Source organism: Haemaphysalis longicornis, unplaced genomic scaffold, assembly GCF_048455015.1.
Source record: "Haemaphysalis longicornis isolate Haplotype H1 unplaced genomic scaffold, Haemaphysalis longicornis Haplotype H1 scaffold_1, whole genome shotgun sequence".
Lineage (NCBI taxonomy): Eukaryota > Metazoa > Arthropoda > Arachnida > Ixodida > Ixodidae > Haemaphysalis > Haemaphysalis longicornis.
The window spans coordinates 390710274-390854452 of record NW_027526203.1 but is presented as its reverse complement, the minus strand read 5'-3'; the positions used below and the strand labels follow the sequence as shown (position 1 = coordinate 390854452).

The window sequence follows — 144179 nt, the reverse complement described above, 5'->3', positions numbered from 1 at the left end:
ATGATATGTAAGAAACCATGGGTGCAGCCAGGTAGCTATAGTGGATGCTAATCACCAATGCTCGAACAATATTGCTCACGAATTGCTTTCAAGCAACAATGTTTGTTACTGTCCACAAGTTGAGCTCCCAGTAGGAAGCATTCTGGGTACTAACTCAACATTACTTGAGCACAATTTTTCGCCGCTACTTGATGTGTAAACGTTATCTCAAAGTTTGCATTGCTAATGTTTCTTTCTTTCATACTCGTAACAATTGTGTGCAGATTAACAGTGCTAAGAGTGATTAGAGGTAAACACAAACTACACCTAGAATGCAGCTAGAATGCAGCAATACAGCTACAAAGGAAAGCTTCACAGCTTTCTGAGAAAACTTTGTGGTGGAAGAAAAATCCATCCTATCCCATGGTTTCTCTGTTCCGCCCAAAATTGCATACCTAACCAACAGTTTTTGTCTTTCTACTGCTAGCCCTTGTAGCACTCAATGTACCTAAGGAATGACCTAACAATACACAGGTATTCATGGCTGCTTCGGTCTGCAGTCTTGTAACATTTCAGAGGATAGTGAAGTTCAATGACAGCTGGTTCAGAGGCCAATGAGCTGCTCACATGACAAGTATTAGGGAACAGGCATAATTTTATAAGTAGCCACAGGCAGAAGACCAATGAGCCCAACAATGGCACTGAGTTTTTCAGCAGCTAATGACCGCTTAAAGGCCAACTGCACTCAAATTTCACGTTGGCCAAATTTGCTTTGAACATACAGTACGTACTGCCAAACCAGCTGGGGCATGACTGGTAGTCCCGTAAAATGCGCTGTTTATTAGGTAGTTAGAAACGTTGAAAATAGCTCTGTCGCAGGCGATGCTGCACCTGCCGGCAGATCGCGCAAACAGTCATTAAGCAGAAGTGACATTCTACAGAAGTGACATTCCAGCTGGCCTTATGCTGCTTCCTACGGCCAGCCAGGAGAACTGGTCGAGTTGCCCTCGGCACGCGTCTCCTGGGGCTGCGGCCAGGGCGAAGCGTTGCACACAGGTTTGCTTCGGCTAACCGGCCGCGTGCAGCTGCTCTCTCGCTGGCTGTGCTGGCTGGAACGCCACTTCAGCCTGGCTGTAATTGCCGCACTCCTCGCAATTTCAGTGTCAAAATCTCCGATTTTTGATGGTCGTTTGTGTTATGGATATGCACATCTCAGTTGTCATATTTGAATATATTGAAGTCTTTTTAGGCAGACTACATGGAAATAACGTTTTCAAGAGGTTGAAATCCTGAGTGCAGTTGGTTAAGTCCATCAGCCACCGTGGCTAAGGTGTGCTTCTGAGGACATGGTTGTGGCTTCGGTTCCCAGCTGCACAGCTGTTTTTCTGATGGAGGCAAGAACAAAATGCCTGTGTGCCAAGATTTTGGCAGGCGTTTGATCGTAGTCTAAATTTATGCACAGTCCTCCACTACTCATAGTCCAGTTGTAGCTTCGTCGCGTAAAACCCCCTATCTGGCTTGACTGATTCCATCGGGACTACTGAAGCTCAATGAAAATTGGCTCAGCGATGACTGAACTGCTTATGTAACGGGTATTAATGGGCATCACTTAAAACACCTTAACTTGGAACGGTTTTGCTGATAGCGCCCTAGAACTGTTGAAATCGGAATTTTCAGATCTACCAGCCATACGTGGCCCGCCAAAAGGAATGCTGGCTACCACGACAGCGAGCCGTGCGCAGCACCCTTTTAACTGCACGTGAGATTAAAAGAACTCGTCCCCGGCTAAAACAACAATAATGTGCAACTTTTCTTATTCCTTCATGCGGTTTTTGAATCATGCATTGAAATCGACGAAGTTGTTTGGACACGTAATGTAGTGTTATGTTTAGACACTACGTGTCGCCACCTTTCAGACTGCAGAAATTTTAGTGCGAAATTAAAATTATTTCCACCTGTTTATTTGGAAATTCCTTGTGGCTACCCCATTATATAAAATGCTGGCTTTCATATGAACTAGATGACATGCACTGTACAAAAATTGGTTGTCTGTCCCTTCAAAGGATGGGCATAACGTTAGAAGTACCTCTGCCTGGAGGAATGGAAAATAGCAGTTCAAACAAATGCCCTTGCAGTGTTGTTAAATGGCAGCTGCAAGGCACTACTGAACAAGTACCTAGAGTAGAATGCTGTTAAACAGGAATGAAATAAAGCAGCACTGCCGCATAAATGAAACAGGCACCCTAGGTCCAGGTTGCTTTTTACTGTAAGTGGAACCTCTCGGCAAATACTGCTCTTAATTAACCAAACTCATGACAAAGGGGAACAAACTCATTCCTTCAGATCCCTTTCAGTGAGTAACAACATACTGCAGCCCACGCTATGGGATAAACTCTCCTAACTGGTTGACAAAAATTTGAGACTTGCTCTTTACTGCATTATACCAATGTGAAAGGGTTCCTCTTTTTTTCGCTGGCAATATGTATGAAAGTCAACACCAACTAGCCCAACTTTCAGCCTTAATTGTTCTTTACCAATAGGCTGACTTCTGCACTAAACAAACGAGAATTCATTATTTGATTTTACACCATGCGCAGATGCCCTGGGTCCTTCAAAAGCACATCCAGATTAATCGAATCTATCAGCCAGAATAATGAAGTCAAATGTTGGAAGTTGCAAAGAAGAGAAGGCCTGAGGTCTTGCTTTGCACAAAGGGAGTGTCGTGCAAGTAGAGTGCCCGTTTCTTTTGCACTTACAGTATTAAGTCTTTATAGTGGAACAGCTGTGGATAAGTGGAAAATATTTACGTGCTTCATTAAAATGCTTTCACCACACAGAATTCCAGTCGCGGGAGTTGACTTAAAATGGTGTAAATAGATTATTTTGAATTTGTATAAATAAGATTCATATGGAGCTTGTGCAGCAGCACAAGTCTGTCTTCAACAGCTTTCAGTATCTTTGGCTTTAGCTGTTATGCCTTAGCTGGAGATTACATTGAATGTGCTAAAGTTGCGGGACACACACACGTCCATCTGTAAAGACAAATTCTCCTGCTGGAGCCAAGCATTTAACGTATTTATGATAAAAACCCACTCACTTTTTTTCCTGCCCTTTTCTGCCTAAGCCTTTGTCTCACCTTATCAGAATAACACGTAGGCAATGTGTATGCCGACAGAAACTATTTCTCTCTCTTTCCCTGTAATAAGCTTTTTCGGAAGTACAGAGTTCCCTCCCCAGAGACATTTTTGCAGCTTTTGTCAGCTCTAGTTTGTAAATGCAACGATATCTGTAGCACCAAAACATGAAATCATGCCTGTTAGTAAAGAAAGAGGGGCTACAAAGACCTTAGTCATTGTAATGACAGAAGTGTTGAGGGTGCTCATTAGATCCTAAAAATGTGGTGCTGGGTTCGTAAACAAGATTGGTTACATCTCGCAAAGTGCTGCCATGGCAGGCAGCATAACTTATAGTGGATCAAAACTGTTCCTCAGTGTTATACCACAACTGTGCCTTCGGTTAATATTTTGGAATTGCATATGCGGCAAACAACTACCCAACTTGGTTGGGTTATGCAAGAGCTTGGAATAAGCAAGGTCACAGACAAGAAGTTGGTGTATAGAACAAAAGGAGACAAGCACCTATTCCAAGGCTTCGTAGGCTGAATTGCCCTCGCAGTGGGTGCCGATGTAAGCTTACTCCACCAGACTACTAAACTGATGTGATGGGGCAAACTTTAGAGAGGGACAAAGCTGATCATCATCATTATCATCACCACCAGCCTGTCTCCACCCACTGCAGGGCAAAGGCCTGGTCCCGTGCTAACTGTGACCAATTTATCCCCACAAACTTCTTGATCTCATCTGCCCACCTAACTTCCTGCTGCCCCCTGCCACGCTTACTTTCTCTAAGGATCCACTCTGTTCCCCGTAATGACCAACGATTATCTTGCCTTCTCATTACATGCCCTGCCCACGTCCATTTCTTCTTAATTTCTACTAATATGTCCTTAACTCATTTGTTTCCTGGCCCACTCGGCTATCTTCCTTGTCCCTTAACGTTGCATTTTTCATCTTCCATTTCATTGCTCGCTGAGTCGTCCTCAATTTAAGTCGAACCCTTTTAGGGAGCCTCCAAGTTTCTGCCCCGTAGGTGAGTACCAGTAAGATGCAGCTGTTATACACTTTCCTCTTCAGGGACAATGGTAGGCTGCCATTCATTATCTGAGAATGCCTGCCGAATGCACTCCACCCCATTCTTATCCTTCTAATTATCCGGGGTCACAACTTGGCCTAAGTAGATATTCGCTTACCACTTCCACTGCCTCGCCAGCTATCTCAAACCACTCTGCTCTCCCGAAGCTATTGAGCATTACTTTAGTTTTATGCATATTAATTTCCAGGCCCACGATTCTACTCTGCCACCTTAGATTTCAGTCAACCTAATGAACAAGCAGGGTTTCGTAAAGGCTATTCAGCAATAGACCATATTCACATGATCAATTAGGTGATAGAGAAATGCGCAGAGTATACTCAACCCCTATGTATAGCCTTCATAGATTACGAGAAAGCATTTGACTCGGTCGAAACCTCAGCGGTCATGCAGGCACTGCGAAATCAGGGTGTAGACGAGCATTACGCAAGAATACGAGAAGATATCTACAGTGGGTCCACAGCTACCATATTCCTCCATAAGGAGAGCAGTAAAATACCTGTAAGGAAGGGCGTCAGACAAGGAGACACAATCTCTCCATTGTTATTCACAGCATGTTTACAAGAGGTATTCAGAACATTGTATTGGGAACAGGTAGCTGTAAGGGTTAATAAAGAATACCTCAGTAACCTCATATTTGCTGATGATGTTGCTAAGTAACTCGGGGGACGAACTGCAAAGCATGATTACCGCACTGGGCTGATCATCACTGCCCTTTTGATTTGATTCTGTTGCATGCAGCCAAGCTTCTAGCAAGCGTTCAAGTCTCACCCTGAAGCCTTTGGCGTAGCCGTGCAGGTGTCTTTGTGAAGTAGTTGTAGACAAATTCAGCCATGGTAGGATTCGCTTTGCCAGCAGTCTTGCCTTTGTTAACCTGCATAGGCAGCAGCGATATTGTAAGATGCCATCACTCAATGAGTTGAAAAGTTTTGTAGTTGAAATTAAGTGCTCTGTCTGGCTCAGCACCTACACACCAAAAGAAATAAAAAAAGCATGTGCAGCACTTTACAGTAATTTAAAGCTGCACTTCCTGAATTTACAGCTATTGCTTACACTACAGAAACTTTACATGAGAAGCTGAATAAATCTGGAATACATACCCACACCTGGCATGCAGACATGCCAGTGGTGCTGTTCAATGCCTCTGCCACGTGAGCAATTTCAATGACTGTTGGGTTGATTATCACTAAGCTTCCAAATAATAAAATGTCCTAAAGGCAGTGGCAAACATACAATATTTATCTGTCTAATGGATACCCGTCAATTCCAGCTTACGGAAATGGTGCGCTAGGGCGAATGATCAGTGAAATGTTTAATGTCAATCGTCTCAAACCACGTTATGACATTGCCCATGTGAAAAAAGCCCGACAAAGGTTCATACATCAGTAAGGGTCAAACAAGAAGTACACAGATATGGGAGAGGAAGGTACCTGGGCAGATACAGCCGGCTTCTGGGGTCGGCTTCGTATAGCAGCAGACTTCACATGCCTCACCAATGGTACAAGCTGAATTTTTCTGCGATTGTTTTTCTGGTCATTTTTAGATGTTGCTAGGGGAAAAGAACGTTTTTTTGCGTCAATGGTCATTTGTGTAAAGCACACAGTGATTAACTGCAATTGACACGAAGTGAAAATCCCACAAGGGATAAGGAAAGCTCTGGGGCGGTATTCCTGAGTTTTGTCCCTTTTGTGTCCCTTTCAAAAGTGTCCCTTTTGAGCGAGCCCTGATTGGCTAAAAGCGAACACCCGGATGTGACGCCATGCAAGCACAGCGGAGCTATGAGCCGTGGCTACTCGGAGCAGGCGATTTGGAGCAGACGATTTTTCGTCGCCTTATTGTTGGTTCACTCGCGGAACAATAAACACATAAAAGATACTCTCATACGGTTTCAGTTCTTTAAAATGCGTTTGCAAGAACAGTTACGGCATTTGAATCAAAGGCCCACTGCTTAACCGGAAGTACGTCACGATAAAAGGGACGCAAAAGGGACGTTTTCAAAAGGGACAGTTACGAGAATACCGCCCCTGGTGTATGCTGTTTCTTTTGTCTGTGCTGCATGGCTCATTAACAAACGAAAAAGACAAAAAAAATTTGAAATACAATTTAGGGCAGTATTATTGAATATGGGCTGAAGAGCAACACCGCATTGGCATAAATGCAGGCCTTTATTACAGCAGAATCCCTTCACAGTAAGATAACAAGATTTTAATGATTCCAGAATGTTTTCACATCGTTGCTTACCACCTTTCTCATTCCGACTAGGTAGTAGCAGCACAGAATTTCTTTTATTAAGAGCGGGAACAAAAGCGTTCAGAAAACGTGTGCACGATCGACACTATACCATGAAATGCTTAAAACCTGCAGTGCCAACAACGGCACATAGTTGCACTTAATTGAAATGACAGTTTTTGGAAATAATTTTCAACACCTTCCGAGATGAATGGCGACCTGTATTGCCCAACCCGAAAAACGAAAGAAAAGAAGGGGCAAATATAATACAAACACATTTCTTTCTTCACTGAGCATGCATTTTGACTTTGTATAATCCAGTTTTGCAAACTCGTAGAGTTTCTTTACCCTGTTAGATGTATTAGTAGCAGATCTTTCAACAGTGCAGGCACAAGCTACATAACGAGTTCAAGGAAGTCCTTGTTAATTTTTGGCTTGGACTTCCAGGCAACCTTAGTGCCTTATCTCAAAATGCCATTATCCTATAGAATGTTACGGTTAATTCTGCTGGTCTATTTTTATCCGCTATCCAAATCCGCTAAAGTTCAACGAGATCAGACGCGGGACAAGAGAAACCATATTGACCAGTAAAAAAATAACCCGTTCTTAATTCGTTCATCACTGAGCGAGAGGGAGCGCTCCAGAGTACGTGGGACAAGTTAATCACTTCAGATGTCCAGTTAGGCATAGCCAGTCATTGAGAGGAAAAAATTGCTCCAGGCTGGCCAGTGGACTTTGCCGTAAGCCTCCTTGACCATGTCGTGTTAAAGGATAATCACATATAGCGACGGCGACAAGCGAGGAGAAAAACGTAACTGAATGGATACAGCAAACATGTGTGGTGGGCTACAAGCGAAAAAAAATTTACACAGCCCGGCGACCACAAGCCCACAAGCCTAGCAGCTCGCAAGCGAGCGGCAGCGACGAGCGGCGACGACGACGGAGGGCACTGGCAGCAGTGTGTAAATTTTTTTTCGGTCGCTGTCGCCAGCACTACCTGTTTACTGTACCCATTCAGTTAAGTTTTCTCCTGGCTTGTCGCCGTCGCTGCATGTGGTTAACCCTTTAAAACTCCGTTGTGCTTGCACCACTTTATAACAAGTTCGTGTTTCAACGGGACAACGATGTTGTCCAGACGGCTAGTTGATGCTGCATTTCATTTTGAAATGCAACACCAACTAGTTCAACAATGCGCTCTGGAATGCAACACCAGCTTGTTCAACAACGCGCTGTTCTGATCGCTCGTGTTCCCTGGCTCACTACGATAGTGCAAACAAAGAGAACTTTCCCTTCGAAATAAAAGAAAGCTTAGTAAAATGCGTCAGTAGAGACTGTCATACGCTGAACAGGCTGATTTTTGACGACTGTCTCTGGTTTTGTCCGATTCGGCTCGAGTGGCGAATCCCCATGACGATCTGCGGGTGGGGCAAAAACATGTCAGATTCGGGTTATTTCTCGAAATAAAAATACTAACTATGAACAATGGAAATGCTCACCGAAGTACGCTTCCGGAGAACTAACGCTTTCACAGTCTCCTAGCTGAAAATCAAAGAACTTTGGACAGTCAAATTCCCAGGCTTCCGAGGCCTCCGCCATGACATAACCACATAACTGACATACGTCAAACCGGTCAAACCTTGGCGCCTTGGCCAGCCTTGGCTGTCGGCTACACATTTGACTACACCAAAACTAGATGATGGTGATGGTGGGCGAGTTTCGAAAACAAAAAGAAAGGGTGTGTTGGAGTCAGTTTAGGCTGGTTTTTATAGTTTTCCGCGCGCTAATTACCAATATAAAGTTAGTGGTTCTCGGAGGCAATTTAAAATAATCGTTGCTCGCACTCTCTAAAGATACACGCCCTTGCTCTTCGCCTTTTTGACAAGTTTGACGTGCTCCATGGCTCCCCGGGTTGTGGGGTTGTGGGGTTGTGGCGTCCATGGGCAGCACTATAGTGGGACCAGTGGCGCGAGATGGCACGCGCAAGGAGTGTGGACTCAGACCTGTCTTTAGGAAGTGGAGTCCGGAGGGTCAGGGGTGCAGACAGGAAACTCTCAATGCCGGATATGAGCACCGAGTGTCGGTGATGGATGGTACGGGCGCGTAGCAGCTCTGGCTGCACAGTCCGCTTGCTCAGCCGGACAGAGGATGAGAGGCAGCTGGTGTCACCGAGGGAGCCATCAAGCACCCTGCAGAGTAGGCGGACTCGAGATACATCACGTCGTTGTTGCAGGGTGTGCCACTTAACGGTTTTCAGGCGATCCTCATTCCAGGCAGGGGTTTGCGGCGACCGAGGGTGCGAGCAAAGAGGGTACGCGTTGCGCGGCGCTGAATGCCCTCAAGTTTGTCGATGAGGTGGCTTTGGTGTGGGGACCACACAGAGGCGCAATACTCAAGCCGCGGCAGCACAAGGGCTGTGTACAGGGCCCTAAAAACCTCAGGGCCGCAAGGACGGGAGATGCGGGACACAAATCCCAGAATGCGGCGGGCCTTGGACACTGTGCTGCTATATGAATTCCAACTACACTTAGTAGTACCAGAGTCCTTCAATGCTGGACTCTGGTAGTACAGACTATACTCCAGTACAGCCAGTACAGTACAGACTATGACTATATATACTCCAACTGCTCGGTCGCGGTAGCGACGCTCGCTTTTTGCCGCTAGTTAGCATGTAATTTACTGTTTGAATGTCGATCTAATTTCAGTGCTTGACTATCGACTTACGTGTGTTAGTTCAGGTATCTTGCTACTCATATTTGTTTCAGACGAGAAAATAGTGCACAAAGCAGCGGCGTTCAGTAGCGTCAGCTTACAGGTTACGTTGGCAAATTTCTCAGCAGTGCAAACAGCATGTAGCGTTTATTTATAAAACGGAACTCCGAGCCGCTACCTCGACCACGCCCGCTTCACAACAAGCAGCGAGAGCAGTCTTTCTTGATATTTACCCAGCCGATCGAACGAACCGCTTCCGCTCATTGACTAGCCAGAATAACCGTTAATTAGTGATCGCCATTACGAACCACAGATCAAGGCTTAGTGCGCTCTCACCGCGTCAATTGTAAAGTGGGCCGAAGTTATCTGTTACAAAACACGGGCGCAATCACGCAAAAAAAAAAATAAATAAAGCATGTCCGGAGGGAATCGAACGTGGTACAATAGTGCAATTATCCGAGGCGCAACCTCTACACCAAATTTTTTTTTCTTTATTGGAACACCAAATCTGAAGACTGAACACGGCGTCTAATCAGCCAGTTTCGCTTCCGTCTCGGAACTGTATAAATTTTCACGCCGGTTCCGTCTGGACGGAACGCTAAGCTCTCACTTGTATTCCGTCTGGACGGAAGGATAACCCGCAGTGGTCCGTTCCGTCAGGACGGAACTTTAGCACTTGTATATCGTTCCGTCTGGACGGAACGCTAGTCCGCCATCGCGGTCTAGCGTCTAGCACGGTAGACGGCGAGATTCAGAAATGAATGAGTGTGCAGCGCGGCGAAAATCCCCGCGGCAAAAACCCGGGACTGTCGCCCCGAATGATAATATTAGAGGCACAGACAATGGGCGGGCCAATTGACTATAAATGTTTTCCAAGTATGGTTTTTCGTACAGAGGTGAACCGTCGGCAGAAGAAGAAAAAAAATCCCGCCATCTCCACGAAATAAATGATGATGAGAGGGGCGGAGCTGAAATGCTTATCGGTAAAACCGTGAAACATTCGCCCGCACATCATATAAAGACTCGACACGTCAAGCTTACCATCGCTCCGTTGACAAGCCCGTCGATGACGTCGATGTTTGTGATGATTATGTAGGGCTTGTTTGGGACGATGAGATTCTCCATGGGGAAGTTGGCCAATTCGGTGTGTGACATTTTAGCCACCTTGGCCGTCGCCTTCTGCAGACGTACCCCCGGTACGTGTCTTGAGCTCGCAGGAGACGAACGACAGCCTCTTCTTCTTCCTCTCCTCCTTGTTGGGTAGCAACGAACGCGTTGAACGTTTTGACCTCTTCGGCCAATCTTTGGTTTGCCAATCCCTAGGGGGATCCGGCCACAATCATCATTAATGTGCCGGATACAGCAGCAACGAGGGATGGGACAGGGCCCGAGCAAGAGGAGCTTCGCCCCTAAAAAGTTCTATTGTCTCTAACTCATTACAAAATGCACACAGGAGTGAGGGGGCCAAATCACAATGGGGAAAATAATAATTTTAATGCACGAGCGAATGCATTCATGCCACGAGTGCGTCCTTTTTAGCTTTGCCTCTATAAACGCAGCCATCCAAACCAACGTCTATAAACGTTGATCCAAACGGCAGCATGCGAACTATAATTACAGGCTCTGTAGAACCACGGCCGGGCTAGAGCGGCGGCGTGCGCGCGCGCGCCTCCGCCGCTCTAGCCCGGCCGTGGTAGAACGTGGTGTCCTCGATCAGCTGCTGGCGGCGCGCCGGCAGCCGATCGCGGAGGCCGCTTGTAGAACTCCACGCACCGGTCTTTCTGGGTTTCTTAGGTTTCGCCGGCGCGTGTCCCTCAATTTTGGATATGAATAGTCACCCAAACGCACACAAGCTGCCTTTTGTGTGTCTGGCTTTTCCGCAGAGCTGGTGCGTCGTGCAAAAAGCCAACATTAAACCATGGGCCACGCTCGCCAAAAATTAAACGTCATGCTACGAAGCCACCTTTTTGCGTTTCCAGCAAGGTTTAGCAAAAAAGAAAAATGAATGGGGGGAAGGGGGTTGAAAAGTTTCGGGGAGGGTTTGGCGGACCCTTGAAATGTCCTCGCGGACCCCTTGGGTTCCGCGGAACCCCATTTGAGAACCACTCATGTAGGCAATAAATAATTAAGGGCTCGACGTAGAGGAGATGTGTTTGGGGACGAAAGAGCAGGGCAAACTGAGAGAGTGAGTGAGTGAAGGTCTTTTATTAACACAAGGAGGGCCCAGGGGCCGGAAGGGGGAGAAGGGGGAAAGGGGAGGGAAGAGGTGGTCACGAGGTGATGTTCATTTGAAGATCCTGGAGAGGAATAGTCAGTTCCTGAATGCACACATAGGGGTGGTAGACCCCGGCTAAACTACTTTTGCGAGGCCACTCTCGAGAGCGAAGCGCCCAAGGGCAGCAAGGAAATCGGGGTCGCTGAGTATCGTGGGAGGTATCTCGCTTGGATTGGGTAGGGCATTCAACAGGATGGGGCGGAAGGATTGGTACGCAGAGCAGTGCCAAATAAGGTGGGTCAGGTTTTCTATTGTAGCTGTCTTGCAATATGGGCAGTAGGGCGGAGGATCGCCGTTCGGGTGGTGCCATTTGCGTGTTATGCGGGGAGTCAATGCAGCGTTCGCGCGAAATTTGTTAATAAAAACTTCGGCAGGACGAGTTAGGGATGGGGCGTTATGCAGGAAACCTACAGGAGTGGCAGCGGCAAGGCGGTTGTGCCTAGCCTGCCGAGCGTGAGCAGGGCTGTCAACCAGTGGAGGAGTTACTCGAAGACTCTCCTGCGCTGCCTCATGGGCAGCCTGGTTGCCGGAACCCTGAGCCATGTGTCCCGGTATCCACGCAACACGTACAGAGGTACCATTGCGAGCAAGCAGACTAATCATATGTTGAATCTGATGAACCAAAGGGTGATCGGAGAAGGGTTTCTGGAGCTCACGTAGCGCCATTTGGGAGTCAGTCAGGAACCGAATGCGGGGTGGTAATGGGGCAGACGTCTCGTATGTCAAGTGGTCGAGGGCTGTGAGGATGACATGTAGCTCAGCGTCCATTATAGAAGTAGTGGATGTTTGTCGAGTTCGAGCGCCCTCTAAACTAGGTATACCTATACATCACCAAGCCAGTCCCATGCGACTAGCAGACACGCTCGCGTCTGTGTAAATGTCTTGTTCATCAGGGAGTTTAGCCTCCAGAGTGCGAGAAACAGCATGATGGCGAACTCTGGATCGGGATCTTGGGACGCCTATGCGTTGCACGTTGTCAACCCCTAAGGACCGTTTCCATGGTGGAGGGGGAGGCTGCGGTAGGGTCTGGGGGAGCGCCATTTGCGAGTCCCAAGCTGTAAGAGCTGCACCCTGCCAGGTCAAGGAACGGCGATCTTCGTGCAGCTGTCGGGTTTCCTCGAGGAGCAGTTCGAGCGGGGGTACCGGGGCTGATTGATTCAGGGCTTCCGTGCGGGTATGGCGCGGAAGTCCAGTAATGGTGCGAAGAACGGCCCGATGAAGAACTTGAAGATGCTTCATATGCACTTTGTTGAGCTTATAGACAGGTGCGCCATACGTAAGTCGACTCATTGCCACTGCTCGAGTAAGCGTAAGGCAGGCTGACTGGCATGCTCCGCCGTACTTGTTAGACATGCGCGAAATGAGACGAAGCACGGGTTTCCAGTTGCGCTTAAGCTGCTGATGGCTGATCCAACACTTAGCGCTATTGTTGCTGGCCAACGGGACTCCTAAAATACGAATTTGCCCACTTTTAGGGGAGACTGGCGTGTCGCCGAGGTAGATGACCTTGCGTATATCCGGTGGGAGCTGATGGCGACCATGAACAAGGAGAAATTCCGTCTTTTCCGGGGCAATCTCAAGTCCTAGTGTCGGAAGGGTTTCATTGAGGCTGCTAGCGGCACCTTGAAGTTCGTCCAACATGTGATCCGGGTCGGAAAAGTCGGCGGCTTCTACCCAAACCGTGAGATCATCAGCGTATATTGCAAACCGAGCGGCAGAGTCCCGTTCGAGCGTACGAGCAACCCGGGCCATGGCTAGGTTGAAAAGCACAGGCCCCAGGATAGAGCCCTGGGGCACGCCCCTATCCAAGTAGTAGGTCCTGGGGCTCCATCCCGGATACGTGCTGCTAAGACGAATGGGCCGGTTCTCAAGAAAATTGCGTACCCAGTTTTGGACCCTCTGACTAGGGAATGCCTGAGCTAGCTCCTCGAGAATAGCAGCCTGACTAACGCGATCGAATGCTTTGCGCATGTCAACTGAAAAGACGTAGTCAGGGTTACCCGCCCGGGAGGTGCGATTTAAGACTCGGCGTAGCAGCCAAAGACAGTCATGGGTACTCAGATTTGGACGAAAACCCGTCTGCGCCGGATGGAACCATGGTGAGACATACTCGAGATGATGTTGAAGGCGATTAATAATGAGGCGTTCTATGAGTTTACAAAGCACCGGGGTTAAGGAGATCGGTCGGAGATTAGATATATTAGTAGAGTCTTTGTGCGGTTTTGGTATTGGATGAATATGCGTAAGTTTGAGTTGTTCTGGAACTTCGCCAGTGGCCCAGTAATCATTAACAAGGTCCAAGAGTGCGGCAATGGTGGAGCCATCTAGATTACGAAGGTGTTGCCATGTGATGCCATCATGTCCCGGGGCCGAGCGTTGTTTACCCTGGAAGAGCGCAGCCTGAAGTTCGGCAAGAGTAAACGGCGAGTCAAGGTCCGCGGAGGGGGCTGGGATGGTGATTACTGGTAATGGCGGATGCTGCTGGAGGGAGGCGTGAGGGAAGAAAGTCGTGATGAGCTGATGCTCGACCGTTGTTGGTGGATCTTTGAGGGTAAGAGAGGCAAACAGAGAAGATTTCGGTTTCCTTTTATTAGAAAGGGCCCGATAAAGGCCCCACAATTTATATAGCCCTCTTTCCTGCCCTAGCTTGTCGCAGAGGCTGTGCCGATGCTCATTTGATAGTACTCGCTGGTATTCCCGGATCAACTTGTACTGGCGCCGTAGCTTTACAAGGTCTGAATGGCGCTTCCCGTTGTGGGCATAACGGGCAGTGAGTGCATGCGCCCGTTTCCATAGGTTGGCCATATGAGCGTCGAGGGCTGGTGTTGAGGAGTCGCATTCAATATCTTCAAGTGCACTATCCCGAGCCGTTTGAATGGTATTGATGAGCGTCGAGAGGGTTATCGGACCTGCGAGAACAGCCTGTGCGCGGAAAGCCCCCCAGTCCGTGCGTGTGAGCCGTTGGCGCGTGCGAAAGCGTTTGCCGTGTAATGTAATGAGTATGGGGAAATGATCACTACCCCACGTTGTGGAGTAGGGGGCCCATTCGCGAACGATGCCGTGAGACGCAATGGTGAGATCAGGGGAGGTGTTCCGCTGGGAAGGATGGAGGCCAATGCGGGTAACAAGAGTAGGGTCGTTAAGAATTTGAAGCCCGCAATCGTCAACCATGGTTTCCAACCGAGTTCCCCGGCCATCCGTAGAAGGGTAGCCCCAAGTGGTGCTACGGGCGTTGAAGTCGCCACCTATGAGCAAAGGAGTTCGAGGAAACTGAGACACCAGGTGTTGCAGCCAATTATACCGAACATGCGTTTGAGAACCACTAACCGGGCGGTAGTAAACCGACGCCGCAATCAGATCTTTACCGTCCGGGAGCCGAATGTGCACGATGACGACCTCGTAATCCTTCGAACACTGCCCAGGAACACTGACACGGCGGCATCCAAGATCTGAACGAACCAGTACAGCTGCTTGTTCAACTACCAGTGGCTGAGAGGGTGGGCGCTTTTTGCTAACGTGAGTAATGGCTGGTTCTGTGAAGGTAGTGTATCCTCGAAGAGATGGAGGAGCGCGGGTTTCTTGAAGGAAAATAAGAAACGGTAAAATTTGGGAGACACGGCGGCGAGAATAGGTCCGGCTTGAAAGTAGCTGCGGCAGTTCCACTGTAGAACTCTTAGGGATTGCTTCATTCTGCGGTCGTATCGCGTACTGTTACCTTTCTTGGTGGTTGCTTGTCCTCCTCTGCAGTTATACCTGGAAGGTACTTAGTAATGTACCCGATCATGGCTGAAATTTGCGTGGCGTATTGATAAGTAAGCACACGCAGTTTCTCCATATCCGCGACACGTTCGCGGCGTTCCTGCTGGAGGTCGGCTCGGATGAATTTGGGAACTTGCATGAATTCTTGCGCTTCAGAAGGTGGTCGGGAGGTGGGGGTGCATTTGCGACTAATGCTACGGCTGCGCCGAGAAGAGGCTGTAGTAGCCGAACGATCCCGAAGGGCCGACTTTTTTGGAGGATCTGCTGTTGCAATGGGCACCGCTGGCGTCCCCTGCCGCGCGGCGGCGAGTTCCACTTTGAGTTGCCGGTTCTCCTCGCGCAACTGTTCCAGCTCTGTGCGCAGGTCGTCGAGCTCTCTTAAAATGTCTTGATTGACAAGTCCGTTTGTGTTGGACGGCGTCGAGCCTTCCATAGCTGGGCAAGAAAGCGGCGCTGCCTCATCTGTGCGGGGGCTGGTGCGTCCAACAACGCGGTCCGCCCACGTAATACCTTCCTGGATACGCGAAGTAGTCCGCGGAGGGGTAACTGTTCGACTGGGACATTTTGGGTCGACAGCCAGGTGGCCATCCCTCTTGCACGCGGCGCAAAAGAGCGTGCGCTCGCAAGGCAGCGTCTCGTCGTGTGTACGGCCACATTTTTTACAGACAGGTTTTCGTGGGCAGTATTTAGACATATGGCCAACCGTGTGGCAGCTAAAGCACACCATCCGCTTGGGTTGATAGGGAGCCACTTTGACGATTGCCATGTAGTACTTCACGACTCGTGGTGGTGTGGGGGAGTCAAAAGTCAAAACTGCCCGATTAGTTTTGCCAATTCGTTGAACTGCTAGTACATCTGCTTGCTCGCAGCGTATCCATTGCAGTATGTCTTCGTTGGTGTCGTTCGACTCGACCGTTATGACGCCACGTGATGTGTTAGTACGATTTGGTAGGGGTTTGAGCTCAATGGGTACAGTAACCTGACGGCCTGCGTGTTGGAACTGAACACAGTTAGCTGACAATAAGCGTGCAGCATGTTCCTTATCGTAAAGAGTGATCTGAATGGAGTTTCCAGCGAGGTCATATCTATGCGTGGAAAGTTCTGCGAATTCTAAGGTAGGGGCGGTGCCTCCGATGAGAGCAGCTAGAGCGTTCTTTGGAATATCGCGAATAGAGGTTTTAGAGAGTGGCCGAAGCAAGAGCAGTTCCCGGGGTCTACTCACCCTGTCCAAACGGGTGATGACACTTTGCTTGGCCGGCTTGCGACGGGTCCACGCTGGTATCCATGGGCCGCCTTGGTCCGTGCCGGCGGCGGCGTCGTGTTCCATTTCATGAGGGTCCTCGTTGTTGAAGGCTGGACTTGCAGGCGTCTGGGGTTCATTTGTTGAAGGTGGAGTCAGCACACGTTGAGCTGTAGCGGACGTCGAGGGTCTGGTTGTAGCCTTTGGCGCCAATCTGTGCACTGCAGCAAGCGCCGGCATGAGCGGCGTCATTTGCGCCGACGCCATCATGGGCACACCGGGCGGGAGAAGGGCAGCGTTCGCTCGGCGCCCAGAGAACGCCACGAGCGATTTCCCTCGCGTGCCCCGCAGTGGCTGGCTCGAACGCTGGCTCGAACGCTGGGCCCACGGCGGTGCCAGTAGGCTTAGCGGCAGCGATGCACAAAAACCATGATAAATGTCCAGTCTCTATTCCAGGGCGATCGGAAAAGGCACCAACACGTTGCCGGTAACTTGAGGAATCGTTGATCACCGGTAAAGAGAGAGAGAGAGAAAACATCTTTATTTGTCCTGCAAACGCGACGCGGCCTCACGTCGTGTCAGCCGGCCACTCGGCTTCCGTCACCTACTCATGCCTTACCCCCGGGTGGGGATGACACTCGGGCGTTGAAGCTCGAGGGCGTCCGACAGTTGCTGGACGGCCATGTGTTGTATCACGTAGTCTTTGCACGCCGCCGCACTGGCAAGGCACGGCGGGAACGTCTCTGCTGCACTGGCCTCGCTCGGGTGTCTTCTGCAGTCCCACAGGATGTGGGCCGCCGTGGACCTGTCCTTCTTGCACATCACACACACATCACTGGGGTACACCTCCGGGCATATGTGTTTAGCTATCACTGGAGTCATCAGCGCACATGTTTGCAACTGCCTAAACACCACTGCTTCGTGTCGCGTCAGCTTAGGGTGGGGTGGGGGTAGCGTCCGGCGGTTAGTCCGGTACCACTCCAGGGTGTCCTTGTAGGTGGTGAGTGGCACCACCTCGTCGTCTTCCTCCGCCGCAAGTTGGGGGCTCGGGCTCGCGCCGCTGCTGTCGAGCGCGCGCGCCGCCCGGTCCGCCTCCTCGTTGCGGTTCTCGCCCGTGCTCAACGGGCCGGCGTGCGCCGGGAACCAGAGTAGGGCCCGGCACACCCTCACAACACTGAGGGAGACACTATTCGTAGCGTAGTGCGAGATCGCCTGTTTCGCGTCACTGATCACTGTGGTGCACTCTGGTTTCGCAAGGGCTAATGCGAAGAGGTGCACAAAGACAGGCGCAGCTTTGTGTACCTCTCTCTGCGCCTGTGTACCTCTCTCTGTGTAGCGTCTTCCTTAGCGCAGTTTACCCCTTCTGATAAAATGCACCAACTCACCCAACAACAAGTCCTTCTAAATTACTATTACATGTTGTTTGGCAGAATCTAACTTTCGAAGGGCTAAGATAATTGCCAAATATTCTACATGAAAAGAACTAGTGAAATCAGGCAATCGGAGGGAAAAGCCCCAATTTAAACCGGGAGAAAAAAAAATGACACCACCTTCCCGCGAGGGAACCCTGAGTTGATGCGAATCATCTCGGAGGTTCCGAAACGTTCACGAGATTGGGTATCCAAATAACAGAAAATGACGGAACTCCGGACGGCGCAGCGTGACTCAACCGAAGCAGTAACTGAGGGAGTGGCGCGCGGACCGGGTTTATTCTATAGAGCAGATGGAGTGGGGGGGAGGAGATGAGAGAGGAGACGCGCATGCGCGCTTATCGCGCAGCTGCGGTGATGAGTAGCGCGGGCGCTATCACACAGCTGGCGTGGAGAGGGGGAGAAGCGCGCGCGCTATCGCACAGCTGGTGGGGAGAGGTGCGGACGGACGATGGACGGACGACGGACGACAGAGCCAAGAGCAAGAGATGCTTTGCATCTAAAATGCCTGCTTTCTCATTCCGGACGGAGGCATCAGTTGCAATAATGACATGGTAGGCGAAACCTGTGAGATGATCCTGCAAAAGGCCGGATAAGAGATTCGATGGGAGAAATTTAGCATTCCCAGGGAAAATTTCATCGAAAGCTACATTTAGGGATGAGACATAATGATTAGGTACGGTAACAGACAAGAGGGCCACACGTAACGGGTCTAGTAAGGATTGTACAAATATCACTTGTGGGCGTTTGAACCGGGACCATGGGCTGCTGGAAGACGACCATGTTACAAATGCAGTCTGCGGTCTGGATATGGGTGACGCCATTACTCTTAGGAATGCATCAACAGTGAGGGAGTGCAGGCGGGAGACAAGTGGGGGAATTCGTGTTCTCGAGCATCCCCGCTGGCCGCCAGCTTCGTCGTCTTCTCTGAATATCTTGACGGTATTTGCCAATACCAAGTTCTCATCAATTATTTTATGACCCTCGTGTTTATTGCCCCTTCCTATTGCTTCACGAGGAAAGTGATGTCGGTCTCAGGTTTTCTAGGTTGAGTACCGTGCTGGGTTTCGGGATAAACCCCACTAGGATTTCGGCCACGCATCTCCACCGATGACGTATTGCTGTGGGTTTATAAAGATCTCATGGAGAAGCCAACCAGAGCCCAAACTATATATAGGTGCATCCTAGCTCTCGACTAAATGGGAGCGTTCGACGATGTTCTGCACAGCGGTATACTCAAGGGCTAACGGATATTGGATGCGGGCAGAAGACTTACCGGTACATAAGAAGCTTTCCTACCACCCGAGAAACTACTATATCTCTGGGAAACATCAAATAGGAGCCGACAATTCTAGGTTCCATATGTGCTCTGCAAGGAGCGGCTATCTTACCCCTTCCCTTCAACTTCGCGATGAAAAAATGAAAAATCTCCCCGATGCACTGGACAACTTTCTCGAGATTCGTCACGCCATATATGCAGGCAACATCACGGTATGGTGCGGAAGAGGGAGCTACGCAGAACTGGAAGAGAGCTTGCAGAGGGCGCAGATATAGTTGATGCCTATGCTAGAAGTAGGGGACCTAGGGGTTAATTTGTAATGCGTCTCGGAGAAGTCTGCTATATTAGTTCTAAAGAACCCCAGAAGAGAAACAAGCGACAACATCGACGTTCACATCAACGGCGAGTTTGTCCCTCGACCCAAATGTATCAAGATCCTGGGACAACACATTCCACAAGGCATGAGAAATGATGCTACACTGAAGAAACTCGGGGCAGCAATAGAACAAGCTCTCAGGATGATCAGAAGAATCCGGAGCAAACGCCACGGACTTGGTGAAACTGAGGCTATATGGCTAGTATAAGCCTTCGTAGTATCGCGTATCATCTACGGGACGGCGTACCTCCGACTCACCAAGGGCGATGTAGAAAGACTAAACAATCAAATTAGGAAGGCGTACAAGACAGCCCTGGAGACTGCGAATTCGACATTCACCATCAGACGTCTGGAGATCGGAGTTTACAACACAGTGGAAGAGCTGTGGGAAGCTCAGAAGATAACCCGGATTAAGCGGTTAGACCAAACATTCATAGAAAGTTGCTATTGTACAGCTATAGGCCTCACCATCCCAGACGGGTAGACAGAGCCGCTAGACCTTACTCCAGACATGAGAGCGAAAATTCCATTCAGCCGGATACCTATAAATACGCAACCCTACATAATGCCAAGGAAAGAAGAGCCAGGGCCGAGTCCCTCGAGAGGCTGTGGGACAGCAACCGGAACGCCCTATATGTGGACGCCGACGGACTTCTAGAGGGAAAGATGGTAGCGGCAGTTACAACAACCGACGGAAGAGTCGTAAGCCCACCTACCCTAAAGACGAAAATCGCTACCCAGGGCGAAGAGGCAGCCATTTCCCCGGCCTTCGCTTCCAACCCCAGGGCAATAATTTTAACTGATTCGCAAGAGGCTTGCAAATACTTTATGCAAGGCAATGTCTTCAAACTCACTCACCAAATCCTTTGTAAACACCCACCGGGAATTGTGCTTATCAGCTGGACGCCAGGGCAAGGGTCAAAAGGGGAACGAGGCCGCCGATGCATGCCCTAGCCCGAGGTTACGTTAGCCATACCCTTGGCGACCGTAACCTTCACCGAATATTTGATCATATTGGGAGCGTTCGGCATTGAGAAATGTCAGTGGGGAGAGACGCCGTGCGTGGTGAGGAGTACACACGACTCGGGAAAGAGGCGGTGGCGGTGGAGAGGAGTAAAAAGGGAGGCTGTAACCAGACTCCCCTCCGTAGGTGGCCATGCTTCACTGTAGAACACTTTTGTGGGAAAGGCAGCTTTCAAAGACCAAGCTTACATGATGATGATGATGATTGTTATTGGTCTCCCCTTTGTAGCGGGGTGATGTCACGTCATCTTACCAAAAAGGACTAATATAACTATGTTTTATACTCTTGATTGAAAAACTAGCGCTTGATTGAAAAACTAGGTACGCAGACAGTAAAATGCCTCCGACGAGGGAGGGAAACAGACAGCTCCATGCTTGTCCACTAGAATAAATCTCGAGTCCTTGAAAGATTCGTTGTGCTAATTGCTCGATCGCAAATTACAAACAAACGTGTTTTGTTTCGTGCATTTCGTGTATACGGCGTCCAGCTACACCGGTCATCCTTCTTCACAGAGTGGAAGGGAACTAAGTTTTTTCTATGAATTTTTCCCATACGCCGAAAATTGTTGGTGTATACGCTCGGTCTGTCGCCAGAGACGATATGCTGGATCATAGCCGTAGACAGCTTCTCTGTAAAATGACAGCGCCACAAAAAAGGCTTAAATGAGAGTGAAAAAAGATGCCCCGCATAAAGCAAGGCTCTCGCATTTTTTGGATAATTATTACAAAAGATTTCTGCCATCCTTCATGTATATATTTGAGCGGATGTCGAAGGAGAAGCACTAATATGTCCTCACCGATCACGCGTTCGTGCGCTTCCATCACCGCATTATTCACCTGTTAGGTGAAGGGGGCATTGTTTCCTGGCGCAGTTTTCAGGAAACGTAATTTTGCTGTCATTCCAGAGCACGATTCTGACGTCACCGACCACGCAATCGTAACACGTGCATACTTGTATAAATCTAGGCTGCTTTCGCACGATATTTTATTATTGATCTACTTAAACCGTCTGTCATGTTTGTTCTTCCAAAACTTGGCGATGGTGGAAATTTATGACATTCCTATTTAACGCAGAGTGAATGACCTAGGAAGCTATTTGTAAATTCTGGTTGGACAGTTGATTTATTTATGATTACGATCTTAGTGAAAACTTCTCCGCTTGTTTTGCACTCTTCTCGGCAGCATGCACACACTAGTTCTGCAAGCACTTGTGCGTCACTTCGCTGCACAGGCGTCACGTATGTTTACGTCGCCGAAGCAGGTTGCACGTCATAGCAGGAAGTGACAACCATTTCGGTCACGATATCACTGACGCTGTCAGTTTCGATTGTGACATCACCCAATTATGACGATAATGGCGATGCTTGCTGCATGATATACGTCAGTCCCCTCGCCCATAACGAATACCTCTCGCATCAGTGACACTGCCGGGGCCTTGTGGTGGCCTTTGGGTGACTACTCCATGGGGTGCACCGTTGCACTCATGGTCGTAACGGAGCATTTGCGGACGTAGGGACATGGAGGAGGGGCACATAGGTCCCATCATAATTCGCATCGGCAAAAATTCTTGCCTAGTTTGGGCACGGAGTTGCTTTTGTCGCAAAAAGAGTCACAAAGTTAACTGCGCCGACGCAACCACGAAAGATGCCTAAAGCCCGTTCTAGATGGTGCGAATTTCACCTGCGAATTCGCAGCTTCGGCGCCACTCGTGCGACAAAACAACTTATTTTTCTTATTTTCACTGCTGCGACAAATTGCCAAACGCCAAGCGGCGTTCACAGAAGACGTTCGACTGCTCCAGGTATTTGGCACTTTGCCACATCATCGAGAATGGATCGTTTTGCCGCACGAGCGGCGCCGCAGCTGCGAATTCGCAGGCGAAATTCGCACCACGTAGAAACGGGTTTATAAACATCGCCTTGGCGTCTACTTTCCCACAGAGCACGTGGACAGATTGTCATCGGAGTGGAACTATACCAGGAGACGAAGAGACATAGCATTAAGATTTGTCGGGCTAGTTGGTTCATATTGAAAGAAGGGCGAACTTCGCGAGAAGTTACTAAGACGAAACGAATACATGCGACATTTAGAAGTGCAGTGTAAGTGTCCTATGTGTTTCTTCCATTTATTTTAATCTTTACGCAGTTTAACTTTGTTTCAATAGACATCTTCCTTCTAAAATCAGAAAGAGAGAGAGAGAGAGAGAGAGAGAGAGAGAGAGAGAGAGAGAGAGAGAGAGAGAGAGAGAGAGAGAGAGAGAGAATTTTATTCTTTAAACAGCCCTATAGTCCGGGCCACCGTGTCACAGTCTCTTCATTAGGAGACGGCTGGTCCGTAGAACCAAAGTTCCTCACTAACACGAATGCAGTGGGCCGCCAGGAGTTCTTGCGTCGACTTGATATCCTCGCGGACCCGGGTTCAACCAGTCCTCCCAGGAAGCGATGCGGGAACGCAGATGTGGTGGTAGTTCTGGTGGATGGTACTCCCAGTAAAGGTGTCGTACTGATGGGTAGGAAGGGCAGCTGGGTGTAGGGCAAGTGGGACGCAAGAGGATGCCTTGTGTGGATACGGGGTGGAGTGAGAAGAGAGGCGGCTTGGGCTTTCCGCACCACAGATGCGGCTTCACGGGAGAGGGTGAGGTGGGGTACCGGGAAACACTGCCTACTTGCGCGTAGCGCGCAGAGATGCTGTCGGCGTGTCTCATGTTCTAAAATCTTCTGAGTGCCAGGGTGGTACACATTTGGCAACAACATGGACGGACCCGGGGAGAGAGTGTTCGGGTAAGTGCGTGTGCTCGAGCATTGCCGTCAAACTTGGCGTGGCCGGTGACCCATACCAGAGTTATCTTGTGGGGAGGATGGACGCGAAGGGTGCAGTTTAGGGTGTCAGAAGTATGAGGGTGCGTGCTGTGTCGAAAAATACTTCGTAGTGCCTCCTGCGAGTCACTAAAAACGAAAATTAGGGTGGCAGGGTGTTCGACTTTAACAGCGTATTCGATGGCGGTGGCTATGGAGAATTCTTCGAGGGTCGTACAAGTTGGGGCGTTTTTTAAGTCGACGAAGACGTCTATGGACCGGGTAGGGATATGGAGGCCGATAGCACCATCTCTAGAAATGGAGTCCAAATTGGCGTCCGTGAAGTAGATTGCTACTCCATTCTGTTTAAGCCAATTGATGCGCTTGTTCAATGCTTTGGTGCGTTGTTGCCTGTGGACCAATTTGTGAGCAGGGTGCATGTGGCGAGGAATATGCTCAGTTACTAGGCTTGGGAAGAAGGACCATGGAGGAGGTTCGGGAGGAATTGGGGGAAGGCTGTCTGGTGTCTGACGATGCTTGTGTGGGAAAGTGAATATAAGGGCGGCAGTTGCTTGCCTGTACACATTAACAGGCTTGGTGGTACACATTAACGATTTGCATGGGCGCGATAAGTATAGTGGGTCATAAAATCTGGGGAGGGTGGGAGGGGGCGATAAGCGGAGTAAATGGAAGGTGAGAGGCTATAAGAGTCATAAGGCAGAGTTAGCTAGGATCCGCGGAGTTCCCTGTGTGATAGACCACATAGCCAGGGATTCGCGGCAGGCAGAAAACCTCTTGCAAGAGAATTACGTCGGGGGGGGGGGGGGGGGGGCGAGTTTGAATAAATGTTCTCAGCAGAGAGTTCTATTTGAGACCTCTACAGTTTCACTGCCACACTGAGGTACACACTAAACTTTTTTACACCCTCTTAGCCAAAAAGGGTGTAGCATAAGTGGAAAAAGGGTGTTGGGAGGCCTTTACACCCTTTTTCTTGAATCTCAACACCCTTTTCCTAGCTCTACACCCTTTTTGTGTAAAAAAAAGGTGTTGATCAACTTCAACACCCTTGGTTTTTTTAGGGTGTTGAAAGGGTGTGGAAAATGCGTCCACCTGTTCATTGAATAAGGCCATGCTTGGATGCATAATAGCACTGCAAAGAAGAAGACATCCCCTCATATATTCCTCTACTCACCAGAAATTTTCAAATGAAAAAGAAATAATTGCTCGTATGCAATGATCGCTTGTTTCCATAAGCGGTGCACCTCATGCCCCAAGTTTAGCTTTGGCACGTGACACACCAATTTGAACCTTCAAAAATAAAGACTATAGTCGTGTGGCGAAAAGGGTGTTACCGGCTGCAACACGCTTGGCTTTCTGTAGGTTGTTGAAACGGTGTGAAATAGGTGTTCAATTGCAAAAAAAGAACAGCGGAGCTGGGGGTCGACCTTGTTTCTTCCGGTGTTGCTAAGTTTTATTATATTTGCTAAGCTTTGCAATGTTCTCGCTAAGCTAGGATGACCGCTGAGGGGTGAGACCAAGTTTAACCAGTTTTAAAAGGCTGTTCCAGTGTCCCGCCCCCCCCCCCCTATTGCCAGGGGATCCAAGGAGGAAACAAGATAGGTCGGCCCCCAGCTATGCTGTTTCTCGAGCCTTGCACCACTATTGTAAGCTGCGCCGTTTTTTTTGCCTTTAAGACTAAAAAAAAAAGACTAGTGCCTTTGAAATTGTATAGTAAGAGGTGCGCATAGGCATACGCCGCTTGTGCTCACACTCCAACAAGCTCGAAAGCCGACTTCACTGTTATAATCTGCGGTGGTGCACCCTCTACAGGTGCCGCAGTTCTTTGTATTTTTTTGCTAACGTCGCCGAAACTAGCTCACGCTTAAAGAGCTTCACTGGTCATAAATTATGCCAATTCATATTGCTTTAAACTTCGTGAGCTACAAAACACCCCCCGCTTGCAGAAAATGTTCAGTCCACCCGTGTGAGCAGGTACAAAACGCCTCCAAAGTTGGAGGTCTCTTCACCTTTTTTCTTAGTTGGCGGTCTTTTCTTACACCATTTTTCTTTGCGCCCTTTTTCTCAGTTTCGAACGCCCTAATTTGTAGCTTTGCACCATTCTGGGAAGGAGGAGGAGGAGGAACAACTTTATTTAGTCAATAATCATTGACTTTGATTAATGATGGGCTTCTTCTTGACACCGTGAAGTGGCCAGAAGACCTTGCTTCGTGGCGACTTCTAAAGCCCAGTCCACGGCCTGAATTTGGGTCTCAGGCTTGGAGCTGGTCACCGCAGTCTCCCACTCTATTTGGTTAGAGAGATGCCATTCGGCTTTAGGTTGGAGCTCAGGGCATTCATATAAGATGTGGGCTAGGTCGGCTTTTTCGGCCTCACATATTCTGCACTTTGGGGTGTACAGACCTGGGTACATTAGGGACAATTTATAAGGGTTTAGAAAGGTATGAGATTGGAGTTGCCTCCATGTCGTTTGCTGGATTTTCGTTCGGGAATAATGAGGCGCAGGGTAAACCAGTCTTTCATTTATAAAGTGAGATGTAATTTCTTGAAAAGTAACCATACGCTCCTTAGACCCTCGCAGGCACGATTGGTCCACCGCCTGGTTGACGAGTTCGCAGGCAAAACTGTGGGCCGCTTCGTTCCCTGGATGGGACGAGTGCGCAGGAATCCAGATAATCTGGATCTGGCGAGGTTCGAAATGATTTCGTAATAGAATTTGAGATGCCGCTTCGTGAATTTTGTTTTTCGCAAAATTACGCACAGCCGTTTTGGAGTCGCTGAAGATAAATTTTGCTTTGGTACTAATAATTGCAACATAAATTGCAGCCTCTTCCGCTTCTTCCGGCCGCCTGCCATAAACAGTGGCTGCGGTGATGTGCTTGTGTTTGTTGTCGATGGCTGCAACTGCATAGGCATCCTGCACTTTGTATTCGGCTGCATCCACGTAGACTACCTCCTCGTGGTGTTTAAACAGTTTTTCGAGTGCTTTGGCTCTAGCGTTTCTTCTTTCCTTGTGATGAATAGGGTGCATATTTTTAGGAATAGAGTTAATAGTGAGGTGCTTAAATATATCTCGAGGGACCGGGTTCTCCCTTGTGTGTGTTCCTTCGTAAGATATACTTAGATCCTTTAAGATGTACTGTCCTGTCGGGGTCTTCGATAATCTTTCATATTGAGCGATTCTATGGGCCTCTATTAATTCTTCGAGGGTGTTGTGTAGGCCCATTTTCAAGAGTTTATCAGTCGGAGTACACCTCGGTAAGTGCAAAGCTGCTTTGTACGATTGCCTAATCAAACAGTTTACTTTCTCCTTCTCCGCCTTGTGTAAACTGAGGTATGGAAGGGAGTAGACAAAGCGACTCAGAACAAAGGCTTGAACTATAGCCTCGTGAGGTCTATTTCTTTCATCCCCGTATGTTTGTTCGCTATGCGGCGAATTAGACGGTTCGTCTGATGCACACAAGCTGTCAGTTTACTGAGCGTGGCGGTGTTCTTGCCATTGCTTTGTAAGTACATCCCTAGTATTCTGATCGTTTGGACTTCGGGTACTAGTGCGTTATTCATGCGGATTTCTATTGGGACTGGTGTATCCTTGGCTTTTCTTCCAGGCGCGTAACGCATTACCAGGAGCTCAGACTTTTTAGGTGAGCAAGACAAGCCTATAGCCCTAGCCTGTTCCGAGACTATGTCCGCTCCGGTTTGCAACGTGTACTCTATTTCTCCGTCGCTGCCCTTCGTTGTCCACAACGTAATATCATCAGCGTACAGGGAGTGGGACAAATTAGGTACTGCCGCTAGCAGCTTGGTCATGGGTATGAGTGTGATGTTGAATAGCAAGGGGGAGAGCACTGAGCCCTGCGGTGTCCCTTTGCTGCCTAGGGTGAAAGGGTCGGACTTGAGCTGCCCGAAATGAATCTCAGCTGTCCTGTTGGACAGGAAAGCCTTGATGTAGCTATGGGTTCGCTCACCGACCTGTAGGGCTGACAATGCTGCCGTAATCGCCTCATGCTCGATATTATCAAATGCTTTGGTTAAATCCAAAGGGAGGATTGCACGGGTGTGTTTATTATGTAATGGATTAACCACCTCTTCCGATATTCTGAGCATGATATCTTGTGTTGATAGGTGTGGTCTGAAACCTATCATAGTGTCTGGGAAGAGATGGTGTTTCTCCATGTGTGTTTGAATCCTGTTAAGAATAACATGCTCAAAAAGCTTCCCTAAACAAGACGTGAGGGAGATAGGTCTTAAATTTTGAATGTCCAGGCTTTTACCTGGCTTAGGAATGAAGGTGACTTTGGCATGTCTCCAAGCAGGCGGGAGTTCTTTTTTCCAGCAGTGATTGAAAAGCTTAGTGATTGCCGTAATTGAGCTATCGTCTAGGTTTTTTAGAGCTTTATTTGTAACTCTGTCTGCCCCAGGGGCAGAGGAGGTGCGGAGTTTGTGCATTGCCGCCCTAACTTCCGCTGTCGAGATCTCCTCATCCATCTCTGGATTTGAGGAACCCGCGTACCCTGGAAGTTCTATAGGACTAGATGTGTTTAAGTATATGTCTTTGAGCGCCTTTAGGAGTTCCTTATTTCCCAGCGGATGACCATGGATGATTCGCTCGATGTTCTTACTGTGTGCCGACTTACAGTTTTCCGGGTCTAGTAGGAACCTAAGCAGGTGCCATGTGTCTTTAAGATGTAGGTTGCCGCTCATCTGATCACAGGTTTGCCCCCATTGCTGCTGTACTAGTTTTTTCGCATATTCTTCCATGTCTTTTACCAGACGCGCGATTTTGATTTTGAGTTTCTTATTGTGTTTTTGTTTGAGCCATCTTTTTTGGAGACTCTCGTGGGCCTGCCACATATGTAATAGTCTGCTATCAACGGACTGCATCTCTGTTGTAACCGGGACTGAGTCGGTTGCTGCTTCAACATCGTCCTCTAGCTGGTTAATCCAGTCGTCGAGATTTTCAATTTCCTCGGCAGTTTGTGAGCGTAGTGTCCTAAATTTGTCCCAATCTGTTATCGGAATTTTTTTTCTTCCCTTTCTCTTAAGGGAAGAAACAGGAACAACAGTTTCAATTATATAGTGGTCACTACCAAGGCTTTGCGCTGTGTTTTTCCATTTTCCATGTCCAATATTTTTACATAAAGTGAGATCCGGGCTAGTGTCCGCCTGAACACTGTTTCCTATCCGGGTGGGTTGCAGCATGTCATTAAGCAGGGAGAGACCCTCATCTTGGATATAATTCCACAATGCGGTTCCCTTTTTGTTGTTCTTTCGGTATCCCCAACTCGTGTTGCACGCGTTGAAATCTCCCACTACTACTAGAGGTTTGGTTCCGCAGAGTCGGAGAGTCCTGCTTATGGCCTCGAGGATTGGGGGGTGGGGCTCTTTTGGGGAGCTATATACATTAAGCAGGAATAAACTACAGCACCCTCTCGTTTGTGGTATTATCTCGACGAGGAGGCAGTCTACGCCTACTATATCAATCTTGTGCTCAATAGCTGTGAGATTCCTGTGAACCAAGACGGCTACGCGTGGGTTTTGCGTTCCGGGTATTTCATGAGCTTTATAGTTTCTAAGTTTAACTCTGGCTAGATTTTCTTGTAGAGCAATAATGTCTGGGGCCTCGGAGTTGTCAAAATTTTGAATGTGGAGCTGCAGGTTCTCCCGCTTATGGCGGAAACCTCTGCAGTTCCACTGCCATATTTTTACTTCTTTATGGTCCCCCTCCATGATGAATTACTGTCTGCATTTGAGTATTTGTGGCGGCGGGGTTGACGGGAACTGCGAGGGTCTCGGCGAGTTTTGCATTCGGCTTGGACGCCATGCTAGCCTCCGTCTGGCTTTGTCTAGCTTCCATCTGGCTTTGCCTGGCCTCAATAGCCTCTATGCGTGTGGACAACGCACTCATCCACTTCTGGGTTTCGGCTCTGTTCCTGTCAATGTTAACCAGCAGTCTCTCCTCAAGCTTTTGCATAAAAGTAAATAAATCCTTCAACGTGGGGGTTTCATCTGCTTCCGTTACCTCAGTTGTTTTCCTTTTGATTGGGGTACCGCGCTGCGGTGACGGGGCTCGCGAGGATGTCGCGGAAGGGGGTAGCGAAATATTTTGCCTCGGTGTAGGCGAGGTTTGGATTGCAGGGGGAGGCGACCTGTCCTTTACGGATAGTAAATTTTGTAACATTTCTTTAATTTCTTTCATTTCCTTCTCCTGCCGTCTTATTTGTGCCCTGAGCTCCGCGTTTTCTCTCTCTAACTGGGAGTCCTGCGGCTTCCAGCTCACCTGGTTTGGACGTTCCTTGCTCTCGGACCTCCGGAGGGGTGGGAAGGAGTTGGAGCGGCTTCTGCTGTGCCTTCTTCCTGATCTGGAGTTAGACCTGAATTGACTTCTGGACTGACGATGCTCTCCGCTTGCCTGTCCTTGCTGCTGCTGTCCGCGTTGCCACGGGTTCTCGGTGCTGGTAGACGTCCTTCGCTGGAAATTTCCGGGTCTCTCGAAACGCTGCTTGCATTTCCTGGTGCCAGTGAAATGATCCCCATTGCACAGGATGCATTTGGGTGTACAGTCCGGTTGTTCTTTGACGGGGTGCTGCCCTCCACACCTGCGGCACAAGCCTGTCTTCTCCTTTGGGCACACGTCCGCCCTGTGTCCTGCTCGTCGGCAGTTGAAACAGGTCTCCACTTTCGCCTTGAAGGGGTAGCAGGTGTAGATCGAACCGAAGAAGATGATTTCTCTGGGTACCTCCTTCGTCCCGATGAAAGTTATCAGGAGCGACTTGGTTTTGCCTAGTTGCCTGGCATCGGCAATCGTGTAGTTCCTGCTCTTGTTCAGGTTTATGATGTCTTCGAAGATTTCGTCTTGGGTTTGGTCGTAGACCGCATTGTAGATGATGCCCTTGATTGCGTCGTCAGGGGCTGCCACGTATGCCCGGAGTGGGTGTTGCTGGTCCTTGATTTGCAGCTCTTGGAGTTTGACATAGCGCTTCATCCGTTCTTCGGACGGAGTGCTGATGGTGAAAGAGTTGTTAAAGGGGTTGATACGCAACTTGTCCTGTGTGCGAGCAACGGCGAAATCCACATCGGCACACTGGCAGACCGTCTGCAAGAGCATTCCGCCGTTCACAGGTCGCAAGTCCAGGCCTCCTCCCGGTCTGTAAATTATCTTATAATCGGACATCGGAAGGCGCGGTAATGGTTGTCTTCTCTTGATTGGGTAGTTGACTCTTTTTTGGGTTTCTTTCTTGGCATTTTTGCCCTGGCCGTTCTCGGTTCCGCCGGGTGGTGATGCGGTGGTGTCCACCGATTTCTTCTTCGCGAACAAGTGGTCGTGAGCCTTGACGGCGCGAGACCACAGCTTATGGTCATTATATTCCTCCGGAGAAATATCTTCCCCTTCCACGGTATACTCCATCTTGCCTGGCACCGAGCGCCGGCGTGGCGGCGGTAGGAAACCAGACCGGTGGCGCTAGGCCTGCCTGGCGGCAGCTGAGCAGCCCTATCGCGGTAGGCGACGTTAGGCTTAGCTCGCCAAAGTGCAGTTCACGATCAGAGATGAGGAAAACACGAGCGGGTCCTTCACAAAAACGTAGCGGTTGGGTGCCAGGCACCTTCACTGACCTCGGTGAGTCATTTCCAGGTCTCTTCGGTCCGAAATTCCGCTGACAGGATCCAAAATTCGGAGCCCATGTGGAACCGGTGTTGCTCGTTCGGCCCCCTGGTGGGCGAAAAAGGGTGTTGAAATAATGAACACCCTTTTTGAAGGGTGTTGAGGTGGCGGGGAAGATTTCTTTGGTATTAATCAAATTCTATAAGTTATGGAACACAAAAACTACCTCGTGATTAAAATGTTTTTGCAAATCCGCATGTTGATTTGTGTATTCTCATAGTAAAATCCATACTTCCAAAATTAGAGATAAAATATATGTTTTTTGCGACAATCCCACCGACTAGATCGGGGGCATTCCTCTGCTGGATATAAAAGCAAGAACAGCGCATGTATTACTAAGTAAGTATGCACTCCCTGTACCGCTTGCATCACGTTGGTTTTCTTGCTCAATTAATTTGTGTTCCAACGGTAACTGGTGCGTATTGTCTGTTTGTGTTGAATGCTGCGAGCTGCGCCGATTCACATTGCCACTACGCATGCCATCACATTGAAAAAAGATCGTGATGATGCTCAACACCCTTTTTTAAGGGTGTTGAGCGCAACACCCTTTTCAATGCAGAGCATTTCAGTAACTCACGATGTCACCCGCGTTGACGTCCGTAGTCGTAGTCCGCACCCCTCCCCCTACACTATATAAAAAAAATACTATCCGGCGCCTGGTTTCGATCCCTCGACCCTGCGGGCGGAACGCAATGTACATGGTGCTCTACCCACTGCGCCACAAAGCCGACACAGAATGGGAGGCTACGAACGCGCCTTATATCCTTGACTCATTCAAACTACGTCAAGAAGCTGCTGATACAACGCATTCACTACCACCAACTCCCCAAACACTAAACGTTAAAGGAGCCATGAAGAGAAAACAAAAGTTTGTTTTATTCGAAAGATTAGGTGTTTCATAGTACCCCAAGCGCTTTCCCGGAAGCAAATGATGCTTTATTCACTGAGAAATAAGGCAATTTAAGCCAAAATTTTAAATCTCCCGCTAAAATTGCACATTTCGTCACGTGAACAATGGCGTCATACGAGCCGGTCCATGAAATAGATACTTAGTATGTCGACTCCATATAGCACCCACACGCGGGAGTTGACCGAGACGGCGGCCATTTTAAAAATACTAGTAAAACTTAGTGCACCCGCAGCCCTAGTCATGAAATCGCCTGATCCGGAGAACAAAACTCTCGCCGAGGAGCTCGGGCTTGCATTTAACAACCTCACATCACTTGAACGCTCAATGCTTCTAAGTGCACGAGCGGCAAGAGTTGTGGGAAACGCGGTGGACGGGAAAGCGACCATTCCGCGATAGCCACAACAGACGAACGCCCAGCCGTCGGCACCGCTGCCTCGTCAGCCCCGTCGCGACGGACGAATACAGACTGGTACGTATGTGCCGTATTTTCAATTTCAGTAGCAGCATCGCTTATGCCAGTTGGCCGGTATCGTGTATGGAAAGCCGTTCGCTCGAGCTCTCTGCTCCGACCAGAAAGATTCGAGCGTCAATGCTCGGTGTGTACGGCAATTTTTTTCCCCAAGGTCAGAGCGCTTTTGACGAAGTCGGCGACGAGCGCCAGCATGTCCGGGTCCCTGCCGTAATCAGTTCCTCGGAAATGAAGCGAGCACACTCGTACTTCCTTTAGCTCTCTTTCTCCTCCGTTTGCAAAGTTCACAAAACGTAGCCACTTGCTTCGCCGAGGTTCGTCGTTGGGCAGCACATGAAAGGAGATCTCACCGGCGGGGATGTCGCACTCCCTCGACGATTTGCCCGTACTACATGGGCATTTCAAAACACAGCAACGAAATTTCATTGTAAAGTACTCGAACAAACTGAAGTTTTCAGTGGTTGTAAACTGTAAACGAGCTCGTAACGACAGCAGCAAGCCAACACGACCTCCATACCGAAACCTGTGCGACGAGTGGCACTATCTCGTTGCTGCTCTGTGTTCCTTACTCCCCTTGTTTCTATTTTTACCTTTGCTGGTTGGCGATATGACGGCCAACCTCCTGTGAAGGGATTACGATACCAAGCAAGGTCGCGGCTGTGCGTGCTGGGACGGTTCGTTGGCCCCGAAGAGCCTTGTACCCGAAAATTCGTCTGCGCGACGGTGGCGACGGCGAGATGTCGAGTTCGGCTGGCGGTAGTTTCGTACGCATTGGCATACACGCTTGCGTGTTCGTTCGGAACTTCAACCGTTTACTCCACCGTTCTTTGTCATAAAAAGAATGTGCAGTATGTTTCACGGGCATTTAGCTCGCTATGCAAACTGTAAGCCCTGCCTAACATGCGTTTGCTTTTGCCGGCCTCCGCCAATCGCAGAGCATTCTCGAGTGACATCATAGGTTCTGTTGCGGAAAATGAGCTGGTGGGTCGCATGGTCATTTCCTTTTTTAATAATTATGTAGCTTATTTGAGCGAAGTTTGCGTTATAAGTGGTGTCGTTATGGTTCTAACGAGGCAATCTTTCGAATGAACCAAACTTGTGTTTTCTCTTCATGGCTCCTTGAACGCAATACACCCACCCCCTATGCGACGCATTTACTCGAGTCTCCCTCACGGGGAGATGGGCCCAATTACGATGGCAGTGCAATGCCGGCACGTGCGGGGAGAAAAGAACAAAGAGAACAGAACTCCCGCTGGCGCTTTTCAGGCAGGGGGCGCGCGAGCACTGCGAAGGCGGGAAATTTGAATTGCATGGGGTGGTAGCAGTAAGCGGATAACGGCGGTACAGGCCACTATGGCGAATCACTGCTCTGCATTTCCGACAGCTTTCACATTGAGTGGAACGGCTTCTAATTTTTTTCATCTGTACACCCTTTTTCTTTGATCCGTATACCCTCAACACCCTTAAAACACCTTTTAAGGGTGTTAGCCATGGGACAAGGTTTTTACACCCTTTTCGGCCAAAAAGGGTCTAGAAAAGTTCAGTGTGTAAGAAAGGATGGCGAGGGAGAGATGGATGATTGCCCATTTGTCGAATTGTCGGAGCTGATGTCGACATCCTCAGTTTCGGCGGGGGTGCTGTGCAAATGAGCGGTACGTTTTCCAGCGCTGCCGGACTCGGCGTCCAAGTTAAGGGGCTGTAGGTCGAGGCTGGAGCTATAATGAGGCGCGGTTCGTTTTCCAGTGTTGCGACATTGGAATCTTCCACTCGTTGCATGCGCTCTCCACGGGCGTTAACGGCCTGAATGAGCTCCACTAGCAATGGAAGTAAATCAGCCGCCGTTTCGGGGGCTTTCGCAGGGACAGTGATGCGGCAAGTGGCAGTGGACTGGGGTGCTGCCAGGGCTGCAAGGTAGACGGGTGATTCAACGATCGGAGGTGACAAACGTTTGGTTGGTGCTCCTTGATGGGAAGCGGTAGGAGTTGACTTGTTCACATTGGTGTGTTGAAACGTCGCTTGTGTCCCTGGCTGACCTGGCGGCTGGAGCTTCGGCCATTGCACATGAACTTTGTGTTTGGGAGGGGATGGTGGCGGCGATTTTTCCTTCCTTTGGATGAGGAGCGTTCACGTACTCTGGAACGCGAACGGGATCGGTGGCCTGAAGGACCATATTTGTGTGGAGGTTGGTCGCTGTGCTTCGTTCGGCGGGCTTGGATGCGTTTCCTGGCTTGTTGAGCCATGAAAGCGTCGGTTTGCTGGCAGGTGGGACAGTCGGTGGAGGTGCTGGCGTGAGATCCCTTACAAAGGCGTCACTTCGGTACGCAGTCATGTGTCGTGGTTGGGGTCAAGGTGGTGATGTCTAAGGAGAACACAGGACAGAGCCGGGTGTGTGTGGCAAGGGGCAAACGTCCTTCCGATGACTAGCGTATGGCAGCGGGTACATAATTGTGCCTTTGGCCGGTGCGTGTTACAGCGGTAGCGGGGCACAGAAGTACCTTCAAAGGTGATGAGAGCCGACTTGGTAGCGCCAATCATGCGAACGGCCAGTATATGTGGCAGGAGTTGTTTGGACAAGGTCTCGCATCAGCGTTTCCGCGGCGGTATTTTGCATGCCGCACCGTGAATGACACTTCGGCATGAATTTTCTGGAGAAGCCTCGTAAGGCCGAAGGTGGACAACGGTGTCGTTGAGTGCCAGGGAGGTGAGCTTCAGTAGCTTTGGTGCTGCGGATTCCCGAAGGGTTCGTACGCTGATGAGGTTTTTTGGCGGGGAGCAGCTGCACCATGGTGCGTGGTATCTCACTTGCGGTCAGTTGTGCGGAAAAGATAATGAGTTCGGCGATGGCGTAAGTGTCACATTTGGATATATTTATCCCTGTGGGATACTCCATGGTTGTTCACCGCTGTCTTCAGTGGGTGCACTCATCATGGAACGTTATGAGGGAAAGCAGTTTGTACTGCAGCATCCAGGTGGTTCCAAAAACAGCAGCCAATGCGGTAGTCCCCGTGAGGCCTAGCTCCACAGCGGTGTAGCTAGAGCCATAAATCCGCTTCCAGGTTGCATAAAAGCTTGACGCGGGTGGAAAGTCGTACTGGCGTCTTACTGTACAGTGTGCAGTAAGTCGCCAGCCCTATACAGATAGGTCGCCAGTCCTATCATCCTATACACAGGATGGTAAGCTTGGGCGACCGTCCAGAGGACAGGAATGCTGTGTCCGGTGTTACGAATCGGCCAAACGCCGCCGTATTTTCCCGCATCAGCCACCACGTGGGAATCGACCACGTGCGCCCGCGTGTCGGTGAATCGTACTTTCGTGTCTCGCCATGCCGGGTCAGTCACCTCGCTTTGCAACGCGCCTCCGGCGGCTGCCAGCGGCACGCCCAAGCATGCTTCACGACGTTCGCCACACCCTTCAGGCACCTGCGCGTCGGTGAGTCCCGCCTTGATCTCCCCAACTCAGACGTTTCGCCATCGGCGCGATCAAACCTTCGATAGCGCGACCCCGGCACCTTTCAAGGACACTCTCCCCCCCTCTCGGACGGCACGTGAGGCGAACCCATGAATGACTCACGAACTATGGACAGAGTGTGTGTGTGTCTGTGATTTCGTGGCGTGTTACTCTTGGGGGCGTTTTTTGGGTATAAATAGAAGCAGCACAAACGCTGAAAATGATTCCTGTCTGAGCAGCGAATCCATGCGGTCGCTCTGCTCGTGTCCTGTACTGTAACCTCGCCCGTCGGGGCATTGTATGTTTTTTTAAGTGCGAATGCACTTTATAAGCGACCCCAAACCATCCACCGCCGGCGGCGGCGTCGGCGGCGGCGGCGGCGTCCGCAGTCCTCCTCTCTATATATAAAAAAAAACAGCATCCGGCGCCAGGTTTCGATCCGAGGACTTTGCGGCCGCAGCGCGACGCTTTACCGACTAAGCCACGGACGCGACGCTGATATCAGTGTTAGTAACGCGCTTTATATCTTTAACGCATTCAAACTACGTCGTCAGCGGCGTGCGTTGGCGACTCAGCGGCGTTATAGCGGCTTGATAACTGCGTGGTGTACACGTGATACTACAAACCCGATGGAAGAGAAGGCGGCGAGGCGGTGGGCTGCGGGGGCCGAGCGCAAGCGCCGCAAGCGGGCCGACAACCGTGCATTCGCACTTTCACATTCTCCCCCTCGGGGAAATGCGGGGGAATTTTTTGGCTTTGGCTCACCTCTCGCCATGAAGTAAACAGTTACGTTATCCTACTGCTCTGGACTTCTTCACGGCGGCAACAGCGGCTGGCCGCTCGCATCATACACGCTACCCATCGTATGTTGGAGGCCACGGAACTCGGATCGGGTGCCCCCGCCCGGTCGCAACACCACCTCTGTGAGGAATGGCGAAACTCAGACAGAAAGCGATGATTGGGTATTTCCAGAGGCTCAAGACGGAGGGCAGCGTAAGTACACTGTGTGTAAGGCCCCTACGATGAGCGGAGATGTTTCATCGCCATGTTCGAAATGCGCTAGTTCACGGGAATCCTTGAAAACGGCTGTCGACCCGAACGCGCGCAGTTCGCGGGCAACTGAGCCTTCTTTTGAGACAGGGCAGCCTAGGGGTAATGTGGTTCTGGCAGGAAGGAAGGAGAACGGAAACACGCTTCAGTCTTCGCGTGCCAAGGCTGTCGCTGAAAGCGCGAGGGACGACGAGGTAGTGACTGTAGGGAACTACAAGGTATCTAAAGAGCTCGTCGTACCCGTTTCACTCCCCGCTGATGCTCCCGACGATAGGCCAACATCGGCTGAGCTAGTTAAGGTTCCGGTGTCGCCTGTGGCTGAGCCGAAGTCGGGAACCGACCAGCCTACAGGAGAGAACGCAAACGCGTTCCGGCGTTTGCTTGCCGAACGCGTTCGTAAAAAGGCGAGCAACGAGGAGGTAGCAAAAACTTCAGCGCGTAATTGTGGCGCGTGTTTCAGTGCGAGCAAAGCCGTGAGCTCGCATCGCGCCGAGGGAACGCCGCCTAGAAGCAGTGCGCGCATAACGTATGAACGGGGGAAAATCCCGCTCGCTCCTCCGCGCGCTCGACCTTTGTCAAACAAGACGACCGGTGTCATTTCACGCGGTCACAGCAGCGTTGAGAGAACGGCTGCAACTAAAGTGCGGTACAGAAAGGGAAAAACTCAGGGCATTGACGAGAGCTCCAATCGCAGCTCTCGGCGCGAGAAGTGGTCTGTAGACGCCTGACTTTCTCAAGTTCATTGTTTTTCCTGAAGCAGGTTTCGCCCTTTACGATTACGTTTTTTTGTGTGTGTGGAACATTTCCAATCACGCGAAATGTCACCTTTCAAGTTTGTGCACTTGTCTAAAGTACTGCTGCGCTAAAATATAACTAGTGTAGTTAGTTATTAGCGTTTTTTTTTTTCGCCACTAAAAGCCTGGTAGATCTTCAGTGTGGATTTGTCTTCGCACTTGCCGGTGATGCGGTTGTGTCTTGCTGTGTTGTCCTGTTGCTTGCCTGACCAATCCAGAGACGTTCTTGGGGAGCCACTACTCGTCCAGTGATCGGACTTCTGGGCTCTGGACTTCTTCACGGCTGCAACAGCGGCTGGCCGCTCGCATCATGCACGCTACCCATCGTATGTTGGAGGCCACGGAGAAAGGATCGGGTGCCCCCGCCCGGTCGCAACACCGGTGAAAATTCTGAAGTTCGATGTGACCGCGTCTTGACTATTCGTATTCGTCGTTCAAATAAGGAAGCGCATTCTTGAAGAATAGCTTCCTCTATCTGCTTCACTAATACGCCAGCGCACGTTTTGGTTGTCTGCGGGTGAGCACTGCTGAAGAGACAGGTGGGCCTTTTTTCAGAAACGTTCCCACATCCGTACACTAAATACGCTACCAATCGTCTGGCTATTTTGTGATTTCATCCAGCATCAGAAATTTCAGCTCTCCTAAGCAGCGTTTCCATACAAACAGTGATATTATGTATATTGTATAAGCTGACTAAGCACAACAAATAATTTAAATGGTTTATTGTTCAAACGTGCTTTCATCATGCTGGTGGAGCTAAATCTTATAGGAAAGATGGCGTCTATAGAAAACCAGATCGATACGAACCTTTAACAAAATTTTATATCACTCTCTAATAAATAATCCTACATATTTTCATTTATGCACAGATCGTTTACTTGTAAACATGTAGTCATTTACATTTTTGCAAGCAATATCGACTTTTATAAAAACAGGAAACACGTTCATACTGCACACGCCTTTTCTGCAATTGAATTGAGTAATAAATTTACATTTTTGCAAAACTTTTCTACCTTAACACAGTGCAGATTTAAGAGAAAAAAATAAACAGCATGAAAGCTTCTACAAGCGTTTTCCTGCCTTTTGCTGGGACAGTTTGTTTATGAGATCTCCAACATTGACCCTTGTTGGGACTGGCCTTCCCAGCGCTGTCATCACTGTTGCGAATCAGCCATCCCGACTCTGTCGCCACTGTTGCGACTGGCCAACCGAGCGCAGTCACCGGTGTAGCGAGGTAGTTCTCGAGACGACGAAAAGTTGAAGCAACATTTATATACAGTATGGAAAAGGTTAACAAAGGCGTTACATGGCTCGCACAAAGGCGACAGCACCTGCAGTGAGAGAATTAACCATCGTGCGATCGATAGACTCTATACTGTAAAACTTTCGGCGTAATAATGTGATAGTCGACTAAAGCAAAACTATCTCTATAAATACAGTCGACTGTGAATGGTTGTAAAGCTATCGAAGTGGTACTACCCATAGTCGCATAAAATAAGTTGGGCTGTTGTAAAACTCTCTGACTGTGAACTGTTGAAAAATGATTGATGCAGTGGCATCTACATTTGGCTATAATAAGGCTACGCACAGTAACTGTGAGATAATACAGTCGACCGTGAATGGTTGTAAAGCTGTCGAAGTGGTACTACCCATAGTCGCATAAAATGAGTTGGGCTGTTGTAAAACTCGGTGACTGTGAACTGTTGCAAAATGATTGATGCAGTGGCATCTACATTTGGCTATAATAAGGCTATGCACAGTAACTGTGAGATGGCGAAAGTTGGTAGGAGCACAACCACAATTTTTCGCCACAAAAAAAAAAAAAAAAAAACGAGAACGATTACTCATAGTGTTCTAATTACCAGCGTAAGCTTGAACGACCCAATCAAAGCAAGACTGTCGCAGTGGGGTGGAGGAGGCGTCTATGCTGATCTATCGACTTCGGGGGAGACCACTGGGGCATACTTCATTGTGGGTCGGCGCTTGCACTCAAGTGCAGGTGCTGCTTCACTTTTGTGTAGCGTCCTCGGCAGAGCCACCTCTGTTTGATTAGAAGGCAAGAGGGCAAGCCAGAGCCTCCTCGTCTCCCCACCACATCCCGGACGCAGCAAGCGATCGCCGATTGCCAACGCTGTCAGAATGATTATTTCCAAGGTCAAATCTGGCGCGCGCTCTCAAGTACAGCGAAGGTCATTTTCTTTTTATTTTCTGGCAGGTCAAGAGTGGCGCTCCGACTTGGAGAGCCCCGATCTACTACACCAGCTAAGGGCCGTCCAGAGGGCCCACGACGCGGCGGTGAGGATGGGCCGTGGGAGCGGCCCGCAGCGCTGCCGCCCTGAACGGCGGCGGTGCTCCTGAGGACATTCAATAAAGTTCATTGTCTGTCTGTCTTGTCAAAAATGGAGTGGGTCCTTTTCTTTTTTATTTTCTTTTGCTTTTTTTTTTTGCTCAATACAACGTTTTGCCTCTGGCACGCGCTCGCGACGATGCGGGTGTCATTTTCTTGGCATTTTGATAAAGCGTGACTAGCCTGCTACGTTGCGAAACTGCCTGTAAACAGGTGGCACTGCAAAACGCCCTTGAAATTGGAAACATCCGCATAAGCGTGGAAGAACAACTTGAAAAATTGCTGAAAAGCTGGAGAAACGATAGAAGTCGTCTTCGGAGAATGAGTCGATACTATGTTTGATAAAGTCACCGAAAGTTCCCCTTCGTTCAGCTGCTTTCGGAGTACCCTCAAGAACTCAGTGAATTGTTTTTTACGGACGGGGCCGAATAGTTCAAATGAAACGTATTTCTCCTTTTACAAATAACGCTTACCCGAAAGCCCAACGTTGTCCTGAACAGGAAACGAACGCTAACGGTTGTAACCGAATGTGGAGTCTTGAGCCTCGCAGACGACCCTTTTAGGAAAATAGAAAAATAATTGGGGCTTCTGTCTTGGCAAAACCCCTACTCAAGAGTAAAACATAATTAGTTTCCTGCTCACAAGCCCCTGCATATGTATTAACACAGCTTCTGTGTTCATTTGTGGGCACATTTGCAATCATTTTTCGGAAAGTTTTCAATTCTAAATCAAGCGTAGAGACCAAAAATGCAGCCAATCCACGAGAGGGAAGTGGTTGGACCGCGTTAACGTCCTATATGCTCTGTTATAGTATTTTTTTTCGTGTTTTTCCACGCGGCATATGAGAGGAGGTTAAAAGATGGAAAGAAAGAAGAAAGTAAGAAAGCAAGAGAAAGAGAAGAAAGTAGAGAAAGAGGGGCTGCAAAAAGCACAGATAGTCACGAAACCGATAGGTTTTCGAATCTACAGGTATGCATGCAGTCAAGTTGCGTGCAGAAAGTCCATCATCGACTTGCAGTATTTATCTTCCTGCAACCAGCGGTTGTAGTCATCCGGTTTATCCCACCGGAGACCAACCTTTCTGAGCGCGTCGTCTCGAGCTGTCCTTGTTCCCGCGCACGCCCACAAAAGATGCTTGGCATCAGCTTCAGGCGCCGGGAACGGACATTTGGAACAAGTTCCTGGGTCCTCTTGTGAGTGCCCCCAAGTCCAAGTGACTGAAAATGAGAGGGCCACCCCAGCCCGAAGCCTCCTGAGAGCAACTTCCTCCACGCGGGAAAGATTAGGGGACAGGAAGCAGACACACGCGGAAATGAAGGCACGTCTGTCCCTTCTCAGAAGAGATTTCCGGGCTAAAAGACGGGAGCGCGGATCACAAGGTAGGGGGCTAGGGGAGGATTCAGGGGGGGGGAGAAGAGTGGGAAAGATGGTCCCCTAATTGGTTCAGTATATTCTGACCGTGACCCTGTACCCAATGTACACGGATCGTTAGCTGTGATGTTTTGTGGAGGGTGTGAATCTTCTGGCAGATCATAGGTGTCTATATATACTTCAGATGCTTCACAGCACTTAGCAAGTCTGCGTATATATGCACCTCCGTGATGTTATGGAGTGCACTTGCAGCATTGACAGAGTCATGTTGTCACAGAATTGAGAAGTAATTTAGTGGCCGATGTCTCGGACGGGAGGAGCGACAAACAACTCCCCCCTGGATACGAATAGAGGATGTGGTTCGGACATAACCTAGAGCACTGCACGGGCCTGATTTTAAGGCCCGAGCCCGGCCCGGGCCCGTGACACCGAGCCCGGGCCCGGCCCGGACCCGGGCATTCATAAGTGAACCTAGCCCTGGCCCGGCCCCGCCGTCTCAAGCCCAGGCCCGGCCCGGACCCGGTCATTTATTTTTGAGTCTAGGGAGGGCCTGCGTGTGTGTGACCAGACCCGGTCTTAGACGCCGAAGAAAATTTGTTTATTATATTTGGACCAGTGTTTTCGTAGTGGGAAATCAGACGGATCATCTAGTCTCTACAAGCACGTCCTGAAATGAAACGCAAAAAATAAGGGTTTAAAAGTGCACGTAGTTTAGCTACACCATCTGCAGTTCACGCCACATCGGCGTAATAATCGCTCGTATTCTTAAACGAGAGGCACCATTGGCACCATCACCTTTGATGACCAGACTCTTGGCAATTTCACGTGGTTGTCTCGGTCACAAGTTGGTATTGCTGAGATTTCTTGCTCCCCATTTGAATCCACGAGTACGTGCGTGCGTTGAAATATTTTCCCTGCAGTGGTTGTTAAGCGGTGGCGCTTCTCTGGCACGCGAGTTTGATTTCCAGCCATGGCAGCCGCAGTTAGATTGGTTCGACATCGTAAAACACACGTACATAGACATAGGTGTACAGCTCCAGGGTGTCTCTAAGGGGCCGTAAACAGGGTTCCAAAGGTTGAGATTTTACGTGCGCAATCATTGGAGTACTATCCAAAGAACATCCTGTCGCAAAAATGATTTAAACGCGTCCAGTATTAGCCGAGCTATCGTTCATTAAAAAGGCCCCGAAAACACAAGTTTGGTTCATTCAAAAGATTGTCTCGTTAGAATCATACTGACACCACTTTTAACGTAAACTTCGCTCAAATAAGCTACGTAATTAGGAAAAACGGGAATGGTCATGCGACCCACCAGCTCATTTCTCGCAACAGAACCTATGATGTCACATGAGCTAAGCTCTGCGATTGGCGGAGGCTGGCAGAAGCAGACGCAAATTAGGTAGAGCTTACAAACTAGACGAACGAGCGATTTGAGCTTAAATTTAGGGCACATTCTTTACAAAGCAATAAGAATGATGGGACAAACAGTGGAAGTTACGAAAGCACATGTAAACATAGAAGTACTGATGCGTTCTGCTGTTCGTACTGCGCACAGCATGCTTGGTTTAGCTACACAGCACTACGGGGCTTGGGGTTGTCTCAGACGACACTGGCCGATTGACGCAAGCAACGGTGTCTTACGTGACCCCATTTGTCGAGCGAGCACTGTTTCAGGGAACGAATATTTTCTCCCAGAACAAAAACAAGCCAGGTTTAAATGCGGGCAAAAACAAACCAAACACTTGCCACGGTATGGTGGCGCCATCTAGGTTACGGAACGTAAAGAAACGCGGGAACAAACCAACACCGCTGTACAGGGTGGAGACAACCTTTGAACGGTCCCGTGCCGCCGCAATTGGGACAACGGGCTCAACGCGTTATTCTTTTCGTTTCCCACGAGACCTAGCAATGCGAAACAGACAATATGATTCAAACTTCTTCAGTAAACCGCGTTGCGGCGATAATTTTAGCGCGGTTTTGACACAATGATTTGCTTCGGCGGCGAGCGAGCAACCGAAAATGGCGGCGCCAGCGTATACGTGTCTCTACCCTGTACGGCGGATGCGTGAATGAAGGTACTTTAGGCTGCAGAGCGGTCGGTTCCTGTGATGTCATTTGGGACCACGAAAACGCACGATTGAGCGGAAAAATCAAAATTTTAACCTAAATTGTTTAATTTCTCAGTGAATAAAGCACCTTTTGTATCCGGACAAGCGCTGGGGGCACTATAAAACACGAAATCTTTCGAATAAAACCAACTTGCATTTTCTCTTCATGGCTCCTTTAACCGCTCCTCCAAAGCACTGTGGAAGCGGAGACGCCACCGACCAGGTGCAAGACCTGATCGGTGACACCTAGAGAAACAGGGTTGCGTCGAGAAGCGCGCAGCCATTGGCTCCGCTCGGCGGGACGTCACGCTTGTAGCAGACGACGGCCAAGCTCCGCCTACTACCGCTCAGCGGGGTCGGTCGGTGGCCGGCCCGCATCGAACGACTCCTCGCGCCGGCCGTGCTCGCGTCGGCGGAAACGAGCGCAAACGAGCGTTTGAAGGCAAGATAGGGGGCTTCCTAACTCAACATGCTCGCTGACAATATTTGAAGATTGCCACCGACGACTATAGCGGCTCGCTAGCGTTAGCGTTTCGCGGTGAACTCGTCCCACCGAGGTCGGTGAAAAGGCTTAGCATCGCCGCAGTGATCCAGACAGTGCTTTGGGAGGCCGCGACGACGACGACCCCCCGCGCAATCTTTCACTGCACTATCACCTCCTTTCGCGTATTTGCAAACTGATTTTCAGTAATAGTCCCGCACTGGCGGGCGGTGACAAGTTTTAGCTGCTGCGGTGTATGCGTTATCGTGCGTACACCGCACAGTGGGCTGCTTGCCGATCGCGCAGGCAGATGCTTGCCGCGGTCGCGCGTGTAGCGGCCGTTTATGCCCGCAGAGATTTTCCGTGTTTTTCAGCGTTATTAATACCTTGTAAACGACTACAAACTCAGCTACGCTCGTGTAACGGATGGCGACGATAAACATTCGTCCGTGCCACCCGTGCAGGACGAATACACCGTGCCGCCGGTGCAGCCGCCGGTGCAGGAGCGCTGCGCGCAACCGCGTTTCTCCCAGAGCCGGGAACGCTGACCGGCTACAGCACTTAACGGGGTCCACCAATAGCGCAGCCGTACTGTTGAGAGCTTCGTGCGTCACACGGGTGCGTCACAACCACTCTGTCGCACGTCACAGCGCGAAAGTGTGGCGGCAAGGAAGCGGTAGGTGAGCAAGGAAGAAAGAAAGCATCTTTGTTGCGTGTTTGTGCGGCCCCTGCTTTACGCAGAGGTGTTATATTTGGTATACATTGTCGTGAAGGGGTACTCTAGCGATTGCGCGATTGAAATGGCGACCTTCAGAAACCTATTTAGGGCCCCTTTAATTCCTTCCCCGCTAGGGCATTCCTTGCAACCGTATCTTTGATACGTTATACACCCAAATATAAAACGTGTATGCAGTTCGTGAAATATGTTTAAAATTACAGTACAGTGACTATCAGACCTACAAAACATGTTTTTAAACTATGTGTACAACTAACATCAAGAAGCGCGTAAAAGTAAACTCAGAATGTTCAATTCTATGCACTTTTCTACACTTCACGTCGGAACTATTAATGGCTGGCCGGGCCCAGGGCGTAGAGCCCGAGCCCGGCCCGGGCCCGTGGCACTGAGCCCGGGCCCGGCCCAGGCCCACCAATAATTGACTTCGGACGGCCCGGCCCGGCCCGCGGGCCGGGTCGGGCCCGGGCTTTCGGGCCGGCCCGGGCCCGTGCAGTGCTCTATGCTAACCGGTGATAGGTCCACGCCTGATTGGCCGCTGGCGGGAGGCACGAGACGGGGCACGGGAAACAGTCTCAAAACAAGGCAGATTTACTTTATCCACATACACCGGAATTCCAGAACAGACAGATAGAACAGACACACTGCAGTTGACACCCCGTCGGGGTCAGAGCTGCCAAGAGACCGACATTGAGCACATTGATGAGAATGAATGAAACGGTACTCGCCGTTACGAGCCCAAGAAGGAGGCTACAGTTAATGAAGGTAATGACAGTAAATGATAGTAGAGTGTACAATAGGCGGGGTTGGAGGCTTCCCCCAACTGCTAACAAAGGCCCGCGAAGAACACATACAGCGTGGTGCACTGAAGGAGGCGGATAAGAAGCCCGTGCAGTCCACTTAGAGAAATACAACAGAGAAGACGAGTAGGAAGAGTCCGAAGAAGGGTGGAGAAGGGGAGAACATCTTAGCTGCGGTCAGGCTGATGGTCTCGCCGGGGTGACGGAGGCTGTCGGTCGTCTGTGGTGGGGCGCCGCTCATCAGCGACGCAATTTGGGCGAACTTTGGCCGCGCACTTTCACCTCCTCGAGGCGATCTTCGGGGGTCCGGAGTTCACCGCCGTCGTCGCTCGGCCTTCCCAGCACAGCCCTCAAGGCCGACGCCGCGTCCCGGCCGTCCGTCCGGCCACCGCCAGTTCTCAGCCCATTCTCCCCGCAAACCCCGCGCTGCACCACGCACACAGTCCACCGGGCCGCGCGTCTTCCGAGAATTCGCGGGGCGCAGCCTTCCGTAGGCCGCGGCACTCTCGCCCACCTCTCTCCCCGAAACACATGGCCAGCCTACCCAACACCGACTAGATTTCAAGGCCGTAGGGCTGCCGCGGTGACGTCAGAGGGTGGGGGCCCATTTACGCCGGTGAATGCGGCGGAAAGCCAGTGTTTCGTGCACGTTTTAGCAGAACCAACGCTCCCGCGTTCGCAGTTGCTGCGGCTAAATTAGACCGAATAAAGGATTTGTGAAAAAAATCTTACTGAGCATCCTAGCATTGCTCCACGGAGTAACAAAGTACTGCATCCGGCTTGTGAAAGTTTTGATGTTCTAGCTTTACCGCCACGGCGATCGAGAGAATCAGACGAATGATTTCAACATCTTGATCATCAAGTACGATTTATTCCGGGGAGAAAACCACACACATTCTACTTTTTGCTCAGTGTTTGAAGCTTCCTTTTCTTTGATTTTTCACTGGCGTCACGAATGTCATCATTCATTCTGGAGCAGAAGTTTTTCAGCAAAATGTTCGAACTGCACCACAAAATGTACTTAAGGACAATCTCCTTCGTGTGTCCAGCATCACATACATCGAAATCAGATGGGTCATCCTCACTGAGTAGATCCACAGTGAGATCTGCCGCCACTAGACTATGCTCAAATCCTGCTTGATCGTGAAGGAATATTTAATGCTCGGGGCATCCTCGTCAACGATATGCAGCAGGATGAGGCGTTCGTTCGCTTCTATTGCGTGCCAGAAAGCCGACGAATTGCATCTCACGTAGTCCGCCAGGTCTTTGAGCGACTGAATTCTGTCCTCTTCAACTTCATGTTGGAATGCCTCGGCCGAATGCTTAAGAGCTTTTTGCAGTGCGCTTGACTCCAGGCGCAATCGTTTTGCCTCGGGAGCTTCTCGCGCGCTGCGCTGTGAGGTCAGATACTTGGGGCAGTCGGGGAATATCGACGGAATTGCCCCTGGGAGTAGGCGTGCATGCGGCAAGGGGGCAGTGACTGTTCGCCCAGTCGAGTCGTCTGTATACGATGTTTCGGTTTTGATGTCTTCCGGGTGGAAGTGAAGCTCACAGACCTGAAGAAAAAATAGTCTTCGCGTAAGTAACTAAACACGTTTTGTGGCTAGTGCTTTACACCTCTGCTTTAAATTTTAATCGTTAGCAGTACTGCTGAGCTTGTGCCTAGCAAACAAATATTCAAAAATCGGTAATGCGTCTATAATAACTGAAGCGCATCTTTCATTGAATGGAATATGCAAAAAAAAAAAACTGAAGAACTACTCACCCTCGTGTTCTCTGTTGGTAGGAATTTTTCCCGCGGTATAGCGCGAATCCATTTTTGACGCAACTCTTCATCCTTCGGGAATCGGAATATCCGTACTTTGGAACCGTTCTGGTAGTTCCCGCGACAACGAGGTACACAACACTTGTTCGGCATGACGCACTCACGTGTTCACACACACACACACACACATAGTCAAGGAAGAAAGGCTCTATGCACAAATGCGCAAAAAAGTCACAGTGTCGCACAAGCGCTGATGCACATATCCACGCTCAGCATGCTGACTTCGTAAGTAAACAGTGGCCAAAGAAACGAGGGAACGAACTGTGTGGATCGGAACGTAAAACTATCGCAGCAGAAACCACAGCCCGGCGCCGGACGAACTGGCAACTCTTGCACGAACGGACCAGCACCGGGTGACGTCTCCGCGTATAGAAGTAGCCCGCTACATAGTTAAAAAAAATTCCTTGCACGAGTGACGTTGTGCACCACTTGTAAACTTTGTTGCAGTTTTTTTACATAAGTCAACACGTTAACTCAACCATAACACGTTTTTTTTTTATTTATTTAAAAAGTAGTTCGTGACACAAGTTACTGCGCGAGAGATGCTCTTTGAAGCTTCCCCCAACCGGTCGCCCCGCCGGCCGCGGTAATCCGCGGTAATCCGGCGTCAGGAATGCGCGGCGCGGCCGCTCAAAGTCACTCCAGCGAACACCGACTCCAGCCCCGCTGACCCCTTCGCTCTCAGTCTGGCCTCCTATGAAGAGGGCCTCCACCCCGTGACGTAGGTGCCATTGTGAACACGTGACATACGGCCTCGTATCTAGTCGGTGTTGGCCTACCCGGGTGCGACAATGGCGGCGAAACCATTCCCTCGCTACGCGGTACGCCTCCTCTCGGCCCAAAAATGGCGAGCGGCAAGAAAACCCGTCAAGGAGGGACATGAATTTCGCGACACATGTACAGCCTGGAGCTCCAGTAGCAGCAGGTCTGTAGTGTCGGTAATGCAACAGCGCAAGCCTTTAATTCCCGGGTGCGTGGCACTGACGAAAGCAGTCCGTCGTCCGTCCAGCAGGAGAGCTGCGTCTGTGTACATTACGCAGTGACCTTCGGGGACTGTGGTAACAGAGGCTGGCCCTGGCTGGTCACGGCGACGAAGCTTGGTTGTCTTATTGGTTGTCATTGTCGTGTACCGCCACTGTGAAAGATCGCCTAAGGTTGTAGTGACGGGAGGCTCATTATAAAAATGTGAATGAAGCGCTTCGGCCATTGGGATATACAAATGCTTAAGCTTTCTTTCTTCTTCGCGCTGGTTTATAACCTCCCTTGTAGTATTGAGCTGGGCGTGTTCCTGTTAGATGCGTATCGGGGTAAGACGAGGAAGTGCCGTGATGGTGCGCATGGCGTCTAGGTTTATAGTCTCAAGTTGCGCCCATTGTTGAATGGTAAGTCTGTGAAATTGTGCCTGGTAGAGTATGGCCGGCTGGAAAACAGCACGCACGAGTGGCCTAGCAACCTCCGTTGCAATCCGTCGGATCAAGTGCAAGGTTGTCGAAAGGTCACTGCGTGCCTTCCGGAGCCAATGGATACCAGAACCCGGCTGGTGGATCAGAAGTCCGAGCACCCGCATCTCTTTTTTGGCTGGTATGGCAGCTGAACCAATTTTAAGTTGAAAGTTAGCCATCGAGGCTAGCTTCCTTCCTGCCTTGTTAGCCACTTGTACGTAACGCGACTTCTCAGCTGAACTTTCTAAACCGGCTGATTCCGCAAAGGCATGAAAAACATCTAGGGCTTGCTGGAGATGACGGCACTGCAAACCGAGGTCTCGGTTTGTGGACCACAGCGTGACATTATCCGCGTAGATGAGAAATCTCACAAAAGGGATGTTTTGTCATTTCTATGCCAAGGGTGCAAATGCGATGTTAAACAGTAGCGGCGCTGGCACGGAACCTTGCGGTACCCCGCGAATCGATGTGAACAGGCCGAAAGGCTTTCCATCCACTCGTACAGAAAACGTCCTTGAGCACATGAAGGAGTGTACCACTTTGGATACATGAAGTGGAATCCCGAAAGACTTCATGTTTCTGAGTATTGCACTGTGTTCCACTTTGTCATATGCCTTGGAAATGTCGGTGGCCACCACAGTCCGCACGAGGTGGCTGTGGGGATAAACATGCAAGATATCGTCAGCCAGAATAGAGAGGCTATCTACTGTACCCAGGTGCGGTCTGAAGCCAATCTGAGTAGGATGGTATTTCCTGTTGAGCTCAAGTTACCAGGATAATCGCGTGTCCATTATTTTCTCAAATATCTTGCATATTGTTGGTGTCAAAGAAATAGGTCTTAGTGCACTAATACCCGTGGGTGGTTTTCCTGGTTTGGGGATAGGCACTACCACGGAGTGTTTCCACTAGGGTAAAATGACACCTTTCGCCCACACATCATTCAAAGAACGGAGTAATGCGTCCAAGGCTTCCCGCTCCAAGTTCTTGAACAGCTCGTGCGGAATTTCATCATATTTTGGAGAAGAGTACGCTTTTGATTCTTCAATGGCCGCGATGAGCTCGGCCATCGTAAACGGTTTGGTTATACCCGATTCGTCCAGTACCACAGCAGACGGAGGGGCGGCCGGAGGTTGTTGGTGGTTAGGTAAGAAATTCACGGCCGCTTTGCACACAAGGTCCTCTGGGCTGATGTTGAGAGCCAGGCAAATGCTAGCTGATGGGTGAGCCAGACTGCCACTCTTCTCCATGGCTTGGATGGGTCCACCATAAGGCTTTGTTTCCAGTGCCAGAGCCAAGGCCAGAGCACCATGCAGTCATGCCAGCGGCGACGTGACAACTGCTTCTCGTAGCGACGCGCTTGTGTCGCGGTACGGTTTGCGGTGGCACGAGCGTAGAATTGCGTGGGGTGGCAATCAGCAAAAATCTCTGCTCGGGGGCGCTTTGCCGTGAGTTTAAGGTGCATATCGGACTTCGGCTGATCCTCGTTCACTGTGGTATGTATAGTCCAGACGGTGAGTACGGACTGCAGCGTAGAAATTAGGTTCTCGGCAGGTAGTGAAAAAGCTCGTTCGTCAGAGCGGACGTTGTCCTAGTGAACAATTCTGACCTGGCGACGAAGTTTTTGTAACCTCTTCGTGTGCGAGCCAATCAAAATCGGGGAATGGTCGCTTGCCCAAGCGTCTGGCTCCGAATTCCAGGAGGGGTTCCCGGGGCCAAGCCACCATGTAAGGTCCGGAGCATGAGACCGAAATGAAGGGATGGTAGGTACGGTGGAGTTGTTCAGTAAGAAAAAAGTGCATGTTCATGAAGGTGTCATTAGCATGTACTCCTCTCTTGGAGCCTTGCTCGTGGCCCGATGAAGAGTTGAAGTCTCCTCCTACGAGTATGGGAGTGCCTGGGTACGTTGCCCTAAGGCGGTGGAGCCAACTCTGATTACTATGTGCTCTGTATGGCCTCCCATAAAAGGACACTAAAAGAAGTGATATTTTGGCTGGGCGCGTTAAAACCGCGGCCACCTATTGCTGGTGGTTATACCATTTCTGAAGATCGATTGGTGTTTGAGGAACACTACTGACAATGTATATAACTGCTTTTCCAGGTGCATCACCAATGCGATTATCCGGGATGGAAGGAGTATGGTGACCGATGAAGTGAGGGAGAGGGCATAATTTGTTTGATTCCTGGAAAAGGAGCGCCCACACATGAAGTTTACCGGAGCGAATTTTGGTTTTTAGTTCTCCTGATTTGTTCGAAAGGCCTCTACAGTTCCATTGCAGGATGAAAGGTTGATGGCTTGAAGGACATTTAACCACTGCATAAGCTGGCCTGTATGGGTCCGCTTGGACAGGGTTTCAAGTATAACTGTCCAGATGGCTGGCACTGACCCGCATCCGTAAAGGCAAGTTTTACGAACCTTGCAGTGAATGAGTTGCAGCCCGTTTTTTACGGAGTGCAGCTACGCGTGCATTCATTTGGCGGAACGTCTTAAGCTGTTTAGATAGTTGGACTATTTCAGCATCCTGGTCTTCATCTAGCAAAGCAGATTAGATTGATTGATTGATTGATTGATTGTAGGGTTTAACGCGCCGACGCAACGAAGGCGATGAGGCGCGCCGTAGTGGAGGGCTCCGGATTGATTTTGACCACCTGGGGATCTTTAACGTGCGCCGAAATCTCGTACACACGAGCGTTTTTGCTTTTCGCCTCCATCAGAAAAGCGGCCGCCGCGGCCGGGAATCGAACCCGCGACCTCGTGCTCAGCAGCGCAACGCCTTAGCCACTGAGCCACCGCGGCGGGTAAAAGCAGATTCAGTCAACTCCCAGTTATCATTTGGCGTATGTTTAGGAGGTCTGTGCTTTTTAGAATCGGGCTTCTTCACAATCTCGGAAAACGAAACACCTGTTGCATCGGGTTCCTCAGGATCTTCTATAGCAGAGCACTCAATGGGTTCCAAGACCTGGAATCGATTGTTTAATGTAACCCTCACTGAACTGTTTTCCCGACGGTGAGCGCGGTCTGTGGCCCGTTGTTTAGTAGGGCACTGCGCCGACGTTATTTCGTGGTCATTGGCCTTGCAAAGCCCTAAACGTTAGCGTGGCTTGCCGTCGGCATTTATTCTCTCTGCGTCTACAGTTTCCTTCGGATAGTAGTTTTGCTGGTGACCTAGTTTAAAGCACCTGTAGCAATACATGACTCGTGGCCGGTAAGGCTTTAAGTGCAGTACACAGCCATTGTAGTATACTACAATGGAAATGATCTATAGATCCTTTCCGGTATAGTAGAAGAACCTAGTAGGGTGACTAGGTAGGTCCTGCTTCTACCCATACGCCGGGCAGCCAGAACCTCATGTGTGGGGGACCTCAACTCACATAGAATGGTCGCAGAGGAGTCATTCTGGTCAAGGTCGTATAGGACGCAGCGCTGTACATTGGGCCCAGATACAAAGTAAGAGTTCACGGTCACGGTACCATCGCTGGAGATCGGGATGCTGGTAATACCACAGATCTTGTTAGCATCATCCAGGCTGGCAAGGTGGACGGTTATTGTGTTGGACACCTTATGGATCACGAACCCCTGATATCCTTGGGTGCCTAGGCACCGGTATATCACTTGTTGAACTAATTTAATGGGGATAGTGGTGACATCACACCTGGTGGTTGGTTTAATGTGAACCCGGAATGGGCGGTCGGGGGTTGGGGTTGGGTTAACAGCGGTGGGAGAACTGCTGCAAGGAGGAGCGGGTGCGGGGTAAGCATCTGAGGTGGCCCTCACCTTCTTATTGGGCGGCGTATCCTGTGCGGGTACCGTTGTGTGTTTTGCGCATGGCACTGACACTTCACATCCAGGCACAGAAGAATCACAGGGGAGGTCAGCCCGTGTCCCGTGTCTTGGTTAGAGCTCGGAGCTGAACTTTGAGAAGTACTGTTTTCGTACGTACCTTTGTTGCGCAATTAAGTGGCGTCTGCGTAAATTTTTGCCGGAACTTGCTGGATAACATGTTGGGTGGATTGTGGATAGGGTGGTGAATGCAGATTATCAGAGTTACTGTACGTACGGTCCACTAGCATTCTTTTGTCTTATGTATGTTGTGCCGAAGGTGTAGACAGTCGATCTCGTGCTGTAGTATTACCTACGGGCTCAGCCTTTGGTAGCTCGCTTGTGTGTTGCTTCTTTCTATTTTTCCTTCGAGTGTGACAGTAAGTTGCGTCAGTAGCTTCGCGCGCGCCTGTTGTTTCTTCGTCCCGTGCTGCACGCTGGTTGGATGAAAGCACCAGGGCCCATTTGAGCTTGAAGTGCATTAGAATTATCGGTCCTTGCTCTGAGTTTATGCACGTCCTAGAGACGACCAGTAAACGCTTGGCTTGTTTTAATCGAACCCGACTCCGCTTGAACTTCCACTACCAGCCTGGGTTGCCCAAGCTGGTAGTGGATGTGGCGATACGTAACTTTGTGTGTGTTTTCTCATCGGCGACTGGCTGAGCACTTGTTCGGGGCGTGGCCTTGAAGCCTTCGCCATTGAGGTGGTAACCTGTTTTACTTCCGGCAGGCCAATGGAGACGTCCCCTTTTTATATTACTCAAACATAAAAAAATACATAAAAAACGTTACAGGAGGAGGTCCCTAAGTCAGGAACTGTCGGGGGACATACTATATCTAAATAGTAAGCAGCCGTGGCACGCGCATGCTTTTGTTGGCTTGTTTTTATTTTTTCTTGCCCTCCGAGGGCACGTGAGCGGCTGTGTCGCGTTCAATCTCTCTGTGTTCTTTCCCTTTCTGCCCACGGAGGCCACGAAAAACAAAAATCAACGAGCAGCTAGCAGCTTCGGTGTAGAAAAATTGGCCGTATATGTGCTTGCTTCCCTGCGAATGTCGAAGGAAGATAGCCACGTAACGCCCCCTCCTCTGCCTCCTTCCCACCCCTCAAGATTTTCTCCTCCCGTCTCGCTCCTCCCATGATAAATGCAATGGTCTATGCTCAATTAAATTTTCTTACGTTCGCAGGGCTCGCGTGCCATATGTTGGGACCTGCTCCTGAAGGGAACCAAACCAGCACGTTAAAAAAGACTCATTTATGCACGTTTATTTTGTTTCAAATACGCTTGAGGTTTCCTTTCCACAGAGTGATGTGGACAAGTACGAGCCACGGCAGCCGTTTTTGTACTTTTATAGTGGTCTTTTTTCTAAATACTTCATGTTCACAGTTCAAGCATTCTCTGCCCGTTTTTTTGGCCGGACGGTTGAATCGAAGGACCAACAGCCAGACCAAAATTTTCGCGATTAGGTACCCCGGAAAGACTACCGTCCTTAAAAAAAAAAGGAAACGTCTGGGTGCGGCCGTACTCTACATAAGCGATTGTTTGGTTCCTTTTCTCCCGCAATGAATTTTCAAAATGGCTGATCGCCGTGGTGAGAGCATATATCTAAGCCGCATAGGGTTGGTGTGTAGCTTATTGCGACACAAAAATAACTATCGGCAGTTATTGTCTTGTGGTAGGCAGAGCTAGTGGCTTCGTCCATTTCTTACATCCCCCGGAATCGAAAAATTCCATACGAAGAGGGGGGGGGGGGGAGGGGGGATTAGGAGGGCGGCTTTTTCGCTCCGCTCCCCCTGTGTGTACAAGTGACTATCCTTGCCGCACAAGGCACCTACAAAACTTCTAAAAGGCTTTCTGAGAGTAGAAGGCAGCTTCTTCCTGTCTGTTGATCTCCGTAAGTGAAACAAGGAATGGGCAAGATGGCAGACACTTGCAGGAAAACAATAAGTTGATGGAAAATGTCTTCGTTACCGAGCCGGTTTGAAGGAAAATTTAATGTCACAAAAAGTGCCACACATACACCAACAGTGCTCAACAATAAGACACGCGTATGTGTACCGTACAGGAAACTGGTGCCCTAGTATTTCTTGCAATAATTATTGCAGTGAGAAAATACGCACAAAAACAGCACCAAACTAGTATGGTAATGTGCGGGTCTGCAGGTTTTGCTGGCTGAACTATACACCACCGTTGGCTGAGTGAAGAAGGCGTTTTTTGTGTGTGTGTGCATGTGCAAATGAGCTCACATGAAAGTTCACGTTCAACTCCCTTTTGCGCGCTCCTTGCGGAATGAAAATGCAGCAAAGGCCGTGTTCACAACGCTTACCGCACGTTGGCGTGCCCTCAGACTATGCAACATTTTCTATCAGGCGTGGTCCGCATAGCGGCGTGCCTCCAAATCCAGCTGTGAACCCTCCCCCCATCCCCTCTCCCCCCCCCCTTCCCGCCTCCCCCCCCCCCCAAAAAAAAAAAAATCAGTGGCATACATTTTACCGCTCTTGGTTTAAGCGACAGATATTTCAGTATTTCAGTGCAGAACACTTGTTTAAAAACTGCTCCATCAGTGCTGTTCGAACTTGTGTGCCATCGCCGTTACCAAGGTTTCTGAGCTGTGGTTGGGTAGAACAAGACACTGGGAAACTTTGTTCGCGCTTTTCCTTTATAACGGTAACAGACCATACCCATAAACAGTAGCGCACGTTTATAGGTAACGTGAACTGCCCCTGACCAAAGCTTTACCTCAGGGCGCTGATCGGCCCTGTTTTTTCCCTGATGGGGCCTTCGAAACGGCATTGCAGCAACGATAGCCTTTGCTTCGCCAGGAGCCTCCTACAAAGAACGACTTACACAGCTACGATTGATAAGTGTTTCACACGATTTAGACTCATTACTGCTATTTAACTAAATTTTAGCATTGTTTCTTCTATAATCGTGAATGAAGGCAACCTGTGGGTTACCAGCTGGCATGCCTTTCCGAAGTTTTGTCACCCTTATAAACGAAAAAGAATGCTACGATTCTATGTGCAGTTGTTTGGCCCCGAAAACGTGCAAAAACGGAATATGCTGAAGTGTGAGTGCAGGTAGAAAAATCCACGGCCCACCGAATGGCTTCTCAATGGCTTCTCAAGACAGGAGGGAGGTTTGGCCTTTTTAACATATAGAAACAGCGAAAACGGGCGAGCATATTTTTCTAAATTTTGGCCTCCTATCTAATTTAGGTCTTGTTTAGAAAAAATATAAAAAGATAAACACATCCGTGTAACCTCCTCGGGAAGCTTTAGACTTGGCTTCTTTTCGTTCATGCATTCAATGGACGCATGCCTGCACCGGTGGGCATGTTTTGCCGCAATGTACGCGAAAATCTGGCGAACAACGGGTCACAGCATACGATTTGGCGCAGAAACAGTGATTACGCCTTCTGAACATTTTTTTTTCGTGAAACGTTCCTAGGCTATACTCGTCAAGCAATTCGTCGATTTCCACTTCTATAGTCCTCCTTCATAGTCTATAGTCCTCCTTCAACTTCTATAGTCCTCCTTCATCCTCATAACGACCAGCTAGCGCCACATACGAACTAGCGCGAAGAAGGTTATTGTGTGTGGGATGTAATAAATCTCGTAGGAATTAATTATTTACTATCTCACGGCATATACGCTTACGCGACTGATAACGTAATCTGACGACTTCCCAGTTAGAACGCTTCCGCTGCCTTTTTTCAAAGCTCACAAGTTCTCTAAGTCAAGTGAGCACCCTACTGACTCTGCTCTATCCGCTGTGCAACGGAAGCCTGATGATTTCTGCGTGAAAAGAGTTGAAGGCGGCGGTTGCGCTTCACGTTGCTGTAGATGGCGCGGTTGCTGGGACGCACTGCACGCTGGGGGATCAGTGCGTAGTTTTACATCGCTTCGATTAAAAGGGCGCGGCGCTGCTGTAGACACCACCATTGCCAGGGCGCACGGCGCGTTGAGAAGAAGCGCTTAGTTTGCTTGGCTGGAATTGAATTGGATTGGACAAGCGCCAGTCATTACGCTCCATTTTGGTGCGAAAAAATGTCGGGCAAAGTGTTACGGCAACGCCGCCACGCTAAGGGAATAGCGTTCCGAATCGCGAGCGTTTCCTGTATGCAATACAATTTCTTATAAAGTTGCCGTAATTTTATTTTTATATTACTACGACGGTACACTTGGAGTATGAGACATTCCGTATTGGAGGGTTACGGATTAATCTCGACACACGGCGTTTTCGTTTTTTTGACCCCATCAGAAAAACGGCCGCAGCGGCCGGATATACCCGCCGAACTCGCGGTCAACAATACTTTTGCAAAATACTTTTTACAGCACAAATGACACTTCTTTGTTAACTCGTTGGCTGCTCCTCGCAATTAATCAAATATGACCCGCTGGTCGCAGTGATTCGTCATTCTTTACGTCGCTAATTCATAATTCGTCACAATGGGGCATGACTGGTTGCATAATTTTTTTAACGATTTCTTTGAGAGCCCCAGTATTGCAGTCATGCGGTGGGGTTTCCGGCTTCAGCTGCGGCGAGGCCACTACGAGAAGGATAGGGTGGGCGTTGTTACTGCTCTGTACCGCCTGTTAGGGCGCGCTGCTATCGAAGACCTAATTTATGTCCTGTATGGATGTCCAAAACAGCAATTGCATGGTTTTTCCTTTGCCAACAATACCGTCGCACTGAATTCGCTCACTTGATATCGAGTCTTGCACTGCAGCCTTGCACGGTAAACTATAAAAACTGTTGCAATATTTAAACGCAAAGCGTACTGAAAACATTTTTTTTTGCGCCCAAAGGCTACTTTCTCAGCGCAAACCCTGGCAGCACTCTTGCCGTCTGCGCGCTGACGCATTTCATGCCCACGACGAAAGCCTGACACCGCTGGGTGTCTTCGCAGTAGGCTCGGGCTCGTGTACAAAGTGTATCATTGTTGCGCTTTCCATGAAAGTACTGTACGTCGCTCTAGACATCTTTCGCGTACTGCGTATAGCTGAACGTGTGTGTTTGCTGTCGCATGGCCGCTAGGCCAACCGAAACACGTGCTCTTGAGACGTACAGAAACACAAGCGGAAGCATTATAAAGCAAAGGGGACATTTCACATAACCACAGTCAGGCAGACGCAAAGGCGGGGCTTCAGTACATAAGAAGCATACAACGACATTTACTTTCAGCGTAACTCGCACTTGACAGACACGAGTTGTGAACCAATAATATTTTGTATGCGAAGGATTCTTTGGCTGCATCACCCGCGTTGCGGTATCTGGCTGATTGGTTGGGAGGCTATCTAGCCTCTTACGCACACACGCAAGCACACGCACACACCATAAGATTTCTTTCCTGTAAAGATTCAGGGATTTTCATCCGTGAATGCCTGTGAGGTAATAGCGAATTATTCCCCAAATCCGAAGAATGTTTCGCATTTAACGAGCCACTGGAGATGAATTGTGCTTGTGATTTTTAATTTTTTTTGGTAGAAGTAAAACAGGTAAAACAACGTTTCTGTCTGGCGTTCGCGAGAAATCAACATGAGATCACACGCTGCAGTAAACCACAAATCCTTGGAGCCCATTGGCCGGGACGGCGCCAGGGTGGCAAGAAATACACAAAGGTTTGCACATATCGTCAGCCGCATGCATGTCCCAGCTTCTAGCGCTGGTACTGAGTATGCTATGGTGTACACTTTGATGTAGGGTGACTGGGCTTTGGGGCGAGGAAAAATTATTGACACTTTCTATTGCCGGTCAATGGCAGGTGGCATGGCACACACACATCCTAGGACTCCCCCTTCAAAAGTGCTCGTGCGATGGTGGATTAAAAACGGATACAACATAGCGTACACCAAGATTGATCCGTTTTCTGGGTGGAGAAAAGGTGGAAGCGCCTGGTGGACTAGCCAGCAGATCTTGGAAGCACGCTGGCTCGGAGGAACGCCTTGCGGAGGCGTGAAAGACGCTTTGTTGAGGCCAAGTACAAGCGTGCTCAGTTCGAAGGTAGCAGAGTGGCGCTGCCTTATGATGCCCCGACAAGGTGTCTTCCCGAATGCCGAGTGACGGGCAAAACATCGTAATTTCTTGCGCCAATACATTTGAAAAAGGGTGCCTCCTTTTCTGTATCAATGCGGCTGCACAATTTCTGTTGAAATGGGCCGCATCTAGGATCCGCACAGTGGCCAAAGGCTGACAGAATGTTTGTAAACACGGAGTTTTGGTTTCTGAACAACCTCGCAGTGGGAGCTTTTACACGAGAACGAGCTCAGAGTGGTGCAGCGCAATGTGAGTGAGTAAAACGTTTGCTGAAGCCGAGTCAAAATTAAAAAAAAAACACACACACACAGAACAGTGGGTGGCCTTTGTTGAAGTGACATGGTACGCGGCCGGCTAGTACACGCTCCACAAACACAGTTTCAGCCGCGTTGCGCACAATGTGTGACTTCAGAGGAGAGAAGAATGCCCGTTATTCTTGGCGAGCTACGAGCCTTTGTTTCGCGACGACGCAACCCAATAACGGCGGCAGAGCAGTGTTCTTCGCATGCAGGAACCCAGCAGCAGCGCTCGACGCTCCCCACGTGGTCAGTCACGGCGGCTTCGCCTGAGCCCGAGCATTTTTACCGGCAGTGAGCAGCGGAGCTTGCTGTGCGGGAGGGAAGCACAGAGTCGCCCAGCACGGCAGACGCGCTGACACCGCGCCCACCACAGGTCGCCACCACCAGGGTCATACTCAGGCAAGCAGTGTTGCGGGGAATGCACTTTGGTTCCCAGTCCAGTGTTCAATTAGGGCCAGAATGGAAGCTCAAAAGCTCGAAAGCTCTGCAGTCGGTCTCAAGTCTCGTCACTAACGAATTGGCCGTACGTGCAGTAGGTGACAAATACCCCCCATTCCTTATCCCACGTCATTGTTGAAAAAACGTGTGCGGGAAAAATTTTTTTTTCGTCAACAGGTTTTATGTAGCTGGTTAACTCAGGCAAACTTGCGTTTAGACACTTTCAAGAGTAAGGCATGCATACCGTCTCATTTTTGTACATTTTGACGGCTTCGGGTCCCAAAGAACCGCACTCTCCCCATACAGGGTGGCTGTATTGCGGATAAAGGTGACGCTAATTCGAGAAAAGTGCCTGCTCGAAGTGTTGAACAATTTGGATGGCTTACAAAAGTTCCTTTTGTTTGCGTGTGCAGCGTACCACTTAAAGGGACCCTGAAGCACTTCCCATCGACTACTCGGAATGTATTTTGGGGTAAAGTATATTGCTGTCCCAGCAATCTCCCCTGCAATAATTATGAAAATCCGTCCACTATCACCGTAACCACGCGCGACGAGAAATCGCGCACAATCGTTTCCTCTCAACTCGACCGCGGACAACGCGACGAAAGCTGCGCGCTCTTTACCCCAGTTGGGTGCGGCTCGGGGCGTTCTTTTCAGCGGCTTTCGACATATCACAGGCCGGGGAGTTTTCTCCTTTTCTGCGCAACGTGGCGGGGTCTATTTCAGGTCTGGTGCAACAAAAAAACAGGCATTGCTGCCTGCTCGCAAGGAAGCGCTCAGGCTAGTAGGGCGTTTTTGAAGCAATAAACGTTTTTTGTCGAGTGGTCTGGCTGAAAGGGAAGTATTGAGTTCGTCGCTCAAACTCTGCGCGCACTCAAAACAAAAGAAACACCAAATCTGTTCCCACAGGTTCAGGCCTAGAAGAGGTTGGTGCACAGCGCCGACGGCGGCGGGTCGTCACAGGAGACGGGAGAAATAAGCCGTGAAGTTGACCAGCGACAGCCAATAGGACAGCCACCGCACAAATGACGTCATTTCGGCGGTGCCAGTGGTGCATAATGAGGGAAATTGAAGAGAGCGCAGTTGGTTTTTCCGCGTCTTTCACAGCGATTTGCGTGGTCACCACTTCACGTGCACGTGTAATATTTCGCTCAGGTATTCCTGGCAGTTTAATCTAAACGTCGCGCCGCCTTGTTTGCACTGCTCAAAGAGTGTTGCAGGGTCCCTTTGAGTGTGCGTGTGAGCATGCTGCAAAGATAAAGCGCGTCTGCGTACTCTTCAGTGGCAACCTTCAGTGGAAAAGGACATTATCTATACCCAGGACCGTACTTAGCGGGTAGGCTTTCGGGATTCACCCGCCTCTGAAAGATGTTCCTGCGTTAGATTTTATGTTATTTTCTTTCGAGGTGACCGCCGTGCGACTGATCAAGAACACCGACAACTTTTTTTAGTTGGGGGCGGCGAGAAGGGGCAGTGCCTCTTTGCCGTTTATGCCTTGCAGCGGGCCGCGAAGCGCTATTTCCGTTTACAAACGCTACCGTGAAACCGTCATTCCGGCGACTGGACCGCGCCCATTGTGTCCGGTACACCAAGCCTGTAACGAATAACTTTTCCCAAAATTCTAAGCTACGCTTTTTTTTTGTGCAAATCTGCATGCGCGTATACAGAGGGCGTTAAAGTTAACTGGCCTCTCGACAGTTTCCTTGCATTTGTTAAGTGGTTTATCGTGGTGTGCACAATTTCATGCAACGGCGTGGTTCACGAGTACCAAGCTCCGTACTGAAAGATTTTATACAAGTTAGACCTTCGTTGAACCTACACGGCCTTTTTCCGGGTAATAAATTTTTCTTGTTTACGTCTCTTTTCTTGATAGACCTCTTTATTTCTGGGGCCTGCTTTCCACTGTCGGCTTCACGGTTACGACACGTCCGAAACCACGCTTTAGAAAAAAAATTCCACAGCCTTGATAATTGCCGATGTACTGCCCAGTGCTCCATGGTCCAAGTTCCCGAGTTCAGAAACTAGCCAGCTGCGTAGCTGCCGGGTAACGCACTATCACTGAGGCAATAGACCCGTAAAAGTCTCAGGGCCTTACCTGCGGGTTTCACAAATTCGTATGCTACCAGCAAGCCCATCCCTGTACGAAGAAAACCAGCAGTACGCATGACACTACGCTCATCTTTTAGGGTCACCTATCAAATAATTAAGGAAGGCCAAAGGCGCAGCTTTCGCAAAAAATAAGCACCTCCCCCCCCCCCCCCCCACCCCTAACCCTGGTTGCAGGGTTGCAGGATTCCAAATTTCGTGCGCATGTAGGGGATGAAGGCATGCGTGCGTGCGTGCGTGCGTGCGTGCGTGCGTGCGTGCGTGAGTGAGTGAGTGAGTGAGTGAGTGAGTGTGTGTGTGTGTGCGTGTGTGTGTGTGTGTGTGTGTGAGTGAGTGAGTAAGTGAGTGAGTGAGTGAGTGAGTGAGTGAGTGAGTGAGTGAGTGAGTGAGTGAGTGAGTGAGTGAGTGAGTGAGTGAGTGAGTGAGTGAGTGAGTGAGTGAGTGAGTGAGTGAGTCGCAACATAGTAAAGAGTGTCCTGGCCTCTGCATATTTATGAGGAGACGATAACTATTCAGTGTGCAGAAGGCATCAATTGAACAAAATTTGTTAATTATTAAATGATTTTGCCTGTTATCACGATTTAGTAATTACGGGCAGGATAATATTGCAGACTGTAGCCCTAGATCACGCCTAAAATATGATCTCTCAACACTGACCAGCAAGAAAAAGACGTGCAAACAAACGAACAAACGCAACAAAAACGCTCTGGCGTGTTCGTATTCGACGAGATGTTGGAATGTTTTTACATGGGAAAAAATAATATCACATAAAGCGAAAGTCGGCCATGAACAGGGAAACGCAAAACATCGATGCTGTTGGTGATGAAAGCAAGTTTCTCTCGGATGTCGGCAATTATGCGCGAATAGCCTCGGGCTCGGAACCTTCATGAGTGAAAAGATAATCTTCGAGAAAAGGCAGGACTCGCAGTCCATTTATACGCAGATTTTCGAGAACAGCAACTTATATAATCCAGGACGTTAAGACGGGAGGAAGGCTAGCCGAAATTGTAGCTCCACGAAAACTGACCCGCTGCGGTGGATTTTGAGCCGAAGGAGGCGGGTAAGACCCCCGCCGTGGTGGCCGTTTTTTTTTTTTTATTGATGCGAAAAACGAAAACGCCCCAGTGTCAAGATTTTGACGCACGTTAAAGATACGCATGTGGTCGAAATTAACTCAGAGCCCTCCACTATGGTGCGCCTCATTGCCCATGGCAGGTGCAGCCTCGGCGCGTAAAGCCGACAAAATTAAAAAAAAATAGCTGCACAAAAAGTACACCACGGTATCCCTGCTGCCAGATATTTGGTCAAGTCTTGAATATACACGCTTGTTAGTAATAATAATAAAGTTTGCAGCTATGCGACGCGTCCCATAAAGGATAGGTGCAAGCACCAGAGTCAAAGCACCTTGCGGGTCATTCTGCTCAAGCGCACATTGCTTGCTGGTCGTGGGGTCTGTAGCTGAATGAAATTAGTTTCCAAATTTTTGCCGCAGGGATGCTGGTATACAGCTCACGTGAGAGACAGCGCCGAGTCGAAAATGAAGGTCGCTGTGAAAGCCTGCCAGCCATTTAGAAAAGAAAAAATCACGGGCCATCTCCACTAACGTGAAACCTGAGGAGGGGTGAAGCATGCAGTGTATAAGTGTATTCTTGGCGCCTTGGCGTTTTTGCGCACAGAGATGATACCATTGGGGGGTAGAGGTGTACAGCTTTGCCTTAAAAGTCTCGTGTCTTTGAATCTCAAAGCGTACTAGCGCGAGGCGCTGTAAAACAAGTGTCCCGGTGTGTTCTCTTGGTACGCGTTTTCGCTGCACGGAGATGGAACGTTCTAGCGTGAGGCGTTGGGAAACGAGTGTCCCGGGGTTTTAGTACCATGACTACATGAAACGACGACGACGACAGGAGACGGCGACAGCCCGAGTCCCTGAGGTGCTTCGCCCCTAAAAGAACTCCGAGGCCACTTAAGCGCTTCTGATGATTTGTGAATGCGAAAGCATTAAAGGGGCACTGACACAAAAATTTAGCATCTTGTTTTTTTCGTTGCGATAAGTAGCTAGTGACCTACTTATAACCTGTAGAAACCTCATTTGCTTCAGCGTGCGACGGTTGTTTAATTACAGGGATTTTAAATGCGGCCAGTCGCAGTTTCGGTTTCAGCGAGTGCCGCGAAACGATGGATTTTGTGGATTTTGTGTGAACAAAGCTGACCACGTGACCGTCGGAGGGATATCACAGAGCAGAGCCGCCGTAGCACTGTCGAATCCGCATCGACGGCAGTTTCTGCGAATGCCCCCACGTACTGATCTCGTGAGGCGCTTAATTAAAAAGCGACCGTGGATGTGACGCAGGCGCTGCGAGTGCGAATGCTACCGCGGCTAAAGAACGACGCGCGACGCTCGAGACGGTGGGTGGCAAGACGCGCGCTGGGAGCAGCCGGCCGGTCTGCCTACAGGTCCGCCTACAGATGTGTTCGGCTCAGCACTGCAGCGGATATTCGAGTGCCGCCCTCGTAAGCGGTGCAGATGACAATTTTTAATGCAACCCGCCATCGCATCATTAACTCCTTTCTCATGTAAGCCACTATGGTCGGGACTTGGGGACAACTTCGTGCAGCGGTAACAAGCTATCACTCGAGCTACCTGCGCCGGCCTGGGCCACTTCGCGGCCGTGGCCGCCGCCTGCACAGCGACCGTGCGGCTAGCTCAGTGGGCTTTTCGTGCCTCCGGCGCGTTTTCGCATCCAATGGTAATAAACAGTAATAGAAACAGAGTGCCTGGAATCGCTGTAGAACTTTGGTCGTGGCCAGCTGCCCGATTAGCTGACGAAATCACGGCGCCTCCGCCGCCAACGATCGGGTCGTTCGTTCTCGAGAGCAGAAGCTCCGCCCTCCGGCCCTCCGATTGGAGCGGCGAGCTGGACGAACCCGCGTAAAACGCTGGTAGTGCGGAAGCGGCAAACACAAACTCGTGACGTGTTTGGATGTTGTTTATTTACAATTGCGCGTGGTCCTCTGCTGGCTGCTCGGTTGCGTTTCGCACACTTCAAAATTGATTTTAAATATGTTCTAGGCTGTATTCGCCGCTGATATTTTGCAGATGATGTATATGTGTTCCCACCAATCTATCTCCGACGTTATCTCGCCTTCAAAATTTTGTGTCAGTGCCCCTTTAATGTCCAACTGAAGGCCGCCAAGTGCTCCTTGCAGTTTTACGCTGCTAGCAATCGCGGCTGTTGCGCCGCTGCTTGATGTGACGCGTAGCTGCTGCCGAACAGCGCACTCACAGCCACAGCTGCCCCTCCGCTTCCCACGCGGCTCCGCGCAGGCCCACGCGTTGCCTAGCAGCGCGGTCCTTTGCTTGTGTTTTTGTTCATGCGAAGATAGTCGCGTGGGGGCCGTTCTCGACCGCCGACGTCGACGTCGACGTTGGCTTTTTCGCTCAATGGGCCATTAAATGCTTTGGCACGAAAAAAAAAAAGGCGATTCGTGTCTTATTTTCATTATTTTTTGGCGTACAGGCGAGGCTTCTGCGAGTTTCCGCCTGTCGCAGCGCCTTTGTGAAGCAACGCTGACTGAACGTGACGTTTCGCGCGAGGAGCTTGATGCTAGGTGGGGCACAAGCCAAGCGAAACGCAGGGAGCTTCGCGTTTGACGCACACTGCAGTGTCCGCGATGCAGACTGAAGAGACTTGGGCTGCAGTGTTTCATCAGCACCTCTCAGTCTGTGCGGCGGCAGTCTGCTCATTCGGGACCGCGCAGCCGGGCGGCCCGGGGGCATGCAGGGAGGAGCACAGCAGGATGGACGCTATCTGAAGCGAGCGCAAATTTGGCCGCGCACTGCGTGCCCTATATACTGCGTTCAACATGCCCAGCCCAACCCAAACGGATAAAAATGGACGCGTTTTACGCTCGCCAGGCGAAGGATATAGGCTCCTGGCGCAGCAACGTGGATGGGACCAGGCAACAGCGGTTCCATGCGAGAGGCTTCACAAAATAAGCACGTGAATTTGAAAGAAAGGAGGAAACTTCCGCCTCAGCATTCTATTGTACTTGGGCTGTGCGGGTTGTTCACTTCACCAGCTGCAGGTTTTTTTAGTTTTGTTTTGCTTCGCACCTATGCACGCTCTCCCGGCACATCGTATCCGTGTATCCCTCCTCCTCGTCTCTGTGAGTGCAATAAGATTGACACATGGGTAGGGCTATAACCCCCCTTTTCACACTACCTAATGCGTCCAAGACGACAGCGCGCGCAGCTCTAATTGCGTACCATGAGCTCCCAACAATGCCGCCACCGGAATCGTGGAATTGCGCGGAATTAATATCTTTTAAGTATACCTGGGCCCGTGAGCGCGCGTTCAAGTTTCGCGAGGGAAACACTCCCCCGTTTGCTTACTTTTGACCTTCGGCTAATTTGTAGGCATTACATCCCGCCTGCATTTTCTTGCGGCCGAATTTGCTGAAGTGAAAATAGTTCACCTCTTTCTATCTCGTTGGGAGGCAGCTAACAGCTGATCTTTCACACTCACTGCCTAGATCATACATCGTCTTACAAAAATATACCAGAGGGGATATTGGCGCTGCAGTCGGATGCCAACACGAGAATTGGGGTAAGAGTAAAGATCGGCACTAGGTTCCTAATTGACTCGGATCAGGAGGTTTTACCGGCTGTGAAAATACGCTCTAAAAGAATCTTGTGGTTCAACTTCACCAGAATGCATTCAGTTGACCAACCTGTGCAGCCAGCAACAAATTTAGGCGAATGATGATGTCGAGCATACGACTCGAGTCAAAACTTTCTTTCCCGCCGTGGCATCAATGCAAGCATGACGCTCTGCGTTGTGCAGTGATGACATTTTTGCTTTCAATGATGCACGTCGCTGCCGTTCGCCGAATTTGCTTTCTTGGCGGCATGGAATAATCACACGATTGTATTGCGGGGAAGCTAAACCACAGTATTTCTTTAGAACGAGGGCAGTAAAAGCACAGATATATCGTTTGCTTACATCGGTAGAAAATCAAAATAAGCGTGTACAATTGTGAAAATTGGACTTAGTTAAAGCACGAACGTTTTTCGCACGCAACTCGTCCGCGATTCGTGCGGAACTAGTCGGCAGTTAAAAACATTTTCGTGAAAACCCAGATATTCATTTTTCACCGATTTACCAGTATTTACAGATAATAAATGATAAAAATAGTCGACAAGAGTTGCACGCATATGCAGAAGAAAAAAAAATGCATTGGCCGTCAACCCGAGTTAGCCGACGCGCATTTCGTTTACTACAGCTGCTGAATGGGTAACACGCCTAACACACCTCAAAATTTATTCCTTTAAAATGACAAATAAACGGTTAAAAATGTGTGTCCGGGGTCTTTCACGAAAAGTTCTTAGAAACTGCCGATCGCAAATTAAGAGCGTTCATGTTTCCCTCCTCCTATAAAAAGGAAAATACACAGCCTTAATTCTTTCATTTTTACGGCGTATTTTTTGTTTATATGAATAAGCACCTCTATAGGGGTTTTTGGAGCACTTGTCGTATTTTGATCGTACACTAAGATGTCATAAGCCAAGCCAATTACAAAGCTGATACAAATCTTAACTCTCCCCGTAATTCCAGTGTTGGCACGGGTTGTCTCGAAGTGCGTCGCATAGACGCGAGCAGCAGATAGTCATATTTTTGTAAGTAACTCAATGGGGCAAACAGTACGCACAGTCCGAGACAAATGCAAACAAAAGTCAGGTTAACGCACACTTACAAGGCGCCACTCGCGCGTTAATTTAAGGTCAAAATGGGAGAGAGGCAAAAGGATCAGGCGTCACATTAATTACGCTGTTCCTGCCCAAGACACCCTTATTTGAATGGTCCTGTCTGGAACCTAGCAAGGCAATCGAGCTAGGTAAATTTGACTTAAAGGCCAACTGCATTCGAAATTTCAACCTCTTGGAAACGTTATTTTCGTGTAATCTGCCTAAAAATACTGCAAGATACAATATATGACAGCTGAAATACGCGTATCCGCGGCGCAAACGACCATCAAAAATTGGAGATTTTGAAACCGAAATTGAGAAGAGCGCGGCCATTACGGCCAGACTGAAGTGACGCTCCAGCCGGCCCTGCCGGCGAGCGAGCGGGCGCACGCGGCCGGCCGGCCGGAGCGAACCTGCGCTCAACGCATCTCACTCGCAGCAGTCCTAGGAGAACCCATCGGAGCTCGACCGGTTCTCCTGGCTGGCCGGAGGAAAAAGCCCCGGCCGGCCGCAATGTCTCTTCCGCTTCACGGCTTTTTGCGCGATCCGCCCGCAGGTGGAACGTCGCCTGCGACAGTGCTATTTTAAATGCTTCTAATTAATCAACGACGAATTTCACGGGGCTACCAGTCATGTTCCACTTGGTTTTGTGGTGCGTACTGAACGTTCAAAGTAAATTTGTCCGAGATTAAATTTGAGTGCAGTTAGCCTTCAAGGTAAACCTTCGCCACCCCCTACCCCTCCTCTCCCGGGCTGTTCAGACGAGAAGAAAATTTTTTGCTAATTTTACCCAGAGTGAAATTGAGCACCCATAATGGCACCTGCCATGTCTGGCCTCAGCACCGTAGCCATGAGTAGTGGCGAGCTGGCAGTGGTCGGGTGAGCGAAGTGCGTGGTGAGGTGCTAAACAGTCAGCACAGCCAACTGATCGCTGGGAGACAGGCGTGCAAAGCGCATGCATAGCAGCGGCTGCGACGAAGTAGACCCGACCCATCATCGTTGGGGCGAGAGAAGACCCTACGTCTGTGCCATCAACGAGCACAGATCGCAGCATTGCCGCCTCCCTGACATCGAAACGACGACACAGACTATATATATATAACCTTGGCTAGACCAACCTTGGCTTGAAAAAGGCGGAAAACGAGCAAGAACCGCAATTGATTTTTCTCTTAGTACGCTGCACGGTTTTTATGCCTCATCATATAGAGACAGACAATGTCAGTGCTCCTTAGCGTACACTGCGAAACTGTTGATTGAGTGGCGGGTGTGCGACGTACGGTATAAACGCCTTTCATGTTTTAGGCAAATTGTGCCGATTCGTTGCTTGTATCCGAGTAACGCACTGTCCTTCCCCAAACATGCGCAGTACCCGTTGTGCGTTGACCAATGTGCCCGTGTCCTGTCACAGCGCCCTTTTAGTTTTTGTAAATTAAAATTCCCTGCTTTTGTTGCGTCCCCAAGCTTCGCGAGGCCATGTCGGGTCATATAATGAGCGCTTACCAAGGTGCGAAAACGTCCTTACGGTAAGTTACTTCCGTCTCGTATTAACAAGGGGGGAGAACCAAGCTTCATGTAAGGATTCATATTAAAAAGCTGGCCAGCGAAGCAGCTTGCCCTGTGCCCTTAATAGATCATGTGACCGGTTAATATGGGGGAAAAGAATGAGTAAAAACGAAGAAAGTGGGTGTAAGGAACCGCTTCGTGGCTTTCTGATGCGTGGCTTATAGCACCGAGGCAAGATGTCGCGTCGAGTTTGCGGTGCCACTGACTCGATAGTACACGGTGACGCTGTCAGGGCGCAAGGGCTGGGGAACGTTAATCTTAAGCGCTTGATATGGGAGGCCGAAGCAGTTCGCGAGTTGCAGGAGACACAGCTTGTGCAAGCTGGTGCTGCTCATGTGTTCGGGTTTGTTACTCGCGCCATTGGAATATTTTTCAGCCTTCTTCGTAAGCGAAGAAGCCCCGAAGTGCTTCGCGGTCACAGCTTTGTTCAGTCTTTGTTCTGTCCTCTCACTTTAGCCATTGTCTCAGTGAATTTTCGAGGCGTGAGACGGCTGCCGCTTGTGATGGCGAGTAAAAATTATGTCTGCATATAAAAATAGGTTGACTTTGGTCTGTACAAGAAAGAGCACAATAAGCGTGCGAAAGGTGCGTCTCGTGCAAGCCTGGCGCACTTGAAGGACCACGTCCCATTCGCGACCGTCGTGATCACAAAGCACGAGTTACGTGGACGGTCCAACGGTGAGTGTTGGTGACGCTACACTTAGAAATGCACCACAGTGTACGCTCATTTCTTTGTTAACCCTGCCTCTACATGCAATATGTTTGTGTGGGTTGGTAAAATATACGTCGCACACTGCAGCACTGTTGTAATCCAAGCCTGCATGGCATGTAATATAGAGGTTCCCCTACTATTATCTAATACGAAACATATTGAACCGGCAACAGCGGTACTCTTCCGACAGTCTATTTTGTGACAATGTTACTGAAGTAGGCGAAGACCTGTATCACATTAGCCTTGAGCGCACGGCTCCTCAGAAGTGCCCAATGGCCACTCTGGCTCTGAGCGAAAGTGCATGCTGACGCGGGCATGTGCGGAGCAAATCAACCGAGCACCCTCCACGTGATTAAAAAGCGCAAGATATCCGGCCAGTGGGCCTTGGCCCCTCCCCTCCTGTCACTCAAAAGGTCTTCAAGTCACCTCGACTATTCGGTGCACCAAAGCAGTTGCTACCACCAAAGCACTTGACGGCCCCGACAAAACAACACAGCACCGCGCTATGCGTGTGGGAATTTCACGGTGGAGAGGGTGGCCGGTACAAAGCCTCGCAGAAGCGGCCTCTGGAAGTTGGTGAAGGTTGCAGGACTCGGTGAGCCAGAAGGCCGTCCCACAGGAGTGTTTCTTCTCTACCGACAGCGCGGCTCGTCGGGCCTGCACGGGTCGCCGTTGTGGCCGGCGGCGGACGTACCTGGCCGCTGCCGGCGTCACCGCACCCCGCCGGCCATGCCGTGCTTGTGGTACGCGGCACCGTGGCGGCCCAAGATGCGGCAGTGGCACTGGCGGGGCGGCGGCCGGCCCGCCGACGCCGCCAGGCCGAAGCTCGAGAAGCGCACATGGCTGTTGCAGTAGACGTCGTCGTACGGCGCCTCACTTCCGGTGCCCAGGCTGGCCAGCGGAATCGACCTGCACGAAGGAAACGAAGGAAGCATTGTGCTGCTGCACAGGGGGCGTGGGTTCGATCCCGGCTGCAGCGGCCATTTTTATGATGGAGGCGATAATCTAAAATGCGTGTGTTAAAGATCCCTGGGTGGTCTAAACCTCCACAACGGCGCGCCTCACATAGCAGGTGCAACGATTTTGCCCAATGATTTTGCCTCCACGTTGCGGGCCACAAACTGCACTCACCAAGTGGCTATGTTAGACCGGCCACTTGGTCTCTGCTATAATCGTTCACCCCAAACGATTGAGATCTTCCACCTGTCATAGAGAAATACAAGGATCGTCTGCCTTGTGTAAGTTCTGACTCTAGAGTACAAACAGATCAACCTCAATTTGAGGCAAGTTACAGACCAGTGGTTCTCAGCCGTAAATGTGTCGGGTACTCATTTTGGTGCACTAAAGGTGGTGGGAGGGGGGTAGCATCCTCTATGATGCTGCAACGATGTATGAATCTTGAATCACGCATAGCGCAGCATTTAATCCGTTTACCGGCGGCGAAGAGAATCAAGGCAGCCCTTCAAGCATATTCTAAATACTTTCTGTCGGTGTTCCTTGCCACAAAGCTCATGGACGGTGTTTCCACCAGGCTGTTGCTGACGGCCAGCGTCAAGGGGGCGTGACTGGAGAGCTGGCGTGCGACGTTGCCTCCGTTTGGACGGCAAGAAGCCGGAGGGAAAGTTATAACTGCCTAATCAATGACGAGATGAAGAGCATAACGACGTTACAGCAAAATTGCTGGTAAGTTTCCGCTTTAACTATACTCAAATAGGCAGGATAACTCCAGCTCTTCCCTAAATTCCCTAACACACTGCGTATTGCGAATCGAGCATATATAGGCGCAAATCTGTCAAGATTGCAGACGGTACAAAAGAATTCAAACTGCAGTCCTGCGAAAAAAAAAAGAACAACCCATCCACTCTTAATATTGGAATGCCAGTGAAGCCGTTGCTAAGGTGCCGAGCTGCTCCCCGCTATGCTGTGTCTGCTGACTGCGTCTTGCGGGATCGGTGGCTGCGCACGGCGGAAATACTGTTTTCGTACGTACCTTTGTTGCGATATTAAGTGGCGTCTGCGTAAATTTTTGCCGGAACTTGCTGGATAACATGTTGGGTGGATTGTGGATAGGGTAGTGAATGCAGATTATCAGAGTTACTGTACGTACGGTCCACTGGCATTCTTATGTCTTATGTATGTTATGCCGGAGGTGTAGACAGTCGATCTCGTGCTGTAGTATTACCTACGGGCTCAGCCTTTGGTAGCTCGCTTGTGTCTTGTTTCTTTCTATTTTTACTTCGAGTGTGACAGCACGTTGCATCAGTAGCTTCGCGCGCACCTGTTGTTTCTTTCTCCCGTGCTGCACGCTGGTTGGATGAGAGCACCAGGGCCCATCTGAGCTTGAAGTGCATTAGAATGATCTGTCCTTGCTCCGAGTTTGTGCACGTCCTGGAGACGACCAGTAAACGCTTGGCTTGTTTTAATCGAACCTGACTACGCTTGAACGTCCGTTCCCACAACCTCAGCTCACTTGCAACACCATCGCGCGGGCCGACCGACCTAGCCATGCAAGAGCTGGCGTGCCACTGGGTTGCCCAAGCGGGTAGGGGATGTGGCGGTACGTAACTTTGTGTGTGTTTTCTCATCGGCGACTGGCTCGGAGCGTGGCCTTGAAACCTTTGTCTTTAAGGTGGTAACCTGTTTTACTTCCGGCAGGCCAATGGAGACGTCCCCTTTTTATATTACTCAAACATACAAAGATACATAAAAAACGTTACAGGAGGAGATCCCGAAGTCAGGGACTGTCGGGGGACCTACTATATCTAAACGGTAAGCGGCTCTATCACGCTCATGCCTTTGTTGGCTTGTTTTTATTTTTTCTTGCCATCCGAGGGCACGTGAGCGGCTGTGTCACGTTCAATCTCTCTGTTCCCTTCTCCTTTCTGCTCACGTATGCGGCTGCGTCTTGCGTGATGGGCGGCTGGCTGTGCACGTGGTCGTGGCGTGGCCTCAATGCTTCCACGACCGATGCAGCGCCGGCGCCATACCCTATCCGCCTATCCTCATCCCGGTCTCCACAGCAGCAACTTCGCCTCACCCTATTCCTGTGTCGCTGTGGCACCGTAAATTAGATTCGGACGTAAGCCGCGCAGGATCCGCAGACGAATCTTGTCCCTGCGCCATGTTCCCGATGAGGACGCAAGTTGCCCAGAATAACCCCTCCCTCTCTTGCCCCCCCCCCCCCCTTCGCTGGTGGGGAACAAATTCGGGGGATGAATACGGGGGCTAGGGGCTTTAATAAACTACGGTTGCGTGTGTGTTGGCGTGGAGCTCAGGCTTCAACAGCGCACAACGGGACGACGCATTGTAGCACTTTCCCGCATAACATAAGACGTGTGAGGTGAAAGCCACCTAGCGCTGAACCGTGCGAGTCGGGGCAAGCTCCTATGGCATCGTGAATGCGGCGCGGCCAGAACCCTCTTGAGTATGCAGGGCCTTGCCGCAGCGGCCGTTAACCGCAGCGGCGTCCGAGTCATCGCCTTTCCGGCTCTGCGAGAGTGATTTTGCTTGTTTTGACCGGTGCATTTGAGACTATAAATATGCCCTCTTTTCTGACGAGGGAACAGTGCGTCCCGGGCCACCATGGAGATCTTTTCTCTGCCCTTTTGAGTTGTAATGTTTTAGGCACGTAATTGTGCTGCTTCCTGTATTATTTCTTTTCTCTACTCGCCATGCATGAAACAAGTTAAGTATGGCTCACGGCTCTTCATTGTCGGAACGGAGTAAACTCTCCGGCAAGCCGCTCACCCATCACGCTACCACGACATGACGGAGGTCCGTGCTTGTACGCCTCCGCACATGTAACGGGGTAAACAGCATCACTCTAATAACTCCTAGCTCTGTCCGAAAAGTGCGGGATTGGCGCGCGTGCGGAGGAGGTTCTGTGAGCTTGCCGCCTTCCCAGTGAGCGTTTGCATGTAAGAGCATGTCAGTGCAAGACTGGCTGCTTCGGCGCTGCCGGAGAACTTGACTTTGCGCCGATGCGGTACACTATAGAGCAGTTCGGTGGTTCAGTTTTCCTACATGCACTGGAGTGATTGATAAATGCCGCCAACAAAGCAAATGTGACGAATAGCAGCAACACGCGCACCATCTGGCTCAAAAATGTGACCTGCGCTGTGTCACTTCGCAATGCAGAACGTCACGTCATGTTTGCATCGCTTGATGCCACAGCCCAGGCCGAACTTTGCAGTCAAATCCTAAGGCTCGACATCATCATTCGCCGAAATTTTAATGCTGACTGCATGTACTGGTCAACGTAGTGCGTTGTGGTGAAGCTGGACCACAGTATTGTCTTGGTCAATCGCCTCGCGCACAAATGCGATAATTGGTTGCAAGCGAACACAACACATAACATCTGACTGGTAACAATAGCCAGTTGACGCGTTCAAGGGAACAAATTTGACTAATATCAAAACCACACTTACAACTTGACTCATAACTGTGATTTCCGCTGTGACCGTCACACAATGAGAAATGCCATACTCGCATTGCGTAATTTCACATCGCGGACAACACTTTTAGTCATATTGTTACGTTCGCATATAACTGATCCCGCCATGACACCGCCGGCTATTCTCCATTCTTTCTTCTCTACGGCCGTAAATCCACTCTTCCTTTAGATATTCTATTTCCTGATACCACACCTCTGGCTACAGAATATGCTCGCGATGCTGTCGCTCGCGCTGATGTGGCCCGCCAGGTTGCCCGTGCGGGCCACTCTCAGTTTCCCAGTCCTCTCAGATACATCGCTATGAGGAGTAAAATCGCACCGCCCACTTTACGCCCGGCTCCTTGGTTCATGTCAGCACCCCTTGCCGCCGTATTGGGCTTTCCGAGAAAGTGCTGCCTCGCTTAAAGGCCCCTATCGGATCAAGCGTATGGTCACACCTGTGACGTACGAAATTGTTCCCGTCCCTTCCTCCTCACCGTCACTGGACCCAGCAGCTCAACTCGTTCACGTCAGCCGTATTACTCAACGGCCCCACCTGTTCAATGAGCCTCGTTTTATATGTGCTCGGGGACGGCGCTTCCCCGCAGGAGGGGGTCATGTTACGGAAGTTATGACATTTCACATGGCAATGCACTGGATAACCTGGTGGTCGATCCATCCTACACTTCATCTATAGGCACGTGCCGCGTCAGTGGGTCGGCCAAGGCAAGACGAAGCGAAGAGGAAGAGGTCACCCAAAGGCAGACTGGCGCGAGATGCACTGGATTCCTCGGCTTTAGACTATTCGCATTCAGCTGTAATTCTTTGAGAATAGATTGCTTTTGTACATAGAGTGTAAATAGTTCGCATCTGCCTCGTAACAATAGCAGCTGCTTAGATTCGTTATACCCCACTTTCCCCTCTTGATCACTGTGATTGGCCATTCAGCTGCCTTCTGGTGAGACAGATGTTTTGTGGTGAAGCAGACACACGAACCTTCTTGAAAAACCAGAGCAATGTGTTCACTGCTGACTACAAAAATTATGTGATCCTCCAAACACTCTGAGGCAATCCTGTGGCTCAGCTTCACCACAATGCACTCTACTAGCAAATCCGTCCAGTCGGCAATAACATTTAGGCCAATGACAATGTGGAGCATACGATTTGACTCAAATGTTCGTTCTTCCCTGTGGCAACGCGTAATGCAAGCACGACGTTCTGCATTGTGCAGTGCCACAGCGCATATCACGTTTTAACAGTGCAGCTTGAGCTTGGCCTGGTGGCGTTAGCAAAAAACAAATACATGTGAAAAACTGCGCCGCCTGTAAAGAGTGCACCATCGCAGACAGGGTATCACAAAAGTGAAGCCGGCTTTCGCGCGTGCTCGAGTGTGAGCACAAGGGGCACATGCGTATGCGCGCCCCTCACTATACCATTTTAAGTGTGATAGCCTTTCTTGGGCTACTAAAACGCAAAAAAGAAAATATTGGCGCAGCTTGCACTAGTGCTGCGAGGCTGGAGAAACGGCGGAGCTGGGGGTCGACCTAGCTTGTTCCCCCTTAGGATCCGGTGTCAGTGTGGGGTACCATCTGGAACGGCCTTGTAAAATCCTGCTAAACCTGGTTTCACCCCTCAACACTAAGCCTAGCCTACCAAGAACATCGCAAAACTTAACAAAACGTAGCAAAGCCTAGCAAAACAGCGAAATTTACCAAAACCGGAAGAAACTAGGTCAACCCCAAGCTCCACTGATTCTCCAGCCTTGCACCGCTAGCGCAAGCTGCGCCATTTTTTTTTTTAGTTTATTGGGGTATATGTTGCCCTGATTCGACATGATTTCTTTGTCGGTGTCATGGATTGGTCACTCAAGTGTGCTGCGGTGAAGCTGAACCACGGGAATGCTTTAGAGTGAGGGGTGTACATATATCGAATATTACAGGAAGGCAAGCTTGCACAAACGGTTAGCACGCTCAACACTCTTTTATGCCTTAGCCACATCAGGGACAACTAATGCGAATACCTGCTGCTCATTCCGTCTTATAAGTAATCATGAGAGGACAATTCCAACAACATCAGCTTGGTCCTAATTGCCTGAGAAACAGTGAAGGTAATTATCAAAAGTGAGGAACACATGACTCCTTGGGGAGCCGCAGCCGTTGTTCAGAGCGACAGCCTAACACTCTTGTAGACAATATCTTGTTCGACAAGTATGTCCGTATACAGCTTTGAGGTAGTTTACGTCAACGCGAGCATTGTAACGTCGAAATTAAAACTAAAATTTTCATTTAAAAGGAACATTAGTGTACTTACTCGAAGAATATCCAAACGATGTAGTAGCAAAGGCAAAAGCCCCCAACAAGTATTATTCCTATGATCATGCTGAAGAGCATTGGAACGTGGCGCTCCTGGAAAAAAGATGCGTGTGAGTGCGAAAACAATCAGTTCCAGAAACTGCAAAAAGCAACGCGGGAAGACATGGCTTGGACAGCCTAGTGACGGGCAACCACTTACCTCATTCAACGAATCGTCCCAGTACTTATTGCAGGTGAGGTAAGAGCAGATACCATTGTTGAGCTCATCTGAAAAGCACAAGTACGAAAATCACCAACTCTAAAGAACCCTCAGCGTTGCACAAGTTTACATCAGCGCGGCAAAATGTGCGCGAATAGCAGAGATTGCGACCTCTGCCGTTGGGCATCCTAAAAAAGGGCAGACTTCGAAAGGTTGTGAAATTAAGGCGTTTCGAGGTGTTGTGATTTCCAAGAGCCTTTGAAAGTGTATTTAGTCCGCCTATAGTACCACTGTACTTGCCGAAAGCTCAGTATAATTCTGTCTGCTCCATGTAATAAAGGTATACGCTGTAGCAGAGAATAGTACGAGTAGCAATACCTAAAACCAGCGGGACTTTTCAGACACTAACAATCTATATGTACGTTTGCTGAAATTGTGGGATATGATCCGAGTTTGTGATACTAGACTAAAAACTTCAAGGGTGAAAATATTAGACGTGCAAGCAAAGAAGCATGGCCGGCGTATTAAAATTACAACTGAGATATGTTTCAAGTTGTAACAGTTGAGCTTTAATAGCTCTCAAAAGGTATTACGGTTGCAATAGCTTCATTATAAATTACCGTGTCAGCTGGCTATAGACTCAGGGCTGTTCGCACCAGTCCTGATCCTGATATTTCTTGATACTTAGCGTCACACTGCCCATCGACTGCGCTGAAATTCTGTATTATGGACTAGCTACATAAATACACCAGGAAAACATGAAAAGTGTCACTTTTCGATATTCGGGGTGGCGGTAAAGGGGTGATTCTATGAGGCAATTCCGGTTGGACAGTAGAAGCGGTGAGACTAACTCCCATACAAATGCGCACGCATCATACCTCGTACAAGGCGCTTTATGAGAACTTTATTCCGAATGGCTACTGACCTTCAATGTCTTGAAAATCCTTGACAGATAGAACGGACAGTAGTCCAATGACGCATTGCTGTACGACAATCTGCAAAGAAATTGGCAAAAAGGAAAGACAGGATATAAGCTAGAATAACGGAGTACGTGAGAGCGTAAAGCTGACACCCATAATACCTGTAGAACGAATGCAATGCCGGCAGGAAAAAATACCATAAAACAAAAGCAGGCCGTATAAAGCGCTTCGAGAAAACAATTTGGAAATACACTCACCTGGGCGTCACAATAATGTGGGATGGTTCCGAACAACATAACCAACGCTCAGGACAAGTCGCAGAGTAAAAAATAGCAGGTAGTTTAACCATTTACACCGATATCTGTTCAAATAAAATCCTTCAAAAGCGGAGTCGAACGTCCTGTCGAGGCGGGTGCGCCCACTTCAAATGCGCACATTCATTCACTCCCTTCCATGGCGCACAATTAAAAACTTTTGTGCACCTGGTACACTTCCTCTCCCATCAGAGATAAAAGGGCCAATCACAGCGACCAACTGAGCGAACACTGGGTTTGACGTGGCCCAGAATTTCATTTCACATAAAAATGTTAGCTGTGCTGTAACATTGTGCAACAACGTCTCCGCTGAAAACGCACCTGCTCTGTGAATGTGTTTGATATAGTGCGCAACGAGTGTCCCTCGCAGTGTCTTTAGGACTGCCGATTTCCATGGACATTCAACTAAAGGACGTTTTAGGACTGTGAGCGTATCCCAAACGTGCTTTACCGGCTACAAAAGCTCGCATAGAGTACCTGAAACACACGGGTATAGACCAGTCTCTGTAAATAACTCAGCGTCTTTGTACGCATTAAATTCTTCAACATTATCGCCATCATCTTCATCACGTCCTAAACTGGCGTAGCAATTTAGGCATTCTAGCCGGGCTAGCATCGCCAGACTTCATTAAAGATCGTTCTCTCTCTCAACCGCATTTTAAGCTGTTCCGGTCCAATATACCGGCAACAAGGTTTGCGCCAAGCCCAGGTGGCTGGGCCGCAGCCTTTGGCATTTCGTCAGTGGCTACATAAATCGGCCATGGGTGATGCGCCATATCCAGCAGGAGGCCATGACGTGCCACGTACCCGGCACTTCTGCTGCAGTGCGCGCATGTGCTTCTGGTCGCAGGAGCAGCGCGGGTGGTCGGCGGGCGGTGCACCACAGTTGTCATCAGCCTTGGGCTTGTCGGGCAGTGTGGAGCCGGCCGCGGATGCCCGCTCGGCAGCGGCCAGGCGGGGGCCCAGCACGTCACAGCGCAGGATGTCGCAGTAGTCGGCCATGCACACTCCCCGGTCAGCCTGCGCGAGGACGCCAGATCGGTGTGTGCGTTTCACAGAGTTTCAACCTGCGGCCAGGCAGCGGGAGCGTGCACGCACCTTGGGCAGCTGCGGCGCGTGCTCTTCGTCCCAGTGGCTGGTGAGCTTCTCGTGGCAGAAGAAGGCGCGGCCGCAGAGCGGGCAGCTCCAGCCGGGCGGCGGGTCGTCCAGCAGTAGCCCCGGTGGCCACCAGAAGAGGTCCCTGCTCGGGTGCAGGGGGCACTCGGGGCCCAGAGACACCCGGTAGCGCTGCAGCACGCCCGTCAGCTTGCGGCGAACCAGCTGGCGGGCCACGCGCGACTGTGCCCGCGAGCAGGGCTGCACTCGCGGCGACGACGGACCGTTCCAGCCCACATGCGACAGCAGCAGCAGGATCACCACCTGCGGTCCCCAAGGGGCTCAGCAGCATGTCGGTGAAGCGGCGGTTCGATAAGAGCACCTTGCCTGCTCTAAGACCAAGCTCATGGACTCCCTCATCCCCCAAAAGCGATTCTAATTTTCATCTGTCTTCTCCTCGTTGGCTCTCACTCTTCCTTAATTTTACCATTCTAGCCGCCTCTTGGTCACCCTTTGTGTCCTTTGCAACTCTTCCACTGCTCAAAGACCAGCGCCCCGGTTAACCGTGATTTTTCCTCCCCCGCGTTGGTTGTTTACCCTTGGAACCCATCACAACGTGTACCTCCGTTTTACGCTAATTTGGGGCCATAACACATTCAAAATGACGGCATTCGCATGTCAGCTTTCAGCCCGTTCCACACCAATGCTTCTCCGCTACCTCGGCAGTTATGTATATTGGCCATCACTGAATTAGTCAAATATAACATAGCATTTCTCTTGTCTAAATAAATAACATAACATTATTGAATGTTTTGATTACAAAAAAAATCTTAACTTTAATTCCTCTAGCTTTGCCTTCAATCAAAATTTGCTTCTACCAATCGTACACTCGAAATATGGAAAACCAACTGTACAATTTCTCGCTCGTCTTTTGGAATTACCTGCCAAGTAACGCTAAAATTTCTTGGTCGTTACATGCATTTAAAAAGTATCTTCTTGCATTTCTTCTACAGTCATAACCACAAACCCACGTTTTATAGGTAATATGCTACTGCATTTCCCAGTTACCTTTTACTATGTATATAGTTAGTTGCTTTGTTTGCACATGCTATGCCGATGCTTGAAGCATGATTGTTTTTGCCATTACTTGCAGGAGTTACCCTGCCAACCCTCGGCTCTCTAACCACCATCTGCACTATCACTTATGCACATTTCATGAATGCACAAATAAAACACTCTTCTGGTAGACAATTGTCACTTTTCCGCTTATGTTCACCCGCGTATGTCTGTGTTTCTACGCGCCCCGTCAGGTACTCAAAGCTCTGGTATGCATTTACGTTGTAATACAAACATTCCTCCTTGGTTTCCAGCTTTTCTTACCTGAGGCACCTAGAGCATTTTTTATGCGTAAGCATAGGCGGCTCATGGAGCGAAAACAGGGGGTAGGCGGAAAAAAAAAATCCCCATTGGCTGCGAACGCTTGTATGCACCGGCCTTGTGTCCCCGTTGGCTCCGACGCGTCATGTGGCGCCATGGCAATGACGAGCCGTACTGTCTGCGGGAGACTCGAGTGGGCACGGAACTGGCGTTAAGTCCGCTACGATCTCCCGTGGATTTTGTCGCGTGGCCTAAACAGTAACGAAAATTCGTTATGTCTCAACGGTACGGTGCAAACGTATGGTCAAATCGCGAACGACTCGCGCACACAGCGCGCAGCACATTAATACTTTCGCATCTTCATACGTAAGCAGTCTAAGGCGTCCTCGGCGATTTTGTTCCCTGTCCATGTTTCGGGGCTTATCCTGAAACTAATTTTTACTCTGCACCTCCCGGTCTCGAAAAGACGACCAGCCCATACCCCAGCACTGGTAGTTTTACAGTGGGACCGTGGACCCTATCTAACCGCTGCCCTCTGGTTTGCTTCTCGGCCTGATTGGATCAAATCAAATCAAATCAAATCAAATCAAATCAAATCAAATCAAATCAAATCAAATCAAATCAAATCAAATCAAATCAAATCAAATCAAATCAAATCAAATCAAATCAAATCAAATCAAATCAAATCAAATCAAATCAAATCAAATCAAATCAAATCAAATCAAATCAAATCAAATCAAATCAAATCAAATCAAATCAAATCAAATCAAATCAAATCAAATCAAATCAAATCAAATCAAATCAAATCAAATCAAATCAAATCAAATCAAATCAAATCAAATCAAATCAAATCAAATCAAATCAAATCAAATCAAATCAAATCAAATCAAATCAAATCAAATCAAATCAAATCAAATCAAATCAAATCAAATCAAATCAAATCAAATCAAATCAAATCAAATCAAATCAAATCAAATCAAATCAAATCAAATCAAATCAAATCAAATCAAATCAAATCAAATCAAATCAAATCAAATCAAATCAAATCAAATCAAATCAAATCAAATCAAATCAAATCAAATCAAATCAAATCAAATCAAATCAAATCAAATCAAATCAAATCAAATCAAATCAAATCAAATCAAATCAAATCAAATCAAATCAAATCAAATCAAATCAAATCAAATCAAATCAAATCAAATCAAATCAAATCAAATCAAATCAAATCAAATCAAATCAAATCAAATCAAATCAAATCAAATCAAATCAAATCAAATCAAATCAAATCAAATCAAATCAAATCAAATCAAATCAAATCAAATCAAATCAAATCAAATCAAATCAAATAATTTATTTTTCCAGCATCAAAAAGGCACTGATAGGGTACACAGACAAAAAGCCCTTGAAGCTTGACAAGGACTGTGCCCCCGTTACATGGCATACAGGTATTGCGTTCGAAATAATATCAACACGTGTAAAAAGATCAAGTGGTACAGCATAAAGAACCCGTCTGGATGCAAGCTCTGTTGCCTTTACCAAAAAAACAAAAACAAAACATGGATCAGAAGACATTACATTGTAAGTAGCGCGGACACAATAATTCTGTGATCTAAACTCGTAAAAATAGGCAGGAAAATACCACCGTAAAATTCCTCCTCTGAAAAATAAAAACAGTACAATAAAACACGCAGATGTGTAAAGATATCCTGGCGACACTGCAGACACTAAAAACGCGTAACCTAGCATTCATGCACTAACCCGCCGCGGTGGCTCAGTGGCTACGCCGTTGTGCTGCTTCTTCCGTGATGCTGGAGTAGCAGACACGAGTAAACGTGGGCGCGAGCGTCAACCAAGGAAGGAAGGAGCAACGCAGTGACTGAAGCACGAGCGACCGCTAGCGGCTTTATATTTGCAGCGCGCGCAGTAGAGGGAGAGCGGTACGGGGGGGAGAGCGCGCATGCGCGAACAGCGTGCGCTCTTCTACGCCCCACCGCGCTGCTATCACGCACCTGTTACGCCGAGACACGGCCGGACTGGAGGAGCGGCGAGCACGCACTTTCATATGAAAGTGTGCGCCCGCCGCTCCTCCAGCGCGGCCGTGGCCGAGACCGCGACGGAGCGTTCCGGGGGTGACGAGTGAACGGGCTGACTACGACGCATGCGCGCACCTGCTGCGTACGCGGAGCTGTGGACGCCGTCCGACGCAGGAAGAGGCGAGGCTAAGAAATGCTCTGCATTTAAAACGCCCGTGTGTACGAGATTTCGGCGCACATTAACGATCCCCAGGTGGTCAAAATTAACCCGGAGCCCTCCACTACGGCGCGCCTCATCGCCTGCGTTGCGTCGGCGCGTTGAACCTCACAATCAGTCAATCAGCATTCATGCACTAAAGAAACACACAAGCGACATCACAAAGATTGAACCGCATAACTTATCATTTGGACCTTAACAAATCACCGCAGTGTTCAGTAGAAGAGGCAACTGATAAGAGAGCATCTTGGCGACCAACGTTTGTTTTTGTTCGTGCAATTTTCCATCGCTTGTTTGCGCGTAAGTCACGCACGCTTTCTTTTGCTGTAGCTCAGACAACTGGGTAAAAAATGCGTCATTGTATTTAACACCATTCTGGTAGCGTTTTAGCAGAGCCGTGCTATCAAATTCGTGTACAGGATGCAAGTTTAAACGCCTGAAAATTGGCTCTGTGTGGGCGTCATAGGACACATTTCTGATTGATTACTTATGAGGTTTAACGCGCGACGCTACACAGGCGATGAAGCGCGCCGTAGTGGAGGGCTCCGGATTAATTTTGACCACATGGGGTCTTTACCGTGCGCCGTAATCTCGAAAACACGGGCGTTTTCGCTTTTCGCCGCCATCAGAAAAGCGGCCGCCGCAGCCTGGACAGAACCCGCGTTCTTGGGCTCAGCAGCACAACGCCATAGCCACTGAGCCACCGCGGCGGGTAGGAAACATCATTTCTGATCATGCGCACTGCTTTATTTTGCATCATGTGCAATTTGGTTATATTCGTTTTTGTTGTTGTTCCCCACTGAGCCACCGCGGCGGGTAGGAAACATTTCTAATCATGCGCACTGCTTTCTTTTGCATCATGTGCAATTTGGTTATATTTGTTTTTGTTGTTGTTCCCCACACCAGGTAACAATAACTATGTTCCGACAAGAAAAGAGTTTTGTAAATTAGCTGTTTTATGTTTTGTGGGAGAAAGAAGTATAGTCTAGATAAAATGCCTACTATTTTGGCAAACTTATTTAAAACAGCTTCTTCATGATTGGTCCAAGACATGTGTTATTCAAGAAGTACACCGAAGCTCTTAATCACGGACAACTTGTATAGCCGTTGTTCCGAGTTTCAGAATAAAATCATCCGAAATGTGTTGCTGTCGGGGCCGAAATAAAACTGCCTTCGTTTTTCTGGTGTTTATTGTGAGAGAATTCACCATGCTTCATGTATTAGGTTTATTTGGCAACTCGTTGGCTTTGTTTATTAATTTTGGAATATGTTTGTCAAAAATAGGCTTGTGCGTCTGCGTAAATAATAAATTTTGTGTCATTGTCAATATTTACGACGACGTTAATGTACAGATTGATAAATAATGGTTCGAGGAGACTGCCTTGTGGTACTCCAGCGTTGATACGTTTTCATTCAGATGTGAAATTGGAAATTTTTACTTGTTCGCGACGAAGTTGCAATTGGGATTTTAGGATATTAAAAAAAGTCCCGTGGAAGCCATACCGCTGAAGTTTTGTCCCTAAGGTCATATGATTAATGCTGCCAAACGTCTTGGAGTAATCGGAAAATATCCCCAGAGTATATGACCGCTGTTCAAAAGATATCAATATGTATTTTTTCTGGGAGAGTTAAGCCGTTTCGGTAGAGCACCCCTTCCTGAAACCGAACTGACAGCGTGTAATAAGTCGGTGCTTATTTAGAAAGTAGCTCATACGTTCAGCATCAATTTTTCTGCGCATTTAGAGAATATAGGAAGGATAGATATTGGTCGCTAATTTAAAAAGGAATTGCTGTCACCGTCTTTGAAAAGGACCACTACATTTTCTATTTGAAGGCGTTCAGAAAAAGTTCCTGTCGAGAATATAAACTTAATGCCATGCTCCAGTATTTGGGCGATTATGTTTATTACATGCTTAACTGGTTTTATTTGGGGGTCATCAACGTCTGCAGGCGCGCTATTTTTCGTCGACAGAATCGCCGCTACAATTTCTTGCGCAGTGATGGGCCTAAGAAAAGCACTGTCAGGCAACGCTGCATTTAAATATGCTGTGCATCGCGGATCGTAACTGCTTCTGACCAGATTAACCAAATCGTCGTTGAAAGCGTCTGCCAAGTCTTTTCCAGTAAGTACCGCATTATTACAAGTAATCGGAACTTTCGGTTCTTTATGCGTTTTTAAAGAATGAACCTTCCACAGAAGATCGGATCTTTTCGTTATGTCGGAGTGAAACAGATTGTTTAAATATGCCCGTTTCGTATTACGAAGAGAGCTCTTTGTTCTGTTTCGGTGAAACTTGAATGCATGAAAATGTTCAGGGTCTCGAGTCCTAATGAATTTATGGTACAGTACGTTTTTTTCTCGTATGGCATTCAGGTGTTCCTGCGTAATCCACGGTTTTCGTGCCTTCTTAGCCTTTGCTCTCACTTTAACGGAAAGCATTGCTCGTAGATGTACTGGAAAGCGTGTAATATGCTGTAGGCTCCGTTCGCATCAACACATCGCATGCACTTTACCGAATTAGAGAAATTAAGTCCCGGCACTATTACCACTTTCAGGGTTTTCCCGCGCCCTTCATTTCATCTTAGCCGCGTTTCCCTTTCTTGTTAAGGTGAGCCTCGTACACGGGCGTGCGATGTGCGCCTTCGTTTTAAGCCACACTTCCAAATATTTCTTTTCTGTAATGTTAGAGCGTGCGCATCCCTTGGCGAGTATATCCCGCCCGTTTGTAGCGGGAAAAGTGTAACGCCTTGTATGCCTGCAAAGTTAATTGCAAAGCTAAGACATTCGTCCATCTTAACAGTGGAAGTGTGGATGGTTGCTATAGATTAACAATCGATAAGGAACACATCAAACAAAAACTAAAAATTCAGGGCCCTCCAGCCCTGTGAAGAAGGAAGTCCAGCGAAGCTGGCACTCTGGTGGGATTTGCTGTGTTCGGGTTTGAACTGCATTGGTGATTTGTTAGATTGAATTATAAGCACAGTGGCGCGATCTCTACGCCACAGGCTAAGGACATACACGACAGGTGGTGGATAGACACAATGACGTTTTATTAAAGCGCTGCTACGCCAATTACGGCGCAGGCCGTAATTGGCGTAGCAGCGCTTTTGGCAAAACCATGCGCCGCACGGTTTTGCCGAAAGTGAGGGGCAAAGAGACGCCGCACGTGGCGAAGAGGCAGCGGTGGTGGACAGGACTATGAAGTGGGGTTGCTACCCTCCTGCCTCCGTACATGGCCATGCTTCACTGTGCAACGCACAATGGTTTTTGTAAAGCCGGCTTCACCTCAAAACACAATTGTCTTGCTAGGAAGACATTTATTCGTAGGTAACATATGCCGTCACATCAAAATATGGAGGCCGAGGACCTGTTTTTTTAAGTGCATAGCACTTAAGGGGCTCGCCTTATCGTCGTAGCTCGCTCGCTGGAGCCAAGTAGAGCTACACGGCGTACCATCGTAGCGGCTGTCGTCGGGGCGTAACCCAGAGGCTTCCAAAGCCAAGCGGTTCATATAGTCATAAGCGTTCTAAACTCGTGAACTGCTGACGCTTGTCATACATCTCCCCGTTGTTTAGCGCAAAGAAAACTGCAGGTACATTTGAGGCAAAATATACGCAATTAACTAACAGCCCCCGAGTTAATTTAGTTAAGAACTCTCGTTGGGTTGGTTTTTACGATAGCAAGCGAAAAAAAAGTGGCAGTGCAACGCCGGCACGTGCGGGAGGATAAGCAAACACAAAAATAACAGAACTTCCGCTGGCGCAGTTCCAGGCAGGGGCTGCGCGAGCACTGCGAAAGCGGGAAATTTGAATTGCGTTGGGTGGTAGCAGTGAGCGGACAACGGCGGTAGAGCCCATTATGGGGAATCACTGCTCTGCACTTCCGAGAGTTTTCACATTGAGTGGAACGGCTTTAATTGTTTTTTCGCTTGTTGGACTGATACTGATGTTTGCTCCGCGTCGTGGTTAACAACCATAACCCCTGGTTTTTCTGTGCTAAGGGATAACCTTAGACACGTCGCTTCTTCATCGCATATTTTCATGAGGCGTTGCGTATGTACTGTCGGCTGCAAAAGTTTGTGGGATAAGCAAGGCTTGGAGGAGCGGCGCAAACCTGCATTGCTGCGCCATCTGCCACCACAGACCACCGGGCCGAGGGTCAAAAAACTTGCGCGACTGCCCTTACTTCGTTATCAAGGATCACTCGCTTCCCCGTGACGTTTTTCGACATTCGCGGCATCCGCTGTGGCTCCGCATGACCATCGCCGCGGGTCTTCCTCACTGGTGCAGCAAAAGATGTACCTACCGTACGTTCCGCGCGGGGATTAACTTTGTCTGAACATATGCTATTTACGAAGTGAAGTGCCGATCGAACATTAAAGTAATTACAGCGGAGCTGTAATTACTAAGAAAATTTCGTGTTTGGCAAGGTGTGTTGCTGTAAAGCCAATTTTTTTGGTGAATGATATGTAGCTCTCAAACTATTGTAAGGTATCTTCAAAAAAGTCATTCTGAAATTGGCGCTAGGATTACAGAATGGCAATAAATTACGAACTCAGATCACTGAAAACCGCTTTTACGAGCCTCCGCATAAATGAAGGGAAACTCGGAACTGTTCCGTGCATAGCGAATATATGCCCGTTCATACGCAAGGTTGTTCCTGTGATGGCGAGAAGGAGCACCGATTGTAAATGGCGGAGAACACGCTTGATCTTCGTTGAAAAGAAATGAGGAAAAAAGAGTGCCCTTTCACTATGTGAAGAACGATGACCAGCGGAGCTGGGCAGTGTACAAGTGCGGAAAAAACACGTTTGTAAATTGTGATTCAGCATACATACGTCCTTGTTAATTACCTGAATTAAACTTGGACGAGCAGCTTGGACGGCTAGAGCTTTATTTTAGTGGACAAACATGGCTTTGTCCGTTTCCTTCCAACACAAGCCCGTGTATTTACAGCATATGAAAATTCCAAAACATTTACAACTACCCTGTTAACTACGTAAGCATGACAAGTAAATGAAACTCGGTGTAATTACAGAGTCGTCCTAGCGGCCGATTTCAGAATGAATTTTTTAAGATACCTACACTAAACTGAGAGCTACACAGCATTCACCAGAAAATTGGCTTTGCCGACGCACTTTGTCGACGCCCGCAGTCTTCTTCAGTGCTTAGCCTACAACAGCTCCACGTTAATTACCTTAATATTCGACCGTCACTTCACTTCGTAGATAACATATATTCAGACAAGGTTGATCCCCGCTCAAAAGGAAATATAAAAGTGTCTTTTGTTGCACCAGTGAAAGCAGACCCGGGGCGATGGCCACGCGGCGCCACAGCGGTGGCCGCGAATATGAAAGCACGCCACGGGGAAGCAAGTGACCAGAGATCCCTGATAACGAACTAAGTGCAGGCATTCATGAAGAGCGCTTGGAGCGCAAGTTTCTTCAGCCTCAACACGGCGGTATGGGGAGGCAGACGGCGCAGCAATGCAGGTGTGCGCAGCTCCGCCACGCAGTCCTCATCCCGCAAACTTTTGCGGCCGACAGTGCTGTGTCGTCGGACTCGCGTACGATAAATCAAACCTAGATGACTTCCCTCTAGCTTCCTTTCTAGTGACACCATGTAGATCATGGGCAGCAGTGGAGAGCGAGGACACACGTGCTTTGAACCCTAGCGTGTGCATCCAGGTCTAGTGTACGTTACACTCTCCCAAGCTAGCAGAACTTCTTTATCACGGTGTCTTTCCCTCAGCAAGTTAATGAAGTATGTTCCAGGAACACCGCCATCTCGCGTGCATTATCGCCCTCCGGGAACATTGCGCATGGCCCTCCTCGGTAACAGTCGGCAAAAAAAATTGCGCAGGACACCTATAGGCACCAGACAATCGAGTTTACCGGGCGAACGCAGCGCCAGCCGTGGCAGACGCGCTCAAATCTGGGTCGGTCGGGCCTCGCCGCCCGCCTTCATCACCCTCGAACGTGCCTTCAGAAAAGCGTGTAGCATAGCTTAAAAATAAAGTTATAGCATAAAAGCGTGTAGCATAACGCATACCTACAGAATAGTGCAACGATGGCAGAAAGAAATGCTGTAGAAGGTAAAAGCCTCCAAATAAGACGGCGCTGATGCAATAATATCGCCTTCCTGCTGAGCCGTAGGCCGGCACACTAAGAAGGTTGCTTTGAAGGCTTTGCATTTCCTCGCAAATTCTTCTCCTTTTTTGCGGGTACGAAGCCATAGTTACTGCATTGATTACTGCATTTTAAAAACAGCGTAAGTGAGTAGATTACGTGCTGCTGTGAAATGCAGACGCAAAAGTGCGCAGTACCATATTTGTTCCCGACGAGGACGCTCAAGCGCAGTTGTCACAAGGTAGTTTACCACTCTATGGTGCCTCTATTATTTCATGTGGTTATCGCCGTATTTAATACAGAAAACCACATGTGGTGCACTCTTTAGGCGGTGATGTTCTCAAATGCTTATTCAGCTATTGAATGTTATAACATATCATTGGCTTTTTTTTTTGCAAAGCAAACTATGCAAGACTGTTGTCTAATCCACTGAACGGGTGAGAAAAATACAGATAAAATCGGCTTCCGTAAAAGTTGTAAACATGCAAAACGCAGGACAAAATGTACGCGTTCGAACAATATTTTTTGTTCAAATTAAAGCTTTCGCTGCAAATTGAAAGTAATAAAAGCGATACAATTACTTTCTATTAGAGTTCTCATGCCAGAGCCGTTAGTGTAGAGCGAAAAATATCGCCAAATATGAATATTCTAAAATAAATACAATAGGCTTATTGGGCATCCTGCTCCCCCTCCCCCCTCCCCTTTTCTGACCTCCTCATTCAAATGAAAGCTCTTTAATAGCCATGTCACGAAGAGTTGCTTTTTTTCGCGGCGTGTTTTTATACAGCTTGCGCGCTGGGCTGCACCAGAAACCCGTAAAGTCTTGGTAGAGGGGCCAACATAGACGGAACCTATGTATTTTTCTCTATCCGTAAGGTTGGAGAGGGTGATATCGGCCGTGCGGTGCTCCGGCAGAAGCGAAAAAGAGACATGAAAAGAACATGGCACGGTGTGCCTGCTAAACACCCTTGCAATATTTCGATTGTTGTAATCAAAGTCGTGAATTCAAAAACAGCATTGGATTTTCAGCTCTCGATCTAGACGCCGTATTCGATGGTGCGTTCCGTTCATTAGCGTCACCACTTCCATTATACAGACACAAGTGCGAATTTCATACTGTTGCATATGCCAAGTACCATATTCAATACAGACCACTATGAACGCTTACGTGACCCAGTCAGCAGCTGTGTAGTCAATAACGTACTTCGACAAGTGTGCTCACATGAATTGGCTAACGCGCGGAAATGTCGTGCGACGTCTGATATCGTATATTTGCAAACAAAACATCCTCTTTATGGGACTCGAAAGTAATAAATTACTGTGTTTTTTAACCAAAACACTCCGATCAAGTTCTAGAAAGTTATGCGGGCCAGTCAGAACACGCATGAGCTATCCCGCGCATGTGTTTCCCTTATGGCCATCACGCCAATTTGTTCCGACCTTCCATCCCATATACGCAAGTTCAACCGAGAAAATACGTCTTCGTTCTCCTTCACTGTATGACAGAATTAATGCAGAATAGCGCAGTTTATTTTGAGCATGAAAGGGGATACCTACTAATATGTTTCATCAGGTGCAGCGAGAAAAGAGCGCGCCCCATGTCACGAACGGGCTGGCGCGCGGTGACCGACCCAGTGTTGCACGTATCTGCCGAAGGCGGCGCTGGGTGTCGCTGGCTCCGTATCTGGATCCGTATGGTTAGTGTAGAATGTGAGGGTATCCATCCAAATCTACATGAGGTAAATATTCGGCTTCCAGAAGCCGTAGTAATCCTAGGGCTTCTGGAAGCCGAAGGGTAGCACAGAGGAAGTTAACTTCAAGGCTGTCGAGGCGACAAAAAGATTAGAATGCTGGTGGACGAAAAGCAGAGAGGGGAATATTGCCTAGGACAGTTAACACCTGTAACAGAAAAAAAAGTATGTTGTGCCTAATAAGCTTTTTGTGCCAGCCCTAAACAGCGCTAGTATTAAACCAAGAGTATAAAACATAGGTATATTAGTCCTTTTTGGTAAGATGACATGTCATCACCCCGCTACAAAGGGGAAACCAACAGTGATCATGATCATGATCATGATCCGTGTCGCCCTCTGTGCAGTGACCGGTACCTACCGGTGTGCTTATGTGTGAGGATGCGAAAACGTAGGTGTGCTGCACGGCGTTTACAAAATTCGTTTGTTTTTGGTTCACAGGCATAAAATGGGGAAATAAAATACAATTCTATGAGGGATGCTCACTCCGCCAGATCTCTGGGCCTCCCGGAGAGCTCGATTGCGAGTTACTACGTATACGAGAGCAATGTACGGAGGTCAGTGCGCATGACACCGTGCTGCCGTGATGTTGACGACGGGCGCCCACTCCTCCATGTGAACGTGAGGCTGAGGTGACACGTCAAAATACTTTGGCGAGAAGCGCCGCGAGGAAGCAGGCCTTGTGACGAAGTTCGCTGCAGCAAATGCTGAATTTGAACCGACGTTAGTGGATCGCGTGCTCTTGCTACGCCATTGACGTCCGTGATAGCAAGGCAATCATCGTCAACCCCCCCATAGAACATAAAAGTAACGTTTTTCGAAACCATCGAAACGTGCAATGTTAATGTCAACATCAGGCAACTTTCGCTGGCACCCAAATTACGGGCTGAAAGATGTTAGTTGACCTCTACAAAGGTGGCCCAAACTACTGAAAAAAAAAAGTTGCCTTTTTTATTCTATCAGGCACATGCGACATGTCTGTGCCGGAGAGACAAGCAGACCCCACGCAATCAGCTTAGCTGTGAACACTTACCTAGCCCTGGCATGCTCGCTTTTTTTCGATAACGTGTTTACCTTTACCAGTTCGTTTTTTCCTCCGCAAGCGCTATACATAAAGGATGCAATTACACATTCAGCATTGTAAGCGTGGCATTAGGACAAAACGAGGGGGAGGCAACCCACTAGCAGTTCCAGTTGCAGTTGCAGTTGCAGTTGTGCTCCACGTGTATGCGCCAGCTTTTTTTATTTTTTTCTCGTCCTGTTTGATCTTCTGTTCGCAATTCCCCAGGGTAAATGAAACCAACTGACCCCATTTGCAGCCTCCCTTACGGAACATAAGAGAGTGCCGCTGCAGTCATGGGTATCATAAAGTGCAGGTGCTTAACACGCAAGAAATAACAGGCTTTCCTGAGTAATGCACCGATTTTTGGCTAGCAGGATCACAGAGCAAACACACGATAACAGAGGTAATAGAAGAACACACAAGCGCTTGTACACCTTAAGGCGATCCCGTGGTTCGGCTTCACCGCATTGCACTCGCGCTACCAATATTTGGAGCCAACAAATAAAATTCGGCAAATGGCAGGGACGTGCATACAATTTGACTCAAAAAGAGTGATCTGCACTGTGGCATTTCGCAATGTAGAAGTTTCCAGGCTTGCATTGCGTGATGCCACGGCGGGGAGAGAAGTTTTGAGCCCAGTCGCATGCTCGGCGTCGTCATTTGCCATAACTGCATTGTTGACTGAATGGATTGGTTAAACGAGTGCATTATGATGAAGCTGACTCACTGGATTGTGTTGGAGTGCACAAGCACTCGGGTGTTCTTCCACTGCCAGTGTCCTATAGTGTGCATAAGCTCTAATACAGGCTTCCATCTTGAAAAAGAGCATAACTTTCGCAAAAAACGATTATTTTGTACTTCCAGTGAAGTAGAGTGGGGTACAGCCCTGAAACAAGCTTGAGGCCTCTGCATTGTTTCAAGTCTGTGAGCTTTTTAACCAAAAGCGCGTCCAACAATCAGACCTGCACCTCTAAGGCACTGCACTGGAGGGGAAAAAACATATCAAATTAACGTCTTCTGACGCACAAAGCGGAGTTTACCAAGCACCAGTTTCAGTAGATACTACGCAGTCGATAATTGTCGCTCGCTAATTGCGCAACTGCTTTAATGACAGTTTTTTTTTGCGGAAATTTTGACCACGTAAAATGAGCATTGGTTTGCCATGATATACACGCAACAATGCAGTTATTTTTTACGGGTATATAGTTGGAAACGTTGGCTGGGTTCAAAAACTAGTATCAGCAGGAAGAAGCCAAACGAATTCAAGCGACGCACCTCCCGAGTACTTTCAGTGCCTGCGTATTTTCCAGGTTACAGAAATAGGCATACCGGTATTCCAAATTTGTCTCCAATCGTTACGGTCCAAGCGCTAAGAAACACAGTCTGCCATGTTTCAAAAATGTTCACACACGCCGAGCTGTTTTTTTTTAAATGCAGTGATCATTCGGTTTGCCAGTTACATTCGGTGTGTTGGCTATGGTAAAGTGACAAAAAGTGGATAATACGACCAGCGGCATTAAAAATCAAACTGGCGTTTGATGGAAGTAACACGGCCAGGCTACGCCTTGGCAGAAGAATGGGAGGGTGAAGGGGTGAACAACAACTAGGACGGTCAGTGGAGTGGTAAAACTGCAAACATTTTGTATTCAGACGGCTCTCTTTCTAGCGTTTTTTAGCCGCCGTGACCTAGTTTCGTTCGAGCGACGACACCTGACCGTCAGGTTAGACCCTTCTTCGAGGAATCGGTGTCCGTTCATATTGAAGAGGTTTTAAACAGCCTGCACTTTGCAAAGTACGCTGCTACAGGCCTCGCGGTCATCCTATGTGCGCAGGTTCTTCAGTTGGCGCGGGAAAAGAATGCTCAGCTTGCCGTGAACTAGAGTCTTGGTGACGTTAGACAAACCGGGTGATGCATATCAATCCGTAGCCCTCCGCTAGGACCCGTCATACTATTGAGAGGGTGCTTCAGCGGGCGAGATGTTGAATTTCTATCCCGCCCCAAGCTGCCCGTTCGGCTTCCCCACACGGTGACTCTAGATGAGGAAAAGCCGAGCAACCGGGGTCCCACGACAAGGCCACATGACAAGTCGATGCCAAAGCTCACGCAAGCGCCAATCTTTGGCTGTGAATATCACGGCCATCATTGGGCTGTGTGCAATGTGTCAGACGTCCTGAAAGTGAAAAAAAAAGTCCACTCGACAATGTTGCACAGAACCCCTGGCCCGTTCGAACGAGGGCGTGTGAGATGAAATGGCAATGAAGTTTGCGTCAGCTTTCGCCTCAGAGGTCTGCCGTAGCAACGCACCAAACGGGAGGAACCGCACGCAAAAGGGCCTTAAACCAGTGCCACGACTTTGGCCCGTGTCACTGTGGCGCTTTCGAGGAATGCCTTCATCTCAGGGCCAGTGAGGGGTCGTAAAGCGCTGCCATCGGCGGCGGCACGCGACTGCCCTGGGGCTTCCATGACGCACTTTGTTGGTAAACAAGAGCAGCAACTGAACCCAATGGCGATTAGTGCCCCGGGGAGGCAAGGGTTGCCCACTTACCTCGACGCAGAGGTAACTGCGATACATTTATTTCCACATCTAGGTCCTCGCAGCGTGGCTTGCAGGAAGCTGGTCCATTCGGGCCCTGGGCGAGAGCTCGTCTCCACGGTTGCCGACCGCCATCTTGGCTGTCCGGATGCGCGGGTCGATACGACCACCGCTGCGGCCCAATTAATCGACGGCCGCTCCTCCCGCGGCGCGCGCGCCCTTCGATCGCTACGCGACCAGGGGCGACCCCCCGCGGGAACCTTTTGCACACGCGACCACTGCGAGGACTCACCGGTGCCGTTCGCCTGGCGCTTTCGGCCACACTGGCGAGTTACGCAAGAAGAAATCGTAAATTGTTTTACAGACGCTCGACTATGATCAGAGCCAAAGTGCCATGTTATGGAAGTCGGTGATTCGCGAAGGTCGGCACTTCTGTGTGCGCGAAGGGGCGAAATTCTTAGCGCTCAAGCGGCCGAGTTGAGGCGTGGGAACCCGACGGCATATTTGGTTGATGGTACTACTAAGCCCCGTGTGCGGATCTCTGAGCCGTTCGAGAAAGAGTAATCAAATGGTAAAAATCGTAAATAAAAAAATGTAACTTTAGCGGTACTTTAATAGAACTTAAAATGAAAAAGAAAAATGGAACTTTAAGAAATGGAACTAAGTTAGAAGAACGAAATTCCACGAGACATTTAAATCTGCTTATGCGCTTTGAAGGCGAAAGCATTAAGGCTTCATCTGGTGATTTTTATCAAGGGCTTCTTTATTGTTATATTTTGTATGCATCTCTTTCTTCGCTTTTGTTTTGTTTCGCTTTTACAAATCCCTTCGAGAGGCAGACTGGTGACGATCCTCACCCCAGAATCCCCGGATTCAGTTTTCTGTGGCTAGCGTGTACCTGTTCTACTCACGAGCCGTCACGTTCGCATGTCCCGAATCACGCACTAGGCGGCCATTTTTTGTATCTACTACAACAATGACTACGGTTTTTCGCACGATGGGAAGCTTAAAACGCAAGGCACGGCGGTCGCACAGGACGGGACGGCGGTCGCACAGGACCGGTTTTGGCGTCGTTCGCTCGTTGGAGGAGGCTCGCGACGTGCGACTGGCGAGCCAGATGCAGTCGTACGGTCGTTGCGACCATCGTGCGTCCGCAGCCAATGAGAGCAAGAAGGTGTCGTCATAGCGACGTCACTGTGAAAGGTTCTTTCAAAGCCCCGAGGAGGCGCTAGTAGCAGCAGTTGCAGTTCCAAGTGCTTTGAGTGGCACACGCAGCGCGGGGCGTGCTCGCTCGCTCTCTGCCGAACCGCTCCTGCGAAGAAGGGGCTTCCGCCACAAGTCCCCACGGCGCATTTTACTGCGAAGCAGTATAGCTCTACCAGCCAAGGAAATTTTCGTGTCCGCGTCAGCGGAAAACGCCAGGCTAAATGAAAGAAATAATTGGAACCGCTAGGAATCGAACCCGGACCCGAATGGAGAAACGGAGCGACAGCCCATCGTCTTACCGACTAAGCTACGCCCACACGAGGAGACGGGGAGGCAGACGGTGTACTTTTTTTTTGCGATAGAATGCCCGTTGGCATAAAAATTACTTATTTACAAATATACATGGGCACCCGTCTCTCGAAGGAAGTCAAGAAGGGAGCGGTAACGGGGTCCCCAGAGCCACCGCTGAAGGTCGGGGGGTCTTCCAGGATGGAGGCCTGTGCCTCTCAGGTGTCGCTTTCTGGCTGAGGCCAGTGAAGGACACGCCCATATGAGATGGTCCACATCAGCTTGTGCGGCCGGAGCTGTGCAGAAGGGGCAGGTGTCGTCGAACGGGGCATGGTAGCGTGGTGGTCACGCCCGGGTCACAGCAGGTGAAAGCGCCACTCCAACGCGAAGTCTGCGCAGCAAAACCTCTTCCCAGCGAGCAAGTCTACTGGGGAGGTCCGTTCCACACGGGGGGATGAGGGCACGTGTGGCGCGACGCAGATCGTCCTTCCGTTGGAGAAAGTTTTCTATCGGACAGGTTGTTAACATTGGCAGCGGCCGAGGAATATACGTTGGGTGACAAGCCGCATCCACTGCAATGTGAGCGGAGAGCGTATTCCGCCTAACCCACACCAGCCTGAGAGGGCAGGGGTACGTGTCTAGTAGTGTGTGGATGTGCCTTGAAATGGTGCAATTGTTCGATACTTGGCGTAAATCCCGTATCGCCGCGGTGGAGTCCGTATAGAGATGTAGGATGGAACCCACGGGGGCGCGCTGCAGGGCCAGCGTTAGTGCCTGTAGGCCATCCCGGATGGCTGTGAGCTCCACCAGTAGAGAGGGCAGGGTGCGGATGGTTTGGTAGAGGCAAGTTTGAGAGGCGTCAGGATAAACGGGACACTGTATCGCCGTAGATAAAACGCCATCGAGCACAGTGGCGGGTCTACCACCTGCGCTCATTCAAAGCCCTTGTGTGGAGAGCAAACCGCATAGCGGCGAACGGAACAGCATCTGGGGAGAGGGAGGGCGCTCTTTGCCGGCGACGCATAAAACAAAAGTGAGGGGGAGGCAATGAGAGAGCCATTGCCGCGCGTGCCGCCCTCCTCCTCCTCACCCTTCGCCAGACGCTCCTCTCCGTTGTATTTCAGCCATCGCTGCTGCGTTCGGTCACTCGGTTACGCAGACGCCGCCCCCACAAAACCCAGGTAACGGCTGCCAGAGTCCCTTGTTTCACTCTTTGCAGAGCCACGTTTGTGAATTCCAGTGACGTAGCATGGGTAATCAATCGTTGTGGGTGTCGTTTACATCTTTGCCGTCCAACCACCTTCACAGCATGGATTGGAGCAATTTTTTTTTTTGCCTTCTCATTTTTTTTTTCAGGAGTGGTTTGTCTTGGTCGGTTAGATGGCTCATGGCTGCCCGAAGTTAGCGGTGACATAAAGCTCCAGCCAACACCTCAGAATTCAAAACAGCGCAAAAAGACGGGTCTTTTTGCGCTGTTTTGAATTCAGTATGCACCAACTAGCCCAAACCACCATTCTAACACCTCAGAGTAGCAGAGAAGATAGAGATAGCGTGGCACGTACGCATCATGCATGAACAGCGACAATACAGACACCTGGTAGAGACATGTTACTAGTGGTACCAACAGCATGGGCGAGTGGAATCATGGGTGCTAAACATTCCCACACCGCTTTACTGAACATATAAATGCAGTATAACATAATTTTATCTTCAGCTTCGTAAATGTTTTCTTTTCCTGCCCGGATTTCTCTTGCACATATCTAAATCGCCCGGAGTGCACCTAAACAGGGAGGCAACCGTGGAGCGAAAACAGTGGACGGGAACATCGGAGCATGTGTCTCAAATTCACGCGTGCGGCTAGTCATGGCGGCCATATTTCCGACTAATCGTGCATCGCATCGGACCGCTCCGTCGTGGATGTGTCTCGCGCTGAATGCTTTCACCCTAAAAAAACTCAGAATACGCCTACTAACTCGTCCCCTGAGGGAAATGAGGCGGGTCACGTTACTGGCCGTGCCCTTCCACACTGGGAATTTCCCTCAGGGTCAGAACCCACAGCCCAGTCTTTGCCACCTCCCGCTGTACCACCACGCTACCAAGGCATCCTCCACCCCTACATCAACCTTCGCCTTTACCCGGCTTCTCAACCCCAGGCTCAATAAACATGGCAGGAAGTATTCATCTGGCGCCTTTACAAACACCTACAGCAACGCTCCCATCCTCCGCTCTATCTCGCATACCCTATGATATGGATGTGAGCGGTTGAAAAAAAAAAGAGCTTTAAAAACTTCGAAAAAAAAACGTTTTTTTTTAAACTGGGATAAAATAAAAAAAACAGACTTGTTCCGGGAATTTTGTTGCGATGTGGCTAATATGCAGGGAGAGAAGAGCTTTCTGAAATCATTGCATTGACGTAAAATCGTGCTGATATTTCGAGAGCGGCAGCCCACCCACAAAGATGCATATATCCCACACACTATTTATTCTTGCCATGCTGAATGTCCACAGAGATTTATGCAGGATTCCAGACATGAAATTCTCCCTCTACGCAGAAATATAGCACTTTAGATGTATAAGGGAAGTCCTGGCCACATCCAAGGCACCTTGCAATCGGCACCGAAGTCAGTAGGAAGAGTAGCCCATAACATAGGATTAGAATGCTCCTCAGAAAAAACGGAACTCTTAGTAGAGCCAAATCCCCGATGGAAGCCCCCAACTATGCATATAAGCCACGGAAACCCCGACATACACCCCAAGCCCTCCATAAAAATTCTGGGCCTCCCCATACAAAGTGACGACGGAGGACACAGCGCGGTGAAACAAATCATACAGCAGTGTGAGCAGACCTTACACATGATTAGAAGAGTGTCAAAGATAAATAAAGGGCTCAAGGAAGCAGACTTACTCTGCCTCAGGGGCGCCGTCATTACCACGCGCATCAGATATCAAGCCATATAAACCTCACCAAAACACTGGAAAATCGGCTGGACACACTAATCCGGAAAGCAACGAAAGTTGCCCTAGGAATCCGGTTCGGTGCCAGCACGACGAAGCTTCTCAACACCGCCCCTTATAGAGCCCTTACCCCGACTTACTCAAGAACTCATTCAAGTCCGACCCTTACCGCGTAACATGCACCCTGAACACCACAGTGGACGGTGTAATGCTCGCGCGGAGGCCATCTCACGGAAGGGCAGTCAAGATGCTGATGCAGTCTTCACAGACGCGGCGGAATACCCCTCCTACCCAGCATTCGCACTGACAGTAAGCCCCACCCAAGGAGGACCGACTATCACTGCCCCTATAAAAACACGCTCACCAGCTGAAACTGAAGAGGCGGCAATCGCGCTTGCCATCTTCTCTACCCAGGCTACTACTGTAGTGACGGACAGGCAACAGGCCTGCCGGCATTTCCAGGCAGGAATGGCGCACGCTGCGGCCCGCGCAATGCTACACAATGAACTTTCTTACACCACTTTTGGCCGAAAAGGGTGTAAAAATCTTGTCCCATGGCGCGCACCATTAAAAGGTGTTTTGGCTAAAACAGGATGTAAGGATGAAAAAAGGGTGTTCGTGTGAACACCATAAACAAGGGTGTAATGTTGCTTAACACCCTAAAATAAGGGTGTAGGCAGCGCAGCTACGCGCGCTAATGTGCATCGGCGGAGCGCGCAGCAGGACATACAGACACATTCAACACGCACATGTCACACTTGGGCCACAAATGAATTGAGCAAGAAAACCGACGGGACGCACGGGTACAGCGAACGCATACTTACTTAGAAATACATGTGCTATTTTTGATTTTTATCCAGCAGAGGAAGGCCCCCCGATAGAGTCGGTGGGCTTGTCGCAAAGACCAGATATTTTAGCGCTAATTTTGAAATTATGCATTTTAATGTAAGCACATACCAATCAGCATGCGGATTTGCAAAAAAGTTTTAATCGTGAGGTAGTTGTTACGTTCTATAAGTCATATAATTTTATTAAATGCCAAAAAATATTTCCTGCCATTTCAGCACTCATCAAGAAGGATGTTCATTATTTCAACAACCTTTTTCCCACAAGGGTGTAAAGCTACGAATTAGGGTGTTGGGAACTAAGAAAAAGGGTGTAAGAATAGACCGCCAACTGAGAACAAGGGTGTAAGAGACCTCCTGCTTTGGAGATATTTTGTATCTGTTTACAAGGGTGGACTGAACATTTTCTACAAGCGGAGGGATGTTTTGTACCTCACGATGTTTAAATCAGTATGAATTGGCATAATGTGTTAGTGACGCTGTTTAAGCTTGAGCTAGTTCTGTAGTTATTATATTCAATTAGTCATGGAATTTTGTTAAATACCAAATACCTATTCCACACCTTTTCAACACCCTCCAAGAGGGGTGTTCATTATTTCAACACCCTTTTTCCCACATGGGTGTTAAGCTACAAATTAGGGTGTTGGAAACTAAGAAAACAGGCCCAAATGCCTCCAAATTTGAAGGCCTTTTCTACTATTTTACAGAGGCGGACTTGAACATTTTCTACAAGTGGGGGGGGGGGGGGGGGGGATGATGTTTTGTACCTCACGGTGTTTACGACAATACGAATTGGCATAATTTATTATCAGCGGAGCTAGCTTGAGCTCGATACAGTGGCGTTAGCAAAAAATATTAGCAGTGGCTTAGCTCGGCTATGCCAGGATAAACGTAGCGGGAGCTAAGTTTCAGCTGGTTATTCTTAGCTTTCCTGGTTGCCTAGGATTAGCTTGATTATCATGCTCACTGCTGCTTCAATGACACACTCACGGTATACGCATTATATGACACATGTATATTTATCAAGCGGCTCCAGCGCAGCGCCACCAATCGCCCCAGAGCTAAGCTGGTGAATCCACAGGCGCACGCCGGTTTTGCTGCGATGCACGAGCCATCGGTTTCACAGCCGGCCAGCCCTCGCATGATCATTACCTGGACCTGGCCGCCACGTGCGGAACGTGCGGAACGTCACTGCTCCCCGCGCATGCACAGCACGGCTCTCCAGGAGCCACGCGAAACTGCTCAACCTGGGCCAGTGTAGCTCACGCTACAAAAAGCAAGAAAATGCCGCCTGTAAAGGGTGCACCACCACAGATAGGGTAATATAACAGTGAAGCCGGCTTTCGTGCCTGTTCGAGTGTGGGCACAAGGAACGCATGCGTATGCGAACCTCTTATTATACCATTTCAAAGGTACTAGTATTTATGGGATTCTAAAACGCAAAAAAATGGCGCAGCTTGCTCTGGTGGTGCAAGGCTGGAAAAGCAGCAGAGCTGAAAGTAGACCTTGCTAGTTTCCCCCTTGGATACGCTTTCACTGTACAGCGGATCTAAGGCTGACACTGAACAGCCTTGTAAAATCTGGCTAAACTTGACCTCACCCCTCAGCCCTTAGCCTAGACTAGCAAGAACATTGCAGTACCTAACAAAGCTTATCAAACCATAGCAAAGCGTAGCCAAACTTCGCAACACCGAAAGAAGCTAGGTCAACCACAAGATCTGCTGTTTTTTTTTTTTTTTGTAACTGAACGCCTATGTCACACCCTTTCAATACCCTACAGAAAGCCAAGCGCGTTGCAGTACACCCTTTTCGCCACAGAAATGTAGTCTTTTTTTAATTTAAGTTCAAATTGATGTTTCACGTGCCAAAGCTAAACTTGGGCAATGAGGTTCACTGTATATGGGAACGAGTGATCATTGCACGCGAACAATTTTTTTCTTTCGAACATTTCTTATGAGGGGGAGAGGAGGATATGAGGGGATCTCTTGTACTTCACAGTGGAATTACACATGCATTCAAGGCGTCAATCAGTCAAAAGCTGAACATCTGTTCCTCCCTGTTTCAACACCTTACGAAAAACAGAGGGTGTTGAAGTTGGTCAACACCCTTTTTCAACACAAAAAAGGGTGTGCGGCTACGAAACGGGTGTTGATTCAAGAAAACTGGTGTAATAGCCTCCCAACACCCTTTTCAACTTCTGTTAGACCCTTTTTGGCCAAAAAGGATGTAAAAAAGTTTAGTGTGTACTCCGCCACCCCCTGCAGCGACAGGTCCAGAACTTTGGAGGAGTGTGGGACAGCATCGGGTGCTTGGCGGCAGAGCCCGCCTTCCTCGTACACGTTGCTTGCCGCTCGGGGCCCGCTTTCGGTCACTCAGCCCATGGCAGTTTCAAAATACAAAACGAACTGTTCTGCGTGTTGCAGTGATGCCAACCTAAGGCAACGTTTTATCCCTAGGCTGACCCCTCAGAAATCCCTAGATTGTAAAAAGAATTCCAGGATTGCATGTTGGAAACTTGGCATTTACCTTTAACATGGTCTAAACGCAGCCCTCTGTTCGCTACGTTTGCTCTGAATCTTCTTAGAGGTAAAATACAGCTTACTAGCAGACCAGAATGCCTGACTTCGTGACATGCAGCCCTTTGAAGCCTTAATCATCATACATTTCTTCCTTTATCCTCTTCAAATGTGATGGAGTGATACGGAAGGTGTAGCAGGAGCTGTCCGTCAAGGTTCTTTTTGCGTGCAGCAAGCCGCACAACGCGTCTGTTGCCAACCTGTTTCCTTGCTTTGTTTTCAGCAGGTTTACTTGCAAAAATACACGTCTGACCGCGCGCGCGCGCTGGAGTGCGGTAGGCACAGAATGTTTTTTTAATGAAAGCTGACAAGAGGGGATACTCCTGTGATCCATCGCCTATTTGCATCTGTGATACAGCGAGCCGAAATTGGCTCGCAGTCAAGTCAGCGTGCTAGCTCAGGTCCATGTTGCGGATGAGACGCCGCCCCTTGTCCAGTTCATTTACTCCATTTTCCCTCATGATCAGGGAAAAGCGGCCCGCAAGCGACGCGATTGATGGGATAGAGCTTAAGCACCTTAAAGGCACGATAAGGGTACACTGGGTACCGGGACACACAGGTTTGGCAGGTAACGAAAGAACAAACCTGCTCGCCCGCGAAGGGCTTCTCCGGGCACCTGCTAACTGTGGCCAAACCCAAAGGACATGACCCCGCCAAAACTACAACTTAAAGAATACGCAAACAGCAAACGCAAATTCACTCCTCCGCACAAGAAATTGTCTAGGCAAAAGCAAACCACCATAAGGCTGACGCAAACGCAAACTTTACTCACACCCGACAAAGTATACATGTACAAAGGCTGCATAAACACTTCCCCGCCAGTGTGTGATGAATGCCACGTACCGATCGATCAAGAGCATATGTTATGGCTATGCCCCAGGGTAGACCGAAGCAGTATCCGCAGTATCTGCGGGCTCAAGCGGCAACGCTAGAGCAGCAGCTATGGTTGGCAGGCTTTGTCCCAAGACCCCTGGAAGACCCATCAATGAGGAAATCCAGTGGCCCTCTGGAATGAGAAGGTTTTAGCCTAAATGGCAAATAAATCTCTCTCTCTCTCTCTCTCTCTCTCTCTCTCTCTCTCTCTCTCTCTCTCTCTCTCTCTCTCTCTTGCCGATGACAACTTTCGGGTCCAGGACTCGAAGGTTCTTCAACTAGTCACTTTTTAAAGGCAACCGCAAATATATCTCACGAGCTGCATCAATGGAAAACTCTGAAGCACTCTGAGCCCGATTTGGGGACGCCATCCCGAATGCAACACAGCACAACGCCTCAGCCACTGAGCAACCGCGGCGGGTAGGTGGCAGGAGCTAGCAGCGGGGCACAGCGTAGGAGGAATTATTGGAGAGCGTCCAGGCGGATCGCAAAGCAAAGCATCTCCAGCTACAAGATTATAAAGCCCTCCGACAAGGCGAGGCGGAAGAACCTCAGGCGTAGAGTGGACATTCATGCTTTCACCCATGAAGTTTTTTCGGTGCCCTCAGACTTTTTTATTATGGGCAAGTTTTTCGGAGATTCTGACAGGTTATGATAATCTCTTTTCATTGCGCTTGCAAGCGATGAGCATGACACGTGATGACTTAAATCACCTGGTTCGCGGTGTCAACGACGTTCTGCACTTCCTCAGCGCTGAGCAGCCTCCCTTCCCGTCACTAGATCGTGGTACAGCAGCATGTCGCCCTCGCTAAGGTGCGCGATTGACGCCGCCGGGTCGTTGAGGGCGGCAATGGTGGCCTGCAATCAAGGAGGTGTTCTCGTGAAATTCTCGTTAGCTGCTGGCCCCTGCTTTGGCGGGGCATCCCACTTCCCAGACAGCCTTCGGTCACCATTGCATGAGCTCCGACACTTTCGAACAGTCGCTGCATTGGTTTTACAACATCGCAAGGCAATTTGCGAGAGACGCTGTGAAATGTTGGGGTCGTCGGTTGCTATTGCGACATGTAGTCACTTAAATGCAAGATGCAAAATGTATCTACATAGGAGCAGCCAAAAGGAACGCTGCTGAAATGTGGCATAATAATGTAATAGGTATTGAAAGGTTAGAAATGTAAGCACTTTTTATCGCGCAGCAGTTGGCTCGCATCCCCACGTTCAATGATGGTGACGCAGAAAACGAACGGCCATGCATAGAGAGAAATGGCTAGAGGAGAAGAATGTGTGAAAACGACAGTGCGGCTATACTCGGGTGCAAGTTAAGAACGCCAACGGAAGTTGCCGCTGTGCCTCATCACCGTAGCCGGATGGTACTCAGCGCGGCGCAAGTAGTGTGTTACTGGGAATATTTTGAACATGGCACGAGCCGTTTCCATGATTATTTGGACTTAATATACTTGTAAAGGACTTCAGCGACGACAAACAAAGTACATGAGAAAATACAGAAAATATCTCGCAGTCAGAACAATCTTCTTTGAAAACACACGCGCCCGTTGAAATCCGGGTCCGTCGCTCAGGCCGTACATGAGCTATTGTCATTCTTAACTTGTTCCTGAGTGTATTCCCATGACCTACGCTGGTTCAAAAGCAATTCTTTTTGGCGCACCTTGCCGAATCATTCTAGTCCCAATGAGAAGGCCTAAAGATACGTTTCGGGAAGTAGCTGGGGCCTGCTACCCGAGTAGTGTGCCATCGCCTGCGATGCTTGCACTGCGAAGTCATGCGGCCACTGGAAAGACGACGTCTCGCTCCCCCCCCCCCCTCCTTATTCCTGTGCCTCGCACGTCAAGTCCTGAGACGACCAGAACTTACACAACAACTTTCTACCGAAAGTGAGACGAAGTAATTCAAGCAGCACGCTTCCAGAACGTATCCGGCTTCGCATGTGCCCTGTGCGAGCGACTTTGGTTTTAAAAAACTCGGAGCCAGCACGGCCAAATGCTGACGAGTTGTTTGGAGACGTGAGAGGCCAGTGCTGTAGAGACGTCAACCTCAATGAGTGCAAGGTGTGCGCGACGTGTAGATGTCTCGTGTGTGGGCACGCCTGTCATTACTATCGCGGAGTGACACGATTCCACTACTCGATCACCTACTTAATAGCATGGACGAGATGACACTTCGGTTAGGGTAGTTTGCTCATCCTGTCGTCTGCGACCCCGTATAAAGATGTAAGCAGGATTCCCATGACTGAGCTACACTCCAGATATTTTTAATAATGCGAGCGAGTGAGTGAAAGTCTTTTATTAACAAAAGGAGGGTCCAGGGGCCGGAAGGGGGAGAAGGGGGAAACAGGATGGGAGAGATGGTCAGGAGGTGGTCACTTGAATATCCTGGAGAGGAATAGTCAGTTCCTGAATGCATAGACAGGGGTGGTAGACCCCGGCTATACTACTTTTGCGAGGCCACTCTCGTGAGCGAAATGCAAGGGCAGCAAGGAAATCGGGGTCGCTGAGTGTCGTGGGAAGCAACTCGCTTGGATTGGGTAGGGCATTCAGCTGGATGGTGCGGAAGGATAGTTTGCAATCGGCCGACCGTACGAAACTTCGGCTGCAGTCAGCACAGCTGATCAAACGCCACAATACTGACTGCTCACGGAAGTGACGCCGCAAACAAGAACCAGTATTTTAAAGCAAAGTGTTCTATATCTCACTGATGGCGTATGTTGCGCCCAAAAGGCACTGCCGGAAAGCCGACTTTCTCTGACGATGATAATGGTCGCGAGAGAAGTGAAAGAAAAACACGCTTCCAGTTTTTAAAATCGAACGTGGGTCCTCAGAGATATGAAGCCGACGTCTATTCGTTTGCGCCATTCTGATACTCTTTAACACGAAAGTGTTTTATTCCAGGACTCACGAAGATTTCACTTACGTCATATCAGTCACGGAGTTGACGCCAGTACACGAAGCGAGCGGCCTGTAAAGGGTGCACCCCTGCACACACGGTCTCCTTTGGGGGAAGCAACCTTTAGTACTAAAGAGTACGTTATGCCTCGGGTTGTTCGTTTTCGGGTTTTATATTTTAACACGAAAGTGTTTTATGCCGGGATACACCAAGATTTTACTGACGTCATATCCGTCACGGAAATGACGCCAGTACACCTTTGCCGAAGCGACCCGCCCGTAGGGCGTCGCTCGCCAAGCACACCCACAAGACAGGCGCCGACCCGCAAACCATGCTCAGCTGCAAATTTCGCTGTACATTTCACTTTCGTGTTTTACCGATTCCTATGAGAGAGGAATCAATCACAGTTTTTTTCCTTTATTGTGCGCCATTCCGATACCGCCAACACAGTCTGGATTTGTAGAGGGATGCTTGGACGTGCGAAGTTAGACAGAAAAATCATGCACCTCTCCGTCTAACGACGACTATACTTGAACGCGATTCTTTCTCCGTGCGAAATAAAGTGGCGAAGAGTCAAGGTCAAAGCCGCTGCAATGAGAAGTACAAATGCGTGCGAGTCAAAGTAAAAGCTCCACAAGTCAGTCCAAACTATCTGCGAGTCAAAGTCCATACTCAGGCTACAACCAAGGAATTCCTCACGAGAAAGCTTCGCGTTCAACCATCCTCGTTGTTAGACGGAGGGGTGCATGATTTTTTTTAGCAAGGCCGCAAAATTTAAACAGTTCACGAAATTTATGATTGCAGTTATTTGGTTGCGCTTGAGATAGGTCTAAGCGATTCTGCGGCCCCATTAAGAAAACCGTTGCTGCCTGCTTTCCCATTCCGTAGCTCTCAGCGCATTTTCTTTTGCCGGTAGTGTAAAGTACAGAGCGCACTAATCGTGATGCTCCTACCGTTAAGCATGCAGCGCAGTAAATGAACGAAAAATCAGTTAGCTATTTCCCGCTGTGTATGTGTACTGATGTGTGTATGTGTGTAGTGATGTGTGCGGTGACCGCTTCCACTATCGCAGCGGTCACTGCAGGGACGGAAATAGTCATCGTGGTAACGTACCTTATTAAGAGTAATTATTTAATTAATCAGAACATTTATTTAGCTGTTTGTACCAACGGGAAATAAGACGCTCGTTCCAAACCCAACCAGGACCTTTTGGTAGCCAGAAAGAATACTAAGCTAAGCAAGCTTTTAATATCGAGCCGAATCAGGCGTGGGGAGGTCATACATTCAAGTTTCCCGCCGAGTGCCCAGCAGTCCCACCAGCAACTTCGTCTTGCGACGGGAAGATGCGACGGGACCCGATGCCGCGAAGGCGCCCGCGGCAGTGACACGGCCGCTGGATGAAAGGCGGCGCTCTCATCCAGCGGCCGTGGCAGTGAACTAGAAGCTCTCCTGTATCGCGGCGAATGGTTAAGAACTGTGCCTGCCAAGGTGACGTGTTCGTTTGCGTCAATGTTGGGGTCATGTCATAAAGGTTGGGTCTGCCATGAATATTGTGTGAGGCCGCGGCTGCAAGGCTACGGCAGATGCGCATCGCAGCGAGCTGGCACAGCGTCAAGGGAGTGAGACTAGGAATACTGGCGCAGTGATTTCGCTGGGCCTTGCGAGTGGAGTCTGCTGTTACGTGACGTCGCCGCAGCAGAAACTGGGTTCGCTGCTCTTCTTTTGCCGCCACTGGTGTAAACGCGGCTTGTGTTGCCCTGTCGCTGAAGCTGCAAGCCACCGACGGAATCATCAGACCTCGCGGCTATCTTTAATCTCTGGCTTGTGAGATGAGTGGTGCATACATTTAGATAGGTAATATTAAAATCTTAGTCAACGAGGTATTGACAGTTCTAATTTCCTCGCGGTCCCTGAGATCTGAGCACGAGCCGAGAAAACCATGTAAGTTATTTTTCGCGGTGGTGTCTGTTAATTTGCAAGAGTCAGAATGTTTAGGAATATAATTTATGATGTGCCAAGTGCCGCAATTGCTAAGCCCTAGGTGTTGTGCCATGATCCTGTAAACAAAAACCCTTAATTAGTTTAAGTGCTACCTTAAACTAATTTCAGCCTTTGTTTGTTCTCTTTGTGTGGTACGGCGTATGCTTATTGTTATCGGTAAAAAGCGTACTTGAGAAAAAAATGGCAACCTTCAATATTCTGGTCATTACCGTTCACTTATTTTGTATAGCCGAGCAAGCTGATTAGGAGATAAAAGCCCGCCCTTGCACTGTTTTCAACTAGCAAAAAATGGAAGGCCATAGCTGCAGCAATACTATGTAAATATAGCGGCTGTAAAGAGGTTTTCGTGCCAGCTGATCAAAGGAATACCACGGGTGGCAGCAAACATACTGAACAAGATCAAGGGAAGCCCCCACGCACGGATTGACCTGTACCCTCGGTGACGAGGGATTGGCGGGGAACGAAGCGGCTAACAGCACTGCCCGAGAATTGACTAACCGGGCGGGTGACAGCACGCCGCTTTTCACCCCACTTCCCAACGGCTATGAGGAAAGACTGGGAGCACTCAGGGCAGCCAGGTCACTCTACCCGCCCCCTCACAAAAAGCTAAACACAATGGAAGCCACCTCGTGGAGACAGATTCAAACGAATACTTATCCAAACCTCTACAGGTAGCGCCTCATTTACCCAGGAAAATACCGACCAGAATGTCCAACCTGCAGCAGCACTCCCACATTATACCTCATCACCTGGGAGAGCAACAGCAATTGGCGTGAAGACACAACACCAGAGAAAACCCTTGAGCTATGGGAGGCAGCCCTGGCCAGCTCGAGCCTGGAAGACCAGCTCCATCTGGTCAACCTGGCCCGGTAGAAGGCCAGACTCAGTGGAGCCCTGGACTACAGTCCTGGACCCATCACCGACACCATAAGTCTTGTTTTTCAATAAAAGTTTGTTCCTCCTCCTTCTGCCACTAGAGCACCAGAGCGGTTCGCGTAGTTCATGATCCTTCTCAACACTGTCTGCGGCGCCGCAGGTGGCTGGAAGTCGTGATAAATTTGACATAGAGGAATCGCGCTGGCGTCAATGCGGCTCACACCCAGTCCGTCTGTGTCGTCCTGAGCCACCATCAAACCGTACGCTCGCCTTAGTTTCATCATGGCTCAGATTAAAACGTTTTAGCCGTAAATTCATATGCAGTGCCACAAAAATGCAAATAAGAGTGCGTAATTGTATAAGTAATATAAAACACGCTGTTTTAAAGCTAAGGGAATTGAAACTAATGCGTATTCCTTTTCTGGGAGTCTGCCGTAACGGTTGTGCCTACTATTCTGCAGACCAAGCTGGTTGTTAACAAAGATGTAAAATTTTGGGAGAAGACACATTAAATACTCTTATTTGCCAATATTTCAATGATAAATTGTTCGAAAAGCTTAGAAAGGTTTTATGCGTGTACCAAAAGAACATCACCTTAGCGGTGAACCGGTGCACAGACCGTCTGCTATAACTTTCATGGCGACTAATTACCCGCACAGTCAAGATGTCCGGGTGATGTTAACATATGTACTGCTAATTAATGCAGACCTGCAGCGAGCTCTCCTTACCACAAAGTAGCGTGATATTGTGGGTTTCTACTTATGTAAATGTGTACCGATAGGCGCTCGCCGGCACTAGTCCTCCCTCTTGCTTGTAATGAAGCACAGCTGTCGTAGCATGAACAAATGGAAATAATTTCGAGTTTCCAAGCAAAGAGAGAGAAGAGAAGTGAGTTTCGACCATTTGGGCTGCTTCGCAGGTGTAGTAACGCATAGTGATGAAAGCGAACCCAAGAATACGCTTAAGAATCTGATAGACATGCCAAGCCTGCAGCACTGATCTTCCCATAACCCCGCACACCGACATGGATTCCCAGGCGCAGTTTCTTCACTAGTCACTAGTATACTTACTAAGAAACTCTGTGCAATTTGGAGGGGATCGCGGGAGCATCGACCAGCGGGCCTTTCAATCTGCGTAGCGGCAGATTTCGGAACTGCGAAGATAAAGATTGCGCTGCCTTATTTCCATCGTAGGCTCTTAGGGGCTACGACAATCACCCCCATGACTAACTCGCAAACTTTTAGATGCAAAGCATCTCTTAGTCGACTCTCCGTCGTCCGGCGTCCGCACCTCTCCTCCTCTCCACAACAGCTGCGATAACGCCGCTCTCTCTCCCCTCCTCCTCTCCACACCACATGTGCGCTACGCGCGCTGCTCCTCCTCTCCCCTCTCCCCACCAGCTGTCCAATCACGCGCATGCACGCTGCTCCTCCTCTCCACTCCCTCTGCTCTGCAAATAAACCCCGTCCGCCCTCCGCTCACTTGCTTCTTCGGTACTGCGCCGTCCGATGACTGGAAATGGACGCCAACGATTCCGTCAGCGAACTGGCTGGCACACCTTCAACTAGCGCCAGCCAGCACACTGTCAGAACCGCGAGCACCTCGGAAGACAAGGCTGCACTGAGGAGAGCTCGCGACGCCGAACGTAAACGGCAGCGTCGAGCAGCGGATTCTTCGCTTCGAGAACGAGAAGCCGTTTTGAAGCGCCAGCGGCGAGTAGCTGATCCAGATGGCGTTCGGCAACGTGACAACGCTTCGAAATGACAGCGTCGAACAGCGGGTTCCTCGCTTCGAGAACGAGAAGCCGCAAAACGTTCCCCACTACTCGATAAATAAAGAAGACATTTAATACGCTACTACACGTCTTTACTCTAACCACCAATTAACACGCTACTACTTCACGGCTTTGCATCCCCTCAGGGTTCCCACGTGGGGAGAGGTGTAATTTTTTCTTTGCTTTCTTTCATGGAAGTCATGTGTGCGTGTCGTTGCCTCACATTTTGACTAACACGGACGCTTAGCTTTGTGCAAAAGCTGATAAACTTTTGTTACTTATATAACCGGCCGAAGGTATGACCATGCCGTTGACGCTCGCGCGATGATACGTAAAGTGCGTTCTCATCGCTATTTGTTTGGTGAAGCATAAAAAACAACGACAAGCTGCGCCTTGTTAGAAGGGAGTGAGAGTTGCTCAAGGAACAGCGAAAAAATAAAGGCATGATATTCTGATGTTTCCCTCGTCTCTGTTGGGGTGACGTAACAAGGCGCTGCAGCTTGTTTCGGTCGTCGCTTCACCGATCACCCTGAAATGTATCGCGAGTGCACAGGCGACGACGGCCACACGATAGCAGCGGAGGCGACAACAGAAATGTGCCCACTGTTGACGCCTCTCGCAGTAGAAAAAGCTTCCTACTAAAAACTCGCCGCTAAAAACTTCTGGAACGCGTAACTGGAGTTTCAGTCTGGCCTCGTGCAATGAAATTTCACGGTCACTCGCTCAACAAAAATTGCTGAAATGACTGCTGGACAGCATGCATGAGACCGTGTACGCGCGCGAGCTTTTCACCCACTGACCTGTGGCGGTCCCGAGGCGACGGCTTCGTTGATACGACTGATGGCGTCCTCCCGGTCGGCCTCCCTGTCATCTTCCCAGTTCACCTCGTCGACCACGTCCTGTATCTCGGTGTAATTCAGGAAGGATCCCGACGCATCGGCGCGGCTTTTCTCGGTGAGGGCACTTTGCAGCTGGGAGACGTAGCGGTCACCAATCTGAGGTCGCATGCCAGCTATGTGGGCACGTGGGTTTTCCAGGCAGGCGACGACGTTAAAAGTGCCGCTGGCTTTCAGTGCGAAATTCACTTCAGCGATGGCGTTTAGGATGCGGACGCCACCCAGATGCTCGTCGTGGCACAGGTTATGACCAGCTTTGCGCCGGATGACGGCCAACTGGTTGTGGTAAAGGGGTGCCGCGAGCGGGTAGACATCGGGGAGATGTGCGGAGGGGCCCCTCAGTGCCTCGAGTGTGTCCTCGGCCCGCCCGTAGTCGAGACACGTGTTGATGGCACCGATGCAGGCCTCGAATGCCTCTCTTCCTCGACCTTCTGGTTAGCCAGCTGGACGGCCGTCTGCAGGTCGCTGCGGGCCGGCTTGAAGCGGTTGCCGGACTTACGGGCGTCCTCCCTGATGTTGAGAAGCACCGGGCGGGGACGGGTCAAACAGAGCACGGTGTAATGGTTACAAATGAAAACGCTCAGTCTCGGAAGGCAACAAAGTTGTTCATCAGGACCAACAGTGGTGTACCAACTCAAGCACTCGAAGTGTCCTTGAAGTAGGTACGGAGGACACGGCAGAAACGAAAACCCCCATGGTGACCGCGGCAACACAAGTGGCGACTCAAGCGGAAGTTTGTAGTTTCGTACGCGCAGGACACACAACGATCAACAATAAATAACTAGTGCGAGGAACTGTTCGAAAGCTTCCGGCTTGGCAGAAAATCTTGTGTCGTGGAGTGCGATAATGTTGGTCAATCAGGTGGGCCTTATTGTCTGGGGAAATTTACACATTACGCGGATTTTGTCGTTACGCGCTCTCCCATGACTATTCGTGGCAAGTGAAATATTTCTGGGCTCTCACTTCATTGGCAGTGTTTTTTTAAATCGGCAAGTCACGAGCGCTTTGTTAGAATTTCGAGGTGTTGCACCACACATACAAAGCCATAATTATAAGCGAACCCTCCGCTCGGAGCGCGTTATTACCCTCTCCGAGTTCTCGCATAGGCAGAGACGGGCGAATTTTCTTTGACATGATTCTTCAAATGCTACTCATTAAAAATAGAACATGTGTAGCTCAGTGTGACATGGGGGGGGGGGGGATAACTGAAAATTCGAGAGTAGAGAATGGAGCGGGATAACTGGAAGGGCTGTATAGTCTGTCGGAGGGGTCTTTGTATTGCAGCAAACATCAACAGATTGGTAGTAATTGGCCATATGATATGCAGACCATCGACACAATTAGCATAGATTTACCGAATAAGTAAACACAAAAAAAATTACCCTGGTTGAACGCGGTTAAACCAAGTTTGTCGAGCCAAAGCCCGGTTTTCGCGCCGAAGGCATGCAGTAAACGTGCCCACAATTGCGCCTCAAGACAAAACAAATGTTGCGCTTGGCGCGAACACGCAATGGATGCACCCAGCGCGTCCTTGTATCAACTTCTGGTGGCATGCACTCTAACTGTTTCCCCTTACCCGCCTCCCAGCACCCCTCGCCTTGGATCGGACGAGCGATTAGACGCTTTCACTCCGCGCAAATGCACCAGGCGCTGGTTTGACTTCTCTGAGCTTGAAGGTCATATCGACGCAGCCGTTTTCTAGTTTTGTACCTGAAGTGATACTTTCGCTCTAAAAAGAGCGCCGAGAAATCCTAAAGCTCCGGCTGCCCTGTTACGTTATAAAAAGAGCAGCATCCTAACCTGCCCCAGAGCGCACAACCAACCCCTTCCATGCCGTCCCTCCAGCAGATCGAAGAATAACACGATTTACCCAATCCACCCGGGCTACTCTCAAAAAGCGCTTGACCGACCGCATGTTACAATTCGATGCACAAGTGACTGCACGCATAGTCAGGTTAGAGGGACATATGATTCCGCTCGTGGCTCCTCAGCACTGGCCCAGCAACCAAACCTCCCAAACGGCTGACCCTCACCAACAAGTCACTCCTCACCTCCCCCAGGATGGCAGCACGACGGTGCAGTAGGCAACCAACCTCCCAACAGAAACTCACTGCGTGGCAGTGGAACTGTCGCGGATTCAAGCATAAGTACGGTTCACTCACACAGTACCTTGCGGCATCATCTACCCAACCCGAAATCATCGCGCTTCAAGAGCTAACCCCCAGGTCCACCTTCCCGACTTCATCACATACAGCACAGAAAAAGGCAATGGTCTTCACATCCTCGTCAGCATTGCGACTTGTCGCCGTTCAACACCCCCTTAAACAGTCAGAGCCCTTAGGAATACGTACTGCTCGAGCTAATCCCAAAAGCGGCTAACTGAAAACGCACCCTTTTCCTGCTCAACATATGCTGTAGACCGAACGCATCCCATCCGGTCTGTGGGTATCCAAGAGGCAGAGCGCCGCATACGTTTATCGTGGATGAAGATGTCACCCTCCTAACTGACCCCCAACAAACAGCGTGACCAGGGACACTACCCCGGACCTCACTTTGACCAAACTTGTCTCCCATGCCAGCTGGTCCCACCTAGGTGAGTACCTGGGCAGTGATCACGCCATCCTGACCAGGATATAAACTATCAGACCAGGATAGAAACCGCCCCCGTCAAGGATTGGGCCAAGGTGAGAGAGGTTCGAGAACAACGAAACCAACCCGAAGTTTCCCACACCCCACCGTACATACAAGACTGGATCGCACAACTCCGCCAAAACGTGCAGGAACACCAAACAACTGCAGACCGCGACTACCACCCTGTGCACCGACCCTCAGCTTCTCCACATGGGGGTGGGGGCCCGTCGCAGCCTCTAAAAGTGGCGGAAGAAGCAAAAACATAACTGCAAGCTTAATAAGCGGGTCGCACAGCTCACGGCCGACGCAGCGCGATGCGCAGCTATGCTCTGCAAGAGAATTGGCTCACTCTCCGACGGGCTAAGGGGTAGGTTGAGCACCCGCAAAACGTGGAAACTGCTTCGCTGCCTCATTAATCTAGCCACCAGCAAGACGGAATTACAACACCACATCACCCGAATCATCCAACAAACCCGAGAGATATGGCAGATATCCTCGATACCCTCCGGACTCGGTACCTCCCCACTCACCCGTCAGAGCAGCTTCCACCATACACTGGTAGCCAAAACCCTCTACTCGACGAGGACGTGGCAGCTGTTAGCGGTCTCCGCAGGCACACAGCACCGGGAATGGACCAAATCGCGAACGAAGTTCTGGTCAATTTGGACGATGAAGCTCTATTAGACCTAACATCATACCTCAACCAAATATCACGTGCTGGTATTCTTCCAGCTGAGTGAAAAACGGCGTAGGTCCGCCTAATACCGAAGCCGGGCAAACCACCCAGAATAAAAAATTTACGTCCCATTTCCCTCGCGTCCTGCGTGGGGAAGCTTCTGGAACATATCGTCCTCAACCGGCTCCAACCGTACCTAGAAGACACTGGAAAGCTTCCCGGGACCGGTAGGCTTCCGCCCCAATCTTTCCACCCAGGACATCCTGCTTCAAATCAAAGAGGAGGTAATGGCACCGGCCACAGGCGCTCTTTGGCCTTGATGCCCTTGTGCCAAGAAAACCGAGCACCATCATCAACTCTGTTGTTTTTCGGTTTTGTTGTGTTGCATCTCTTAATGATTTGGTTTGTTTTGGATTAGCAAAACATTGTAACCACTCTGGGCCGACGCCTTCTGCGAGGAGCGATGGAAACCAAGGGATCACAGTTCGAATTAACCGTTCTGGATACCGCCGAGTTGGAATTATCGGGAGTTTTCCCCCATTTAAATATACAGGGCTGTGCCGGGACCATGACGTCAGTTCGAATTAACTGCACGTTCGAATTAAATAAACGAGCTTTTACTGTATGATGGCAGTGCAATGGACTGCCATATCATATACAATTTCTAATTATTAATACGAAGTCCAATTTATATTAATTAATGCTCCCGTTAATACGAAGTCCACGGGGACCGCAAAAAACTTCGAATAGCAATAAAAGCATTGCCATTAGACTGCAACACGTCTCCCTCTTTGATTTGATTGATTGACTGATTGTGGGATTTAACGCGCCGACGCAACGCAGGCGATGAGGCGCGCCGTAGTGGAGGGCTCCGGATTGATTTTGACCACCTGGGGATCTTTATCGTGCGCCGAAATCTCGTACACACGGGCGTTTCCTCTTTGATTTTGTTCAGAATCTCGACTTTCGTCGGCAGTTCGAGTGTACGATGCAGTTTGCTCTGATAGTTCAGACTTGTGGCTAAATTCGAAGCCTGAAGCGTCCACCACGCAGACTGCTCACAAGGAGCTGCGCGCAACAAAGGAGGTTGAGGACCTGGAGAGAGAGAGAGAGAGAGAGAGAGAGAGAGAGAGAGAGAGAGAGAGACGTGCGCTGGCGCGAGTCTCAGCTGACCCGTCCCTTGACGAGCGTGCGCTGCCTCAGTTGCGATGGCCCCGACATAGTGCAGGGCACGGCGGTGTTTTGAGACCTAACATTTTTGAATTTTATCGAAAGATGACGGTCACCTCGATTCTTTTTATTTGAAATAACTTCCAATTGACCGATGTATTGGCTTTTAACTTCTAATGATCGAGCAATTTCTTCTGCGCACCATTTCTGCACACCATTCTGGTTTCTGCACACCATTCTTACTGCTGTATAAGGAACATGCCCTAATTTTATGCACAAGTATTCCGTTTTACAAGCTTAGATTTTGCCGCAATCAGCCACTCACTCACTGAAGCGGACTATAAGAAGTCATAACTTTAACGCGGAAATGTAGGCGGTTGGTCGAATGCTTATTCTCTGTTTTCCTATTTGTATATCTTATTTCAGTGAAGTTTGTGTTAAATTCTGTACGATTGTTATTCTAACGAGGCAACCTTTCGCAGGAGACAAACTTCTAGTTTGTCTTCATGGCCCTGTTAACGCATACTCCGCTCAAATTAGCTGTTAATGAGCAAAAGAGAATACGCGTGCAACTCCCCAGCTGCTCTCTGCGCTATGGAGTCATTACGAATTACGGCCCGCTTCGGCAATTGGCTGAAAAGAGGAGAGGGAGGAGGGGGAGTAGGAAAAACGTTCATTGGAGCGGATAATGATAAAAAGAAACGTATGTGGCACCTTCTCATTTTGCGAGGCGACGGGCTACCGCAGCTTCTCGGTAGACAAGCAAGCCATTGCGTAAGATACCACAGCCGGCCGACTCAGCGCTCAAAATGTGCAGGTGGTGTTCAGGCGCGCTGGGCCTGTCTGTCACGACAGCGACCAACTCCCTAGATCTTTAAATATACCGTAAAGTTGTTTCAAGCAATCAGTGTTTGTCACGCGTCTCACGCGGCAGAGAAATGAGGCTCAAGTTGATTCATTCGATGGCAACACAATATATTTACAGAACAAAACCACGCAAACGAACGGAATCATAGCGACTGAACACACATATATCACACTAAACAGCAAAAACAGGCACGACCTCACACTACCAACACTCTACTCCTAAAGTCACTATAATACATTAACTGTCTCTGTCAGATTCAAACAAATCCTACCGCCGGTACCACGGTGCGATGTCGATGACGTGGCCCAGTGGGTCGGTTGGCTTACGCGTCACCCAACGTCGCCGAACGTCGCGATGGCCCGTGCTGGTGCGTCGTGGTCCGGAGGACCGCGGTGCGATGACTCGGCTTCGCTGAGCAGCGCGGCTCAGCAGGAGGCCAGCAGAGCGAAGCTGCTGGTAATCGGTGGTCCCGAGCTGCCCGCTGCCAGACGGTGCGATGCCGCTAGTGCGTCGTGGGGCACGGCTCGACTGGTCGCCGGCGGTGCGATGCCGCCGGTCAGCAGGAGGCCAGCAGAGCGAAGCCGCTGGTAATCGGTGGTTCCGGGCAGCCCGCTGCCAAACGGTGCGATGCCGCTGGTGCGTGGTGGGGCACGGCCCGAACTTGCCACCGTTCCTCCAAGACCTCGTTCCACACTGTCCACTCCAACTTCGTCGTCCTCCTCTTCGCCTCGCATTCTATCGTGGTAGGCCACCATTTGCTAGTCAGACAACCTCCTCCTCCTCCTAATCACTCCGTGTATGTTCTTCATTGGCCCCTTCCAAATCCTCCTCGCATCTCGTACTCTGGTTCTTCTTTCTCTTTGTCTTTTCTTCCATCAACTTCTTCTCGGGCCAATCCCCCTTGGGGTATGGGTTCTTACCCCATGACAGTGTTATAGAATGGACGTCGAAGTTAGCGCTTTCATCGCCAGTTTTTATTGATTAATTACTACGCAACTTCTGGCGGCAGTGTAATTCTTCTGGCGACCATAATAATTGTATCATGCCAGCGCACCCGTTCAGTACATTTTAGCCACTCCCCCCCTCCGTAGGGCAAACAGAGGCATCCGGATCAGCCTGACATCTGGCGACGGAAGGTTGAAGTAGTAATTACCTGTTTGCGGCTACTTCCTCTACCTATACAGGAAACACCACGATGAGAACATTAGTAAAGATTTCCTGATTCAATGTTCCCTCTTTAGAAAAGTATCTTTGAATAATAGGTGGTGTTAAAAAAGGTAAATGTTCAGCAACGTCTAGTATTCATCCCCTGTATGATGGCGCCTCCATGGCCAACGCTGCATTGTGCTACGTGGGATGTTGGTTCAAGTGAGAATGGCTCGTACCCACTCAGGGGGCTTGGCCAGGAAGGTTGCACTCAGCCGTAAAGGAAGAAAAGAACTTGTTCAACTGTGCGTGCAGCGCTCGTGTTGCTCGTGACCGAATGCTGACTGATTCATCCATAGCTGACCTTCCCATTCTCAAGGGATGTCAAGCAGCATGTCTTCTAGACGTCCGCCGCCCGTGACGTCTATTTCTGAAAGAAAAATGACAATCATAACGCGGCCCGGCCAGGCCGATTCCTCGTCACGACCGCAGCCGAAGCGCCCTCCCAACGAGGTGTCACAGCCGCCCTCGGCACCGCATCACCGTCGGTCTGGCCCACCGCCGCCGTCCAGCAGGGTGAGCGTCGCCGTGCATGTGCTGCCGTTCGGCCAGCATAACAAGGACAACGGCCACGTGATGCGTGTACTCGACGAGGCGTGCCTGGTGTTCGACCCCACAGCGCAGGCAGAGCAACGCGCTTGTGGTGGGCTCGCTAGGGCGAGCAAAATTCAGAAACTTTTCTTTGATAAGGTGTTCTATGAAAGTACAGACAACATGTACATCTACGAGCACACGACAAAGAAAATTCTGAAAACTTCGCCGGACGGCTGCAACTGCTCCGTCTTGGCGTACGGTGCGGCGGGTGCAGGCAAGACCTTCACCCTTCTTGGCTATGAGAATTGCCAGGGGGTAATCTTCCTGACGGTCAGCGAGCTATGCAAGCGGGTCGACGATCTGCCGTCAGAGGACCAGAAGTGCGACGTAGCCGTTATCGCGTACTTCGAGGTCCGCAGAGAAGTCGTTCGCAATTTCCTTCGCCCCAGTGTATCCCGGCTGGTGGTCAAGGACAACCTAGTCCTCCCCAACCTCGCCACCCACGGACTGGAACAGGTCGATTTCCTCCTCCTGGAGCTGCTCCTGAGGGGCAACCGCAACCGCACCGAGCACGCCACGGATCCCAACGCCGAGTCGTCGCAGTTCCACGCCACCTTTGAGGATTACGTAAGTGAGACCGAAAATGCAACTGGCCTGTTGAAGAATGTCCGCGCATCGAAAATGAGCTTCGCGGACTTAGCGGAGCTGGAACGTGCGGCGGCCTTCTGCCGCAACAATAGAGCCCGGCTGCACGAGAGCACTAAGATAAACCTTTCGTTGCGGGACCTCGGGAATCGCATTGACGCTCTCTCCAAGAACAAGACGCATCACGTGCCATACAGCAACTGCAAGGTGACCCGCATCTTGAAGGGTTCGCTGGCTGGCACTGGCCGTACTACACACTAAACTTTTTTACACCCTTTTTGGCCGAAAAGGGTGTAAAAATCTTGTCCCATGGCTGACACCCTTAAAAGGTGTTTTGGCAAAAAAAGGGTGTACGGATGAAAAAAGGGTGTTGAGGATGCTCAACACCCTTTTTTAAGGTTGTTGATCATCCTCACACCTTTTTAAGGTGATGGCATGCGCAGTGGCAATGTGAATCGGGGGAGCGCGCATAATTCAACACAAAAAGTCAATACGCACAAGTTACAGTTTGAACCCAAATGAATTGAGCAAGAAAACCAATGGGATTCAAGCGGCACCAGGAGTGCATACTTAGTAATGCATGTGCTGTTCTTGCTTTTATATCAAACAAAGGCAAGCCCCCCGATCGAGTCGGTGAGCTTGTCGCAAAAAACAGATATTTTAGCGCTAACTTCGGAAGTATGGATTTTACTATGAGAATATACAAATCAACACGCGGATTTGCAAAAACTTTTTAATCACGAGGTAGTTTTTGTGTTCCATAACTTATAGAATTTTATTAAATACCAAACAAATCTTCCCGCCACGTCAACACCCTTTAAAAAGGGTGTTCATTATTTCAACACCCTTTTTCCCAGAAGGGTTTAAAGCTACAAATTAGGGTGTTCGAAACTAAGAAAAAGGGCGTAAAGAAAAAAGGTGTAAGAAAAAGGGCGTAACAAAAGACCGCTTACTAAGAAAAAAGGGGAAAAGACCTCCAACTTGTGAGGCATTTTGTACCTCTTTACACGGGTGGACGGAACATTTTCTACAAGCGGTGGGTGTTGTGTACCTCACGATGTTTAAAGCAATATGAATTGGCATAATTTATTACAAGTGAAGCTCTTTAGGCTTGAGATAGTTTCAGTGGCGTTAGCAAAAAATACAAAGAAAAAGAACTGTGGCACCTGTAAAGGGTGCACCACCACAGATAGGGTATTAAAACAGTGAAGTCGGCTTTCGAGCTTTTGTAGAGTGTGAGCAAGAGGGGCGTATGCGTATGCGCACCTCTTACTATACCATTTCAAAGGTAGTAGTCTTTTTTGGATTCTAAAAGGCAAAAAAAATTCGCGCAGCTTGCAATTGTGGTGGAAGGCTGAAGAAACAGCATAGCTGGGGCCGACCTAGCTTGTTTACCCCGTGGATCCCCTGGCAGTGGGGGTGGGGGACAACACACTGGAACAGCCTTGTAAAATCCGGTTAAACTTGGTCTTACCTTTTAGCGGTCATCCTATCTTAGCAAGAACATTGGAAAGCTTAGCAAACATAACAAAATTTAGCAACACCGGAAGAAACTAGGTCGCCCCCCAGCTCCGCTGTTCTTTTTTTGCAACTGAACACCTATTTCACCCGTTTCAACAACCTACAGAAAGCCAAGCGTGTTGCAGTCGGTAAACACCGTTTTCGCCACACGACTATAGTATTTTTAATTTTGAACGATCAAATTGGTGTTTTACGGGCCAAAGCTAAACTTGGGGCATGAGGTGCACCGAATATGGAAACGAGCGATAATTGCATACGAGCAATTATTTTTTTTTTTTTTGCACTTGAAAATTTCTTGCTAGTAGAGGAGCATATGAGGGGATGTCTTCTTCTTTACAGCGCCATTATGCATCCAAGCATGGCCTTATTCAATGAACAGCTGAACACCTTTTCCACACCCTTTCAACACCCAAAGAAAAACCAAGGGTGTTGAAGTTGATCAACCCCCTTTTTTCACATAAAAATGGTGTAGAGCTAGGAAAAGGGTGTTGAGATTCAAGAAAAAAGGGTGTAAAGGCCTCCCAACACCTTTTTTCCACTTATGCTACACCCTTTTTTGGCTAAAAGGGTGTAAAAAAGTTTAGTGTGTGTTACGCTCGCAGCCTTCCAAGCTGAGCTTCTCGGAAAGGCAGAACATCCTCATCTAGACTTAGTGGGCCATAAAGATCCAGCTGCAGACCAAGAAGAACGTCCTCAGTGTGAATTTACACAGGGCTGTATAGAATTGCCTGATCACTGGTCCGAAACAAAATGATGGCTCTCAGCAGCGAAAGCAACTGAAGCGTCCGAGAGTGTAAAGAAGGCTGTCTCTGCAGGGAAAGCTGGACGCCTGCATTGTCGAGAAGAACCTGTCTCCTTCCCGCTTCGAGGTTCATAACGCGGTGGGCAGCGCGGGCCGCTCCAAGACGAGTCAGTCACGTCGCAGCCTGGACGCTGAGAGGAAGTCTCCCGCACGGGCCCAGGGGCTGAATCCTACGTCAAGGGCACCCGCAGTATCTGTATACAATAAAATCTGGGACAAGGGGACTGTGGTTTGTAGCGCACTGATCAAGAACTAGAAGCAGCGGGTGGCCACGGCCCTCGATAATCCTCCAAGCACTCGAAAAGTGGGGCAACTGCAACCAGCAGGCCCTGGCAACCAAGTGTCGATGAGGTCGACAACGACCAGTGGACCAAATTATAATTTATCATTTTGAATTGGTGGTGGTATAATGCGCTTAAATGTTTGTAAGCCGCCATTTTATTATTTGCACTTGTATTTGTGCACCGTTGCAATGATGGCTGAGGACATGCTGCTGCGCCTCCTCCTGCGTGGACAACCGTAGTGGGCGCTAGCTTTTCTCCAGAACGAGTTATCTACGGACCCGATGTACGGCTGATCCGGGTACTCGGTCCGCCTTGCTCATAAATGGTTCAGATGTATTCGACGCAGAAGAAGGAATCCGGAACGAGAGACGTGATGATGAAGACAACACACCCGCTCGGAGCCCCTCCGGAGAAAAGCTAGAAAATCGACATCGTCCTGCAAGACAAATGTACCCGAACTAGCATAGAGTGCTATGTACCGGTATGTAGCGGGCTCAGCGTACATGCGCTCATGTAGCCCGGGGTTCACGCGCTCACGCCCCTGGTGCGAGAGCGGGCTGCTTGTTCCCACGACATGTTTTAGCCGCAGCCAGCGGCTGGACTCTTACTCGCTTCCGAAATATACGCCATTGAGACTTGATGCCGTTTATTTGGCATGGTTGCCTCTTTTTTAACTTCCTAGACTGTTTTCAGGGCTGTTTCAAATGAGGTCTGCCCTTTCATCATGTCCACTAACAACGCTAGTACCAGAATACCTGCAATTGTCAGCTGATATGAAAATATGCAATTCGCTAGGTTAATTTGACGACTTGGATTGATTGATTGATTGATTGATTGATTGATCGATTGATTGATTGATTGATTGATTGATTGATTGATTGATTGATTGATTGATTGATTGATTGATTGATTGATTGATTGATTGATTGATTGATTGATTGGTTGATTGATTGATTGATAGTGAATGACCGACTGACTCAAATTAGTATCATTCGTTGCAATGTCTTTACGAATGTTTACCTAATTGTTGCCGCAGTATCACGCTCATGCTGACTGTGCTAAATTGATTATGATGAGGATGATGATGTCCTGAATGTTTTTTTGCATTTACCCATAGGGGGGATCGGCCAGAGCTAAGTCATTAATTGTAATTCCTTAGTACTTTAAAGTACGTATTCCCGGAAAGAAAGAGGCCGTGAAAAGAAAGTTCGGTATGATTGGAACCCCAATTACCCATTAATTTCGTATCCTTCTACAATGCGACCTGAAGCAAAAAGGCAAGCTTGAATACAATGGCTGTGGCTAGCGTTTCGTCGCGGATTCGATTCCCGGCCGCGGCGGCCGCTTTTCTGATGGAGGCGAAAAGCAAAAACGCCCGTGTGTACGAGATTTCGGCGCACGATAAAGATCCCCAGGTGGTCAAAATTAATCCGGAGCCCTCCACTACGGCGCGCCTCATCGCCTGCGTTGCGTCGGCGCGTTAAACCCCACAAGCAAATCAAATCAAAATACACTTAGGAGACTTCGGGTACGGTTGCCATAACCCCTGCCGTGGATCCGCCAATGGCCATACTTTCGAGACACTTTTTCAAACCATGGTTGCCCGTGTGTCATCAAAGCGATGCAGAAGCTGACCTCCGCGACTTGCTATATGGTCATACTTCGCCTAGCGTCCAACGAGGATAGGTCTTGCGGCGACAGGTCTCTGAGCAGTCGACACGTACTTTTAGACTGCGTCGACGCGAAGGTCCCATAATCGTTTCCTTGTGGACTTGAAATGGGAAGCAAACTTTTTCACGTTCATATTGTTACGGAACAGGTGGACAATGCCCGATGTCCCAGCATCGACGACTCCGAGGAAGTGGCTGGCGTGCAGCCTGTGCGAGCTCTGTGATAGCCGCAATGCAAATATTGTAAAATACATCGTCCGCATCTCATGGTTCATGTGCTGCGCCACGTAACATGTTTGGTGGAGTGTGCGGGTTTCTCCCCGTCCTGGCCGCAGCATCGCTCCGTCTCGGCATCGGCGCAAACATCGAGGGTACGCGGGCCATGTCGGGCAGCCCTAGCTCCGCTGCGAGCAGGACATGAAGATGCCCCCGCCCCGTGCCCCCAGCCCGTGAGAAGCCGGTCAAGAAGAACCGACACCCGACGAGATGTGACCAGCCAAAATATGTCGCCCATGCCGTGTCCACAGCCCTTTCGTCCGGCGCAGTTCCCAGCACCTTCATCGGTTCGTCGTGGCCTTGTGGGCGTCGACGTCCGGGGACCAGTCCTCATCGGAGACCGCCATCGTCATTCGCGGCGGAAAGGACTTCACTGTTTGAACGCATCACATCTCATCCTCACCGCACCCGTCCACTCAAGGTGACCGAGCTCGACCGGGACGCTCGTCTTTGACCGGGGAGTGATTTACTAAACATGTGGACAATGCCCGATGTCCCACCATCCTCAGTGAATTCCTGCCGCCACCGATGACGATGTTATGTTGGCTGAAGACTGGTCCGTGGTCCGGAACAGCGATGCCTTCGACGTCACCATAGAACGTCCAAAGCCACTGGATAAACGCCGGGTATCTGGGAGAGGGACGGCGTCTCGTCTGGTCACGTCGCGGATATCGTCACAACAGCTGGTCATTGCAGGTCATTGGCTGGGGACGGGCGTGTTCATTGCTCACCGGGGCTGGGGCAGGCCGAAGCAATCCAGGAGGCTTTGACGGATGTTCAGGGGCCGAGACTCGGTGAAACGGAGGAACCAGTGCGGGGATGATAACTGCATCCTTCACCAAAACATGTTATGTGGCGGCAGGAGCAATGAGACCAACGGTGGTTGATAATGAAGCGTTCTATTTACATGATGGAGGCCATGGCCATCACCGACACCGGCTTCGTGCGACGCACTGCTTCTTCTTAATCTGAGATCCAGTGTGGAGCTACGTGGCACGTCTTCTTCCATCTTGTAACAATATGATCAGCTTACCTCCTCATTATCTGATTATACTTCATTAATGCTCTGCAGGAAAACAAGCGCTAGGCTGAAGCGAAAGCCACAAAGAACGAGGCAGACACATTAGCAGTTGAAGATGACTGCGTCTTCTGTGTCCTCAGAGTCAAAACACCCGGCTCCAAAAGGGCTGCATTGTTAAGATCGAGGGGTTGCATCGAGTGGTCGCGAAGGCTTGCCGGCGAGGTCTCTTTTTGTTTGTTTGTTTTGACTATGATATGAGCGCCGGGGGTTGGAGCATCCTTTCGAGTTCCGTTTTCTTTTTTGTTCTTCTCTCGTGGTCGGGGGCCGCTGACCCCGCTCAACACTTCGGCAGCGGAAAGGAACCGTTTGCCGCTAATTCTCAGAAGCACGAGAGGGGCGAGGCCGTGCGGTGCATTGCTCGCACCGGGCGCGTCGGGTGTCAAGTTCGGGCGCGGACCGGAAGCGACCGGTTGTAAATTGCTGGGCTGACTCGACGCAAAGACGCGAAATGTCAATATGGCTGCGGCCACTTTCTTTAAACAAATTACGACACTGTGCCGGTCTGTTTTGAAATGGGAAATTCGGGGAATGACCGGAAGCAGCTGCAGGTGGCCGCTGGGAAGCAGGGATGAAGCGATGGCGGCGATCCCCTGTAAACAAACTGCGCCAGCATGACACATGTGCATTGGAACGACGGTTCGGGATTTATTGCTTTCGGCCCTGTGAGGCTACTCCTAAATCACTGTAACAACGCGTCAGACTTAGGTAGTTTGTTGGTTTTTAGTGTCGCGGCTTCCGGTGCGAATCCTTTCTGAGTATTGACGTCTAGTTTGCGTGGGAATGGGAAAAAAGTTGGGATTGATGAGTGGACAACGAGGACCCCGCTAGCTAACTTGTCATGCCTTGTAAACTGCAGCTGTGAATAAATTGTAAATAGTCGTGTGGTAAACCGTCGTCGGCTATGTGCCTCTGATCATTGAGCTGTCTTCAACATCTTTCAACCATCGACCGATCCTCCGCTAGCATCCAGAATAGCTGGAATCTTAACTCCTGCCTCTGCCGGTTTCGTGAGAAATTGGTTTTTTTCTCCTGATTTTTAAAGAACCCCATGTTTTCCAGTTTATAACTCACTTGCGCTAAGTTCGAAGCGCAGAAGTGGGAGTTGGCGAAGCGGTAGTGCGACGGCCCGGCATTAGGCCTGCGTCATGACCTGAGGTCAACATCGTCAGCCCGTACCTGCAGCTCCACAAACATTAATTATTGCGCTGCCTGGAACGATGTAAGCGTTAACCTGAAGATTACCTCATGTCAAGCCTAAACACAGGACGCTAGGTCTAACGTTGCGAACAATTAAAACTGAATTCATTGTGCCCGTTGTCTTTCAAGCTGCGAGTTCTATTGTCGTAAAACCTCAGAACCAAACATCGGGCCTATAGGCTGGCGCATAAATACCCCCAGAGTAGACATAACGGCAGTGGGCGATTGATCAACCCTTTGTAAGCAGGAATGTACAATGCTTTCGCCCGATATCGTGGCTGCGCAGCCAGATGCTGCTATGTCATTATTTTTTTTAAATGGTGGTCCGAAATCTTACCAGAAATTGCACTCAGTTCTATTTTAACACGTCCTGCGCCGGCCACGTTACTATATGGCTGCACATTGACACATGTGTCCGCAACTGAGCTAGACCTGCGGCCTCACGTCACGGCCCTTTACGGTATTTCGCGCTTCGCGCATCCTAGAGTGGTAGAAGACGGGACAAGAGTTCAGAATGAGCGTTTTATTTTCAGTATGGATGCATATATGAGTTCGGCGGATAAGCGTGGAGTCCCTGTCTCTTAAGTTGCAACGAACCATCCCCAATCCAGCCCATGTGCTGGCACCCGCCACCGACACTCAGTACCAAAATCGGCGAACAGGTACAGCGTCTTCTAGACAGTCAGCTGGACGAAGCGTGTGCAGCTTGAAGCAACACAATCGCAGCGAACACCATGCAGCGCGTCCGCGGCGTTGCCCAGTGGCACAGAACGGCAAACGAGTGGCTCACGAACGGCGGCGTCAATACTCGGTGTGCGGACGCATTTCCTCAGTTTAATCCTCACTTGCCGCGGATCTCCTCGGCTGGCACTAGCAACTGAGTTTTTCCTGCGCCCAGTATTCTCCTTGAAGGTACTCGACGGCAGTCAGGACTGGAACTTCCCTGAGCTAAACCTTGCCCCGGACACATCCATCTGAGAAAACGCGCGGCTAAAGAACACTCGGAACATCTCTACAATGAAAGCCGTTGGCGACAGAGAAGCCTTCTACGAGGTGAGTGCGGGCAGACGGCGATGGTGGTGTCCGCATGGCCGATGAACGGGCATTCCTTGGAGGGCTTCCGGAGGGCACAACCGGCGTCCATGGCATCGCTCTGGGGTTGGTGGCTGACGGCGCCTTCACACGCACAGGGTGTGAACAGCCGGGAGGAAATGGCACGAATCTCGCCTCCCCCGAAGTAGCCTCGCATGAAGGGTCATCACTCCCCAATGTACAACAAATTGCTAGCGGGGCGGCAGACTTCCGTAGGACGGCGGCTTGAAGGCAACAATCTTGAGCAAACAGCCGACTTGTCAGGTTCAAGGCTGGCGGGTCTGTGGGCTGCTGTTCGTCCGCCCACATCACACGTGGACCTCTCGCCTTTCTGAGAACAGGCACTTGTACGTCCTGCTCGTCGCTGCTGCAGCAGTTGCGCAACTCTAGGATGTCGTACAGGCTGCGCAGGTGATCGAGGGCACTCGCATTCAAGGACTCCCAGTTCTCGCACTTATTACAAAATGACTCAGTCAAGGCTGCGAAATGGTGCCCGCTTACAGCCATTTCTGCGAGCTGGTCGTCCCACTCCACTGTTGTTTCCTCAGCTTCAAGTAGCTGCAGGAAACCAGCTCCAGAGGCCTTATAGGAGAGTTCAGGACAGATGGAGTGCGACCGTGGCGACCCTGCGTTGGCATTCGTGACATGCAGGGTGCCGTTGCGGTTGCCCCACAGGAGCAGCTCCAGAAAGTAGTCGGCCTCTTTCCCTCGCGGCATAGAGAGGTTGGGGATGCCGGGCCTCACAACTACAGTGGAGCCAGCATGCCAGAGGAGGTCGCGAACGACGTCGCTGTAAGCTTCGAAGTATGCCATGGCCATGTCGCACTTCTGGCCCTCCGACAGGGGCTCCCCGACCCGCCGGTACAGATCGCTGACCGTCAGGAAGACCACCCCCGGGCACTCCTCTGAGCCAAGCGTGCTGAAGGTCTTGCCCCCACCCGCCGCACCGTATGCCAAGACGGAGCAGTTGCAGCCGTCCGGCAAAGTTTTCAGAATTTTCTTTGTCGTGTGCTCGTAGATGTACATGTTGTCTGTACTTTCATAGAACACCTTATCAAAGAAACGTTTCTGAATCTTGCTCGCCCTAGCGACCCCACCACAAGCGCGTTGCTGTGCCTGCACTGTGGGGTCGAACACCAGGCACGCCTCGTCGACTACACGCACCACATGGCCGTTGTCCATGTCATGCTGGCGGAACGGCAGCACACGTACGGCGATGCTCACCCGGCTGGACGGCGGCGGTGGGCCAGACCGACGGTGATGGGCTGCCGAGGGAGGCTGCGACACCTCGTTGGGAGGGCGCTTCGGCTGTGGTCGTGACGAGGAATCTGCCTGGTCGGGCCGCGTTATGATTGTCATTTTTCCCTGAGAGGTGGACGTCACGGGCGGCGGACGTCTAGAAGACATGCTGCTTGAGATCCCTTGAAAAAGGGAAGGTCAGCTGTGGCTGAATCAGTCAGCGTTCGGTCACGCGCAACACGAGCCCTTCACGCATAGTTGAACAAGTCCTTTTCTTCCTTTACGGCTGAGTGAAACCTTCCTGGCCAAACCCCCAGAGTGGGTACGAGCCATTCTCACTGGAACCGACATCCCACGTAGCACTCTCACATGCAGACCAAGGAGAAATGCATAAAACTGTCGTGTCTTGCCTTTAACCTTCTTCATTCATATGGCTAGTACAAAACTAGGGAAATATAGGGTGTCGAAATAAAACGCGAAGAGCCATTGCATAGTTAAACTAGGTCTCCTTCACATTTTCAAAAAAGTGAACTCTGCCCTCCCCTTTCCTCTGTCTAGACAGAGGGCATGGGGGCGGGGTGCTCATGTGGAATCTTTTTTTTTTGGGGGGGGGGGTGTAGAAATCCTCTTGGGGGGGTTTTGGGGGGTGTTTGGGGGGGTGTATAAATCCCTGATCCGCAAGATCAAATAAGGCTACATCTGCGTGCCAACTTCGTTGTTATCAGCACTCCTCTGGAAGACCGCGCCCGTCAATATGCGGCGCTCAACAATCTCCGCATCAACAACCAATTATACCCCCTTGCAACACACGTGGCGGCACCAGCAAACTCGACTGCCGGCGTAGTATCCGGGCTTCCTTTGGACAGGAACGCTGATGACATCCTCAACGACCTGATACACTTTAACCCCCATCTTCACATCCTCGATGCGCGCCGCATGGGCTCCTCCATACTCACACAGGTTACCTTCCATGGGTCCAGGGTTCCATATTGGATACGCTACCATATGGTAACACTACGCTGCACTCCCCTGAAGCGCAAGACTGAAGCCTGCCTACGCTGCTGGACCGTTGGACACCGGGCCGACGTATGCCCCTCACCGGCACTCGACAATCGCTGCATTATGTGCGGCACTCTCAACCCTTCCCGCAACACACGTGCCACCCTCGCTGCATAATTTGCTCCGGCCCTCACCCAACGGGCGACCCAGCTTGCCCACAGCGGTACCGAAGAACCCCGAACACCCGCCGCCGAATCCTCGTGGACCGCTACAACCCAGCGTTTTCGGCACCACAAGGCAATCCCTCGTCTACGAAGACGGCTGACCAGCCGACCTCCCCAGACAGACCCGGGAACCCATTTCCAGCCATCCACCTTCATGCCAGCTACCAAGCCACCCCCACGGACATCGCCAGGGCGCCCTGTTTCTCAAGACTCTGCAATCCCAACCTACGCCCAGGTGAGCGCGGGAGGGCAGACACCCCTCCGTCCTCCTCCATCACCCCCACAGCACTTCCCCCCGCTCTTACTCCCTCAACACAAGCAATGCCAATAAACAGTTACTCCGAACTCAAAGTAGCGAATTCAAACAGGCACTATTAAACCCACCTACGAATGCACCACCTGCAAAGCGCCAGGCCACCGACCCCACCACCCCCTCTCCCCTTACCATCCCACAACTTACCTCTCGCATAGAGGCTTTGGAAGCCCAGTTACAATCCCAAGCCTCTACCATCACCACCCTCCTTAAAGCTTTAGAGAACCTCTCCTCCTAAATGTCCCGCATGCAAGCCAGCATCCAAAGTATAGCCCTCTCCCTCCAACTCTCCCAGCCCCAACTTTCGTCTACCCGTGATGACTCGATCGACCCCTAAACAGTTAGTCATCTGGCAGTGGAACTGCCCAGGCTTTAAGTCCAAACGCGCCCTTCTCACAACATACATTGACCACCACGCCACACAACCCCACATCATAGCTCTGCAAGATCCGGGACCTAACGTCAAATGCACGGGGTAATCTTACGGCCGATTATGTGGAGCTTAACGGTACTTTCCCTACCCACACTATCATAAAAACTATCGCCAACGATTCGTCCCGGACCATACTATACATCCTCAACATTTACAGCACCCCACGGTTGCAGCACCCTCGGCAGCTAATGCCCCCCTCCTCGTCGTAGGAGATTTCAATGCTCCCCACCCCGCATGGAATTACCCCCGCACCACCCGAAAAGGCCGTCGCCTCTGGGAAGACATTCACACTACCCGCCTCGCCCTAGAAAACGAACCACACATACACACGCGCCTTGGCAATAGTGTACAACGCGACAGCACACCGGACCTAACGCTCACACATAACATCAAACGAACAACATGGCAACGCCTTGACGACATCCTCAATACCGACCACTACATCATACAAATTCTTCTTTCGCTCCCCTCACCACGCCCATGCAGACCCACCTCATGCACCCTTGTCAATTGGCCCAAATTCCGCACCTTATGCAGTGAGACTGTCCAACTAACTTCCCTTCCGCAGACATTTGACATTAATTCTTGGATTGAGACTCTCAAAGCTGACATCAATGCATGCACCACACAGGCTCCCAATACAGAAACTGCACCGAACCCAGACGTGCACATGGTTCACCTCCTAGAAGCTCTTGCTAGTCTAACCCGGCGCTGGAAAAAACAGCGTTACAGCCGCCGCCTGCACCTCCGAATCACACAACTCAAACAAGATGTAGAGAAATACGCCCAGCACCTCCAGAATTCATGCTGGCAAACCGTCTGCGATTCATTACACAATGGAACCAGCCTGAAACGCACCTGGAACCTCCTTCGCCACCTCATCGACCCCACGACGACCAAAGCAGAAACTGCATCTCGGGGCACACAACCTATCGAACTCCCTCCCAAATCCCCTCGACACCCTGCGCGATATCTACATTGGCCAAGCAAAACCCCTTTCCGCCCCTCACCCACAATACCACACACCCCCTAACTCCGAACTAGACGCTCCTTTCACAAAAGCCGAGATTACGGCCGCCCTGCACCACCTAAACCTGCACCACCACCTGCACCACCTGCACCACCCAGGCCCAGACGGTATTACATATTCAGCTCTCCGAAACCTCGACACCGCGTCCATCGATACTTTGCTCGAACACTTTAACGACTGCTGGGCTCATAGTAAGCTCCCAGAAACCTACCGCAGAGCCACCGTTACCCTCAACCACTAAATTCTCAAAACCTCAGACCCATTTCCCTCACCTCCTGCATCGGCAAACTCCTAGAACAAATGGTCCTCTCCAGATTAACTCAACATCTTGATGACATCGATGCTTACCCTCACAACATGTTCGGCTTTCGACGCCACCTCAGCCCCAACGACATTCACCTCCAACTCCACCAGCACCTATTATCGAACCCACCCGAACGAGACACTTCAGCTATACTAGCCGTAGACCTCACTAAGGCTTTCGACAATGTTAGCCATTCGGCTATTCTGGACAACCTCAATTCTTTGCAAGTCGGAGAGCGCTGCTATGGTTACGTACGAGCTTTCCTCACGGACCGCACAGCAACTCTCCGACTTGGTCCTTTGACGTCCTCTCAATTTCCGTTACCCGCCAAAAGCACCCCGCAGGGATCAATACTCTCCCCCACTCTTTTTAATGTAGCTTTAATACCCCTTGCTCGGGCTCTCCTACAAATACCCACACTACACAGCGCTTTGTACGTCGACGATATAACAGTATGGATGTCACGAGGCAGCGACGCGCATATCCAACACACACTCCAACTAGCGGCCAGAACAATAACAGCGACTGCGGCGGCGGCAGGACTATCCTGCTCCCCCCACAAATCACAGCTCCTTCTACTCCCGCCCACCCACCCATTGGCCCAAACAATGGACACCCAACATCCAAGTCGCTTTGTCGTGCTCTGCCATACCTCTAGCAAACCAAATCAAAGTACTAGGGCTCACCATCCAACAAAATCGACTCAACAACTCAAGACCCACGCAGACCAAATATCGGGACTTCTACGGCGCGTCACCGCTCGAAGACATGGCCCTAGGGAGTCCGACCGCCTCAAGATTACCCACGCCCTTTTCACCCCACGCATCACGTATACCCTACCATATCTCGCCATCACCCGCACAGAAATGACACGAACAGAGGCCACACAACGCGCACTATATCGCCGTACGCTACAGCTACCCCGTAGAAGCACACCGACAGGCCCACCTATCCCGCCTTGCCCTAACCCAAACCGGCAGAACCGTCCTATTCTCTCTCAAAATTAACCTGCCCATCCACCACTCCTCACCCCTCCTCATCCCTCCAGAGTATCAAGAGGTTCTCTATCCCCTCCCTATCCCCCGCAACATATACCCCACTAATCACACAAACCGTCGCCTGGCGCGGGCGCGATACCACGCCCAACACTTCCCTCCCTCCTCGGACACGGTATACGTTGATGCTGCAGAACAGCGACCCCGCAATACATACATTATAGCAGCAGTGAACCACACCCCAACCCCCTCTACCTCAGCCACCATCCGCGCTGCCCATCCCCACGAGGCGGAGGAAGCTGCAATTGCCCTGGCCACCACACTCCACCCCACCCCTAGCCTCATATTAACAGATTCACAAACGGCCGTTAGAAATTTCTGCAGGGGCATCATTTCGCCCCTCGCCCACAAAATTCTCTGCTCCCACCCCCCTCTCCTGACCGCACCATCTCCCTTATGTGGACTCCTGGCCATGTGGGGTTTGGCGGCGCGGAGAAGGCACACGAGGCGGCCCGAGCTTTGATACACCGGACCCCTCAGCAGAGCCCCCTCCTGGCTTCACATCCCCCTCCTCACCTAGAGCCACTGCTCACCTTCCGCGAAATCACCCTCCATCACAGGCTTTCACGCACCACCCTTCCACCCCCTCACCCCTCGTTATCCCCGGTTGAATCATCCCTTAGAGACAGATCCAAACCCATTCCCTCCCCACTCGATCCGTCCTCACCCACATATCGCCATTCCTCTTTCCCACACCCGCTTGTCCACACTGCGGGGACTACAAAGACACCCCCCACGCCATCTGGCACTGCCCTGCCCTGCTTCCTCTTCCCCTACCCAACCCCCCCGACTCCTGGCTGTCTGCCCTCGCGCGCTCGCACGCCCAGTCCCAGTGCGCCCTGGTCGACAGGGCTCGGGCCTATAGAGATGCGCGTCCGCGGCTCCACCGTCCGAACTAACTTAGCCTGGCCAGGAATAAAACGTGTTTCTCTCTCTCTCTCTCTCTCTCTCTCTCTCTCTCTCTCTCTCTCTCTCTCTCTCTCTCTCTCTCCAGTAGAGTTGGGTCTAGTTGAGGGTTCGGGGCGGTGAAGATACGGTGGCGATTGAAGGCTGGACATGTCCAGGCCAAGTGGCGGAGGTCGGCTGGGAGGCTTGACTGACAATGAGGACATCGTGGAGGAAGGTGAGGCGTGTACCATTCCGGTGTGAAAGCAGTGTTTGTTATAAACTTGTTATGAAGATCTGCCCACCACGTGGTAAGGGCGGAAGTTTACTTAGATAGCCTGTAGGAGTAAGGTTTTTTAGTCGTTGGCGTCTATCCATTTTGTAGCGATGAATCCGCAACGACGGAGATGGTGTAGACGAACGAGACGGTTCCTCGGCAGAGACCAGCGGAGTTTGAGTTAATGTACACTCCTGTGCGGCCGTATGAGTCGCCTGGCTACCAGTCCAGTTCGGCTCGTGGCCAGGTACCCAGTCAAAGCGGACAGTGATATGGTTCCGTTGAAGAATTTGCACTTGGTAGAGAATTTCACGCACAATGGGGTTAGTGGTGGTATGGGAGCGAAGTGCCTGTATAGCCTCTTAAGAGTCCGTGATGAATCGAAGCGAAGTTGGGAGAGCCGTAGTAGTGTCATACAGGAGGGATGATACAGCGGCGTTCAAAGCGTGCAGTTCTGCTTCAAAACATGTTAATGTGGGGTCCATCATGGTGCAATATCCCGACAGAGCAGGAAGTTCTGGGCACGTCTATGCAAGGCCAACACATTGAGGGGTCACGCTGGAATCAGTGTATATATCGACTGCGCCGTCCTGTTGCGCCGATTGCATCTGCAGATTGCGTTGTCTACGCAACTGAGGGTTTCTGCGACCGATGGGGTGCGAGTGAGGCGCTGTGACGCAGTCCGGTCGTGTCCAAGGTGCGATAGGCACTGGAAATGTGCACGTTGTGGGGATTTTGCGTTCGTCCCATGCAATCAGTGACAGCCCTTGGTGGGTCAGCGGCCGCTTGAAGGAGGCCTGTGCTTTGGCCTCTACGGCGTATGCTGAGACAGGTGGAAGTGGGACCGATTGCTCCAAACTGTGGATGGGGGTGTGCCGAGGCAGTCCGCTGATCACGCGAAGAGTGGCCCTATGTACTACCTGTATGGTCTTTGTGTGAGTTTTATTGAGGTCGTAAGCCAGTGCCCCGTAAGTAAGAGTGCTCACTGTGACGGCCCTAGCTAACGCCTGTAGGTGGATTGAGTTGCTCCTCCATATTTGTTAGAGAGACGCCGAATGTTTTGAAGGATGCCTTTTCACTTTTTCTTTAGGCGCTGTAGCAACGTGTTAGCGCTGTTTTTCGTTCCAATGGGCAGTCCTAGCAACATTATGGAGTCTGTTGAGGCGATTATCGTCTGGTTCGAAATTGTCACTGGATTTGTGGAGATCGACGGAGGCGGTTTGCAGCCGTACACTGCCAAGAGCTGTCTTCTCTGGAGCGAGCGTAAGCCCCAACTCGGACAATGATGACTCTAGACTGTGGGCAACCGCTTGAAGTTCGATTATTAGATCTTCCAGAGAAGAAAGGTCAGCTGCCTCTGTCCATATATATTATCGTCCGCATAAATGGTGAAGCGGGCCGCGGTTTCAGTGTCGAGCCGGCGTGCTACCCGGGACATTGCCAAGTTGAACAGTAGTGGTCCCAAGATTAAGCCTTGAGGGACTCCTCTATTCAGGTAGTAAGTAAGAGGATCCCATCCCAGGTGAGACCCCTGCAGCCGTATGGGGCGGATTTGCAAGAAATTGCGAATCCATGTTTGGGCTCGGCTGATAGGATAGGCTTGGGATAGTTCCTCAAGTATCGCCGCCTGGCTAACATTTTCAAATGCCTTTCGAAGATCAATGGCCATGACGACGTCTGGATCTCCTCTGTTGTAATGGGGCCGGTTCATGACCCGCTGTAATAGCCACAGGCTGTCGTGCGTCCCTAATTTGGATCGAAAACCCTTCTGGGCAGGTTGAAAGTAGGGTCTTACGTATTAAAGGTAGTTGATGATGCGGATATTGATGAGCATTTCGATTACCTAGTTTGCACAATACAGGTGTAATGAGATGGGGCGCAGATTTTGGAGGTTATCGGCCTACTTCTTTGGCTTTGGTATGGGGAAAATGAGTGTAAGCTTTAAATGGACCGGAACGAGACCTTGCTCCCATAAAGAATTAATTTGAGTGAGTAGGTGGGGCAACGCCTCGGGAGGCAGATTACAGAGGTGTTTTCAGGTCACGTTGTCGTGTCCGAGGGCAAATTGTTGTCGGCCCAACCTTAAAGCCGTAGGGAGTTCCGCCATAGTAAACGGAGAATCTAATTCGGAATCAGGATTGTCGATGGGGATAATGGACAACGGCGGTGGAGGTAGCGTAGAAGGCGTAGGGAAAAATGTGGTAATAAGCCGTTACTCCACATCACTTGCTGGTGCCGTGGTCTCGAACAGTGGCTTGCGGCCATTGCTTTTGCCGCTCAACTTGCGATGCAGTTTCCATTGGCCCGAGAGCCCACGCTCGTGACTGAGATCGCTACACATTGTCGCCAAGGAATCCTGATATAGTTGTCGCTGATAGTCTGAAATCAAGCGATATTGCCGCAGGATTCGTTGTAAATCTCTGTGTCTTTTTCCTCTATCTGGGTAAGTGCGAGTAAGTTCGTGCACTCTCCGCCAGAGGTTTGCCAAATGATTGTCCATGTGCCGAGTGTCGTCACGGCATTGGATGGTCTCTTGCGCTTGCGCAGATGAAGTAGCAATCAAGTTGCAAATTTCGTCCACCGATGCCGGTGGGTTGGGGGTGAGTATAATGTGTCGAAATTTGTTCCAGTCGGCCCTGCTTTGGCTGGTCTCAAGGTCTTGCTCCTTAACCTTATGAGGATGGGTAGGTGGTCGCTGCCCCTCGTAGTCGCATATGGAGTCCACGCTTGAACAAGTCCGGCAGGCGCCCAAGTGAGGTTGGGCGAAGTGTCGCGTTGAGCAACGTGAAGGCCGATGCGAGTGATTGCATCTGAGTTGTTAATAAGATGAAGACCTGCTGTTTCTGTAGCATACTCCAAGGCTTTACCCTTAGGGTGAGCTCTGTTGTATCTCCATAAGTTGTTGGGGGCATTGAAGTCTCCACCCAGTAAAATAGGAGTGCCTGGAAATCGGGACGTTAAAACATGTAACCAGGTGAAGGAAGCAGTGGTGGTGGATGAGGTAGTGGATGAGGTAGCCAGGTAGGCGCATATGTACTGCCCCTACTTCGTGATCCGCCGAGGAGAATTCAGGGTCTTGTATTTGCTGGTTTCCCAGAGATGAACGAACAAAGACGGCGACATATCTAGGTGGCGACATCATCCGCTCATTCCGAGTGGTTGGTGCGATAGATGGGTTCACATGAGTAATATATCCCGGAATTTGAGGAGTACTGCGGGTTTCTTGCAGTAATATGTAAAGTGGTTGGATTTGGATAATCCTCTGCTTTAGAATAACTTGCTGGTGGGAGTAGCTGCGGCAGTTTCATTGCAATACTGTGGGTGACCGGTTCATTGTGACTGGTTGTTGGGCCGAATGGGCACTTTGCGCGGCGGTTCCTTGGGGTTTTCTCTCGAGGAGAGCTTTTGCAGAATGGACTGAACGATACTACAGATCTCATTCATATGGCTGTCGAAGTTTTCTTGGTCGTTTTTGCGCTCCGCATGACGCGCAAGACGTTCGCGGTGAATGTCTGTGCGGATGGTTTGGAGCGCTAACTGGAGAGGCGATTCGCTAGTTGGTCGAGATGTGGGGGTACGTTTTGTGCTCTGGGATCGGCTGGGTCGTGTTTGGGAGTTAGGCAGTTGTTTGGACATTGAGGTTGAGGTTGGCATTGTTTTGCTGTCTAGCTGTCGTTTAAGCTCTTGGTTTTCACTTCGGAGTTGTTGGTTCTCCTTCCGAAGCTGCTGTATATCCGCCCGGAGGGCAACAATTGTTGGGACAGAATGGCTGCCATAGTCGGTTCCTTTTCAGAGTTGGCATTTGTTGGGTGACTTATTATTGATGTCGACTGATCCGTGTGAGTGCCACGGGCCCTATTTGCCCAAGTTGCTCCTTTGGTGGCATCCTTTTGCGGGCTAGCCGGTGGCATTTGGATCCTGCTGGCACAGGTGGGATTCAGCGCAATGTGTCCGTATTCTTTGCAGGCCACGCAGTATATCTGAGGGACGAATTCTTCACTATCGGTGTGTGGTTTGCCGCAAGCTTTGCACACAGCTTGCGCCGGACAGGAGCGGGCCATATGACCAACGTTATGGCAATTGTAGCAAGCAAGTCGTTTTGGCTGGTAAGGCGAAACTTTGATTATGGCCATGTAGTATTTAACAGCCTTGGGAAGGGTAGGTATGTCAAATGTGACCACTGCACGGTTAGTACGTCCCGAGCGATGGCATGCCAGTATTTTAGCCTGCCTGATCTTAGCCAGCGAAGGGTCTCCTTGTTAGATTCATTGGGTTCAATTGTGATGACTCCCCTCGTCGTGTTTGGCTTGTACGGAGAAAGCTTGATCTCTACTGGTATGCTTTGCTGGGCACCTTGACCGACAACGAAAACTAATCCAACTTGAACGAGCCGAGAGGCGTGCGTTTCGTCGTAGACGTTAATGCAGTTGCCAGTCGTGTCGTATTTGTGTGAGGCTAGTTCAGCTAAATACGACTGTGGGGCACTGTTATGTTCGGGCTCCTCATTTAATTAAGGAAAGCCGCCGGTGGCTCATGTTCGGCGTCGCGTACGCTGGTTGCGGCTATTCCGTGTCCCTTTCATGTAGCCGCACGGACGCCAAGTTCGGAGCCGCGGAGAGCGTGTTTTGTGCCCGTCCTTTTGTGTGTCAAAGGACGGGGGCGATTAGCCTGCGTCGCGGGTGGCTGGGTCCTTCGGCATAACAGGCTGACGGGAAGCCAGGTTATCGTATCTCTTAGTGTTGAAAGCGCGCGCGGTGTAAGTTTGGAAATCTTCGACTCCGGCGGCGGCGTGGGTCATTGACGGGTCAATCGCCTCGGAGACCACCGAGTGGGCCTGAAGCGCGTCTTCCGGTGCGACTGGCGGCAGGCCGCGGCGCCCTTCGTCTGGGAGGGAATTAGCAACCCTCATTGTCCTGCGCGTCGCGGGACAATGTGGGCGTCGTGGGAGGCGCCGCGCGGAGGGAGGTCAGCCGCGCGGGGACCGCTCCGGGCCCTCGGCTTGGCTGTTGTTTGTGCAGATGCCGCCCGCTAAACGTTATGGATGGTTCACTTTAGGCCGCAGATGGCCTGTATTTCCTGGCCGGGTGCAACAGCGTGCGTAGGAAACGCACTATGAGTGTGTAAGAGAGAGTGTTAGGTCACGTGACCGCAGGTGGGGACATGTGTGTGATTGGCTGGTTCCTGTGGCCAATCAATGGTTTCTATTAATTGTTTGAAAGGTTTTTTTCTCTCTTTCTTGTACGCCCCCTTCTTGGAGGCGGGGTTTTTCGTATCAAAACCGGAGTGTTGGGTTTTGTCGAAGGTCGGTCGAGAGGGGATCTAGTTCAGGATAGATCTCGGCCGAACAGGCTGCTGCTGTCAGAGTGACAATGTAGCCGTCACTCTGACGTGATGTAAACGTGGAGTCATGTAAATAATGTAAATAAACCTAATATCCAGCAAGGAAGGCAGTCCTCATCCCTCACCCGCTCCAAGCATCGGTCGTCGGTCATCGGAGCGAGTCGAGATCGTCCTCTCGGCTCGCACATCAAAAGAACATCACTATTTCGCCTCCATCAGTTCGCCAAGAAGATGGAGAGGCGAAATATAACTGGCACTAGCACCAATTATGTGCGCAAACGTGTGCTTAGAAATGTCATTCACGTTGTACTTAATGAGTGGCCTGAGCACGAGTTGGTATCGAGAGCGACTTATTCTGTCAGAACGGGTAACTTGATCTTGATCATGCATCATGCAGGGCGGTTCCACTGGAAGTTCGTTGAGGCAAGTTGAGGATTCATTTGGGCGGTCTGTATCTCCGGATGAGAGGCCGAGGGTTGCGTTGGTGTCTTCTTCCATGGGGGACACTGTTTCGTCTTGTGATGATTGAAGCGCCGATGGATCTCTAGGCGTTGTGTTGCGCAGAGGCGTAGATGACCGGCTTGAAGGAGCGGCGGTGCCACACACGGTAGGCATTGCTTACGGTCGTTCTTCACAACGAGGCGGTGTTGGCGTAGTAGCGCATTCCTTGAGCGGCGCCGATGGCTGCAGCTGCACGTGCAACAGCGGCGGCAGAAGCAGCGGTGAGGTCGGCGTCGCCGTTGCGCTGCTTAGGCTTAGCACCCGGCTGGGCTATTACTGCCCGCTTCGTCGAGGCAGATGGGGCCCTATGACTGTCCGTTAACCAGGCGAGAGCCGAACACTTTACGAGTCCGTTGACACCAAAAACAAAGAGTTACGCAGTAATTAACTTACTTGTCGCAGCAATTATTGCGCAGCCGATCTGGAGCCATGCGGTCTGGTTGGCACAGCACGTGCCATCCTCTGGCACAGAAAAGACCGACTCCATTTACGCTTCGGGAGCTTAATATATGGCGTGAAGCGTTGCATCCACGTTCTTGATTTTGTAATTTCACTTGTACCGTTTTTTTTAATTCTTCTGTTTTAGGGGCGAGGCCTCTAAGGGGGTCCGGCTGCCGGCATCTCATGCCTCGCCATCGTAACCGTCGTCTCATGTAGTCACGGTACTAAAACACCGGGACCCTCGCTTACGCCTCGCGCTGGAACGTAACGCGTTCTAAAAAAAATGCGCGCCAATTCACGTGAAGGTGGTTGGAAAGCGAAGCTGTAAATGACACCCACAACAGTCACCCATGCGAGTCACTTGAATTCACACACGTGACTCTACGAAGAGTGAAACCAGTGACAAATGAAATGCACATAAGCCAAACCTTTATTACTTCAAAGAGATATTCTTTGCTAAAGTTAAATCAATGCATGGTTCAGGAACGATTGTTGGTTGAGTTGTACTGATTAATCACATGAGTAGAAACTCTTTTCTTTATCAAATAAACGAAGCTCAATCCCGGTGTTATCTCAATTCTCCGTCTCTGCTGCTGCCGACGGAGGCGACGAGATCGGCGGTAGAGACGGAGAAGTGAGATGTCATGCGTTAGTGTGAGCTTTCATTAATTTTTGTATCTCCTAGCGCATGTGGATCCCCATCAAAGAGGATCCAGTTTTTTTTTTCTTTTTTTCCGACACGGCGCTGTAATACCAGAACATCGACTCAGACCACTAAGCTTTATTCATCGTCTGAAGGGGTAGCCGTCCGATTCTTGACAATGACGGTGCGATGATTCTGACGATCACGACGACGATGATGATAGTTGCCTTTTTACCTAGCCCACCAACCCGGACGCGGCGGGGTAAACGTCTCTATGGAGCAGTTATCCTAGGAGAAGAGTCCTTATTCGGCGAAAGTTTGCCTTAGATCTAATACAGGCGTGCTTATTTGGCATGTCTTGGTAGTTCTGCTCATTCCTCTAAAGTTAGTATTTTGTGATGTAATTTACACAGTTGCAGATACGCTTACGACCATTTGTTATCACCCTTTAGATTTGCTTGTTTGTACTTTGATTTTCTTCCTTTCGAAGTAATAGTTGGAAGTTGGCGCCTGTATTTGTTGTTTCGTGTCACCATCCTCGTGTTTTTAGCACAGCATGTTTTTTTTTTGTTTTTTTTTAGGGTGCGTCTAATCTCACGGCAGCCGTGAGAATTACCTCCGGGAAATTCTCACGGCAGTTTCTATAAAAGCTGGCTGGCCTAAAATTTGCTGAATAATATTACGTCCCAACGTGACCTAACACAACATAACCTCACCGAACCTAGCGTAACCTAACCGAACACGTCATAACCTACCCAAATCCAGCCCAACTGCAACAAACCTAATCTAACCCAGCCCAACGACACGAAACACAACCTGTATTAAACGTAATTCAACCCCGTATAAAAGTCTTGTGCGGCGATCTCTTGATATATTAAAAACCAGAGTAAAAAATATTGAAAATTACGATGACCGAAAAATTCTGAAAGCTAAAAAAACAAAAAAAAACATCGCAACGGGAGACTCGAACCTGAGATTTCTCGTTTAAAACCAAATACGTTACCCCAGCGCTACAGGGACAGCTCCAAGCATAGTATTTTAGGGTATATTTATCCCATAATAACTCCGCGTAGCGTGCTTAGCCAATGAGAGGCGACTGCCGTGAGAAATTTATGACGGTAATTCTCCCGGTTGCCGGGATAATAGACACCACCTTTCTTTTTAAGGCCTGAACCAAAAGCTCAGAAACGTCGTAATCATCATCAGCAACAACTACAACTTTTTTGAGAAACAGTTCCGTTAATACATAGGCATATGGGACGGGGGGATTAGCAGTTATTTCAATCAATTACTGAGTTCCAGTCGACCAACAAATCTTTATTCGGCAGTAATTTCGGGGATACGTCGTTTTGCGGCACTCTGCGCGGAGCCGTCCCCCATTTTGCTTTTAAAGCAAAGCTTTTTACCTCTACCCCCCAAGGGTTCTGTCGCGACCGTTGGTGTTAACAGAAAACTCCCGCGCCTCGCCAGGAAAAGAACCTGGAACGAATAGACAAACGGAGCGAGAGCCCGTCGTCTTACCGATTGAGCTACGAGCCCACGCGGAGATGGGGGAGACAGACGGGGCACTCACCGAGCCCGTCGGCGGGTTTACCCCCTGCGTTCTCGCTGAATGCCACGTGGTAGCGCCACGCGACCTCTCGCGTGGATGTGCGCTCCGACTACGGCACGTGTAGCGGAATGTGCGCGCCTTGCGCAAGCGCTAGGAGTTAAAAAATTAAAGGTAGCTCACACCACCGCATGGCATCTCACTTCTCCTCCATCTCTGCCGCCGATCTCGTCGCCTGCGTCGGCGGCGGCAGTGACGGGGGAGAATTGAGATCGTCTAACACCGGTTTTGAGATTCCTTTAATTTTGTAAAAAAAGAGTTTACACTCACGTGTGCTTTACCAATACAACTCAACCAACCACCCTTCATGAATCATGCATTGATTTAACCTTAGCAAAAAATACCTCTTTTAAAAGTAATAGAGGGTGTGGTTAGGTGCATTCCACCTGTCTCTGGTTTCACTCTTCGTAGAGCCACGTGTGTGAATTCAAGTGACGTGGCATGGGTAATCGTTGTGGGTGTCATTTACAGTTTCGCTTTCCAACCACCTTCACAGTGTGGATTGTGGCGCTTTTTTGTGTTCTCCACGTGCCTGGTAATGTGTGTCTCGTGTTACACAATATTTCTTCAACATTAGCAAAAGCGCGCCCACAGCGGATGGAAGTAGCGTATTGCTGACTTGCACTTGCACGTCTCTCTCACCTCCGGTGACGGATTCTCAGCACAAATATTGCGCAAGAATTTTTTTTACCTATTAGGGGTGAGCGTAACCACAGGCGACGCGTGGAAGCGCGTCTCCGTGACGTCGGCATAGGGATTCTCGCATTGATCGTCTGCGTCACCCGAGCTGGCTCTCTCTGCTGTTTCTTTGCGCTTTGATTTTGATGCTTGACCGCACCAGATTTCGCGTGCACTCGAAAGTTATTGGTTATAGAAAACAAATTTCGGCTGCAAAAAATGTCGTTAGATGTATGCCATAAAAGTATTTCCCCCGCACCTCCGTGAAAACATGGTGCAAACAGTTCTTTCGGGGCTCTTCCCCTTGTGATAAACAATGACTGGCGAGATTTTTAAAGCTCTGGTGGACGTTGATCGGCTGTGTGAAGATGACGTTGACAAAGTCACGTGCCCAGCGTGCAGTTAAAGCCACTTTATCTTTAACCGTTATTATTTCCCTGGGTGCTTCCGTCATAGGATATTGCCACAGAGATGTCGTGATCGCCTTTCATTCCTTTGTTGCGGCGACAGGCCGGATGCCCTGCTAGATAGCTATGCCTTCATTCGCAAGTTTTTTTTCCTGACAATCCTGTTCTATCCAAAGATTTCTTTTTCTACTCTCAATGTTTTTTCTCGTGCTTCTTTTTTTTTTTTTTTCTCTCTAAAATAAACCAGGTCACAGCCTAATTATTACAGGCAGCTTCTTGGCCAATCCCCCGCGTGGGTACGCGCCATGACATAAGGAGCCAACCAACCAACCAACCAAAGCCACGCGCCTCCTTGGAACGAGAATTTCAGATCGTGCCAGCTGCTCACCTGTCTGGACGTCCCGACGGTGCCTGCTGACAGACGGTAGGCGGTCAACACACCGTTGACGACCCCGGTTTTGTGGTCGAAATCCGTAGAACAATGACAGGGAGAGGAAAGCGCTGAGGTGAGTAGCCTTGACGTTTGACCTTAACATTTTACGTAGCCATGACCTTCAAGCGGCAGAAGGAACGCCGTGGGTATTTCCGCCTTTATTAATAACTGAATGTTGTAACTGAAAGATCGCACCTTTCAGTAAATAGTTGATTTTTTTTCGGAAACACGATGCTACAAAAAAAAATATGACGTTTCTCTCGCTCGCTTCCCTCCAGTTTTTTCGCGACGCATGTTCATTTGTTTTGTATCTTTATTTGAGAAAACGAGAAATTACGCAAGACAAATGTTACGTCTACATGCGTATGTCGCAAACTGAGCCTACCGAGGGTGCGCAGTTGTCGTTAGATGTGGATCTAGCCAGCGTGGTCACCAGTATAGCGGGTAGAAATCGAAACACTGGCTTAGCATTTGACCAACCTCGGAACTGAATCCGCGCTTACTGCATATGGAAGGGATGTCAAATATTCAATAATATAGTTTCTGAAACTTGCTTCTTTAAGCGCTCCTTCAACAAAAGATCCCACAGACACTTATTTCACATCTACAGGTCCATATACCGCGCAAAGATAAATGCTCGCAGGGCAAACGCCGCGGCATTCGATTCACCGACACTC

At 49.8% G+C, this 144179-nt stretch overlaps 3 protein-coding genes across 3 annotated transcripts in view; 1 reads left to right on the top strand and 2 right to left on the bottom strand.

Moving 5' to 3' along the window:
* The window catches only part of LOC144155271 (uncharacterized), an 8866-nt gene extending 793 nt beyond the window's left edge, over positions 1-8073 (bottom strand). The window contains exons 1-4 of the mRNA XM_077686602.1: positions 7914-8073; positions 7758-7832; positions 5619-5737; positions 4960-5062 (exon numbers count right to left, since the gene is read on the bottom strand). Of these exons, the coding sequence (XP_077542728.1) occupies positions 4960-5062; positions 5619-5737; positions 7758-7832; positions 7914-8013 (397 nt within the window). The 5' untranslated portion in view covers positions 8014-8073. The remainder of the gene's footprint in view (positions 1-4959; positions 5063-5618; positions 5738-7757; positions 7833-7913) is intronic.
* A 56559-nt stretch (positions 8074-64632) lies between these two features.
* LOC144160905 (uncharacterized) lies at positions 64633-117901 on the bottom strand. Its single transcript, XM_077692002.1, has 9 exons — positions 117894-117901; positions 111434-111548; positions 110943-111314; positions 78754-79074; positions 78463-78675; positions 77347-77416; positions 76422-76489; positions 76221-76315; positions 64633-70387 (listed from the first exon to the last, which is right to left on the bottom strand). The coding sequence occupies exons 1-9, from the start codon at positions 117899-117901 to the stop codon at positions 70189-70191; spliced, it is 1461 nt and encodes a 486-aa protein (XP_077548128.1). The 3' UTR covers positions 64633-70188.
* Positions 117902-117970: 69 nt separating this feature from the next.
* LOC144160894 (kinesin-like protein KIF18B) lies at positions 117971-123269 on the top strand. Its single transcript, XM_077691998.1, has 3 exons — positions 117971-119002; positions 121105-121281; positions 123195-123269. Exons 1-3 carry the CDS (start codon positions 117971-117973, stop codon positions 123267-123269), a joined length of 1284 nt encoding a protein of 427 aa, XP_077548124.1.
* Positions 123270-144179: the final 20910 nt, after the last annotated feature.

What these genes read in the sequence shown, in the direction of transcription:
- LOC144160905 (XM_077692002.1), bottom strand. An exon ending in GGCATTCGAGGCCTGCATCG is followed by an intron (nt 111,315 to 111,433) that starts GTGCCATCAACA and finishes TACCACAACCAG; the next exon opens with TTGGCCGTCATCCGGCGCAA. An exon ending in GGGACGATTCGTTGAATGAG is followed by an intron (nt 76,316 to 76,421) that starts GTAAGTGGTTGC and finishes TCTTTTTTCCAG; the next exon opens with GAGCGCCACGTTCCAATGCT.
- LOC144160894 (XM_077691998.1), top strand. Translation starts at nt 117,971, where the DNA reads ATGACAATCATAACGCGGCCCGGCCAGGCCGATTCCTCGTCACGACCG. An exon ending in GCATCTTGAAGGGTTCGCTG is followed by an intron (nt 119,003 to 121,104) that starts GCTGGCACTGGC and finishes CTGTCTCTGCAG; the next exon opens with GGAAAGCTGGACGCCTGCAT. An exon ending in CTACGTCAAGGGCACCCGCA is followed by an intron (nt 121,282 to 123,194) that starts GTATCTGTATAC and finishes GTTACGGAACAG; the next exon opens with GTGGACAATGCCCGATGTCC.